Raw genomic sequence first — 121,896 nt, forward strand, 5'->3', positions numbered from 1 at the left:
TGCAATACTTATATTTTGTGATTACTGATTATAAATGTGATTAAACATAGAATTCTGTGATGGCTAGAATAGAATTAGATTTTTGAAGTGGGTTAACAAAAGTAGTCAGGTTTTTTAGTTGGGCTATTTAATCATGAATATTAAAATTAGTGTTTAATTAATAAAAATTTTGCATTATAAAGATTAATGTAAGTCTTTTTATACTACTTGTCGAATAAAAAAAACATGGTTTTTCAGTAGGAAACCCTTTTTTCTAAAAGTATTGAGTTTTAAAAATTCGTTATTTGCATAAGTGATACAGTTTAAATATCAAATGGGACCACAAGTTGGATAACTTTCACTCTTATATGAATTAAACACCTACAGGAAGTCCTTAAAATTTTTATGAAAATCATTTATGAAAAATATTTTTTTCATGCTTCAGCTACTACTTACTGAAATTCATAAATTTCTGTGAAAGTTTTGAAAATGCAAAAATAGTTGACAGTTTCAGCAGTCAGGTTCGCAATAACATAAAGTCACATTCATAATTTCAGTACGGATTTTCCTTCATCAAAGTTTTCAATCCCATTCATTAGAGTTAATGATTCACTGAAAATATGAAAGCAACACATTATTAATTTAATGCATCTAAATCTAAATGCATGGAATTATTTCTGAATTTACAGTATATTTTAGAATTTTGTTAGAATTCTGTTATAGATTTGAGCAAAATTCTGATCTTGTATGATCTTATATTACTTTTGGTATATATATTTTTGTAATAAAAACCAAATACAGTCTCAAACAAATATTTAACTTGGAATGTGTACTTAGAAATGTGATCATTTATTAACATACAACTTTTCTGTTGATGAATAAGTTTATTTATACTTAGACATTTGTATCATGGCTCATTACAAATGAAAAAAAAGTAACTTATTCCTATCAACATTGAGTAAGGCATGTTATTAATACTTCTACCAGATTTTGTGTCATAATATATACAAGTCGTTTATGTCTTCTGACCATTATCTTTAATGAATAATGTATGTTTTAATATTTGAATATTTAACAATTATCATTTTTTAGAACAATTGTGTGCATGTATTTCTCATAAATCAAGTATTTTTCATAGAATTTGTTTTAAAAGTTTGATTAAGTCATTGATTGATATATTTTTGTATAGCTGCTAGAGACATAGTAAGAACAAATGTTTCTTTATTCTTGTACTCCTATTTTCTACAAATTTTGGATGTATTCTGCATAAAGGACATCTTGTCTGAGTTTTTTCCCCCAGTCCTATCAAATAGTTTTTGACCCTTTTACTTAATCATAGAATATGTCATTAAAAGATAGTCATTGCTATATATAAAAGATCATTGAAAATGGCTCAATTAATAAAATAAGTTGAATTTTTATAAATTAATCATGTATATCCTTGTCTTAAAAAGGAGGTATATATAGTTTTGCAGGTGTTTTTAAATCTATCCACCTAAAATAAGAATATTATCTATAAGTGGACGTTATTGGCAAATAGCTTTGGTAGTACCACACTTTTCTCATTGCTCATTGTAGCTCTGAATAATTTTCTAAACTGACAAATTCTTTTCAATCATATAAGATAAATTTTGGAGTCATTACAGTATTCCCCGTCCATTTCCAACTTAATTGTTAGTTTGCTTTGGTGGTACTACAATTTGCTCTCTGTATCTGTTATAAACATTTTATATGATATTATCTTTTGTAATTTCTGAGTTTTTATAGAATTTATAAAGTTTAACAAATTAATTTCTTTATTCAATACATTTAAATGGAGTTTGGATTCTTCTTCTTTTACTATCACAATTTTTATTATAAAACTGACAAAACATTTTGTATGTTCATCATAGGTAAATTGTAGAGAAAATGTGTGAGCTTGTATTATTTGAGGGGCAATTAAAAGGGTATGTGCTAGTTGTCATAATTTGAAAGAAATTTAATATTTACTGTAATGTTCTTTTAAGGATTTGAATATGTGATACGACATAATACTGTCACAACACAACAAGTCTTGAATCTTTCATTATTTGTACATGTTCATTAAATATTTTTGTTGATTTTGTTAGTTATTTTTTTTTTATTTACATTCTGCATTTTGTATAGAATATAAAACTGTATTTGCCTCAATAGATTTTGATATCCTCCCACAAAAAGATGAAAGTTTCATAACTAGCAACATCGAAACAATAGGCCCAATAGAACTTAATTGTCATACCTTGTGATTTGATGAATGTAATGATTTACAATAACATTGACTTTTCTTGAGTAAATTGTGGCAATGGTGGCAGAGTGGTCTAAGTAGTAGATGTTTCACTAGCCTAACAATGAGGTTGTGAGTTAGAATCCCACATGGGGCTGGTTACACTCCACTACAATCTGAATTGACTAGGATTGACAGCTTTTATAAAGAAGGTGGATAGTTCTTTCTGGCCACTCCTGCTTCCTCCACCTAGAAAAACTGACAGCTAGAAATAGTGCAATAGTGTTCAAAGTAGTGTTAAACACCATTCAATCAATCAGCTTATCAATTAACCAATAATTGACAAAATTCTTGCAGGGAACTTACAAATTATATTTGATATGAATGACATTGGTTTTTGTCGAGCCTGCGACTTTTGTCCCAGAAAGCTTGACATAGGGATAGTGATCTGGAGGTGGCTACAGCTGAGGCGGCGTTAGCTTACTTCTTAAAAGCTTTATATTTTAGAAGGTGGAAGACCTGGATGCCTCATGTTACGAAGTTTCGTCAGTCACATGACCAATGTCTTTGACCTCATTAAAAGTTAAAATTTTTTGTAATGTTAAATTCTCTCTTATTACAGTGGGAGATATTATGGACATAATTGTGCAAATCGTGATACAAGCATGAAATTTGGTATATAGGTTGACTAAATGTTAATTGAAAAATTCAGCTGCTGGCCATAAAAAAAATTCATTTTTTCAAAATGGCCACCGCTCATTTGGAAATGGCGTAATATCCAATTGGCTACATTTCGTAAATCCTTTTAAAGCTGTTTTATAGGTATAATCCGATGTAAGTTTTGATAAAACTTCAATTAAAGTTCCTTAAGCACGATGAAGAAAAATACATGAAGAAAAAAGTGACTTCCGGTTCCAAAATAGCGGCAAGAACGTGGAAAATGTCAATTTTATCATTTCTATCAACTAAACAAGAGATATCACGGCCTTTGTTCAGTTCAAATGCATATATACAGGCTGCCTATCTTATAATTATCTGAAAGATACCAATACACACACCTGTACAAGGAAGACCAGAACGATAGCATTTACAGTAACACACACAGCTTGATTCCTTGCATTCGGATTTCAGAAATCCTGACACGAGGATACAACGGCAGCCAAAGAAATCCATTTTGGTTTCCAACTGTCATTGTTTTATTGTCTTTTATCCAACTCGAGTGTACATGGACCTGTCGAATGCATAAATCCGGATGAGCCCAAACATGTCCACCTTGATATTCTCTTTTGATGTGATCCGGAAGAAATAGCAGAATAGCATCATAAAGCCGCTGCTTCCTTGCAAACGATTTAAATCGTGCCTCGTTAACAGCAAATGTTGATGTTGCCATACATGATGCAAACAAATGCTTCTATGTTATCAATGTCTGTGTCTGTGTTTTAATACAAAAGTGGGATAAAAACGTCCGTTACATCTGGGAATACTTCTCCATGTGTGCCAAGCAGACCTCTTCACTTTACCATGAAATGCCGACACAGTGTCACATCCATTAAATGCATGGCAGAAAAGAAGAACAACAACACGAGGACCACACAAATTTGCTATGACATGTAGACGAAGCCATTGGAAAGTCTTCATTCCTTCAAAAACCTATTCACAATTTGTCCACACCTTATCTTGCGAGTGCTTCAATTTCTAATACTACTACATCTGTGTCAGTACTACTTAAAATTGCTTTTTACAATCATTTTTATCAGCATGCTTATCATGGATAATCATTCGTGTTTCTCCATGGTAACAAGGGGATAGCTGGGAAGTATCCGTATTGAAATTGCAAAGAATACTTTCACCTTGAGTAACATAAGCATTTTTATAAATGACTGAAGAAGCAATTATGTCGGAAAAGAAACTTGAACAGATCCGTTGTGTTGTCATCTTTACAGAGAAAATTACTCCGAACACTTGGCGTGTTTCCAGAACCAACAACTTTCAGTCTAGCACCAGTAACTTGCCTTTTTTTTCTCTCGTCCCAGCCTTTAAATCATTCACTTAAGAAACACCAAATACAATGTCTACTCTTGGATACTTATCGTTGCAAGGTTTTAGGCTAAAAGGCATAATCATCAAATATTTTGCCCCACGTGGTGGCCTGGAATAAACAATTGCTGCTCCATAAACGACAAATGCGTCAGAATTTGAATCAGTTGATGGGAAATCGCAAAATGTCTCAAGTATACCCATTCCTGTGATTTAATACCACTGGTTAAAGTGACATTCTGAGAAAAAGACGTTTTGGTTTTCATGACAAAAGAAATCTTCAAAGTAAATTTGTCTACTCTGACAAGATATTAAAGTAAAGAAAAGAGATTGCAATCACTTTTCAAGTTCTCCAGCTTTGGTTTTGACAAAGAAGTTAACAGTTTCATTTTACGCCTTTTATAGAGAATTGTTCTTTTTTATCTGGTTATAAAAAGTAGATTCTCTTTCGTTTTGCATTTGCTTTAAAAGATCTTCGTAATGTTTGAACCCAATATCTTTGAGTGTATATGTTCCGGACCATATGAGTATTTGGACCATACGCCTATGGTCATGACCATATGGGTATATACTCATATGGTCCGACCATATGCGTATGGTCGAGGTAATTAACACTCTGTTACAGTTTACTTTTAATACTTCTAAACTCTTCATATGGTATGACCGTTCATTAAAAAGACCCTATCATATAGGTAATTTTATCATTATATTATAATAAAAAGATAAGCTAAAATAAAAATAAGAAGTTTCACATAGTTAATTTTACTTAATTGTCAAATTTATAGTAAACACATTTTATTCCGATGGTCATTACTGATTTGTTATTACGCGTGAATAGCAATATGTCGACTAAAAAAAATCAAAAATTTCTAAATGAGCTGTTACACAAGACGTCACTTGAAAATAACATAGTTTATTTAAGTTGTCGTGTGAATATGGTGTATTGCAGTCAATTACGATATATGAGATCAAGAGCTTCTTAAAAGCACCGTAGACATCAGAATGACAAAAGACCTCGATACCACGTACTGTACGCAGCTGCAAAAAGGCTAGCTTTTTACTCGCAAACAAAAGGTGTAAATGGAAAGGATCATGCACAAATTTCTTGCAAATGTAAAAAAGCTATGACACCGTATGGAAGTGAATGTCACCCCAAGCCTACATGCAAGAATGTAACTAGCGATGAAAACTTACTATGGCATCAATATTTAATTTTTACGTAGTTTTTGGATTATAAATTTAATAAATTGTCATATAAAAGAGGGACGAAAGATACCAAAGGGACAGTCAAACTCATAAATCTAAAACAAACTGACAACGCCATGGTTAAAAATGAAAAAGACAAACAGAAAAACAATAGTACACATGACAGAACATAGAAAACTAAAGAATAAACAACACGAACCCCACCAAAAACTAGGGGTGATCTCAGGTGCTCCGGAAGGGTAAGCAGATCCTGCTCCACACGCGGCACCCGTCGTGAAGCTTATATGATAACAAATCCGGTAAATAGTCTAATTCGGTAGGTCACATTCATGAAAGGGAAGGGGATTGTAGTTACGACGTAAGAAACATATCCGATATCATTTGTGAAACGGTTATTCCATAACGGTCAACCATATCATCATATATTCATCACTGTTTTTTTAGATAAATTTTTTGTATTATTGAAACGTTTATAATGTAAATTGAAAACAAAAATACCTATATGGACAACATACTCATATGGCCTGGCCCGTTAATAACCAAACGAGTATTATACTCATATGGTCCGACCATACGCGTACGGTCGGACCATACGCGTATGGTCAGACCATATGAGTATACGCACATGGTCATGACCATACGCGTATGGTCAAAATACTCATATGGTCCGGAACATATATACATATCTTACCTGCTTCCGAATCAACAACTTCCTTAAAGGAGTCAATTGTGTACATATCTGACTACTCTTCTAGAAATGAATTCTCAAACTCGTTCATCACTTTGGAAAGCCTTTGAACTCAAACTCTGATCTTTAAATTTCATCTATCAGTCTACTGGATTCTGGTCCAGCTACCATACATCGTCTCGAAGGGATCTTCGGGTAAACGTATGGCACCAACATCGCCCTTCACAATTGCATTATTCTGTTTTTGTGCCTGATCAATTGTGATTTAAGAAAACAACTAACTGGTCTTACGTAGAGTAAAATTACCACTTGCAAATTTCATTGCTACTTGTGCGTGATGTTCGTGAAGGAATGCCATATCTCGGATATGGATCGGTAACCATCGAACATTATTAACATGATCAAGACAAACACAAGACGGTATCATGCTTGGTATGGACTATTTGTGAAGTACAATATCTGACTTGTGAAATGGGCGTACTACTGAAAGCACAAGAAGTTCTTAATTAATAAATGAACGCCAGAAATTTAACTGTGGTCGAGGTGTCTCTCTTTCCTTACACCAGTTGATCAAATATTTAAACGTCACAGAGTCATGAGTAATATTTTCTGCGTTTATGCTTTAATGAGCTGACATCATCAATTCAAGCAAAACACATACTGTCATCTGATGCGAATGTTTAGTCCTAATTACTAACATTTGAGCATACATGAAAAGAATCTGCCATTCTAGGTGTTGTAATATCGGATTCAGTGAGGGCACATGTCCATCTTCTATCACGCAATATTTCACTCAGACTTTTAAAAACAAGGCATTGCAATGTACATTCACAATCCACCAAACATGACGATAAACTTATCTTCTCCGTACAAATCTGGCCATTCCAACTGAAATTGCTTAGCCAATACCAAAGTGGTTGATCTGAGGCTATAATTTATAATTGCCCGGTATTTAGAAAGGTAACCACATTTTTCACCTTATCCAATGAATGCTTTATCATTGCACCTGAAAGGACGTGTTTTCAAACAATGGCATCATAGAATTTACACGAACTTGAACAGAAGAGCCTTGAGGAATGAAATGATGACAAAAAAGTTAACAAAATCCAAATCCTCATCTGTAAGATGAACTATGATTAACATCATTGTACCCTTGTAGTGCGTGCAAATCGCTCTTTATGTCTATAAATAGTCTGCACATGTGCGAAATTGAGAAACGCATTTGTATCATAACCTTAAAAATGGTATTAAACAAATTCATAACGTCATTAAAAATCCAAAAGCGCTAAGTATATAATGAATAGTTCAAATGTTTTTGTGTTCTAACTTTGTAACATTTTTGCGAATGCGCAAACCCTGAACATGTCAAATATTCATTTCTAGTATATATGTCACATGAAAATAAGGTAGCCACCAAATCTTATAATATTTTTTTATAAAAGAAGGCCAAAGAAATCGTTTTCCAGAAAAATAAGTATTTTAAACCTGGAAAAAAACAGCCATTTCAGAAAAGGTGGCCAGCAGTTTTTTCTTAAAAAGTATAAAAAAATTATGCTTCATGCTAATTTTCATGCTTGTATCATCATTTGCACAATTCTCTCGATTTTGCCTGATAGTATCTTCCACTAATTATAAGTAATATGATAACTATATTTGGTATGTGCGTATCGTGCAAGGTCCTCATGTCCGTCAGACAGTTTTCACGTGACCTCGACCTCATTTCATGGATCAGTGAACAAGGTTACGTTTTTGTGGTCAAGTCCATATCTCAGATACTATAAGCAATAGATCTAGTATATTCGGTTTATGGAAGGACTGTAAGGTGTACATGTCAAACTGGCATCTGACCTTGACCTCATTTTCATGGTTCAGTGGTTATAGTTAAGTTTTTGTGTTTTGGTCTGTTTTTCTTATACTGTATGCAATAGGTCTACTATATTTGGTGTATGGAATGATTGTAAGGTGTTCATGTCTAGCTGGTAGGTGTCATCTGACCTTGACCTCATTTTCATGGTTCAATGGTCACAGTTAAGTTTTTGAGTTTTGGTCTTTTTCCCTAATACTATACACAATAGGTCAACTATATTTGGTGTATGGAAATATTTTATGATCTATATGTCAGTCGAGCAGGTTTTTTTTACCTTGACCTCATTTTCACGGTTCATAACTCAGTGTTAAGTTTTGTGTTTTGGTCTGTTAAACTTTAAACTGTAAGCAATAGGTCAACTATATTTGTTGTATGGAAGATTTATTAGCTGTACATGCCTGCCTTGCATGGTTCATCTGACCTTGACCTCATTTCCATGGTTCATTGGTCAATGTTTAGTTTTCTTGGTTAATGTTTATATTTAGGACCATCAACATAATATCAATGATCATGCAGAAAGTTCTATTTATATTTCTTGTGTTATGAAGCTTATACACAATGCTAACAACCACAAAACACAGATCAAGTTTGAATTTGGGTGGCATCACTTTTACCATTCTAGAGTTATGCCCCATTACAAATGGAAAAATTGCTGATTTTTTGCTCTCTCTAACTTAAGATTGCCTCAACCAAATTAAACAAACTCATGCATAATAAAATTAAGAATGGAAGTCGGCAATGTGCCAAAGAGAGAACAACCCAACGAAAGAGCAAGCAACACACTGAGGTGGGCTTCAGCTGATCTCTTAACAAAAATGTCTTCTAGTTCATTTATAATTTACTAATTAAACACTGAAACACATAATGAACCAAAAGTAAATAAAAAAACATACAAGACTAACAAAAGCCAAAGGCTCCTGACTTTGGACAGGTGCAAACATGTGGCGGGGATAATCAATGCTTATTACCACAAGACTCGGATACCATTCGAATTTGGGAGGTTTCACTTTAACCGTTCTTTAGTTATGTCCCTTTAGAACGTTGGCATCATCTGTCTTCTATGGACACATTCATCATTTATCAGATATCAATTACTAGATATAAAGCACAATTAACTACACATGGAGTGAGTGGTTTTACCTGCGATGCCTGTTTAGTGTACATGTACGTCATTCGATTATCTTTCTCTATATTCCACAAACAAACAAAAAAGATTTAAGGGCTAAACATAATTCAAGCCCGAGGACACACATTTGATTCACTTTTAGTCATGTCATAGGTGACTAGGAGGTATGATATTTTTCTCATAATACACCCGCTTAAAAAAAATGGGGTAGACTGTTTAACCTCTGTTTGTCCATCCGTCCAATGAATACTTTTTGTCGCATTTTCCAACAATACAAGGATTTCCGAAATTTGGTTTTATGGTTTATATGAGTCAGCTATACCGTGTGATGCGTTTACAGATTCTTCACTCGACACCTTCCTGTTAACCGAACACTTGTATTATTTGTCACATGATAGCCAAGTAGAAAAGATTCCTGACTTGGTATAGGCATTTCCTAATGCAGAAAATGGTGAATTAAACCTGGTTTTATAGCTATCTAACCCTCTCACTTGTATGTCTGTCGCATTAAATTCCACTCTTTGACATCGATTTTCATAAACTTTATTCATAATCGTCATAATAAAGAAGGTTCAATTTTACTTTTAGTAAAACATTCAGAACGTATAGAAAGTATCTGTTATGATGGTAAAAAAGCAAAATCTTTTTTAAGGAGCAATTAACTGTCTGTATCCTTTCAAACGTTGACCTTCACATCTAGTCCTCGCTGTAATTTAGAATAAAACGATATTATGGAAATGGGAATACGTGTCCAGAAGAACTGACAAGTAAGTCATCTGAAACTTTAATTTTGCATAAAAATAATTAGTTAATATACGAGTAAAACAACTGATACATATCTGAAATATTTTTTGTGTTGTTTGGTTGCTTTCCGATTTTCCCATCACCTAGCATCTACTATTCATTTACGGCAAAGTAAATAAAAGAGGGGTGAAAGATACCAGAGGGACATTCAAACTCGTGAATCTAAAATAAACTGACAACAAAAAGACAAACAATAGTGCATAAATTTAAGCACAACATAAAAAAAAACTAAAGACTAAGCAACACGAACCCCACGTGCACACGATCGCAGGTGCCCTTGAAGGGTAAGCAGATTAAATATTTAATTTGTTTTTTTTCAGATTTTATTTCAACGATTTAGTTTAATTTCATTTTGTAATTGCATCCTGGAAATTAATTGATGTATCAACTTATAAGAAAAGAATCCCGGATCTTTTATTGTGATTGTTGTACGTTTGTTAAGACTGTTGAAGAAGTAACGATGCTATTGACTATTCGCTCCTTATCTTTTATAACGGCAACACTTGAAAAAAACAAATTGTCGATCCGACAACATTAATATTTAAATATACGATTGCCATTAATTACTTTGAACTATGGTGAAGAGTTGTCTCATTTGCAAGCCTTTCACAATTTTTTATTTTTATGAGAACTTATTCTGATTATATGGAAATCAAAATGCAAACCGTTATTCCCGTTCGTCTCGATTTACAATAAACCTGTTTAATTAATAGTGGAAGATATTAGCAAGCAATATCGAGGGAATTGTGCAAATGATGATACAAGCATGAAAATTACCCCAAAGCATCATTATTATATACTTTGTAAGAAATAACTACTGGCGATTAAAAAAATTATTTTTTTCAAGATGGCCACGGCCATTTTCTAAAATGACTGTTTTCTTTAGTTTGAAAATACTGATTTTTCTGGAAAACTTTTCTTTGAACTTCTTTTAGTAAAAACCAATTACCAGGTTTGGTGGCTACCTTCCTTACATTACATATTTATTAAAAATTAATATTTGACATATCCAGTATTTGCGCATGCGCGAAAATGTAACAAAATTCTTTCAAAACATTTGAACTATTTACTATATATTTAGTGTTTTTGGATTTCTAATGATATTATGAATTGGTTTAATAACATTTTTCAAGGTTATGAAACACATGTGTTTCACACTTTTGCGCATGTGCAAACTATTTATAGACATCAAGAGCGATTTGTATGCACTACCAGGCAATTCTCAGGTATTCGATGGTTAAGGCGAAAATGTAGTTAATCTGGAGAAACATCAAATGTAACTGCAGATCAGCCACTTTTGGAAATGCCTAAGCAAATTCAGTGGGAATGGCCTGATTGGAAGGAAAATATATGTGTATCGTCATGTTTGGTGGATTGCATATTGAAATGACTTGTTATAAAACTCTGGGTGATATATTGCGTGATAGGGGATAAACATGTTGTCTTACTGAAGCCAATATTGCAACACCAAGAACGGCAGATTCTTTTCATGTATGTTCTAATGTACCTAGGACTAGACAGGCGCATCAGACAACTGCATGTATTTTGCTTAAAAATTGTTAATTTCAGATTATGAAAGCTAAACTCAGAATATATAATTATGTCATGACTCTGTGATGTTCAATGATTTAAAAGACTGGTGTAAGGAAATAGAGTCATCTCGACCACAGTTTAATTCCTGGCGTTCAATTATAAATTAAGAACTTCTTCTGATTTTAGTATTATGCTCATTTCATGAGTTAGACAGTCCATATAAAGCATGATAGGGTATTGTTTTAGGTCTTGATCGTGTAAATTATGCTTGATCGTTACCGACTCATCTCCGAGATATGACTTCCCTTCCCGAACATCACCCACAGGTGGCAATGAAATTTGAAAATGATAATTTCACTGTACGTAAGACCAGTAAATTTCTTTCTTGTAACACAATTGATCAGGCACAAAAACAGAATAATGCAATTGTGAAGGGCGATATTGGTGCATAGGATTAACCGAAGATCCCATTTAGACAAATGGATGGTAGCTGGACCAGGAGTCAGTATACTAAAAGATTAATTTGAAAGATCTAGTCGTTTGGGTCATTCTAAAACAGACGAACAACATAATGAAGACTCTACGAAAACACAAAAAGATTTCTTTAAACAGCTTTAAAGGCTTTGCAAGTATGAAAGAGTTTGGAAATTTATTTCTAGAAGAGTCGTCAGATTTGTAAAAAAAATACTTCATTTAGGAAATTTTTGAATTGGAAACAGGTAAGATATGTAAATAAACTCCAAGATATTGGTCTAAACAATACGAAGATCTTTTGAAGCAAATGCAAAACGAAGGAAAACCTGATTTTTATAACCAAATAAAAAAGAACAACTTCCTATTTTGGCCGCAAAATGAAACTGGAAATGTCTTTGTCAAAAACAAAGCTAGAGAACCTTAAAAGTGATTGCAATATCTTTTCTAGACTTTTCATCTCTTGTCACAGTAGACAGTTTTACTTGGAATATTTCTTTATTCATAGAAACCAAACTGCTCATCCGTCTTTATCTCAGGATGTCACTTGACATAGTGGTATTAAATCACTGCAAATGGGTTTACTTGAAACATTCTGCGATTTGCTGATCCGAATTCGGACGCATTTATTGTTGGTGGGGCAGCAGTGGTTAATTCCAGTTTACAAAGTTGGGCAAAAATATTTGATGATTATGCTAATGATGTCATACTGCCTTATGTAAAATGTTGAATCAATAAGTATTCAAAAGTAGACATTGTATTTGATGTTTACTAAATGAATAATTTAAAGGCTGTGACAAGACAAAGGCAAGGTTCTTGTGCCAGATGGAAAGGTGTTGGTTCTGGTAGAACACCAAGGGTATGGAGTAGTTTTCTCTTTGAAGATGACAACAAAACGAAATTGTTTAAGTTTCTTGCTGACAAAATTGCTTCTTAAAAGACTAATACAAATGTGTATGTAACTCATGGTGAAAATATTCTTTGCAATTTCAATAAAGATACTTGCTATCTATCCCCTTGTAATCATGAAGAAGCAGATACACGAATGTTTGTCCAAAGTTCGGCATGATTATGAAAAGTGTTGTAAAATGTAATTTTAGGTAGTACTGACACAGATGTAATAGTATCAAGAATTGGAGCAATCGCAAAGATAGGTAGAACAAATTGCGGATAGGTTTATGGAAGGAATAACGAATTTTGATGGCTTCCTGCACGTGACATATCAAATGCGTTTGGTCCTTGTGTAGCTGCTTTTCCTTTCGTCCATGCATTTAGTGGATGTGGCACTTTGTCGAATTGTAATGAGCTTGGTCAGCTTGGCTAACAATGGAAGGTTTTCCAGATGTAAAGGATGCTTTTGTTAGGCTTAAGTATGGAGCGAGGCACGATGTGAATTGTTTGCCAGGAAGCAGCGGCATTGTGATGCAATTCCGCCTACAAGAGGTTCTTTTCCAAAACACATCAAAAAAGAAGTATATCAAGGAGGAGTTGCTTGGGCTGTATAAGTACAGAGCTACGTCATATATGTAACATAGCAACATAAAAAGGTATAAAGACAAAGCACATAACAAAAATGAAAGACAAGCAACAAACAAGTTTCCAAAGTAACACCGAAAGGCATATAGAAAAAGAAAATTAGCAACAATGAAAGATAAGAATACGAGAATATCATAAACAATAATGACAAGTACCACACGTATCCTATTAACAATAAAAACAAACACATATTTAACAAAGAAGTACAATACTGGAACGCTCAGACGTCGATGTAGGATTTTAAGGGGGAAACTAGGTAACATTTTTGGTTTGACAAGTAAAAGACTATAGATGCATTTACCATTTATGTAGCTCCATTAGACCCTGGATCTCTCCCCCCCTTAGATATGCATTTGAGTCGCCGTATTGATGATGATACAGACACCTTGGGTTTTGTTTTGCGTAATTCATTATTTCTTACCACATGTATGTTTAAATTCTAGTAAGAACCAAAATATTTGATATCACATTCACCCATCTCAAAGCCCTGAAAAAAACAACACCATAGTAAAGATTTTGCTTATTCAATTGGAAATTATAATATTATTTGAGGGTAGATGCGGTCTATGATATTTACAAAGCCATGCCATATAAACCTTGTATATACATGAAACAAGGGGTTAATAAAGTCTGCAAAACTGTGATAGATATCAATATCATCACGTATGACTGATACAGAAAGATTGATATTTAAGATTATCATATGCATCAAACATTATTGTTGTAAGCTTTGACTTTGGCCTATTTTAGAAATTAAAAGGACAATCCCCCCTGTATATATATTTATATGTTAAGCGTACAAACTGATCTTTTGTCAATTGTGTTAGTTATGAACACAATTTTTGTTGATTTTATTCTTTTGACACTGTAAAGTATCATTCAATAACTCTTGTCTCACATTAACATATAGACAAAGATACATAATGGCCTACTGTATATGTATCCCCTTTCCACTTTTTCTTTTAAAATAAATTCGAATATTCAAAGTTTAAGGTTTTTTCGTTTTAATACCATGCGAAGCTGTTGCTCCAATGCGGGATATTTACAAAGTTCTCGTAGAAAAGAAAAAGGTAAGTTCTTTAAAAAATTCATTTTTCATCAAAAGGCGACGATAATCGTTTTGATTCGATTAAGAATATATAGTTTATACCCGTTTTACTTTAGATCAGCTATGAACATTCCAGAGTAAATCTTAGTTTTATGTCATGTAAATGCCTTGGGTGTACTATTTTTTAAAGGCTGATGTACTTCATATCATGTACCGATACATGTTTGTACTTCTATTAATCCGCTTTGCGAAATATATCCAAAGGTCAAATTAATGATCAGAACTAATTATCTTCGCATTAGCATGACATCAACATACTCGAAAAAGCCATCACATTCTGATGATGATAGCTGTAACATTAAGCTACACAAATACGACATTTTCATTGAAGTAAAAGATTATAATGCAATAACTTTTAATCTTTACAGTTGATTGGTCAGAAATGAAAATACAATGTTTGTTACATCTAATTAATCAAGTTCTGCAAGTGAAAACGTAATAGACATGAAATCGAAAACGATTAACAGGAAAATTTCTTTAAATTTTTTGAAAATCAATTTCAAACCACATTTTGAATGTAAATAATACAATAATATCTACCGTCCGTTATTTTGTAAGAAATAACATGCATTATCATGTACTTTAAGTAAATAACTTGTAAGTTTTACAGTATGATAAAAGCATGATATTAACGTGAATTCAATATTTCCCGATATGTTGTTTAGCGGGCTGATATGAAAAATATATCACATGCTTTCGACTATTATAACATGTCTTTCCATAAGGTAATCGCATGGCATTCCGGCGGTACTCTGCAAATTCAGAAAAACACACATCAATGGTACAATTTCAGTGAAAAATAATACAAAGTAGATGCAAAACAATTATTTGGAAACCGGAAAATTTATGATCTTTTTTTTATCGTCATTGTAGAAATATATTACTGTTTGGGTTTTTTTTCTCGGTTGAGGCAGATGATAGAAAGATTTCATATTCGATGTATGAATACATTTGTTGTCGACGGACGCGAACTTTTATTTTTGTGAACTTCTGCTTGAGAAACACTTAAGAGGATCAATATATCAAACTTTCTTCAACATTGTTGAAGCATATGAACAAAAGATCATAATATGTTATTTTTCATATCAGATGTATTATCAGCATTCGGCTCTTGGTCTAATAATACATCTGAAATTAATAATGTCATGTAAAATCTGATATTACTTCATAGAGAGACATGAACCGCCTCCGTTATTAAAAAATAGCATAAATATAAAAACGGAGGAAAATTAAAACCGGAAAGTCACTAATCAAATGACAAAATCAAAAGAGCAACTGCATCAAACGAATGGATGTAATACGGGCTACTGAACTTGTGATATCCTCGTGGACTATTAGTCTACCAGCAGAGGTATCGTTCCGGTGGTATTTTTTAAGTTAAACGGTACCAATTGTAATGAACCAGATGCTTATTTCGACAATTAATGTATCATTGGGGATGCTCAATGCAAAATTTTTTGTATACTAGTGTTTAAATCGACTAAAATTATAGCCAAATCGGGACAAAAAACAGAGCTTTTTATGGGGGAGATACATTTCTTTAATTAAAGATAAATTGAAAAATGTTATTTAGCAAATACACATGAAGTTTAGTCTCGGTGGTATCCTTACCTTATGTTCACTGGAATAAACTAGATGCAAATATTCACTTAAATGTAAGTCATTGAGTGACAGCATATAATCTATTATATATCTAAAAATGAACGAAAAAAAATCATTTTGTTTTCGATGAATTCTGCTTCGTATGAGTAGAAAAACAAGTCGGTCAGGAGAGGCACACAATGAAAATCCATTATGATACAAAATCTCTGTTGAAATTATAATCCACCAAAATCAACACCAATGATGTCTATAAAAAGTCCTGCTTTCGATGATATTATTCTTGGTGTATTTGCTGCTTAAATCAGGGTGGTTCTTCGTGAAGAAAGATTTCTACTCCTAATTTTATAGAAAAGGTTGTTTATAATGAGATGATGTAGTCGACCTCTGATGGAAAAGTAGGTTAAAGCGTAGAAAACTTAAACATGTTTGCATGACTGTAATATTGTAAAGACTGTTAGTACATTTTGAAGTAGAACTTTGTAAAATAAATTGCACAACAGTACCGAACTCTATAGCAAATTCAAAAAGCAGTAGGTTCACAAATTTTACAAAATCAACCGCTACCAAAAAACGGATCAATTGAAAACCAACTGCCATTGGTTATTTGTAATTTGGAAGAATGCAAACCTGTTTGATAATGACGTTGATTGAATATACTTTGTCGCAATATTTCTGAAGTGTTAAACATACCTTATCGCAATATTTCTATATATCGTTCTCTTTTAGGAAGGATTTTTGTTCAAGGTACGAAATATAGTTACTTACATCCTTGTCATTTTGAATCTGATCAATGACAATCATAACATATTTTTAGTTTTCACTCTAATATGTCTGCCCAAACTAAGGATAAAAAAGTTGGATTTATTTAAATCAGCTAGGTGAGAACATTTACTAGCAAATCCTACAATCGCACAAGGTGTGAAATGAACAAGCCATAAGTTGCAACAAAAGTAACTTCACATCTCCTTGATCAAAATTAAGAAAAATGGAAAACAAAATCATACTTATGGAATGTTTCAGATTTATTACGTACGAAGGATCAATGTTAAAATTTTAACATGAACTGAAGAAATTGTCGGATTTACAATACTTATTTGTACGTAATCACTTTGCCTTTGAGTATAGAAAGTTTAACATTTAACTAATACGATAAGCAACCTTTTTCGAGAGCTATCAGTTGAAGAAATATGGAGCTCGACAAGTGAATTCAAATCATCACTGTTTTTGCTGGTTTCTTGTCCTGGCTTTCTTAATTAACAGTTTAATCTGAGTGTCTGACGCCCTATCTTGAATGTAAAATTGTTGACTTGAAATGAATGAAATAAATCATTGAGAATGTTTTGTTATCACAGAAAATTTCCATTCTTATGGTAAAAATGAAAAATCTTTTTCTAGAAGTAAGCCACTGTCTGTATCCCTGCTAATATTGATCTTGACATCGAGTCCTCGCTGCAATTTTAAATACAAAATATATGTAAATGAGATTAATTGTGCAGAAGAAATGACAAGTATGTATAGTGACATTCCAAAAGAACATTTTGTCTCCAAAAAAGCTCTCCAAAAAAAATTTTCAACATCGAAAGGACTGTTCAACATTGCCCTACAAGAAAATAAAATTCAAGTATTGACTGATTATATCTTCAAACACCACAGTTTGAGAAAACCACCAATCATCAGTCTGTTTTTATTTTATTTTATAATTGCATTTTATAGATAATTGGTTATGTTGACTGCATAAGAAAAGAATCGAGGGTCTATAACTGTGATTATTGCTCTTTTGAAGCTGTTTAAGAAGCAATGATGATAATGAATATTCACCCTTTATCGTTTAAATGTTAAAACAGTAAAACACTAAGGTTGATCAGACAAAATCATTTTGAAGTAAACATGAACTTATTCTGATGATATGGAAATCAACAAATGCAAATAACTGTATCCCTGGTTGTCTTCATTTACATTTAATAAGTTAAACGGAGATTAAGTATAACATTTCCCTTCAACTCTTACATGCGTGATACTTATATCTGTATATTTTCATAACTGATGGTAGGGAATATGTATCTTGTTAATTACCCTATTGTATGCGTGTGGTTTTATGCTGATTGTCCCGTACAAGCTGTCACCTTTTGTGACAGAAATGCTGGAGTTCCAAAGGGGTATCACAGTTTGTTTCCAATGAGTTGGCTTTGCTTCTGGGGCTGCAATGACAATACAACGTTAAATTATATTTTCATTATTCATTAAGACTCGGTCCAATCTGAAATTGAATGATATTAAAGTTTTCTTATAATGTCTGAATAATAATGATATTTTTATCTAAATAAATCTCGCACCTCATTTTAGTTATACATGTAGGAACATAAATCAAGTTATAAGCCAACTAGTTTAAGCACGAAATAAAAAATTACAACAATACACGAAAGCGTGCATACTACGCTAAAATGTAGCAGATTCTTCAATGTATTTGTTTTTTTTTTAATGGAAAGTTCATAATCTAAATGCAGATTTTTTTCTCGAGATTTGGCGTTAATTTTGTATATTTGTTGTAAGAAATTTGTTTGCGAGGATATATTGGTTATTAATGTCTGGTTTTCTAGCCTATTTGTATATACGATTAGAATACTAACATAATGCCTGATTCATTGAAAGTTGCATATCGTTTTGGAGAGTAACTTTCAAAGGAACTCTTACCTGTAGAAAATCCTGTCCTCCTCACGCAATGTGAAAACCCAATATCAAAATAAGTCAGAAAACCATCAACGACACCAGTCTTGTTAATCTGGATATGATATGGAGCCTCCAACGACAATTCCTTTTCTTTGACAGTGTATAGGTTTATTTCCTTAAAGAAGTAATATATCATGAAAAATGGCAAATTTAATATGTTTTAGCAAACCTCCAGCTAAAGGACTTCCAGACCACAACATTATTAAAAAAACAGTATAAGAACAATTAAAATCATAAATTGAAAAAAATAAATCTAACAACACAAAGGCTACAACTGCAACATATATTTGATTTTCTATGATTTCCTTTGTCAATGCACAGTTTCGATTTTGATCAAAATGTCCTCCATAATCATTCAAAGAAATACTCCTAACTTTCATGTACTGAAAGATGTCTAATGCCAATTAAATACACTTTCATACTATAAATAATTGAAAAATCCGCAATAATGTTGTCCTTGAAGGTAAGTAAATATTCAGATTCTCCAGAAATCTCTTAGATAACTAATAATACAAAGTTTGATCATTCCCGAAATACTTGTACAAACCGTATGTTATTCTTGAAAAATTAAAGCAACAGATCGTAACTTTATTTACAAACCTTGATCAGAGAACTATTTGACACCACTTTCGAAGCATCAATTACATCGACATACATGCTGTCAAAGTCCTGGTGTTGTATAATACTACTCATGTCGTACCCTTGTACATTATCCCAATCTAAATAAAAAGAAATGTATAATATACGGCCGACGCCAGTCAAAAATATTTATTAACACGAGGTTGACAAAATCAAGAAAAGCAAGAAAAGGTACATTACATAAGTTCATTTAGGGACAAAATACTATTTTTCTGCTAACATTTTGATGTTTATTGTCGCAGCCTTTTTAGATTGTAGTTAATATAATTTTATATCGATGGCTAATCATAAATTTTTGAGTGGTCAGAATTAGAGCTATAACATTAGATTTGGTATAATAGGGCAATAACAACATTTTGTATATATAAAATGCTTTATTTTTTTAACATTAATTAAGCCGTTAGTTTTCTCGTTAAAATTGTATATATTTGTTATTTAGGGGTCGTTTTATAGCTGACTATGCGGTATACGCTTTGCTCATTGTTGAAGGCCGCAGGGTGACATATACAAGATTTGTTAATTTCATACCACATCTTCTTTAATTATATTTCACAATGTCTAGAGTATGACAGTCGGTTACAAATTGGCTTTATCATTTCTGAAATTGCATTAGGCGGTTTTGTCTAATTTTTGGTTTGAAACCAATGTGTTAAAAGTTTAAAAAAATAAGTAGACATGTGTTGATTTGTGTAACTACGTTTTTTGATTGAGTTAGGTCATTCCAATTGATATTTTATAATGTGTATTCCTATGTTTTGATGTTATACTATTGCTTCAGAAAAGGGAAAAGGTATGGTATCATTAAAACGTTTAATCCCGCTGCAATTGTTTGCACCTGTCGTAAGTCAGGAACCTGATGTTCAGTGGTTGTCGTCTGTTTATGTGGTTCTTAAGTGTTTCTTGTTTCTCGTTTTTTATACAGAATAGACCGTTGGTTTTCCCGTTTGAATGGTTTTACATTAGAATTGTTTTGGGGCCCTCTATGGCTTGCTGTTCGGTGTGAGTCTAGGCTCCTTGTTGAGGACCGTACCTTGACCTATAATGGTTTATTTTTATAAATTGTGACGTGGATGGAGAGTTGTCTCAGAAGTTAACAACTATACATGTAGGTCACCGTAAGTACTTCCAAAAATATTAGAACCCCTTCTGCATAAAGCATGTCTTTTTTGGTCGTAGATAAGGAAGATTCTGTATTAGTGCCAATGAGACAATTCTCAATCCAAGTCACAATTTGAAAAAGTAAACCATTATAGGTGACAGCACGGCCTTCAACACACATTCTTGGCTAATACAGAACAGCATTCTATAAAGGGTCCCATAAATTTGACTTGTGTAAAAACTACCGGTCTAATTAACTACAGGTTCATGACTTAGGACGTGTGCCTGAAGCGAAATTAAACGTATCAACAGGTACCAACCTTCATCCTAACCTAAAACCGTAGTATAACATTATAACATTATAACTACAACCAATCCTTACTTTAAGGATTCTTTATTTGCTACATCAATTGAGGGAGACGTCATAACACTGGTTGCATTTAACGAGCACATGTCTTGTTACATGCTTCTTAATATACTTTTTTTTATATAAGTATATCACAGACGACACAAAGGTGAATAACCAGATAACATTTCTAAACAATTTTATGATACCTATCAATAAATAATGCATTTCATTAGGGTCTTTCATTTGCTTTTTTTTCATTTTCCTATTACATGTATCTTCTGTTATGTGTTTTTTTTTTGTCTCTCAACATATATATATATATTTCTGAGTAATTCAGTCAACCATGTTCGCCAAAGTTTGATATAATAACGTAATACTAAAAATAAATTAAGGACTGAAAGTATATATACATAATACTTATGTTATTTTAATTTAAGGCGCAATTACTACATAAGTAAGCCGCCTACCAAAACCAATAACAACAACAACATTATAACATAGAAAGATAAAATAGAAATTATCAATTGAAACTCAATCAAAAAGAAATAATTACAAAACAAGTGAACATGCTTTGAAGGGATACATTTGATCCATGACTTATTAGCCTACGAACGATTTCTCCGAATGGTTATTAACATTACATTTGGAGTAATAATTGTAAGTTATATTTATGTTAAAAATTATAAATACTTTATTTTGGAGAAAAAAATAATAGTTTAGAAAAACATAAACCTTTCCTTTTGATTTAAAGATTTTAAAATTGATAGATTATTAGAAATAGTATAATCTTACAGGATATTTTATCTCGAAAACGTTTGTCTTCAAAAGCAGTAAGGTAAAGCCAGAATTTGTCTGGAAATATCAAACCACCTTCCTTCTTCTGAAATTATAAAAAAAGTAATGTAACATCAATTGAGTATTACATTCATATAATCTTTTGTCAAGTGTCGTCAATATTATTGAATAAAAACTTGTGCTTTTTCCTGCTCTATTGTCGGGTTGTTGTCTTCTTGACACATTCCCCATTTCCGTTCGCAAATGTATTACCATAATTACCTTATCAATAGTCATCTGATCAGCTGAATTAAAATAACTGATTACTTTTGCACAATATTTAGACGATGTTTTACTGTTCAGTGTTTTCGCACATACTCAACTGATGCGTTAAAGTTGTAACAGATAGGATGGAATGGAGTTGGTCGATGTTAAAGAATGTAATACTAGTATGATGAGCTTTCAATAATCGACTTTATGAAAGTATAAATCAATCTATTCTAGATAATAAACACAACTTAGTGAGATTAAGATTGATTACGAACTTTGAGACAAACATTACACTATCTAGAAAAATGCTGCACCAATTTTCACGTCTCAGCCGAAAACTTAATAAAATTTCAACGCGACGACGATTCATCAGCGCTGTGAGGAAAAGAACTGTTTAAGAAAAAATGATGCGTCGCTAATTTCAGAAACTGAGAAATTAAGATATTAACGACAAATGACAGCATACAATAAGATTTTGTTCAACTAGAAATTAATGCACCGAACCCAAGTCTTTCGTAAGATTATATATCTTCTTAAGCATATATGCATCGTAGTTTTTTGTTATCCATTACATTCATTACTTTTTGTTAAGCTATTGACATCAAGATATACCACCATATCATGAACATGACATATGATAGACAGATACACAAACCTTCCCTATTACAAATATGAGGTTCATGTTGCAAATCTCTTGTTTTATGAATAGTGTTTTGTCATTTCATCATGTTTTTTTTTTGGTCGTGGTGACGTCTTATTTTCGTCGACTTTTGATAGGCCAATTTTTTTCTTCTCAACTTTTTTGTAAAATACAGTATTGATTTTAACGTCATTAATTCCTCTGAAAAGTATTGTGGTGTATGTCTACTTTTCATGCCGTGATCTTATGCTACTGATGATGATCAACTGCATAATAATTCTTTCTGCTCAAATTGTATCTATATCTGACTTACGACATACCAACCACTTGTCTCTTGCAAATAATATAGAATGTATTGAGGATTCGAATAGTAAACAGTATCCCATCGTTTCGCTGATAATAATATCTACTTTATCTATCCCATCAGGCAACTTTGCATCTTCTACCTTGCATTTAATCAGAGTAATGACTACAAATACAATAAGCGCAATGACTACAGAATAAATACATGCATTGATCTAAAAATATATAGACTTAAAGTTATCATTGTTTAATGTGTCTATTTTCCATTGGTCCATGATTTTTATGTAAGTAATCATTGAGCTTACTGGAACTGTTACGTTTTAGTCAGTTTAATTGAAGTCTGGAGCTGGCATGTCAGTTAACTGCTAGTAGTCTGTTGTTATTTATGTATTATTGTCATTTTGTTTATTTTCTTTGGTTACATCTTCTGACATCAGACTCGGACTTCTCTTGAACTGAATTTTAATGTGCGTATTGTTATGCGTTTACTTTTCTACATTGGCTAGAGGTATAGGGGGAGGGTTGAGATAACCCCGCCGCATTTTTGCACCTGTCCCAAGTCAGGAGCCTCTGGCCTTTGTTAATCTTGTATTATTTTAATTTTAGTTTCTTGTGTACAATTTGGAAATTAGTATGGCGTTCATTATCACTGAACTAGTATATATTTGTTTAGGGGCCAGTTGAAGGACGTCTCCGGGTGCGGGAATTTCTCGCTACATTGAAGACCTGTTGGTGACCTTCTGCTGTTGTTGTTTTTCTATGGTCGGGTTGTTGTCTCTTTGGCACATTCCCCATTTCCATTCTCAATTTTATTAGAAATGCACGAATGTTTAATATTTTGACAAATTTTAGCGTTTATTGGTTTCAATGTACTGTTGACCTTATTTGGTGCTAAATCAGTATCAACAATAGTTTATCAATGTTCAAAATAATTCACTGTTTGATTTGTCAAAATAATAAACTGTGCGATAAATAGCATGAACAACAAAGAGTTATCATCCCTCCCTGCTATTTTAAAATGTTCAAATATCAGTTATTTCAATAAATAAACAAACAAGTTAATGAAAATTACCATCTGAAAAGCCGTTTTTGCTGACAATGTCCCTAGTGTGGTCTATTATTTGTGCACAATCGATCTGTAAATAAAACTTCTCTGTTCATATCAAGTTAAAACAGCACAAAAATATACTTTCGCTTCTTGCGTTCAATTGTGACCACAAAAAAAACCCGAACAATATATTGGGTATATTTGTCACTAAATCCCTATTATCATCCTTATATGTACATGTTTCTGACTTCTCACTTCTGTATATAACACTTCCCTATGGTCGTATAGAATAGAACAGTTTTGTATTTTGTAGTGCATTTCTTTTAGACAATAAATGAAAATTAAAACAAATCCCTACTGCGCTTTCTCAATAGTATACTTACAGTGTGTTGTACTACTTTTGGGACAAATTATATTAAAATTATAGAAAACTTCATCGGCTCTCACTCAAAATAGGGACAATTTTATGTAAAGGGGGTCTTGAAATCTTTTGACAGCTTTCGAAGTGCTGATTTTTAACCTTTTTCAGCTGGACCAAATCACTGCTTTACTTTAAAATTCATTACCTAAATATTTTTACAGTATAATTTCAACCCCCTACTTGCTATTTGAGGGATAACACATGGAGAAATAAATATGGAAGGGATATAAAAAAAAAAGCTTGCAAGTAACACACTGTCTACACAAGGGACTATATTCGGACAACGAAAATCAAAAGCGGTAACTGTGTACTCGGACTGCTTTAACTCTCGTAAAAACTCAAACATTACTTACGACGAATATTTTAAGCCCTTGATATTAGAATGTTACATGATAAGTTTTATATCAAATGTGAAAAACGGGACGTGTTCTTCTTATTGTGTATTATCATGTCGATATATAACATGTACAACAATCAAACATCAACCCACACCAAACTGGCTGTAGTTGAAAAACATCAAAAGGGAAAATACAGTGAAATCTGGAGAATTTATATTATCACATTATACATGCATTTGAAATATATTTAAAATATTTTTTTCAAATTTTTTAGTTTTAGGTTCCACCTAGCTACCATATTAGAAAACTGGGATTTAAATGCTAGTCTATTAGAGGGATATTTCCAGTGGCGAATCCAGAAATTTTCATAAGTGCGGGCCCACTGACTGCCTAAGAGAGGGCCCACTCTGATCATGCTCCAGTTGTCCTTTAAATAATCAACCATATTTTTCCAGACAGGGGGGGGGGGGGGAGGGGCCTCTTAATTCGCCTTTGATTTCATTGGTTGTAATTTTATTTTATCATGAATTAGATTTGAACAGGACTTGGGGAATGAAGGTAAAGACTGAATGTCAGTTTTAGTCTTATATATGTACTTTAATTTTAGTCTTACATGTATTTATGTGTACATATATCACTGATTCAGTGGCAATGGTGAATAGCTATATATAGACACTGACAAGTCTTGGATAACATTTTATAGTTTTGAATGTTTCTTCATCAGTTTACTAAAATTAGGTGGAGGTATGTTTTTATTTCCAACAGAGGGCACTCATGCTCAACCTATATCAGTTTGTGCATGAAGCGATTGATAGTTGCCAGACACTGAATGATTATACCTCAAATTTGTGAAAGTTTTAACCTATGCATATATACTTTAAATACGATAAAAAAAAATCATGTCTTTTTCAGGACTTCTGATCCAACCATGTAGAATGGCATGTTATTGAGATATGGTTCTGGTTGATGGATGTTCACGAAGGACCTGTAGTACAAAGTATATCACTGGATTGAGCTCTCTGTCTAAGTGTATTATTAAAGTGCTTTGCTTTGAGCTCGGTTCATTGTTATGCAATTCATTCTTTGTGAAGTCAAGATTTTACAGACAACTCTCATGTACAAGGATGTCTCCATGTATTATCATTTCTATGTACAATGTAAGTAACAGGGAGATAAAAGCATTTTTTTTTTGTTTGAACCAAACATTATTTGTCCATTGACCAAATTTGTTTTGCTTTCACCAGCTTTGAAGGAGATATTATCAAAGAATTGATAGAAAACAGCACAGAAGCTTACTTTCTAGCTCATCAGGCCCAAGCATCATGTTAGGCATTGTCATTACTAAAATCCAATAAATTTCTTCTAATCTGAGGATCAATTCAACATTTTAAAGTGTTTTACTAATGATACTGACAAGCAACCACAAAGATATACTGAGTGCCAATGAAAACGCAACACTTTTGTTTTTCAAAAAAGTCTGATAATTTTTATTTATTTTATATTAGAACTTTGTAAAGTTGGTTGAAAATGACTTTAAAAACAATTGTCGACAACTTTACGGTTGGGTGATTTTTGGAACAAATGCGAAGTAAGGGTTATTTTGAACGGACATAAACCGAGTTCACCGCTTTTCAATATACGCACCATTTTCACGATTTTGTCATTTAAAGCTTGGCTAATGTCATGAATTTTCCCGCCCTTATTGTAAGGAAACTGCAATAAACATCTGAGTAAATGCCAAGACTTTCTGACAACCAGCGACATGCAGTTTCCGGCATTGATCCAATGAAGCCTTTCACAGCATACAATTTCGAGAAGACTGTAGCCTCTACAATAACCCAAATCATCCACAAATTCAACCAAAATGGATCAGTTAATGATAAGCCACATCCCGGGGTTCAAAAAGCAAGAAACGCTCAGCAAAACCGATACATTTGGTCTTTAACATATCCGATATCGACTCTAACGGATGTCCAAAGGTCATGAGAGTTCAATGGTAGTCAAGGTAGATCCTCTGAAGCAATTTCAGTAAAGCACCATTTGCGCAGAAATTCAACAGTTAAAGAACACCACAGCCGACATCTTAATGGCCGTCTGGCGTAAACATCGAATTCTGTAGACCAAAAATCATTCATTATGTACCAAAAATCGTCAGTGGTGGTTACATAGACGTTTGGCACCCGCCTTGGCCAAAGTCATGCGTTTCGCCAGATTTAGGTCCGATAGAGCAAATTTTGCATCAGATTTGACATGGTTTAGACGATGAAAACCACCACCAATATCAAAAAGTCAGCTTGAGTTTGCTTTGCGGGACAAGTGGAATAACATTCCTCGAGATCACATTAAACGTCCGGGATGATCAATTCCGCGGCGCTGTCGAGATTGCGCTGCACAACAGGGTTGCAACATTTTTTGTTAGGACTGTGATTTGATGATTCTGCATTGGATGTTTCGTTTATCTATTGCGCCCGAAAGATGACAATGAAACATTTTTGTTTGATATCGATCTATTGTTAGAATTGTTAATTTTCAAGAACAATTCATTTTGAAAGATCATGATTTCTAATATAAATTTTATTTTTGAAAAACCAAGTGTTGCGTTTTCATTGGCACTCAGTATATATAAATAGAACCATACAAATAGTTAGCAAATACATATAAAAAAAGATGTGATATGATTGCCAATGAGACAATTCTCCACAACTGACCAAAATGACATAGAAATTAACAATTACAGGTCGCCACACACCCTTCAACAATGAGCAAAGCTAATGCAGCATAGTCGGCTATAAAAGGTCTCAAAATGACAATGTGAAACAATTCAAAGGAGAAAAATAACGCTTATTTATGTACAAAAAATAAAGAAAAAACGAATATGTAACGCATAAACAAACGACAACCACTGAATTACAGGCTCCTTATATCATGTTCTCAGATATCATCTCCCAATTTAAAAAAATCACGAAAAATTGACCCTATTATGTGTTGCTCTCCTAGCTATAAAATGTATCCAAAATCAAAGATGTGGAACATATTCTATCATAATCATTTGGTAACTAATGCAATTAGTGTCTCTTCCATGCCTGTCTTGAACATAAAAACTAAACTACATATAAAATAAACAATACTCCTAATGCTCCGGTTGGTTGTCATCGTGCAACACAGTTAATAACACATATAGGAAAATCATAGAACTACATTTATCATAAAACACTGTCAAACATTCAAACATACTATCCACACTCATCTGTGTCCACACTTGTTGTGTATTAAAATTCACTCGCTAGTAGTTGAATCCTATATATGGAGTGTACATTTTTCATGTGTTTCGAAATTCACCTGTTTTCATTGCCGTTTCAAATTTCAATCAACGTAATATTTTGATTATTCAAAGAAATTACAGAAGGGATTTAAATATGATAAAATATTAAAATATTACTTAGCTAATTTATGATCTGCATCAAAATTTAAATGATTCTTTTTGTTGTTTTTGCATTGACTTTCTTTAAAGATGTTATTCAAATTGCACATTATAGTGTGCTCGTTTACTATTCATAATGGTGCTGCATGAAATCTTCTTTCAAACACAGCAACCGATATTATAGTGTCAGTTGTATGATTTCATAAAGTAGTTGTCCGAGATAAGCTGTGATATATCTTGTACACCCGCACATAGCTTCTTTTATTTTTAGGTGTTAGGATGTGAATACTTTTTCAAATTCAAAGTCAGGAATTTTTTGTATTTCAGAATTCTATGTTGAATTATATCTTAACCACTGATTTTGGTATTGCCTGTCAACCAAGCTGACTTTTCTATGCTTTCTTTGAAACAATGTGAAGATTTGTTGTTATGTTCACTGAATTAAAAAAAAATCTTATTTCAATATCTGAACTTAAAAGTTTAAAAGTCTTTTCACATTAAATCTGTTGTTGAGTTTAATTTGTCAGGATTAAATACGGATGATACATAACATGTTTTTTAACAAATGCTTATTACATGCTTTTTGAAGACTAGGCAATAATATTTTCAATAATCTATCGATATCAAACCACAATATATGGTGTTTTATAAAGAATAACTTACACCAATAACTTTCGATGCACCCGCCTCAGCAGCAAACATGCACAAAATACCTGTACCACATCCAACATCCAGTACGACCTTGTCTCTAAAAAGATTGGTATTTTGTAGGATGGCATTTCTGTATGTTCCTGTTCTTACTTCATCTCTTAACATTACCTAAAATGTATCAAACCATTAAGATATGCGTTATTTTATATTACTCAATGCATTTTAAAAGACTTAGATTAAAATGATAGAGTATTCCTTTCCATAATAACATTTAGAAACGTGTTTTCATCGTTTCCCTAACTATACCAGTGACCACTGTTGTTATTCATCTAGGTACTTAATTGGAAAAATAAGATTGACAATGATCATAATACTGGTATTCAAAATAAGTATTTACTATACATATCTGTTCGCACATTGGTTCTTGTACTTGTACTTGTACTTAAGAAATTATCTCAACAACATGTGTAATATTTGTGAGCCCATTTCATGAAAATAAAGCATCTTCTTCTTCTTCAATTCAATACAATATATTTTCACTTTCAGAATATATATGAAAAAAGTAAAATCATACAAAACAACTGAACTCCGAAGAAAATTCAAAATGGAAAGTCCCTTATCAAATGGCTAAATTAAAAGCTCAAGCACATCAAACTCCTCCTCAGACTCGCTGTATTCGTGCAGCTGTTTGTTTATGTTCTTCTTTATATCTTACCTCGTGTATGTTCAATTTCGAGTAAGAACCAAAATATTTTTGATCGCATTCATCCATTTCAAATTTCTGAAAGAGAAACAACAAAATGCAGATTTTCAATTTGTCATATTCAATTTTAAATTATTATATTTGTTGAGGGCTAAGATTGATGCGGTGTTGATATGATAAGCCGTATACACAATATTATATAAATAAAGCATAATGTCTTCTGATGGGGTTTCATAAAGCGTCCACAAACGTTATCGAAATCGATATAAAACATATGCCTGTTATTTAGATACAAGATTGCCGTTGCTTGCATCACACGTAAGAGTTACCGGAAGCAGTCCTGTTTTGCCAATTTCTAGTTATTAGATGTATCATTTGCGCCTAATAACATTTTTCAAAGCTATAATTTGTGCCAATTTACCTGTATATATGTTTAGTGTACATACAAATATTTTATAACTTGTTTAACGGGGGAAACAACACCAAAGATTATAAGCCTTAAACACGTGAACAGGTGTATCGTCAAAAGGGATCAAGTTATTAAAAACATTCGATGTCAACTTTGATGAGGGAATTCGAACATCAGTTTCTTTGCTATTTCTTCAAGGGTTAATACCCTTAGGGAACTTTAGATCACCAATAAAAGGCCATATCATTTAAGATCTTTGACTAAAAGAGTTGGAACCTTATAACCTAGGATTTTTTTTCATTTATCATCGGAATAGTTTCAAAGAGTTTGTAATTGATCAAGTGTAAGTGCATGTAAAACTGACACAATAACCTTAACTTCACCAAAGTGAATTGTTGGCCCCATTCTCGGGTAGAAAGATGAAGTGGAGTCATTTGATGTTTTTTTTTTCAATTAAAACAAAATGGCTCTATCTTGTGCTTTATATTTGCTGCGAAAGATAATTGGTACTAGTTGCACAAACGTAGCTATGGCATAATATTGGTTGGAAGTTCCGATTTAAACAAGTGAAGAATATATAGCTAATAATATCAGTCAGAATTCTAGGACAAAGTGGCAAGGTCATTTGTTTAAATATATTGATACTGTTTGATGAGCATCAGACTTAACATATGAGGCGAACATTCAGAAATAGTGCAAACTAAGTTAAAATTATTCGTTTTTAAAGTTTGGTTTAGTTTGAAATAATGTAAATATTCATTTACTTTTTAAGTGTTTGACAAAATCCTTTACCATAGAAGAAATCAAATCAGATATCCAAATAAATATCTTGTCTGCACTTTGGTCGGGTTGTTGTCTCTTTGACATATCACCCATTTTTATTCTCAATTTTATGAGTAAGAATTTGAACTACAGTCCAATACTGATTCATAAATATTCAAATTCTGAAAGTCATTAGAGGATAGCAATCATTATGATTCGGAAGTTCATGAAGATTAAAGCACCTTTAAACAGAATCTGAAGATGCTTAGTATATATGACAATAATCATATTATTTGGTAATTACGAAAAATAACAGTTTACCTCCAAATTGTAGGTCATCAGCCCTATTTGACGTCACATTGTCGTGCTGCTATGAGATTATCAGCCATAGGGCGTTCGTTCATCTTTAGTATATGATTAAAGATTAATACATTTCCTTTTTCAATCAGTACGACCCATATGTAGTAACGTTATTTTGGATGAATTTTGAATGTGTATTCGGGTTTTCACTCACACACTTAACATAATTTATTATAATTGTGATCGAACCGAGTCGTGAGTTTACAATACTACTGACCCGTGAGTTTCATGGTATGAAATATTGTTTATAAGTCCATGTAAATGTTTTGCTTTTCATTTATCTTAACATTTTATAAAAGATACAAAATTTACATTAATAGATTAGTAGACGACGATAATTTTTATTTTATTTAAAATATGCAGTACATACCAGCTTTAATCAAGATCATCTGTGAATGTTCCTTCGTTATCATCTGTTAAGTTGGTACATGTCATGTAAATGCCTTGGGTGTAATATTTGTTAAAAAGACTGATTGAATTATAATCATGTACATATTCACGCGACTTCTACTATTAATCCACGTTTTGAAATATATATTACATTATTAGAACTTACTGATTATTGTAAATCAACAAGAGCCCATATGAGATATATAACCTCACGACAAAGATAAATTCAGGAAAGCGCCTTTGCGACCTATCAATTCCTGATGTAGATAAACCAGAAAAGCACATCAGCGTCTTAACTGTTCGTAGTGGCGGTAAATCAAAAAAAATTGTCACTAATTTCTTGATGATCCTGGTGATGAAAGATCACGAAAAAAGCCTCTGTGTCCTGTATGTTCATAATGATCCTTAATACAGGAAAGCGCATCAGTGTCAAATTTGTACCTGATGAAGGAAAATATAGAAAAGCTTCTCGGTGTCCTATCAAATATTGAAAATTAATCCAGAAAAGCGCCTGTAATTTTTCTCTGTCCATGGTATAATCTTTTACAGAGGTTCGGCAGGCCATTAAACCAGGTTCAATCCACCATTTTTCGTAAATGTCGTGTACCAAATCAGAAATACTAGTATGGCATTTGTTATCAAATAGTACGTTTCTATGTATGTTGGCGTTTGTTTTGTTGCACTTCAGTGTTCCTGTTGTTCCTTTTTTTTTCTCTCAATCGATTCATGACTTTTGAACATAGGTATAATAATGCTGCTTTTATTTATGATAATGATACATCCCAAAGAGAGTATCCGTTTCCTTTATCAGTCTGATGAAGGTAAATCCAGAGAAGCGCATCTGCGTCCTATCTGCTGAAGTTGAACAAAATCACGGAAAATCACACACACCCACAGGTATTGCATTTGAAAAATCTTCAGAAAGGACAAAATATTAATGCTATTAAATGAGAAACAGTAATGTTTCATCTTACTATTACATTGTATTATAAAACATGCCAGGAAAATTGTGCTAGAATGAGAAAGTCCGATCTCAATTTAAAGCACTTTCATTTTTGGTAAGATTAGAGTCCATATTATAAAAGTTATAGACTAGTACCTATGTTTTATCCACGTATACATACAGGGGTGGATCCCGTCATTTTTAAAGTGGGGGTTCCAAACACTGGATAAATGAGTAAAAAGGGTAGGATTCCAACTATATGTCCCCATTCAAATGCATTGATCGTCCAAAAATGGGGATTCTAACCCGAGTATCCTCCATCCTATATTCGCCACTAAAAAAAAGACATCAGAGGAAAAACCGCAAATGTAGTTAGAGGAACTACATCAAAATGATAAACATCTCCTGCTACTATACAGAAAACGACATCTGTAACAAACATAAACTTTTAGCTACCGCTTTACAAGCAGAGCCAAATACAATGAAAGTCCCAACTATTTACTGGCTTCGGAAGCTACACAAAACACCTTACAAATGTAGATTTATTTCGTCTTCAAGCCATTGTTCCACTACTAAATTGTCTATTCTTCTTACCAGCATACTTGGTACAATGAAAAATCTGATAATAAATTGTTCAAATAAGGCCTTCAAAAATAGTGGAATTAATTACTTTTGGAGTGTCAAGAACTCGTTGGAAGTACGTGATAAATTGCTTATATTGGTGATTTTGAATCTGTTCAAAATTTTGATTTTCTACCCTGTATGCCACATTGCCTCACATTCTCATTAAGAAAAAATTCACACACCTAATTAAATGGGCATTTAAAAAGTCAGAATGTGAGTATATATGTTCATACTCTTTTAAGTCATTTTTAAGTAGCAATAAACAAAAAAACTTATTCAATTGGACATGCTTTGATTCTATATATGCCCTTGAATTTTTACTAGATAACATTTTTGTTCGCTTTGGGAATTCCGTATATCGTCAGATTATCGGAATTCCAATGGGGACTAACTGTGCACCACTCATTGCGGCCCTGTTTTTGTATTGCTATGAGTTACAATGTATGACAAAAATAAGCAAAGACCCATCGAAACAACATCTGAGAAACAAATTTAATAATACTTTTAGATATTTGGATGATATTTTGGCTCTCAATAATGACGACTTCAGTATGTATATTAATGAAATTTATCCTGTTGAACTTACTTTAAATAAAGCTAATACTAACAATGACGACTGTCCTTTCCTCGATCTTGATATCTATATCACTAACGGAAAGCTGAATACTAAAATTTATGATAAAAGAGATGATTTTTCATTTCCTATCGTTAATTATCCATTTTTAGATGGTGACGTTCCCTTGTCACCATCTTACGGTATTTATATATCTCAACTTGTACGATTCGCTCGTGTGTGAAACAATGTTTTAGATTTTAACGAGAGAAATGTATGTATTACTGAAAAATTATTACACCAGGGTTTTCGATATCAGAAACTAGTCAAAATATTTACTAAATTTTATCATCGGTATAAGGACATCATTCGTAAATATAGCTCAACATGCAGACTTCTAATACGTTCAGGTATTTCACATCCAATTTTTTATGGAAATAATCTTTATAAAGCACAAAGGTGTCAGTATTCACCTCAAAAACTAACAAAACCTTTGAACAGACTTATTAAGAAGGGATATAGTTACGATACTGTTGTCAGGTCATTAAAGATTGCATATTTTGGCGTTAATATTGACTCACTTATAAGGGCTTTGCATCGGAACTAAACACATTTATTCAAAAACCAGTTGTTGGCATGACACGGGTTATGTTCCTCTCATATATGTTATGATGGTATGATACTAAAGCCCTAACGGGAAGGATTGTGCCTGATGTTCATATGATGAAATCATAATCTTTCAGTCAGTTTAATTGAAGTCTGGAGCTGGCATGTCAGTTAACTGCTAGTAGTCTGTTGTTATTTATGTATTATTGTCATTTTGTTTATTTTCTTTGGTAACATCTTCTGACATCAGACTCCGACATCTCTTGGACTGAATTTTAATGTGTGTATTGTTATGCGTTTACTTTTCTACATTGGCTAGAGGTATGGGGGGAGGGTTGAGATCTCACAAACATGTTTAACCCCGCCGCATTTTTGCGCCTGTCCCAAGTCAGGAGCCTCTGGCCTTTGTTAGTCTTGTATTATTTTAATTTTAGGTTCTTGTGTACAATTTGGAAATTAGTATGGCGTTCATTATCACTGAACTAGTATATATTTGTTTAGGGGCCAGCTGAAGGACGCCTCGGGTGCGGGAATTTCTCGCTACATTGAAGACCTGTTGGTGACCTTCTGCTGTTGTTTTTTTTTCTATGGTTGGGTTGTTATCTCTTTGGCACATTCCCCATTTCCATTCTCAATTTTACATTCACCTGACAGTACACGCTTCAAAAGTCACACACAACAAGTATAGTCAATGCAAGGTAAACTAGAAATTTAATTAGATTAAAACACAATTGATATGGTGTATATTTGTTTTTTAAGTCACAAATCGGGTTAGTAAACTAAAATATAATGGAATTTGATAAAAGAAACTGCAGCACAACTATTTATAGGGAGAATTTAACAGTTTTTGCTGATTTTTACGGATGTTATCCAATAAGGAATTTAACGTAGATGATATATCGAAATAATCTATTGTAAACTCATGCCAAAGAGTATAAGCAATTTAAATATTATGGATCTTGTTTAATGATGTTGTTGGCTTGTATCGTACATGTATTGACATGTTGATGGATCGATCTTTATGTTTTGATCTCAATTCACGCATGAGGAAACTGTGAAATTATAGAGTTTGATCTTTGAAGCAGTTTTCTAATATGCCCGCTCATATATTTTATGGAGTATTCTAGTTGATTTAATTCGGCAGCTATTCCATAGAGGTTAGCCAGGTTAGAAAGAAAATAAATAAACAAATCTACAATGACTACACATATATGTCTTACATAACTCTTATTTAACGTCAAGTTTTGTAAATGTTATATCTAGATTTAGGTCATTTTTTAGTAGCAATAAACAAAAAAACTATGTTAATTGGACATGCTTTGATACTATATATGCCCTTGAATTTTTACTAGATAACATTTTTGTTCGCTTTGGGGATTCCGTATATCGTCAGATTATCGGAATTCCAATGGGGACTAACTGTGCACCACTTATTGCGGACCTGTTTTTGTATTGTTATGAGTTACAATTTATGACAAAAATAAGCAAAGACCCATCGAAACAACATCTGATAAACAAATTTAATAATACTTTTAGATATTTGGATGATATTTTGGCTCTCAATAATGACGACTTCAGTATGTATATTAATGAAATTTATCCTGTTGAACTTACTTTAAATAAAGCTAATACTAACAATGACCACTGCCCTTTTCTAGATCTTGATATCTATATCACTAATGGAAAGCTGAATACTAAAATTTATGATAAAAGGGATGATTTTTCATTTCCTATCGTTAATTATCCGTTTTTAGATGGTGACGTTCCCTTGTCACCATCTTACGGTGTTTATATATCTCAACTTGTACGATTCGCTCGTGTATGTAACAATGTTTTAGATTTTAACGAGAGAAATGTATGTATTACTGAAAAATTATTACACCAGGGTTTTCGATATCACAAACTAGTCAAAATATTTACTAAATTCTATCATCGGTATAAAGACATTATTCGTAAATATAGCTCAACATGCAGACTTCTAATACGTTCAGGTATTTCACATCCAATTTTTTATGGAAATAATCTTTATAAAGCACAAAGGTGTCAGTATTCACCTCAAAAACTAACAAAACCTTTGAACAGACTTATTAAGAAGGGATATAGTTACGATACTGTTGTCAGGTCATTAAAGATTGCATATTTTGGCGTTAATATTGACTCACTTATAAGGGCTTTGCATCGGAACTAAACACATTTATTCAAAAACCAGTTGTTGGCATGACACGGGTTATGTTCCTCTCATATATGTTATGATGGTATGATACTAAAGCCCTAACGGGAAGGATTGTGCCTGATGTTCATATGATGAAATCATAATCTTTCAGTCAGTTTAATTGAAGTCTGGAGCTGGCATGTCAGTTAACTGCTAGTAGTCTGTTGTTATTTATGTATTATTGTCATTTTGTTTATTTTCTTTGGTAACATCTTCTGACATCAGACTCCGACATCTCTTGGACTGAATTTTAATGTGTGTATTGTTATGCGTTTACTTTTCTACATTGGCTAGAGGTATGGGGGAGGGTTGAGATCTCACAAACATGTTTAACCCCGCCGCATTTTTGCGCCTGTCCCAAGTCAGGAGCCTCTGGCCTTTGTTAGTCTTGTATTATTTTAATTTTAGTTTCTTGTGTACAATTTGGAAATTAGTATGGCGTTCATTATCACTGGACTAGTATATATTTGTTTAGGGGCCAGCTGAAGAACGCCTCCGGGTGCGGGAATTTCTCGCTTTATTGAAGACCTGTTGGTGACCCTCTGCTGTTGTTTTTTATTTGGGCGGGTTGTTGTCTCTTTGACACATTCCCCATTTCCATTCTCAATTTTAGTCATGACATACAGACTTCAGTTCATAATCTTAAATAAAGTCATTGGCATTCCTCTTGAAATTGTTTGTTTTTTGTTTTGTGTTTTTATTATAAAATTTATCGTGTTTGGTAGTTGTTGCTACATTTGTCAAATTTTAAGCTGGCTAGTATACAAAACATTCAAAATATAAGGATCAAACAACATGTAATTGTATATCAAAGGTTAAGATATGGTATTGATGCCCATTTGGTTATACCGAAAGATTTCAATTCTTGGGTATTATACAATTACAAGTAGCATTTCAGTAAATAACAGTAAAATAAAACAAAAATTGTTTTAAACTATATTTAATTACTTTGTAACTATGCGCATATTCTTATTGGCGTAATTAAGCCCAGATCCTCCGCACACTTGTATTTCTTCTCCTGTGCAAAATGTAGCGTCGGCGGCAAGGTATAAACATGTTAATGCTACTTCCTCAGGTTCTCCCATTCGTCCTAATACCTACAGTGAAAATGAAATGTGATTAAGACATCTGTTTTAAAATATTCATCTTATTTTTTATGTATTCACACTGATATATCTTGGAATTTAAATTCAATGTTCAATGTAATAGACTTATTAAGAAGGGATATAGTTACGATACTGTTGTCAGGTCATTAAAGATTGCATATTTTGGCGTTAATATTGATTCACTTATAGGGTCTTTGCATCGGAACTAAACACATTTATTCAAAAACCAGTCGTTGGCATGACATGGGTTATGTTCTTCTTATATATGTTATGATGGTATGATACTAAACCCCTAACGGGAAGGATTGTGCCTGATGTTCATATGATGTAATCATAATCTTTTAGTCAATTTAATTCAGGTCTGGAGCTGGCATGTCAGCTAACTGCTAGTAGTCTGTTGTTATTTATGTATTATTGTCATTTTGTTTATTTTCTTTGGTTACATCTTCTGACATCAGACTCGGACTTCTCTTGAACTGAATTTTAATGTGCGTATTGTTATGGGTTTACTTTTCTACATTGGCTAGAGGTATAGGGGGAGGGTAGAGATCTCACACACATGTTTAACCCCGCTGCATTTTTGCGCCTGTCCCAAGTCAGGAGCCTCTGGCCTTTGTTTGTCTTGTATTATTTTAATTTTAGGTTCTTGTGTACAATTTGGAAATTAGTATGGCGTTCATTATCACTGAACTAGTATATATTTGTTTAGGGGCCAACTGAAGAACGCCTCCGGTGCGGGAATTTCTCGCTACATTGAAGACCTGTTGGTGACCTTCTGCTGTTGTTTAATTCTATGGTCGGGTTGTTGTCTCTTTGGCACATTCCCCATTTCCATTCTCAATTTTAGGTGTGTTTCGACAAGTTATATTTGGGCAAAAAAAAACAAAAATAACAGACATAACAGGTAAACTTGTAAACCAAAAATGGGGCAGGACAGTTTACATTGCAGGGAATTGATTCATTTGGAACCCATCCATGCAAAAACTTTAAATGATCAAAATGTCTTTTGTTTTCTATGTTGCGTTTTGTGTACTGTTGTGTTTCATCATATTGGGTTTTGCCATGGCATTGTCCGTTACTGTTCGATTTGTGAGTTTGAAAATCACTGTGGTAACTTTTGTTTCTCTTTTTCCGTGAATTTATCGTACTAACCAATACACATGGGTGAAAATAATAACATCATTTTTCATTTATATCTCTGTAAGGAAAACAACACATACTGAGTGATTTTCGAGTTCTTGCATTCTTGCCTTTGGGTCCGAACTTTGATTTACAACTTCAACTAGTAATGGTGTTCTTGTAGGACCAGGAGAAACTCTGTTCAAATAAATAACAAAATATACTATAACGAAATTATGTATTAACTAAGTGTCTATACGATTTTCTAGCTGGAGATATTGTTATGCCTCCACCGTAACCAACGGGTGCATAAAGTGTCACTGTTGTGTTCTCCGTCCATCCGTCCAATTTTTGTTTCTGCACTGTTAAACTCAAATTTGTCTCATCCAAATATTTTTCAACTGATACATAATGTTCAGAACATTACGCACAGAGACAGTTGAAATTTAGATTGATAGTCATTTACCGTTCTAGAGTTATATAAAAAAAGAAGATGTGGTATGATTGCCAATGAGACAACTATCCACAAAAGACCAAAACGACACAGACATTAACAACTATAGGTCACCGTACGGCCTTCAACAATGAGCAAAGCCCATACCGCATAGTCAGCTATAAAAGGCCCCGATAAGACAATGTAAACAATTCAAACGAGAAAACTAACGGCCTTATTTATGTAAAAAAAAAAAAAAAAAAAAAAAAAAAAAAAATGAACGAACGAACGAACGAACGAACGAACGAACGAAAAACGTTACACATAAACAACCGACAACCACTGAATTACAGGCTCCTGACTTGGGACAGGCACATACATAAATAATGTGGCGGGGTTAAACATGTTAGCGGGATCCCAACCCTGCCCTTTTAACTTTTTGAAATAACTCACGCATTAACTCTAACGTTGTACATAGCTTCATCTATAGCAAGTGCTCTTGTCATTGCACTCACTGCACCCTTAAATAGAAATATTGAAATTTGTAGCATATATTATATCATGTAATAATTTAATTTTGGTTGTAACGCGTCTTCTGATTGGCTGACGTTATTTTGTTATGAGCCCATAGACATAATTTAGTCATGTGACCGTGACGTCATCAACGTTTTTTCATGGTTTTCTACGGTTTAAAATGGAATTTAGAATTAAATTATAAGAAATGACTGTAATATTTTTTCTGTCTATTTGAAATAACATAAACAATGTGGTGCACACTGTTAAATAACACGCTACGCACGTTATTCAGTGTGCACCACATTTTTTATCTATTTCTTCATAGACAGAAAAAATATTACAGTCATTCCTTAAATAATAAAATTTTCATATGATATATTTCGAACCTATTCTTTTTGAATGGTGTGAATGTACAACGATTTTCAGCACTGCCCAAACTTTAAATTTTTAAATTTTGTTGTCAGTGGTATATATCATGTATATGTATATGATGTATATCAATATATATTGCCCGCGTCACACTGTCCCGATTTTTATATACGATGGACACCCGAATGCGAAAATTGTAAGTTCGTACAAAGTTGGTCCCGATCTCGTTAAAATACCAAAAAGTGACCGAAGCAAGTACGATGAATAACGAAGTCTATACGATGGTGCCGAAATTATATACGATAGCAAAGGTGGACATACGAAGGTTAACCGAAGACGGGTATTTAAGCTTCATATCTCAGCCGAAGCCAACACGATGGATCACGAAGGCTACACGATGGATTACGAAGGCTACACTATGGATTACGATGGTGGCGCGATGGCCATACGATGTCTAAAAGACGTCGTGTACAGCTTACGATGCATTTAAATGATATGCCGTAAGTTGCGTGTAGATAAAATTGTTATGGACACTCTAGAACCAAAATGGTCAAAACTTGGTATGGTGTTACTCGTTAAGAATATCTTAAGCGCTATTGACTTTAAAGTTCAAAGGTCAAGGTCACAGTGGCAGTTGTAATACAAGACAATATCACCCTTGTTGACACTCTAAAACCAATATGCTTCAAAAGATTTTAACCACATTTGGTATATTGTTCCTCCTTGTAATGATCTGACATTTTTTACGTTCAAGGCCAAAGGTCAAGGTCATGCAGATGGACTTGTTTTTTCTCCTTGAAATAGCATAATACACAGGAAATTGGTTCCTCATTTTTTTACCTGCTGGTTCTAAAGACAATATTAAGGGTATTTCCAGTTACTGAATGTTTTGGTTGATTTCTAAAAAAAATAGTTTATGTATCAAATATGCATATTCAATTTACTGTTTTCTGCATGTGTCATATACAAATATAGTGTCCATATTTGTCCCCAATATGTTACATACGAGGGGATGCCACGCTCGGAATTGCCTTGTTTGAACTGTAAAATGTGTTCACTAGTCTGAATAATCACCCATAATTATGCCCATGTTTACTGATCTATCTTAAAGGTAAGGTAATGGGTTCGTTGATCCCTTTTATTCAAAAAGAGCTCTTTCCAGGAGAATATCATAATAATATAGACAAAAGGAAGGATGTGGGGAAAGCAACAAATGCGGCAAAATATGACATATAGAAAACAAAATGGTTATGGAGTAAACATTCGTGTGACAACAACTCAGACGATACATAAAAAATCAGAATAATGAAGAAAAAGTTGGTTTCCCTATATACGTGTACCTGCAGTGTTGGTGTACGAGGCGCGTTTATGATTTTCATTATGTTACTTGATATGAAAAATTGACAAAAAATAATATTTTACTTGTAAAAGTAAATCCGGAGCCTGTAATAGCTGCTCTTCTTGTTCCATTTGAATTAATAGAAACAACGCTGTCGCCTTTCTTGTTCTCATAGAATCATATGATATGAGCTCCATGTTTTGTGAACGTCTTTCTTAACTGTCGTATTAGACTGACCAGTGCATATCGCGCATGGCACTTTAAATGTATTTTAGCGCGAAAATTAACTTACATTTAGCTGGATTTATTGCCGTCGTAGTTCCATCTTGTCGCCTTCGTACTTTTATTCGATGGTAACACGACGGGATTACGGGGTCTTCACGAGTCGTGTTGCCATCGTAAAACCTTCGGGTAGCTTCGTGATTCATTCGTGTAGACATCGTAATGCCAAAACTGCCCGATGGAAACGATGGAAACATGAATGCAATACGATGTTCAAAGATGCATTCCCGGTGACATTACGATGGTGAGGATGGTGATACGAACTCAATACGAACCCTCAACATCGGACGCACCTTCGGGGATTTTTTAACATGTTAAAAAATTTAGAACCCTTCCCGAAGTTGTCCCCGAAGGTTAGAAAAATTGGCCGATGGTTCTACGATGGTTAAAGATGGCACTACGAATAGCCCGATCTGGATACGATCAGTCCCGATTTTGAAAATTTCCATAATCGTGTTGCCATCGGCGTAAAAATCGGGACAGTGTGACGCGGGCATAATGATTAATGTTATTCTTACAGAATTGAAGCTGAGCAAGTCCGGATGTTTGCGAGTTGAAGTGTGTATACTAAAGGATTGTGTTTAGAATCCAATATTTAAGTGAAATAAATAACCATAGCATTACTTGTAATTCCTACAAGTCTTTATAAAATACAAATTATGACCAGTAAAAACAAAAATCAAAACTTACAAAACTTTATCTTCAGCATAGTAGTCATGTAAACTTGTTGTTCAATGGTTGTTATTTGTTGATGTGGTTCATTACACTTTTCGTTTCTCTTCTAATATATTAGACTATTGGTTTTCGTGTTTGAATTGTATTACACTAGTTATTTTTGGGGTCCTTATTAGCTTGCTGTTCGATGGAGCCAAGGATCCGTGTTGAAGACCGTACTTTGATCTATAATTGTTAACTTTTTACCCATTGTAACTTTGATGGAGAATTGTCCCATTGTCACTCATACCACATCTTTATAATTCTATATAGTCGTGACTTCAGGAAAATTGTATGAATACATGTATAAGTTTGAATGCAATGTTGCTAACCAGTGAAATAAATAAGAATACCTGAGCATTGCAATTGGCACTTTGCTAAGTCGTAAAAATCTACATCCTGGCACTTGTTACAATTGTACATGAATGTAGGTGTCTGGTATTTATTGTGCATATGTTTTATATTTTACGAGTAAATATTTCTACCTAGTCTGTTCTAACGGCTAAGGCACAGTTCCCTGACTGTTTAGTTCAGGTAACACGTAGGTGCCACTTGTGGGGTAGGATCTGACAACCCTTCCGGAACACTTGATATCCCTCAAGATTTTGGTTGGGTTCGTGTTGCTTAGTCTTTAGTTTTCTATGGTGTGTCTTGTTTCCTATTATTTTTCTGTTTGTCTTTTTTTGCTTGCCATGACGATGTCAAATTATTTTCGATCTATGAGTTTGGCTGTCCCTCTGGTATCTTTCACCCCTCTTTTAATTACTAGTAGTTAGTTTTAAGGATTGTTATATCAGTTTTTATTTATATTTTTTGGTTAAACGGTGATACGTTTTCAGTTTATTTTCGTTTTATGGATTTGCTTTCGCCCCTCTTTGCATTATTCAAATGTGAATGCTGTAGGTAGTAAGTTTGATAAAGAAAAGGCGAAAAATAACAAATAATGATTACTGTCAACTTCCTAATCTTGAAAAGTAATATAAACGAGAAAAGAGAGAGGGATATTCAAACTCATAAGTCAAAAACAAACTGACAATGCAATGTCAAAAAGAAAAGAAAAGAAAAACATTACACAGGAAAACTATAAAGACAACGCAACACGAACTTCACCCAAAAACTATATAATTACTCTACCACTACAGATGTATCTCACAAAGGAAATGTTTCGTGAGATCTTGCAGAGAATGTTTAGGATGTTGTGGATATTATATTCCCAACAGTTTTATGGCTTTCTAAATTTGTGTTCTAGAATTCACCTGATGTAGTTTTTTACAAACACACGAGTATTTAAATAGGCTTCGTACATAAATATGTGATCCATCTGTATTGTGTTCTTTTTTTTTGTGGATTTTTTCATTGATAATTGTTTTGTGATCTTTTTCAACAATACGTAATATTTAAACATAGTTTCATCAATATCACATTAAAACATAAATGATGTGTAATTTACCTTTGTTGCTGCATATGTAAAGGCAAATTTTTCAGAATGTTGCCCGGACATACTAGCCATGTTTATTATATTTCCTTCAGTTTTTCTCAGATACGGCAACGCATACTTGAATAGATTAGAAGAAAACGATATTAATTAAAAAAATTAATGAAGTATAAATATAGACAATAATAATTACCACATCTGCTTATATCTAAACATATTCTTTTAGGACGTACAAATGAGGATTTACTGTATCATGATCGCTGATCATACAATTAATTACCTTTATTAGACCTAGGTATGGCATCAAAATATAAAACTGGAGCGTATACACATCGTTGTAGATTCTCAACATCAAACACATGTGATGTGTGAACTTTCTCTACCAAACAGAAGGCAAGATAAACAGAACCAGACATAATTGTAGCATATTATATATACAATGCTATAATGCTTCAACAGAAATTCATCTTTGAAAATGACAAGAAGCTTAAATGGCTTTATAAGGTTGTCATAATGGATTATATAGGAATATTCGTTTAAGTATACAATGCAAAAAACAATAGATACATGCTACCGAAGTTAGTAAAACTAAACGTTCATGTATTCATAGATAGTATTTCCTTTTTACCTTTGAAGCTCGAAAATAACCGAGTACATTTAAATCGAACAACTTCCTGAAGTCATCAGACGTAAAATCATCTATTGGTTTGAATGCTGGATCTACAATCAAATAATGATAATGAATTTTCCATTGACTGAAATTAATTACCCTTTTTTCGACATTTGATGGAATTATGCATAGTTAGAGATTCGCCTAAAATCTTGAGGTTACTTTCACAAAAGATTTAAAGACTAAAGTTAATCGTTATGCCTCTTTCACACGTACGTTTAAATCGAATTGAATGCGAACCGAATTCACTAATCTTTTTTTACACGCTCTTCTTTTTGAATTTGTCAATGAATCAAATTCGAATTGGCCAATTCACATTAGAAATGCGTTTTCGTTGATACGAATTTCTTAATTCGCATTAATTCGAATTAAATTGTGGAATGGACACTTTCTAAATTGTAATTCGAATTAAATTATGATTAATCAATTGATTACTTGACTTAATTTCTGATAAATTAATGGATAATTCGAATCAAATACTAACATCTTCGGACAGTAAAGCGAATTTAACGCGCATTGCAATTCGTATTAGAACTTACGTTCGGATGTAAAACCTTTCGATTGCGAATTAAACTAAATCGAACTGCATGTGAACGCTGCATTAATATACTGAATTATTCACGACTTACGATTGGTTGCTATCAGCTGTTATCTGCTCTTAAATCGGGTTGTTGTCTCTTTGACATATTTCCCATTGCCATTCTCAATTTTATATTTTATGAAATATAAGTTTAGAAACTCTCAAGCAATTATCTTTCTGTCTTGCTGTTGAACAGCTATTCTATGGTAGTAAATCGTATCTATCCGTTTTTTCATGACACATAGAACACACTGTATTTGCAATCAAAAGCATAAAAAAATAGGGTAAATAAAAAAAAAGACAGAAATAGGGAGTAGTAGTGGTTGTAAATTACTTACGGGTGCCTGCATTATTTATCAGACAATCGATCTTGCCGTACCTTTTCACTGTTTGTTCTACAAGATTCTGTAAAAATAATTGTTATATGCGTCAAGTTTACCTCTCATGTCTGTATAGGAAGTTAGTATATCAATGTTCAGATTGTTAACATTGAAGGGACATATGCTATATACGAGATGTTAAATTTTTTTTTCGATATTGTCAAAATCAGCTAAACAAAACATCGCTAATGAAGTATTCACTTGCAAGTGAATAGTTCGACCTCATTAAATCCGTATTCATCTTAGTACATTCAATTTATCTCCTTAGTTAAAATCGGATTATGCATGAATTAGACGTGCTCGGTTAATTATGAAAAGGCAAAGAATGTCAACATTGAAAGTGAAACAATGGTAAACAATTTGATTGACTGATCAATCCACAAAAACTTACTCTTATAACATAAACACGATGATAAACATATATTAGAAACCTGCAATTCGAAATCAAACTGACCAAGAAAAATCCAATTGCATGAGTTTGCTATATGGGTCATTATGAAAAAAACATGCAAAACTATGTTATTTGGTCTTTTAAAGTCAAAAGACATGAAAATATATGAAAATGTATCAAAATAACAATTGCAATTGTTATATATGAATGTTTTGTGATACACTATACACAGTTTACAGTATGACATGTTATAAAAACATCCTTAATTTTTTCTGAAACTCTTTGATATAGCCAGAATCACCTGTTATGTTTTACTATAAATCCCTTCAGACCTGAAATAGGACTTTTATTCATATCATTTGTTGTTAGGATTTATCACTTTTTATTGCATTTTGATACATACAAACATTTTTTTAATGATTTGGGAGGTGTATGTTGGTTTTATAATAAAAAATTTCCCCAAAAGGAAAAGTCTCATATTTTAAGTCAATGGTGTAACCAAAAGACAAATTGTCCGAATAGGGTAAGAGTTATCTTTCTTAAGACTTCAGCATTTACAATAGTTTCCCCCTTAGCAATGTTACCTGTAAGCATGTTATGCAAAAGAAAACAAACATTTATTTTGAAAATTAAGTAAAAAAATATTAAAAGTAAGTAAAATCTCTATCGTAATTGAAAAGTCTCCATGTTGGACCCTTATAAAAAAAAAATTTGAATTAATTCCTGAACTTTGAATTATGAAATATTGATGGTAGAAACATGCACCAGGAACACCACATAAAATAGGGGAATGGAGCACTTATTTTGTAACTAAATCTTAAAATACACATGAAAATCAATGGTTTTACTGTCAATGGTGATACCATTTTAATAAAATAACACCATTGACCAGCTTAGTAACACCACCGAATATATTATTAAATGACAATCAGCATTTTTTTGTGTTTCTTTCATGTTTAACAAGCGAACTTGACATATTATTTATGAAAAACAATACTTATTTAACATTATTTTAACAATATCGTGTATTACATATACAAAGTTTTCAAAAACTGGTGTATACTGGTAACTCCAATGACACTATTTAGGAACACTTCTGACATTTTTAGTTATTGATATAATGTTATAGAATTTGAGATTTCTTAGCCTAAGAATTATTGTTTCTTCTTTTTCTTTTGCTCGGTGGTCTCTGTTTTGTGTTCAGTACTTATTAAAAGTTAAATTTGAAATGTGTTGTCAATGGTGATACTTTTGTGTCATTGGAGTTACTGGAGATTCAGTGGTGTTACTATATAAAAATGCGATATTTGTATATTTTTATTCATAAATGAAAGTGTTTTTATGTCGCATACGAAGGAATAGGCATATTATTATCATCTATACTATTAGACACTCTCTATTTAATAAACTATGTGACCGCCGTGGATAGTAAACTTGAAAATGATATCAGATAGAAAATACACCTTTATTCCTAGTACATGTAGGGAAAACGGTACTATTACATTTTCCCAGCATTAGGTTGGCCTTTTGGGGCTGCTTCATTTGTTCTAGGGCGGGCTATGCCCGGTTCGCCCTATCACGTGACCGGGTTAAATATGGCTGAAAATAAAACGAGTGGAACCGGCTGATTTAAAGATGGCGACAGAATTTCAAGTTTATACTGTTTTGCTTTCTAAGCTAGGGAATATAAAAAATGAACCTGTTAACAATATGAATATATATTTTTAAAATGCAATCTTTTTTTCTTAGGCCTTATTCATCATAAAAACGTTTTTCCGACATAAATTTTATAAACTTGAAAATAAAATATAGCATGGCAATTTATTATCGTCATAGTTGACCAATGCAGTATCATATAATATAGTCTGATTGAAAAAAATTAAATCTTCACCTTTCAAATTCCGACAATTTATCTAAAATTACGCTTCCCGCCATACTTTTATGACCGGCTGATTGCTTGCCGGTGAGTGAAGACCGGCGAGGGCGGCTTATGCCTATTTGTGCCGGCGGCTGATTTTACAGCAAATGAAGCGACTGTGCCTATACCGGAAGCGTCGACCGGGCTAACCCGGGTTAAGCCGCTGTGGCAAATGAAGTACTACCTTTATGTACCCAAGACAGGTGAAGGAAGTCAACTTAGGAGCGCCGTGATTGGATGTAAAGGTACAATATATTTTTTTATTTATCTATGAATAACTGCAGTGTTTATATTTACAATATAAATTTTAAAACCTATTGAAATATTTTCTCGAGAATTATTCGAAAAGGCTTTCAAAATTTTATAAATTTGCTGCAAAATGACGGTGGGCATGGATAACATAAACAAGCTCCGTTGGAAATTGGTCATGATACTATTTGGCTTCAATTTTTAAAATAGAGTAATAAAGTAATAACACCACACATAACTGTTTTATCCAGGTTTTTATTATTAAAAAGTGGTAAAATTAGAAAATGTTAGTATTGTCGCCTATGGCAGAATAAATAGTACCGTTTTCCCTGTATGTTTAAGCTGAGACTACTATAACACATATATGTGTTATAGTAGTCTCAGGTTTAAGGTATACAGAAAAACGCAAACCGGAAGTATAACCTGACTTAAAGATTCGTCCAATGACGGACACTATATCCGGACACCTTCTGGTGTCATACCACCAATTACTCCCTCAAATTTAGAACGTATGTGAAAGTAGGCCTACTCGGACAAAAAAAAGTGCATTTGATGTCATTGTTCACCTACACTAACTAACAAATTTGCAGAAATGAAAGTTTTGTTGAAAGAAAAATATATTAAGACCATTTTGAGCCAAAATTTACCTGTCTATGAGTTTGCATTAAAAATTGAGAATTAATGCGCTCCATAGTATACTAATTTAAGATTTCCAGAAAACCAGGGGTTATTTTTAGTGGTACCTCCTTTCGGAAGCTCTCTGCTTTCTTATATGATTTTGAATGTATGTTGAAAATTGGCATGCAGAAAGGTGACACCTGTACAATTCAGGATATACCTAGTTTCTATGAAGTTAAACTTAAGGTAAAATATTTAGAAAGCTGTGAAAATTGCAAAATTTGGTTGAACAGATAGGGACTTTTAATTGGTGGTATGACACCTTCTTTTGTCGTTTTCTCCCAAAATAACTCAATCTAAATATTCATATAAATGGATGACAAATGCGACTATGCACTGTACATATAGGACACAGAGGCATGATGATTAATTTATTGTGGAAAGAAGAGAAGCGACACACAAAATGAAGTCTTCTCGTTTAATAGTATAGATAGATAGATGAGCGCTAAAATTATTTATGTGTTATTCAAACTATTAGAAAAAATAAAAGAAATGGGAATTTCGGGGGGAAAAGGAGGAGCCGGGCTAGAAAAACAATTGCCTGTCCCAAAGTACCTATAACTTTTGATACCTTTTCTAGAATTCTCAAATCTTTTACAAAAAATCATTGATTATAAAATAAGAAGATGTGGTATGATTACCAGTGTGACAGCTCTCCATAAAAGTCCAATATGACACAGAAATTAACAACTACAGGTTACTGTAAGGTCGTCAACAATGAGCAAAGCCCATACCGCATAGTTAGCTGTAAAAGGCCCCGAAATGACAATGTAAAACAATTCAAACGAGAAAACTAACGGCCTTATTTATGTGCAAAAAAATGAACGAAAAACAAATATGTAACACATAATAAAACGACAACCACTGAATTACAGGCTACTGACTTGAATGTTCATAATATACTAAATGTAAGTTCATATTGATATTAATAGAAAACAAAAAAATGGGAATTTTGGAAATCAGTAAAGCAAGAGGGATAAAAAAAACATTTTTGTGTCCCTGAGTACCTATGACTTTTGATACTATTCCTAAAATCCTCCCGTCATTAAATCTTTTACAAAATTCTTCCTATAACAGTTTACATACTTTCAACCACGCTCTGAATGCCCGCGATTTCGCGGATGTGTTCTAGTTTAATCTTATACATTATACATATATTCAGTTTTAAGTTTTTTTTAGTATTTACAACAGCCTTAATTAGGACAGCCAACTGTTTTACGACAATGTATGCTGAAATTTATGTTTAAATAGAGTGTATAGCTATTGGAGTAGTAATTTAAACCTTAACAACAAATTGGAACAGTTGTTTGATGTTAAACAATAATATTTAGTACCTAAATGTATGTTTTAAATTTGTAACACCATTGACACGAGGATGACCTAAAATTGTTAAAATTGAAGGAACTCTGATAAATATCATCGAGCCCATACATTATGAATTGTTTAATTTAGACATTTTATTTATATTTTTTGTATTTTTTTTTTTAGCTTAATAGATGAAAGATCAACAATGACAGAAATTTACGTTTCATAGACGCTTATCTAAATGTCTCCCTTATTGCACATGACAACATACACAAATCTAGCTTACTGCATGTCTTCCTCTCTACACATGTATAATTGCTGAAATGTATCTTACCTTAACGTCTTCTTCACTACACATGTCAGCATACACAAATGTAGCTTCTCCTTTTTCGCTTTCACATAATTCTTTTTCAGCAGCTTGACCTTGATTTTCTATATAAAAATTACTATTTCATAATATGCACGTACGATTGCCTTAAAAGTGAGATCAGCAGTTGTGTTCATTTTAGAAACTCTTTCTTTAAGCTAAAATGTTCAAATTAAGATCAACCGAATGACTAAAGAAAAACTAAAGATGTACAACTGTATTTTTTGAACATCCATTAATACGATAAATCATGTAACACATTAAGCATTGATGTCGTGCATACAATCGTCTGTGTTCAGTGAAATAACAGGACATATTTATCAAATATGGCCCTTTAGAGTGATTTGAAATACATTATTAATTAGAAAAAGAGGAAGCAAATGTTGCGTCGTAAATTTAGGGCTACAAGACTGAACGTTGTTTCAAATATCATCTTTGAATTCATAAAATTGTGAATTGAATTTTGAATTTTGAAAAACAGGGATTGAGAGCAAGAAAAAATGAATGGAAAGTTGTTTTCGTTAGCAAAGTGTAAGTTAATGTGTAGTATTTTTGAATTTTGTTAAGTGTCACCGTTTTTTTCTCTCCATATTTTAAGATGTCTTAGAATTCATTAATTCATTTATCTATCCAAATTGAAAAATCCAAATATGACTGCCAATGTGACAATATGAAAGTAAATAATACAAATCTATGAAATAATTGAGTAAAGCGCACAAAAAAGAAACACTTAAAGCAACGAATTATAAACCGGTTTTGTCACCGTTTTATCGATATATAACTTACCATCGTTTGAACAAAATACAACTTTTGCACCATTACGTACTACAAGGCAAATAAAAAAAAATAATTAAATATCACGAATGTGAATCCTTAAAATTAATCAGATGTATCTATATATTTTATCCTTTTTCTCCTTGTTAGGCATCGAAAAGGAGAAACTTTTATGCATAATTACGCTAGTCTAAACAGTACCACATTTGCATGCATAAACAGTGCATTTTTATTCATTCTACAATGTTCCTGACGATTAATGATCTTGTCTGTCGCCTACAAGAAGGTCAACTGTACACTGAAATTCAAGTTGAACGCTTAGTTCAATTTAGCCATGCTAGTGTTTCAGGGGTAACACTGGGCATGATTATTCACCACTTCTAGGAGGTGGATTGGGTCAATGGAAGAAACACTGCCAAATTGTCATGAAGGGAAAAAACCTCGTTGAACTGAGACAAAACATACATGAACGTGGAATAAGCCTTATTGTATTAAACCTTATTAATTCTTTATGTTTATACGCTGAAAGACCCGCTATAAAGACTCAAATCCCTTTCATATAGTTCATTTTAAACAGAGTGATTTAATTGTTCTATAAAATACTTGCTCAAATTGTTGTTTAATTTGTTTAACGGAAATGTTTTTATTAGTTCTGTCTCGCTTTTTGTTATAAAACTTAAAAATTCTCGTATTGTTGTCTGTTGATTTCTACCACGGTCCACTATACTTGCTGTAATTTATTTTTTTTAGCGGAAAAACATTGATAGTCAAGACAATGAATACTTAATTTAATTTCATGTTTTTATTAGTTTTGTCTCGCTTTTTGAAGTAACATTTTTTTTATTTTTCATATTGTTGCCTGTCTATTTCTACCACGGTCCACTATACCTTGTATTCCATTGGCAACTAAATATCCCAGTCTTCGTCTGACCTCTTTACTGATTCTACTAATTTTAAATTATTGTTAAGTGTCTTATCTAAATATGTATCAAATATTTCCATATGTTTCGGTAATTGTTTCGATATACCTTAATGATAGGTATAGCCAATCATTACAGCAGTTATCTGTATGTTAGCAAGTTAAAGGTTTGGTTGTCTTGCATGCTTTATATTTATGTTTGCTCAAGCATTTTAATTAAGATTGACATCTGCCAAAAAAAAAATTAGTAAGCGTTCATAGTTCAAGTTATACTAGAGAAACAATTTGAACCTATATTGAATTAAGATATAAAAAATGTAATTTACCAAACACTTGTAAACATCCCTTCCCGATGCCACTAGAACCACCAGTAATTATTGTAACCTTGTCTTTATAACGCAACCCTTCCGCCATTTCCGATGTTTATAAATCTTATCTATTATCAGTCTATAGTTAGGTAATCAAAATTATATAATATTAATGTATATATGGTATCAGCAAAGTTTATCAAACTGGGTTCAAGTGTGTACTGAAGCGATTTAACCTAGTCTCGTGTTAGTGTTAGAAGGCTACTGAACAAAACACTTTCATGCAAATACACCGTGCAACACTACACACATATTACAATCAAAATACAGTGTACTTCTCCTATTTTGGTGAATCTCTAGCAAAAAACAACCCCATAGTTTCAAAATCTAGTTTGGTCTTTAACACATACTTAAATCTTATGCTTTAATTCTGAAATATGTCTTATTTCCTCAGATTAATTATATTGCTCTATTGATGGTTACATTTGGTCGCGTTTTTTTTTTTTTTTTTTTTTTTTGTTGCATTTCAGAGTTTCTGTTACTTCGTTGTTTTTTCTTGTAGTTGATGTGTTTCCCTCGGTTTTAGTTTGTTACCCGTATTTGTTTTCTCTCAATCGATTTATGACTTTTGAACAGCGCTATACTACTGCAGTTATTTGCATGAAGTACCCGTATATTGTCAGCGGACTCTCAAAATGTCCGCTATATCAGGTGGATTAGTTTCATTATACCGTATTTTTTTCTATGAATACGTGTACGAAAATGATATGTGTACACTCCAGACAACAACAAGACAACTCATTTTCAATCTATGAATTTGACTGTCCCTCTGGAATTTTTTTTGCCCCTCTTTTTTTAAGTACCAGGCCCTGAATCTAATGGTAACTAATCAAAATTTAAGGCATCAGTATGGCAAGCCGTTTTACTATTTATTCGAATTTCAAGATATCTCCTATAATATGATAGGAAATATTTCTCAGTCATGTCCTGTGTTTGAATTTGTTTGTTAGCTTTTTGGTCATGAATGTTTGTCTCTAATATTTAATTAACTGTGCATTTGTATTCAGATATCGCAGATCAAATTTTATCGTATGTTTTTCTTTGTTGTGATGTTATGCTATTGTTTCAGAAAAAGGGAGAAGGTTTGGATCCATTAAAACGTTTAATCCCGCTGCAAATGTTTGCACCTGTCCTAAGTCAGGAATCTGATGTACAGTAGTTGTCGTTTGTTTATGTAATATATACGTGTTTCTCGTTTCTCGTTTTGTTTATATAGATTAGACCGTTGGTTTTCCCGTTTGAATGGTTTTACACTAGTAATTTTGGGGCCCTTTATAGCTTGTTGTTCGGTGTGAGCCAAGGCTCCGTGTTGAAGGCCGTACTTTAACCTATAATGGTTTACTTTTTAAATTGTTATTTGTATGGAGAGTTGTCTCATTGGCACTCACACCACATCTTCCTACATCTACTTATAAGTTATATGAGATATCTTATAAACAACTTTTATATAAGATATCTTATATAATATATAAGATATTATAAGATAGCTTATATAGTTTATAAGATATCTTAAATAGTTTATAAGATATCTTTTATAGTTTCTAAGATATTTCATATAGTTTATAAGATATCTTATATAGTTGATGAGATATCTTATAAAGACAATTATATAAGATATCTGATAAATTATATGAGATATCTTATAAATTATATGAGATATCTTATAAACGATATGAGATATCTTATTAACTATATAAGATATCTTATTAACTATATAAGATATCTTATAAACTATATAAGAAATCTTATAAACTATATAAGATATCTTATAAAGTTTATGAGATATCTTGAAGTAAGATTAAATAGCAAAACAGCTTGCCATACATCTGGTTAGATGATGTATTAGCGTCAGCAAACATGCTTGTTAGACCCCGTCACATTTTGGTGTGTCTATCCATATTCAGGAGCATGTAATTTAGTTGTTGTCGAGTGTAGCTATATATTATATTTATTTTTTTTCATCTTTTTTTTTTTTTACATTTATCAGGTCATTGGGTTTTTCTAATTTGAATTGTTTTACATATGTCATTTTGGGACTATTCATAGCTTACTTAAGGTTTTGCTCTTTGTCGAAAGCCGTAAGATAGCCTATAGCGATTGTCTCCTGTTATAAAAACATCACCCGTAATGTAAATCCACAGTCGGTAAAAATGTCATAATCGGAGAATGTTCAAGTTAGACAACTTTTTTAGTATCTAAAGATCTAAGTCTGCTTGAATATGTCGCTAATGTTAAAATGTAGATCGTATTTGTCAACCAATATTGGTGACGGACTAAAGATCTAAGTCTGCTTAAACATGTCACTGATGTTAAAATGTAGATTGTATTTGTCAACTAATATTGTTGACGGACTAAAGATCTAAGTCTGCTTAAACATGTCGCTGATGTTAAAACGTAGATCGTATTTGTTAACCAATATTCGTGACGGTGACCGTAAAATTTATGAAGTGTTTGTATCAATCGTTGACAGTGTCTTCTCAATCTTTGTCTGTTTAATATCAATAATAACGGTAGAACATGTCATAACGGACAAAACTGAAATAGATTATCATGAATACTTGAAGAGGTAGAAAGCTGTAAACTGTTTTTTTTTACGAAAGCAGTTATCATACGCTCATACATCAGATGCACAACTTCACAGAAGGTTATAGCATATTTATATATCCAACTGTTTTACCCTTCGTCAATACAATAACTTCATAAACATGATCAAGCAAATTTGGCAGGTAAATAATATTTCGTTTATTCAAAGGCTGACATCAAATTACATTTCCCTTTCAGTATAAACTTTTGAGGTTAACGGTAAATATTGTTTTGTTTGTTATTAAACAATCACATTTTAGAGTACCTTAAATCTATTACTTAGTCTGATTTAATTCAATCAAGAATTCTTGAAACCAAAATTAGTTGAGGTAAAGACGCATGCCTTAACTGCCTTAGTAAAGGGTAGCTGCTTATAAGGAATCCATTAAATCATGAGTATCAAAACTCATACGGACACCATCACGAGTTGGATGACCATTATGGAATATCGGGTTATCAGGTATGTTTCCAATTGATAGAAAGTTCTAATCTCAGCAATATATTACCTTAGCCGTATTTGGCACATTTTTTTTTAAATTTTGGGTCCTCAATGCTCTTCAAATTTGTACTTGTTTGGCTTTACAACTATTTTGATCTGAGCGTCACTGGTGAGTCTTATGTATTAAATTATAATACTGGTACCTTTGATAACTGATTAAACGATAAACCCATCTATTATTTTTCGAATTAGAATTAATACCGGGTTTATAATTACAAGCCCACAAGTGGTGTTTTTTGTACTATCGTTTGTCATTTGGTCGTTTTTCGTTTTTACCCATAGCTTTATCAGTTTTTTTTTACTTGGTTTGAATACCCCTTCAATTTGATATTACAGCTAATTTTCCTAAAGCATATAGAGCAAGACTTTAGTTAGCTTGCTTGCTTTGTTTTTATATTGTACAATCATTAGGATAACACCCAATTGAATTCAAATATTATATAAACAGGTTAAACTATGTTTATATTTATTGTTTAAAGATGTCAGTCTTATTTACAAAGCTTGTATAAACAATTATACAAACAAAGCAAGCAAGCCAACCAAAGTTTTGATTTACATGCAGTAGTAAATTAGCTGTAATAGCATAATTTTATGTACGATTATTTGCATAGGCAATCGTAATTATTTAGGTACCTTGTTAGATATTTTTTTCGTGAAACAGAGTACATTTGTAAAAATAATTTTCTGTTTGATTGATGCAACTGTAGCGTTTTTGTTTTTTTATCAGCAGGCTTTGTATTATTATTTTTTTAAGGTTATTTGTTGTGTCATCTACATATGGTAACAAGGTAGATTACACATGGTACTTTCAGTAATATCACTATGACGTCGTAAAAAAGTTTGAATTGTCCTATTGGATTGCACCTTACAATGCAATTTAACACACATATTTTAGTTAAAATAAGTTATATGCAAAACACTTTAAAACAAGAATGTGTCCATTATACACAAATGTCCCAATCACACTATAATTTTCTATGTTCAGTGGACCGTGACATAGGGGTCAAAACTCTTAATTGGCATTAACATTAGAAAGATCATGTCATAGGGAACATGTGTACTAAACTAAGTTTCAAGTTGATATGACTTCAACAAAAAACTTTAACCTAAAGCGGGTCAATCGGACGGACAAACAGACGAACAGATGAACGGACAAACGGACGCATAGACCAGAAAACATAATGTCCATAAATGGGGCATAGTAAAAACACTTTACATAAATTAACAGAGGACATCCTGTTTTGCTATATCGTTTTATACAACTTTGATAATACAAGGTACAAGCTTTAAAACAAAATTTACCGTCAGCACTTTCAATACATGATAAAAACGGAATCAACTCGAGTTTGCCTCAACTTTGATATGCCTTATCAAAAGTTTCGTGCATTCAGTTACATATACTGGCATACCAAATTTAATATAAAACGTATTTGGTATTCAAGAGCTTGCAACTGATACTCAGACGTCTATCAAAATAAACATTTATCTTGTTGATAAATATTTCGTATCAACTTCAGAAATAATGTCATTAAGATTATAATTACATTAGATGTATGTTTCATTATAATATGTTATTCTGATTGGCTAACTGCACATCACGTGTTATTCCGTAAGCAGTTGCATTGCTCAATACAACTTTTCATTCATGATAACACGTGCTCCAACAATAAAGTGCACAGGTGAATTAAATAATAAAATATATAAAATTCGTGTTTTCATGATCATAGCTAAAAAATGTAATTATAAGTATTGAATGCTTCTTTTTGTAACTTTATAGGGTTGTAAAAGCGTTGAACGTGCGTACATTTTTAGAATGAAGCGCTTCCGCGCTTCATACAAAATGTACTTCGGTCAACGCTTTTACACCCCAATAAATTTACAAAAAGAAGCATTCAATTCTTAAATAACACAATGTTGACAGCTGTACCACAATTTTTAACATATTAACCTACTACTGTATGTTTGTTTTGCTCACACAATTTTATCAATATAGTGGACTTGTATGCGGCTGTCGTAGAAGTGAGAGGTTTAAGCAACAAATGTAGCTATTAAAACAGGTCTAATCCACTATCTTCTATATAATGAATGTCTATAACAAGTCAAGAATATGACAGTTGTTTTTCCATTCTTTTGAAGTATTTTGTCATTCTATGATCAACTAGTTATCGATACCACGATTAATAGTTTGGACGTTAGACGAGCATTTTACGGGGCGCCGAATGGGACTCTTGTGGTTTTGTACTCAAAATTCAATTTTGTACGGACAAAAGTGACTTTTGTTCAACAAAAATAAGTTCAGTTTAACAAAATTTGTATCATACTACAAATTTAAAATTTTGTCATACAAAATTATCTATCAGCGGACAAAAGTCACTTTTGTCATGACAAAATTCATTTTTGTTACACAGACTTGAATTTTGTTACCTAATTTGAAAATTGGGCGACAAAAGTAAATTTTGTATTCAAATTAGTTTCGTTTGGTTTCTGTGAACTAATTTGCATACAAAATCGACTTTTGTTACACAAAATTGACAAAAATGAATTTTGTCTCAACAAAATTGACAAAATTGAATTTTGTCTCAACAAAATTGACAAAATTGACTTTTGTCTCAACAAAATTGACAAAATTGACTTTTGTCTCAACAAAATTGACAAAATTGACTTTTGTCTCAACAAAATTGACAAAATTGACTTTTGTGAGACAAAATTGACTTTTGTCTCAACAAAATTGACAAAATTGACTTTTGTCTCAACAAAATTGACAAAATTGAATTTTGTCTCAACAAAATTGACAAAATTGAATTTTGTCTCAACAAAATTGATTTTTGTCTCACGAAAGTCAATTTTGTCACATAAAAGTCAATTTTGTTGTTACAAAATTGAATTTTGTCGTCACAAAAATGAATTTTGTCGTCACAAAATTGACTTTTGTCTCAACAAAATTGACAAAATTGAATTTCGTCTCAACAAAATTGATTTTTGTCTCACGAAAGTCAATTTTGTCACATAAAAGTCAATTTTGTTGTTACAAAATTGAATTTTGTCGTCACAAAAATGAATTTTGTCGTCACAAAATTGACTTTTGTCTCAACAAAATTGACAAAATTGACTTTTGTCTCAACAAAATTAACAAAATTGACTTTTGTCTCAACAAAATTAACAAAATTGACTTTTGTCTCAACAAAATTGATTTTTGTTTCAACAAAATTGACAGAATTGACTTTTGTCTCAACAAAATTAACAAAATTGACAAAATTGAATTTTGTCTCACAAAATTGAATCTTACCTCACACAATTGACTTTTGTGATTTAATTTCCATATCAGGTAACAAAAGTCAATTTTGTATGCAAATATGTTTATATTTGCATACCTTTTAGACAAAATTGACTTTTGTCATGACAAATATGAATTTTGTCTACAAAAATGAATTTTGTCATGACAAAAATGAATTTTGTCTACACAAATGAATTTTGTCATCACAAAATTGAAGTTCTCACAAAACAAGTCTGTAGCACATGACAAAAATGATTTTGTTATGACAGAATTGAATTTTGTACAAAACCACAAGAGTCCCATTCGGCGCCCCGTACATTTCGTATACAAACGTTTCAACAGTTTCATAAATGACGCCCGAATATCTATTTTAAAAAGTCCAAATAAAGTACGAAGCTGTAGAGCATTGATAACCTAAAGTTCCGAAAGGGTTTGTCAAAAACAGCTAGGGTAAGTTATTCCTGAGGTAAAAAAAATCCTTAGTATTTCGAAACGTTTTATAAACAGTAATTTCTGATCAACATCGTATCAATACTATTTCAGATCAACACTGAGGGGCTTTACTACAGAGCTGGTTATATCATCGGAGAGAAACCTCCACCTGCAGTTGCATCGATCCATTGGTTTAAAAAACTAAAAAATCTTCGATACAAGGATTTAATTAAACATTTGTGGTATTGTACTTTATGTTACTAAAAAAACTATGAGATTATAACGACTAAAAATGTTCATTCAATCATTCGATTCTATCTCATTTCACTTAAAGGTTATATGAGTTTATTAAAAAGATCAAAATTCATGTTACTTAATCAATCAACAATAACGACGTATCTGCTTAAAACTGTCAACCCTCTTTTAAAACTGTAACCTTCAACTTTTTACACGGGTTGTAAATAAATTAATAATAGAATCACAACAACCTCTACATGCTCTTTAAAACATTAGAAATAGGTAGTCGTATAATTTTCCAATCCTTTCAACTATTAAAAATGTTTAAGTTGATGTGATGAAAGAAACAAATATTATAAGTAGTGTAAGTATTGTTTACCACAAGCTTATATCTTTTCTGGTGAATTATATCACGAATTTATTCCTTCAGGAACAAATCCTTGGAATATGTATACATATAACATATTATTACTAACAATGCAGAAAAAAACGACATATCCATAAGTAGTATTCTTTATGATATTTTTGAATGATATTGATTATATTTGGATTTCAAAGATAACAGATAAATTAAAAATAAATTTTACCAGTAAGCTACATACTAGACGTTATTACAATTAAATATGCGAAAATTTCGAATGTTTGTCTCATTTGTCATAGTCCTTAAGGTAGAATAATTCTCCCAGTTTTGATAACAGATTCTCCTCCGACAGATACTGCCCCGACTGTTAGGAAGACATTCAATCCAGTCGTTGTTGTAACAGTCGAAGGAATCTCAAATGTAATACTCGTCTGATTGGTGAATTGCCATTGGAGAATGTTAACTCCGCCTCCTGTAGTTCCCGCAGACACTTCGTAATATAAATCACTGTCTGAATTGAAAATTCCATTCCATGAAACTACTACTTCGTTGTTAACCCAAGATAGTGTCAATGGTGTACCTGTATAGGAAATAAATACTTATATCGGAAAGACGAATATTATAAAAAATTTAAGCCGACTATTGACAGATTTTTGTTATCCTATCTAGATTGTAAAAGACTGTTTATCTCAATTAATTTGTATTTCATACTATTTTTTTATTAAAAGATGAATAAGTTTGTTTAAAAAGAAATTTGAACTCTTCTATTATAATGAATTCAGTATTTTCTTATTTGAACTTGAAAAGAAAAGCATCTCATTACTGCATATTTTTTTCAATTAAAAAACAATATACTTACTTGTAACCTGAGGGTTCTCTGTAAATATTGAAATGTTTTTCTGAACAATTGCTGACTTCAGGAAGAGCGTATTTATTGCCCTAATTGAAAATGGTTGCTGTTCATCTGCCAGAGATAATTTTGTGAAGTGACTATACAGAACTTCTTGACTTTTTGGGAAGAACATTTTCTCTTTATTGGTATCGAATTCGACCTAAAATAAAATATAGTCTGTAGTTTGACTGGAAAAATGTGATGTCAAAAGTAATTGTTTTTATAAGATGTAACAGAGTCAATGTGTTTCTAATGAAGTATAATTTTCAAAGAAATAGAAATAATAAGAAAATGACCCGTGGACATACATCTATAGACCATAAACAAGAAATTGACCTGTGAGGTTTGAATATTTGAGCATTGCAATCAATGGAAGTTAACTTCAGCAAAAATTATTGAAAAAAGACTAAAAATGACTGTGTTTCCACTAGATTAAGTGTGAAAACATTTGGTAATACAACTTACATCGTATGTTTCGATTCCAATGCTGTCTGTGTATCCAGACCATTTCAATCTAGCATTATCAGAAACTCCTAGGAATCCTGTCTCAGCACTGAACTCAGTACTAGATATTGGCATAATCTCTACCACTGCTGAATTGGACAATGGTGGTCTGTTCGATATCTTAACGCCATCCGATGATTTGGACGACAACAAACCAGCATTGTTCTCACAATGTAGTGTAGTGTAAATTGTATGGTTTTCTAGTACGCTGTAGGGGAAGTCCATATACGCTGAATTAGTTGTCACATCGGTGTAAGGTAGTAGATCAGTCGATTCGGGTGTATATCCTAAAATATTTGAAAACAAGAAAATAAAAATCAATATTACAATTTAATTTATAATGTAAGTTCTACCGGCTGATCTGTTTTATTTGATTAAATTATATAGAAGTCTCAACTAAATTAGCGAAATAAGCAACAAAGTCCACATTTAGTGCTATGTTTCAGAATCAATGTATACCCCTATGTTGATGTTTTGCATACTATTTTGAATACTCGGCCTCTGGTTTAGTTCACTCAAAACAAATGGTTTGTTTAGAATATAGAATTAACATATATTTGATACTATCATTAGAGTCTGCTAATTCCTGTAAGTTCAAATTGAATTCATGGTTGTATTGAAACTAAAAGGCATACATGTATGTTGCCTTATTTTTGGAGCGAAAATTGTGTTATTTCGATAATACGACAATTTTGTATTATTTTCAGTGCCACATATTCTATATATTTTGAATAAAAGTTTATTTTGTTTTCTTTTGTTTGTTTGTATATCGGGAATTTTAATTGATTTATAGGGAAGACGGGGAGGGATCTTGTCTATATTGTTTGTAATTTTATTCCCGGAATCTCAGCAGATCAAGAACAAATCTGTTGTAGCTATCAATATATCTAGCTGCTTAAGGTTTCTTTTTGAAATTTGTCTATTTCCCACCATTTATACATTCAAAACACGGTGCTTCTTCACAAATACACCAACGTCAATTGGATCAAATGCATCATTGGATAATTCTATTCATTGAAATTACCTATAGCCCATTCACAGTGCTTTATTCCGGATTCTACATCTTCAAATGCCCAATTAGCAGCAACTTCATTTAAAGTCCATGCATCTTCATCTTCTCCTGTGATAACAATACAAAATACAGTTTCAAACACACACGATTTGCCATCTCCAATAGAACTTCAAATATCTTAATTTGTCTTGAGCATGCATGATATTTTTGCCATTGAACGTTTATCAACAACAATCAACTAATCAAGTATCTTACATTCGACAGGATTATTGTTTCTAATATATTTCAATTAACAAAATCTTCAATTTGAATTTTCCTATACGAGTGTAGTTTAAATATACTTGTTGATAAATTCTTTTCATAATGATTACCTAGTTACATACCGTCTAATTATATCTACTGTCATGGAAAGTCCATCGTGTATTACTTATGCAATTTTTACATAACATAATACACAAAAGCATTACAGTTTACTCAGAGAAAAAAAATCAATTATGATCGGTTCACTGCTGAAGCTTAAAAGGGCTTCAACAAAACGACTTTGGTAAAAATATGGTTGTTCCATTAATAAGTTTCAATCTCCTTTCAAGTAGAAAGCTTTGATTCCACTTTAATTGAATTCGCGTAGAAAAATGGCGTCCTTCAATTCTTACTTGTTACATTTTTGTAAACTGTCAAACCTACCTCTACCATCATATACATAGTTAATTTCAGGTGGTGTAAGATCAACATATACTGGATCAGAAAACGACACCCCTCTCAAACCAGCAGCATTCATGGCAACGGTTGTTATGTAAATATTTGTATTGTGTACAAGCGTGACATTACTATTGATTCCGAAATTCATTAGTCCAGCACTTCTAAATGGTTGTATTTGTGTGCCTCCTTCTGCATACCCTATCAAACATAAAATTAATCGTTAAAATGACTGCAGCAAGGTATCAACCATACATCAACCCGGATTTGTTTTCTTTCAATCAATTTATGACTTAGAATAGCGGTATACTAATGTTCTTTTTATTTATATATAGAAAAACGCAAATTGTCTTGTACAATTAATTGCAACTGCATACAATAGTCTAGGGAATTTAAAGAGTTAAAATTATATGTCTAAGTAAGAAAGTAAGATAATAATCCTGTCGTGGGATCTGTGAACTACAACCTAAACATTAGAATCAGTATGGTTGTCTAGTTCAAATCAGATGTATACATATATCATTAACATGTTATAATCTTGAAACTGGTGTATAATATTTACCCCTTGTGTGAATTAGTGTGACAACAAAATAGCAACAAAATAGATTTAAATAGTGTTCACCTCAATTTATCCATTGAATATTGAATATTATTGAATACTTTAAATCTTATCTTGTCTCATTTCAGATTAAAAGACTTCATTTTTTAATAAATTTTCATATTCTTTGTGAGTGTGTTTACCTATAGCCCATTTGTAATCAATAATCGATGATTCCGGGTCTGTAAAACTCCAAGCTCCATGGATGGAACTCCAATCGTGTAAGTAAACAACATGACCTAAAACATGTCCACTTATATCTCCCGCGGTTACGTTTACTTCCTGTACATTTATATCATCCAGAAATATGCCTGTAGTCAGATCTATACTGCCAATTGTTATATTCGCCTCATTTAAATCAGCCGTGAAATAAAACGTATGACTATGCCAGGAAAGTTCTTCTCGATCGTCAATATCACCATTGCTATCTTGGCGATAACTTTTAGTGTAAATAAGAAACACGTGTTTTTCATTGTTCAACTGTATAAACCCTTCTTTGTTACCTAACGAAGAATCTACGGAAGACAAATGGCTCGAGTAAAATGTCACTTGATACGTCATCCCTTCTGTAATATTGTCCACTTTCTGTGTAATACTACCTCTAATATATAAGAATTTTCCACCGTCCTTTGCTAAGTTAAAATTAGAAGAAACAATTGTCATACATGAATAAGTTTCAATATACCACATCAATGGATGGTAAGTAACGTCCATGTTGCATATATCTGTTGAACTGATATTAAGCCAGGAAACTTCATTCCCACCTGTTATTTCAAATGATGGGTTGGAAACGAGGTTAATGCCTAAAAGAACGAATGTATCTGGTACCGGTGGAGTTGTGTCTACAGTCACCCCATCAGATACTACGGTCGAAGATGTCCAACCAACACCATCAACTGCGTATACTTTATGATATAATTTTGTTCCTAAAATAGCAAAAAATTATAACTATTAATTCTCAAAATATGATTTATAGTTGATTACATGTAAAAAAAAATATAGCTGACAGCATTACAAAAATTAGCAATCAATTAGATCACCAGCAAAATACTAAGTCTGTTAAATAATTTCAAAAATTGGACCAACAGCAAACTACTAAGTCTGTTAAATACTTCCGCAAATTGAACAACCATTGATTTTTTTTTATCTTATTCGAGTAGAAATGCGCGTTACTTTGCAGAATAATCATTTCAACGGAGTTCTAAGGGAAAATATAAACCACAAATCGGGTTTCTAGAATTTGATACACTATCTCTGACTAAGCAAGTAGTGTTGACCTTTTTAATTGCATTTTGATGTCATAATAAATGTACATACATAAACTAATAGAAATTGTAATGATGCAGTCACTTTGCCTTAGATTTTATTTGGTTACTTTGTTCATTTAATTTCATTCTACAAAGTTTAAAAAAAATATATCCCAGTCAGACATAAGGTAGCATATTTTGATTTCTTTATTTTGCAGAAAATTTCTGTTGATGTATGAAATATTCATTGATATTAATGTTACCAAAGCCTGAATGTGATATCCAGAAAAAAGATGGTTGTGCTAAATTGTCTTTCTTTTAGTGTCGACTTGAACAATCAAAAGAATAGTTGGATGTGGGGTTTCATTTAACGTTATATAAAAACACAAGTCTCACCTGAAGGAATACTAGATGTTAAATTTCTCGAAGCTGATACATGAAGTCCCACATTCGTCCAACTCAGGATTGAGCATTCCGTCTTTGTGGGACTGTTTCCGATAAAAGTAGTTAATCCAACACACCATTGATATGTTGTTATACCTGATTCTGTATCGATAAACCCGTGCCAATGGGCTGCTACTATATCTGAGGAATTCTGGTACTCAAGGTCATGTTTACCTTTGAAATTGATTTAAAAATTTATAAAGAGTAAAAATTAAGAACTAAATAAGTGTGTGTGTGTAAAATCTTTTTTTTTGATATAGTAAATAAGACTGTTTTAATATACATGATGTAAATATAAAATAGAAGATGCGGTATGATTGTCAATGAGACAACTCTCCACAATAGTTGTTATACTATTTCTAATGGAAGTTGATCTAGAAAAGCGCTGCAGAAGCATACAACTTGTTAAACTATTTCCTATCACTTGATTAACACCGTTACTGGCAAACTGCTTGCTTCAGAGGGAGTTATTAACCAAGAACTCAATGCTTTGACACTGGCATGGTTTATAATATATATATATATATATTTAATTTTCAGTTCTAAATACCAAAAAAAATAGGGAACACAGATTTAAACTCCCTCAGACTAATTGACCTTAGACGAATTGGGCTTTTTGTTATGCACTTTTTGGTAATATAGATCTTCAACTGTTTCAATTCTTATACACCTTCGGCTTTCAAATATTCGGCTTTGTAAATTCTGGATGGAAGCAAATTTGAAAAGCACATTGAACGTATGAAATCAATAAAGTGTTGTTTTCATTTTTGATTCCTATATAACGTTGCGTTTCTTTTTGGGACACACCAAGTGTTATTTCTTTAATTTTCTAACTTGACAGGAATGCTTTTAAATTTAAAAGTGTTATATTATCATCATTACCTTGACCATCATAAACAATCCCTGCAGTAGGATGATTGTAGTCAATCATGAACCCATCCGACGATGATGTAGTATGGGCTCCAGCATAATTGTATGCAATAACATTGGCATAATGGATAACCCCTGGTGTAAGAATGATTCTAGACATGTTGTAGCCACTTTCTGTTCCTGGAATCACTTCGTTTATCTTCATGATATCATGTCCTAAAATAGCAATTTGGTCTCATTATTAGTTAACACTGAATTTTATATACCTTTGTTGGATTTCGTATATCAAATTGTAAAAACAAAGGAGCAAAAACGTCTTGATGAAATATAAGGTTACCTAATATAAAAATAATTTCAATTTAAACGTGGAGAATGCATATTATTTTTCAATGCAAACGCTGTTTCAGTATTTTAACAAGGTGGTTTGGCGAACTTCAACGGTTTAAGTTTTTTACTGGAAGTGTCATTTTTGTCATTTTTAAAATCACATGTGGGTTTGTCGCCAACAAGACATCTGCCACTTTTTATTGCATATTTCAAACAAATTTACATTACCAAAGAGAAGACTTTATATGCTATTTTTATTGTAATCAATATCAACAACTTTAAATCCCCTGATTGGTTATTTATGACATTTTTTCTATTATTAATGTATAAGTGACAACGTACCTCCCGGACAAGTGCTCAGATACAATCGATACATTTCGATAGTCTTCTCAGCTTCAAGAAATTTGCCTGTCCATTCAAACGTTATTGGGCGACCCATTTTCATGAAATCATGATCCTTGAATGTAGTTCCTTGTACTCGCTCTATCACCTGAATATCAAACAATCGTTAAAAAAAGTTGAATAATATTAATGTTTTGCCTAAGTTTACAATTCGGACCATAACATACTTTTATATAAAAAAAATATATTACGATAATATATATATACATATCCATTAAATTTCAAAATTATTTAAGGCAATAGACGTGAACTGAACTTAACATCAACCTGAGAATATAAGTTGTTTATCTTATACATAGACTTTATACCAATTAAAAGCTAAAACATGACACAAAATGTATTACTAATTGATGGTTGTTTGCTTGGGCATATCATTATCGCAATTTCTTAAAAAATGTGTTGAATATACTAGAGTATTAAATATTTTAAAAAGATATTAGGCTTATAACTTAGTACCCAAGACTCATCAATGACACAACAACAAATCAATCGGAAGGCCTAACAAAAAAAAGTTAAACAGCAAGACAATGATTCCTAAACGATGTTTGAAATAAAATCATTATAGATACCAGGACTAAATTTAGTATATACGCCAGACGAGCGTTTTATTATCAACTTTTCTAACAGGTAGTTCACGTCTTTTCACTAACAGTGTGTATTCAGAAAATTAAAGTACAAGAATGGCTTCGTAATTATCGAAATGCGAATCTGATGAAGAAAAATTGAAACCGTTTATATTTTAGATGAAACATATCTCAATCAGTTATAGTTTGTTTCAACTATTTAGATGACGGTTACACTTTATATCGCTAAATTCCATCCCAAAATAATACTAGAAAAAACTAGGGTGATGCTACCTTGAGATCATGTACATACATTAACAAGATATATTCTAAGAAATTATAAAGTTAATGACACTTTCAGAATGCATTTTAATAAAACAAAAAATACTTACAGAGCTACCTCTTACAGACGCTACCACTGGAGCCTGAGTCATCACATATATTCCATTTGACTTGAAAATAGCGTATGTATTGACTGAATACCAAACCCTTACAAATACAGCATATGACAAAGTGTTGTGCAAGTACTCTCCGCCTATAGATAAAAAAAACATGAAAATATTTCGAAGAATTTATTACCAAAGAAACAATTAAATGTCTTAAATCAAAATGACCTAATGTGCTTTACAAAAGTCACCAAATCATGCTCAACTGTCGTGTTACTCGTGGTATGCACACATTTCTTGATAAGTCTTTATAAGGTCAAACCAAAATTGAGATAAGGAGAAAGAATTATGGCTACGATGATTGAAATATCTATGGTCATCTGAAATACAGCTATCCAAAACGTTAAAAAATCAGGAAGGCGTTTGATGTTTTTCTATCTTTTCAAATAATGTTTTGACAGTGCGGGCATAACTTCTATTGGTCATTGCAATATTTATAAAATCTTATTAGTTTATAAAATATTACCGTTTCGAGTTATAATTTTACTGCTAAATATATTAAATTATGTGTTGCTCCCTGACATTTTGTGATATATGTCGTCTTGTTTAAATAGGCCTGATCCAAATATTAATGGTGTTTCCACCAATCAAATCTACCATAATCGAGTGTTGTATTAAGAGTGTGTCAAACGTTTCATTTCATGTATATTATAATAAGTAGCAATTACCTTGTTCAATGGTAAAAATAGCATCATGCAATTGGCCGGCATCTTGCCAGACCTTCTCATCTTGTATATCATATATGCCAAGAGGCGTGCTGAATTCCGAATGTCCGACACTCCATTCATACCTATATTGATTTAAAAATTCCATATATGATTGAAAAATGAACATTTCATTTATGTGCTTCCTCCTAATTTGTTTTTATTGAATACGCGGAAGACATTTTTTGTGTACACAAACAAACTCATCGTAGATACCAGGGAATGAAATTTTGTGCTTCAGACGCGCGTTTAGACAAAAAAAAATCATCAGTGACGCTCGAATCAAAATAGTTTAAAAGGCGAACTAAAAAACAAAGTTTATTGTGTTCACAAGATCATTTCAATATGTGTCGTACACAGAACCTATCAGACATACCTTCAAAAGAATTTTTATGAACAATTGTTAGGGTTGTAGGAATCCTTCTTTGATGCTCATAGTACAGTATGCAAATTATTGGGGTTCGTGTAGCATAGTTGCTACTGCATGTATTATGAAGTGTTTTGAAGACAGTTGTTTGTCTTTTTGTTGGTTTTATTTTTGCAATGATTCTTTCGGGCGTTCGACTAATGAGTTTTGACTCTCTGTTTGGTATGTTCCACCCATATTTTTCAATCAATGTATACGTCAAGCAAAAGTACTCCGTCGCTGTTTGAATCTCATAAATCGATTATAAAAGAAAGAAATACTAAGGGTACCGCATGAACTCCAAAAACAGAGGGGCTGGATATGTTGACAGGGGAAGCATCTCTTGCTATGCATGGATCCCCCGCTATGCGAATGAAAACTCATTAAAAGATTTAACAATTGGTATTAGACCATTACCAGTTACATTGTTTATTGCTTTGATTTTGTATTTGAAGAATGAAAACAGTGAAAACACAGATACATCGTTTGAGGCAACTAATTTGTGATATTGATCCTTAAACTAATATAGTGTTAACACATTTAAAAGTTTTTAATCACTTTTTATATATACTTTTTATATTAACTTCTTATATGAGGTTTATAATTGATTTACATGCATTTAATTCTGTATAAAGTGGTAAAATTTGTTATTTTTTCACATTTCACAATTAGTAAAGTACTTGCTAAATATTTATCATTAAATACATACCACAATGGTTTATAAGTGAGAACCTGTGAAAGTATCCACATTCCCCTTAAAACATTATTTGACGCTGTTACAGCCTGGTCACTTTCAGAATATCCATTAGTATCTCTGACCAGCAACAAACTGTAATGAGTATCGCTAAAGACAGCTTCAAATATAAAGAAACAAAAAATCAGGATAAAGTTAATGTATAATAAAAGTTGGAACATAGTCATAGCAAATTTAAAACTTAGAAATAGGAAAAGATGAAACAGCATCAACATTAAAACAATTCTTCGTGATCTTTCGTTACTAAGAATGGTATTCCGTATATCTAATGATTTTAAAATAAGGAGATATGGTATGATTTCTATAGCGGCAGCTATTCCCAAAAGTTCAAATGAAGTTGATGCTAGCAATACCAGGCAACGGTGTGATATTAAACCATGAGCCCCGAATGTGTAACAATTGAAACAAAAACAAATAAACGGCATAATGTATTACAAAGCAAATACAACATTATTTGATAATTTTTGTAATTGTTTTACTGTATTTGGTTGAAAAGTAAAAAACAATTATGTGTTAAAATACTGTATTGTTTTATACAATATTCAATACTAAAATGAACCACAATAATAGACTTCACATTAATTTGAAGATAACTTACTTGACGATATATCATTACAACTTCCAAGTGAAGCAGAGTAAGGACATTGCTGATCTTGAGGAGCACATATACAGTGACCTTCGCATGACATTGCTTCACATCTTCGAATTAAATCAAGTGCACCACCAGGACTAATCGTAAAAGCTGAATGTATCATATGACTCCTTAAACCAACCTATTAACAAATCAAAATACAACATGCTCATCAATACATCATTTTAGAAAATTAGTAATTATTGTTAAAAAAAAACAACAGGTGCTTCATTTTTTCTTTAATCAAGGAATCTATTTCTTTTTCGCATGTCATTCCTTACATATTGCTTTAAAGATGTGTAATGTGTCATTAATAGTCTGCATCATTATGTTAATTTTCTTCCAAGCCAATTATGAATACATGACATCATCGAAATTCAAAACGTTTGCGTTTGTAAAAATAAAAAATGCAGCAAGAAATTGAAATGCGTCATTTTTAACAACTGGGTTTAATCTTACCTTGTTAACAGCCCAAACTGTAATGAATATTGTATCAAGGTTTGCAATGTTGCTTGTCTCTACAGTGAAGAGTTGAACTTTTCCTTCATCACCATGGTCAGTGTTAGTATCAGTATGAATATGTATTGTAGTTATGTCCTTTCAATCAAATTCATTCATGTTTAACAATATTAACTATAACATATCTTCGAGTAATAATGAGACACAAAATACATTTTTTTCTTAATATAAAAGCTTGGAACAAGACGACATTTTTCTTAATATAAAAGCTTGGAACAAGACGACATAATGTTTGAAATGTAAGTACCTGTAACCTAAACAATTTACAAGAGTTACCTATGCAAACACATCTTTTCATCGACAATTTGTTTTATTTTCGGTTAAAGCATACTGCGATTTCTTTTTTTTTTAGATTGAATGAGCATTGATTTATCACCATTGTTATTTTGCATTAATTTTAGTGTACTTTTAATCAAACATCTTTCCTTATTAAACTGACATATATATTCGTCTTTTAAAACAAGCGATTGCGTGTGAAAGGCTTAGGGGTTTACAGACTCTTGATGTAAAACAACCATTTACATCCATTTCATGCATAGGTCTTCTTGAACTAATTAAAACGAAATATCCATTTTGTGAAGGGGAAAATGGAGACTGTTACCCATTTCTCAAATCGATAAGGAAGCGGAACATTCCTTGACACGCACATGATTCTAAACTATGAGAGAGGGACGAAAGATACCAAAGGGACAGTCAAACTCATAAATCTAAAACAAACTGACAACGCAATGGCTAAAAATGAGATTATGTTCAGCTTGTCCAACTATGTCATTGCATTACCATTATAAAAATTGTTCAGCCAAAAAATTAAAAAAAAAACCTATAATATAACCAGAACAGTTATTTATTGAAAAGTGAACAAGCCGTACCTTAGATAGATCTTTTCCCATGTAGGTTGATCCAACAGTTACCATGTAATGATCAATTCCTGAGTGTACATCACTAAACCCAAGCCAGGCAAGATACACCGCGTGTGATGTCCAAGTCATCCATCCTGCTGAATGTCGAGCCAATTCAGGGTCTGATGCATGATCTGTCGTTATTGCAAACACACCTGTAAAACATAAGATGACTTACATTATCAATTCATTTGAAAAGATTTACAAGAGGGGAGGCGAATTCCAAAGGGAAACTCTTTAAGTCAAATAAATACTGTCAACGCCATGGCAAACAAAAAAGACAAAGACAAACAGACAATAAAGAATATTCTAAATTTTGCACATGTCAGAACATATTCGTTGATGTCAAATTCCAGGAAAGTATGACGAAATTCTGGTCATGAAAATTGGAACATATCCACCGCCATCTGTGAAACAGGTATTCCATTACAATCAACAAATTCAAGATGGCGTTCGTGAATGTGGATTTTAACTTCATCACCTCGAACACTTGGTTAATATAATTCTTGTGAGTACCAATCGTCTATCAAAGAAAATATGATAGGAAAAAGCATACGCTAGAATATCGTTCTTGGCGACATGTACTCTATATGATGGCGCTTTATGAAATTGAACTTGAAAGAAACGGAAAGTTAACAATTGGAAAGCTTAAGTGATATCTTTTGACATTAATTTATACAAAGCCTTATTGTCAAGTATAGACGTATGTCAAGATATGAAGCAGACTTAACTGTGGCTGTGGTATCCTTTATAATAAATTCAATGACCTTGATGAATTTCACCAAACTTTAAATTATTTAGTGAAAAGAGATCATCTCTATAGCAAAACCCGACATTAAATTGTAATGATAGCTTATATGAATCACACAATTCGGAAGAGGACTCAGGAACACTGTTGGTAACCATACGAATACAAAACAAAATTAATTGATCATTCATGTCATGAATATAAGAAGTGCAATTCGAATATTCCAAGCATTAAAATCAATGTGTGATTGTTCCTTTTGCTTTGAGTTTCGTTATAACTCATAATTAACAACACACAAACCTCTTGATGGCGGTGTACTGTCAACGAACATTCCTAGCGAGATAGCATCAGTACAAATGTCTGCACCATTACAGGAAATAACTGTAACGTAATAAGTTACTCCATCATGGAGATCTAATCCATTAAACACGTACGATCTTGCTATACCATTTATCTATAATAAAATGCTTATATAATTGAATTGAATTATATATTTTATTTACACAAGCATATTGAACATACTATGTCAATACATAATATATACATAATGTGACAAACGACTGATAACAGAGAACAATACAATAAGAACATAAGTAACCAATAATATCAGATCTAGCTTTCCATGCACTCTTCAAACAGTTACAGAGCTAGATTGTTAGATATCTAGAATAAGCTTTCAACCAACAGTTTAGGGTTAAAATAGCAGGCGATGAACAATGATAGCTGTTTATATTTATCAAAGGTACCAGGCTTATAATTTGATATGCCAGACGCGCGTTTTGTCTACATAATACTCATCAGAGATGCTCAGATCAAAAACGTTTGAAAGCCAAACAAGAACAAAATTTAAAAGCATTGATGCACTACATACGGCTAAGGTAATCTTTACCTTGGATAAGAAAAATAAACATCATCACTGGCTGTTAACCTATCGTCAATTGTGAAACGGATTTGTAGGTGTACTGCTATTGTGTTGATGTGCGAATGTAGACATATTTCCACAAACATAAGGTTCAAATTTATAAATTGTTTTCTGGTGTATAAGACCCGATTCAGTAGCTGATTATTAATTTTTGCAACTAATAAAATGGTAAATTTATATTCTTTATCATATATATCACATTTTAACCGTTCTATCAGTTTTGTAGAAAACCTATACAAAATTGCATTCGTCTATAAAAACAACAATACTACATTTCCGATTAGCAGTTCCTTTGCATTTTTTAACATCCGTATAATATGTGATACACTTAAATAGTTATCAAAGGTATCAGGATTATGATTTAATACGCCAGACGTACGTTTCGTCTACATAAGACTATCAGTGACGCTCAGATCAAATAGTTGTAAAGCCAAACAAGTATAAAGTTGAAGAGCATTGAGGACCCAAAATTCAAAACAGTTGTGCCAAACACGTTATTTAAAATCAGTTCTTTAGTTTACAAACATACTGAGTGTGATGACAGCATGAACTCTCCACCAATGTGAGACTTTATAGAGACGTATTGTCTTTGTATGAATGATTCTGTATCTTCAATATCCCATTCTATTTTCATTGACGTACGATATATTTGCGATAATCCAAAAATACCGAAATCTTCGGAAAAGACAGGCGTAGTTTTAAAAACCGGTGGCGTTGTATCTACTAAGAATCCATTTGATGATGACTCCGACCACATTCCTGAAATTAATTACATATATGGGTCAACTTTAAAAAAAAATAATACATACATAATGTACCAGACATTTCTTTGGTATAAGCGATTTTAAGGAATCTTTTTTCATTTCCCAATACAAATCTTCGCAGACAGATATGCCACATCTGATCTCAAAGCATAACTGATACTTGCGTGTGAGGATTAATTAGCTATAAACTAGATTTAGCCAACGATTTGCCTCTGGACATATACCTGATCCAAGTCGGCAATAATGCAGCTGTTTTCGTTGGTTCTTTTTGTTGATATACTAGTAGTCGAGCATTTTGTTTCGTCATGTTAATTGGGCTTCCACTTTTATTTACTTAACACAAAATAATACGACTGTTAAAAAATGAATGTCAGAACTTTTAGATAATAATTTTTATGTGAGCCAAAACTTGTCATTGCTACCAGATATATAAGTCTAAAAGAAGGACGAAAGATATCAGTGGGACAGTCAAACTCATATATTGAAAATAAACTGACAACCCCATTGCTAAAATAAAAAGACAAATGGACAAATAATAGTACAGAACACAAACCCCGACAAAAAATGGGAGTGAAAGTGTGCATATGTTGCTAGCGAGCTGTTCTCAGCTTCTATTCTACAATATTTCTCAAACATACATCGTCTCAAATATATATACTTAATTTGAAGATGGAAATGCGGAATGTGTCAAAAACCCGACCATAGAGCGAAAAACAGTCGAAGACCTCCGTTTGGTCTTCTGCACAGCCAGAAAATCCCACACCCGGAGGGCTTCAGTTGGCAGCAACACAAAATGTGTTCTACTTCAATGAGAAATTAGCAAAGTAGTAATATCTGTACTAGATCCATACAACAGGAGCAGGAAAACATCTGCTATCACGAGTTTATCCATTACAAAATAGTCATTGTTATCATTATTTACCAGCTTTATTGTAAGCTCTTATCGTTACAAATATTCTCTCATTGATAGGAAGTCCAAGTGATGTGTTGTATATTGCAGCTGTCTGTGTGATATGGAACTCCATTGCTTTCACAACATCATCACCACCTTTTGTTGTCCCCGCTCTCCATTCATATTTTTCTAAGCCAGACTGTGGGTCATCGAATCCATACCACTTTGCTGACAAGTATGTTCTGAATTTAGACATTATTCGACATTATAGTTGTCCATTTGGTAAACTGATATTCTTCATATTGTTTGAATGACAACAAAAAGTTACATGATTAATCTACACACTTATTGAAACAATCTTGTACTTTTTTTCTATAAATTAACTTTATCAATATATACTTAATTTCAAATTCATTTTTAATTCCATTTTTCAATGAAATATCAACCACCAAAACACAAGAAAAAGCACTACTGAACAATTGATTTAGCACCTCATCTTTCCGTTTTCACTAATACAATACTTAAGGAGGCTCGAGGGTACAAAAATTTCAGAAAACATTTAAACACTTTATTTTCATTATTAATTGTATTTATTACACTATTAAAAGTTACTTTATGATATGGTACAAAAATCAACCAAAATACCGATTCATTTTGGCCCCAGATGACTTTTAAATTGGTTATATCATTAAAAAAGCTCCAAATTATCTCCCTTTAATGCAAAATTGCCTTAAAGAATTATCTTTTTAACTCATAGGTGACCTATTCTTTTTGTCATTGTTTTCAAATAAGCTGTACTTACAACTACACAATTGTAAAATGCAGGCGCTTTCTATAATTTAGTTCTTTTTTTATTTCGATATAACCTATATTTCTCCTATTATTTCAACAGAAAAAAAGAAGGATCAATTTCCTACATTTGAACACACGATAACTACTGTTACCTTAATTTATAAAATAAAAGGAACATGATATTTTTCAATGGGGAACAAAAATAAATCTTGTCCAAATCTTAGACAATGCCTATCATGAACAGGCATCATTGTGTAGCAAAATTATCGAATACTCACGTCATGGATTGATATTCTGTGTCATATATCCCTGTTCCATCCTGTACAGCACCAGCTAATGGTGGACTATTATCTATTATTACACCATCTGATGTCACCGTCGTACACATATCTGCAGTGTTACATGCCGTAACTGTTGTATAATATCTCAATCCAGCTCCAAGATGTAAGTATTGTAGAATAAACTCTGAATGAAATGGATATATAACTTCGAAACAAGAAGATATAACATGATACATGAAATATAATTATATAACTTGGCAGAAGGTTGAAAATTGTCAAACAAATCTGTTTCTTTTTCGTCAAAGATAATCTTTAATATTAGTCATATAGAAAAAAAGAAGGTGGAGCCATTTTATAGCATTTGTTTGCAATACTAAACAATACAAAAATTTACGTGATAAATACTTTCAATAAGTTTTGGTACATCCGTGTATTCAAATAAAACCATATGTTACAACATTTTAAAGATCCAAAATATTGGCTCCAAATTGTACGGTTCATCTCAGTAATTTGTGCATGTTAATGTAAAACAATTTAAAACAGAAAACAGCACAAACTTACCATAAACAATTCCCACAGCTTGTTCGGCTAAAATATCCTCACACTGCGGACATGTTCCAATTGAAACATAATATTCCTTGATGGTAGAATGGGAATCATGGAAACCTTCCCAATAAGTATGGAGTACTTCGGTTTCGATCTGATAATCTATATCCTTTACATCTCCTGTTAGAGCACTTTTGTCACCGTCGTAAACGTGTCCACTAGTTGGTGGTGTGGTATCTACTTCAAACGACCACGACGTTATAAGTGTTGATAAACCAGCTTTATTAAATGCCTGTATGAATGGAACTACATTTTAATCATAAGCGGATTAATGTCATAAACAAATGAAAAAAAGTATGTGAAAAAAAAATATATGAAACAAGATAATTTAACGAAAATCATGAAAACGAAAGAAAGAGGATTTTTTGCTGATATAGTGTTAATTTTGTTTAAAAATACCAGCATATGTCTTCTTCAATGCACTGGTGCATTGTGATAGACTGACCGCAGCTAATTCTACATAGTATGTTGCTAAATTGTCTTGGGGCGAGGAACATGAAAAAAGGATGGTCCATTCACTATGGTTTTTTTTTCTAGCTGATTTATTTATTTTCTGTAACAAATTTAACCAACATAATCGTTCCTTTACTCGTATATTGTGTTAAGTCGTAACTTTTCCCTGTTCATGCGGTGTTATAGTATAACTAGTTCGTAATTAGTGAGTATTTGATCTTGAATACACTCAGTTTTCACATGTAATACTTAATGTATGTACTTTCAACCAGTTACCTTTATAAATTGCAATGAATTCCCTTGAGTTATTTGTTCTATTCATTAATGATTGTCCTTCAAAATTTAATAATATACCGTGATTTTTCCCTTAGTTATATCCAAGTTTGTACTGTTTCTAAACTGATTCTTTAATTTGAAAGGGACCGTTCTATCCATCCTTTACTATATAAATCTGAAAACAAGTTCAGACAACTCTAAAAAAACCAACAACACTCTTTGGCAAACTTACTCGCACGTTGATATAATATAGATGACCATCTAAAAGATCTAAAGGATTATTCATATCCGTCATCCCACATTCATCGTCTATAACCTTTGCATAAGCCATCATATCTGTATATCCGGGTTCTGAACCTATAGACCAGAGATAGTAATTTATGCCGCTTTCCAGGTCCGTGAATATATCTTTCCAGCTAAAATTATATACATCATTTCATGTAAAAGTTTGAGGATACTAAAGAAATGCCATTTAACAAACTTCCCGGTAAACCATAAACCAACAAAATAATATACGTCAACTTTGCCTTGCATAACATTTTTGATTTATAATCTAGCGATTAAAGACACGAAATAATAAAATACAGAATAGTGTGCATGTGCTCCGAAACAGTGAGAAATTTGGTCTTTGTTCAGTTTCAGGTTTGTTTGACAACTAATCCACAAAATGTTCTTTGCATCAAAAGGTAAAATACAAAAAATACCAAACTCCAATAAAATTCAAAACGGAGATTCCCTCATCAAATAGCTAAATCAGAAGCTCAAACACATCAAACAAACGAAAAACAACTGCATACCCTTTAAAACATTAAACCATAGTTCATAGATTAATTTTCATGAAAAGGGGTAGACAGCTGTAATGTGTTAATGTTTTATCGTATATTACAAACTTAATATACATGTTATGCGAGGAGTATGCTAAAAACGGGAAGTTATGCAAAACTTGTCGAGAGAACTGTATTTGTAATAGAAATTAAAAGTGCAGAACAGAAAATATAATACGTTTTCATAAGAAAGGATTTCTAAGAATGAAGACATATTTATTAATTACAAATAACAGTACTGTTTTTGACTAACCATGCATTTATTTCTGTATTGGAAATAATAAGTCGGTTTTCTATTGTGATAGGGCTATTTGTTGCTAGTGGTGAAGTGCTGTCTATGATGATAGGGTCTGATATAACTGTTGTTGCTCTGTTAGCAAAATCAATGGCTGAAATATAGTTTAATACATTAAAAATGCTATTTAATATCATCTTCATTAACAATTGTAAATATTTTAAATGCATGCATACATTGACTTTTTTATATTTAATTTTGATCTAAAACAATTTGAACTTTGTAAAGACTGAATTATTCCTAATATGTTTATAAATACCATTTCACGGCTATTGCATAAAAAGACATAGAATAGGCTCAATTTCTAAATTATATAAATATAGCTGGTCATTTTGCAATTAGATGTAACAAATAAATAAATACATTAAAGAAAAGATAAGACGACGTTGTAAACATTTTAAAGATGTTATAGTATACATACCTTGTATAGTTGCATAGTATGAATAACCATTTTGCAAAACCATTTTATGTAATGCTTTGTGCTGAACAATTCCTACATTTTCGAAGTCGTGAACATCATTACCACCCGCAGTAGTACCTGAGAGATAAGCATTCATGATTTTGATCAATTTCTCGTATAGAATATGTAACAAAAATAGTTAAGATAATAACCAAAAAACCAGTGTGTAATTGCATCTAGTAAAAATAGAATAAACCATTGTACATCCTTGGCTTTCAAATATATTGGCATTGAGCGTTCCAGATGAATGTAAATTCCCCCAAAATCGCTTTGGACGCATGAAATCCATAACATTTTGTTTTATTTTTGAAAGATAGTAGGAACACGTGAAACTGCGAGCTACTGCTAACTGATGATACCCCCGCCACAAGTGGATAATATTAATAGTGTAAAAATATGCAAGTGTTCAGTAAACAGGAAGTTGCCAAGTGATGACTCTGAAAACGCATCACACAGTATAACTGACTTATATAAACCCTGAAACCAAATTTCAGAAATCCTTGTACTGCAGTTCCTGAGAAAAATTTTACGAAAATTTTCAACTTGGCTATCATGTGTAAAATCATACAAGTGTTCGATAAACAGGAAGTTGTCAAGTGATGAATCTGAAAACGCATCACACGGTACAGCTGACTTATATAAACCCTGAAACCAAATTTCAGAAATCCTTGTATTGTAGTTCCTGAGAAAAATGCGACGAAAAATATTCATGGGACGGACGGACTGACGGACTGATGGACTGACGGACTGACGGAAGGTAAAACAGTATACCCCCTTTTTTTTAAAGCGGGGGTATAATTAAAGTAATTCATTTATTATAAATTTAACATAAATGAATTGTTTGGTAAAAGTTTATCATCGTAAGGTGAAAAAATATTATTTAACTTGATAACAACAACAAAAACTGCTTACCAATAGCCAGTATATATTCTTTTATACCACTTGCATGCAGACCTGTATTGAATTCCTCGACATCGTTAAATCCGTCCCAGTTTATAAACATATCAGTGTTAGATGTCTAAATTGAATTAAAGAAGAAGAAAAAAATGGTTACCTTTTGTTAGTAATACAAAGAACATAAAGTTTTATTTTGGTGTGAAGAACATACACATGCATTTAGGTTTAATTTCTAAAATAGAAGTATGTTTATTAACAACGCGATTAAAACACACAAAAAACTCCACTAATTTACCTGATATGTGAATGCTGGGTTAAATCCTATCCACACATTTCCTGCCACTGGAGGAGTAAGATCCACAATGATACCATCACTACAAGCTGTAACTTCAACAAGTTCTTCAAGCCATGCTGTACGCTGGATTGATGTTCGAGGAGCATAAATACAAACAGTGTATCTTGTACCATGTACTAGCTCGTTATTTGTAAACTGTTCGTTGATAAATTCTCTGTCTGCAAATTAACCAAACTCATCTCATGAAAATTTTATTATCGATATCAAGTGACAACATGCATAATTCTAATGATCTTCATTAAAAAAACCAATATTGATCTAAAACGGATAATTTTTGCCTTTTCAAATCCCATAAGACAGAACAATTTTTTTTATTTATTAATTTTCTGTCTTTAAGTCAATCTTTTAATTCAGTGCAATTTGCTTGCAGAAAATTATGATTTTTTTCAGTCTATGTTCAGTATTTGTTATCTACCTGTACACATTAACATCACACTGAACTGTCGGGAAAATTACTGAACGGTATTACCAATGTGTTTTCAACTGATCGGGAGGAGCTTACATTTCAATTTACAATTTGCAAAAGGACAGACTATTTGAAGATGTATGGATGATGCTGTTTTGATTATTATTGACTTCTTATCACCTACTAGAGTCACCAAAACTTAACAGAATAACGACCAACGCAGATTTTACAAGTGTTTTTTTTTATATCCACAAATTACAAAATGTGACAATTTTTGCATGTTTTTAAACTCCGATAAACAAGAAAATCAAGGACTGTGTCTCATTCTTTATTTTCCGAATACACATATAGTGTTTACATATTTTAATCGGCTCAATTACCATAACTGGACACTTCATTAAAGAGTTTATCCCAAAACACCTGTCTATAAATGGACTGGTCTATCACGAGCGAAGTTAACCTCGCTCAGTCAAGTGAATAGTTCTGAACATTATTTGGTTTAATCAGTAGTGCATTAATCCTAAAACTTACTGAAAGACTGAACATAATTTAATAATTTGTTGTTCAAACTATTCAAATGATGTTAAGTTCAAAATGACCGTTAAGGACTAAAATTGATTTATTATAGTGATTGGTTGCAGTAGTTCAGTTAGTACTAAAAAAGAATATAGAGTGTAGCTTAATTGTTATATTAGATATGGTAACTTTTTCCTATTAACATGCAGAATAACATGTGGGTAATCATTTTACACTGAAAATAATGTAGTATATCTCAAATTTCATAGGCTTTTGACTTTTTGTACATCAACTCTATATATTTTCCCGTCTTGACAATTTTCTTCATTCAATCAAAATATAAAACATTTTACTTGAATTCCTGTTTTGTTTTTCGTCGTGTAAAAATTAAGTTTTTGTATATAATGACAATTTTTCAACTTTCTACTCAATTACGTTATAAGAGACGAGTAGTCTGACAATCAGTGTCTACAATAGTCTGTTGCCAAATCTATAAAGGCAACAGTAATATCCACTTTTCTGTAGTCATAAATTGTTTAAGCGAAAACAAATCTTGATCGCAAACCAATACCGATGGAAACACATCAACTATAATAGGAAAAAATACCGAATAACATAACACTGAACGGCTACATAAACAAATGGCAACATACATAGAAATGAACTATTTTATAACAACTGCCACATTTCTGACTTAGTACAAGACATTTTTAGAAAACATGATGGGTTGAACCATGTTTAATGGATAGCCAAACCTCCCGCTTATATGGCAATGACAAAAGGATATACACTTCATGACATATGCTGTGTACATTTCATACATTTTAAATATGTAATAATTAATGTTGAACCAACCAAACCCAAAAGATCTAATGATATCCAAAGAAACTATCTACAGGCTTAACTCACCATGTCCTACATAAGGAAATGTCTCTACCAATTCAGGAATATGGCAGTTGATTTCCATTCATTTGATATCTTTTGATGTTGCCATTTCCTAAGGGACTTGTGTTTAGAATTTTCTTGGGAGTTTTTGATTAGTATACTTTGCCATTATACCTTTTCATTATATCAAACATGTAATGTTTAGAATTGTTTATTCATATTTTTTTACTTTTGTGGCCGTAAACAAATACGAGACCTTCCGTCTCATTTTTTATTTCACTGACTTCAGTATGGAACTACTTCTCATTTCTCTTTCAGAATCTTGGCTTTTACAATGGAAGATTTAAGAAAGTTATGCCTGACTCGGTTTATAATCAACACTACATTATGTCAGTTTAATATTTTCCCTAAAGATTAAATGTTATGTATTACAGACAAATGAAGAACAAATCATAACAAAAAAAGAAAGATGTTTAAAAGCAAAACGTAAAATCACATAAATACAGAACTCCGAGAAAATTTCAAAACGGATATTTCCTATTCAAATGGGAACAACTATCATATTTCTGACTTGGTACAGACAATATATACCATTATAAAAAGTTACCTGTGTGTCCACATTTGATGGCATCAGGGTGAGAGCATGGATCCACTAGTTCAAGTTGGTTGATTTGTTTATAATATGTTGTTACATCAACAGTACGAGCATTTATTATAGCATATTTATAATTTCTGTGACGCAAGGTTGGCCAAACTGCTGATATCAAATTTTTGTATGGCGTGTAATCTTCGTCTGCTAAAGTCCAGTAGGCATTCTTTTCTAAGAATATCGGACGTCCTATACCATCTTTTTAAATAGACACAAAATGTTAAAACCATTTTAAAATAAAACTATGGTAAAAGAGAGTTGATTTTGATTTTATAAATGAATTTCTAAATTAAAATATTATATTCATAACTTCTATGCTCTTCAATTTTGTACTTGTTTGGCTTAATAACTCTTTTGATCTGAGCGTCACTAGACGAAACGCGCGTCTGGCGTATTAAATTATAATCGTGGTACCTTTGATAACTATTCTACCTTATATGTTTTGAATGTCCCTTTGAAATACTCTATTAATGATTCATTATGTAACATAGATTTAAAATAACTGTCTAAAAATCAAAACGATAGCTTTGGAAAAAGCAAAACAAAAGTTTACCCAAAGCATCTGGTGTTCCAACAGCATCGATGACAATATTCGGATCAATAAATGTCGGATTCTGTGCTTTACAGTCTTTTATGTCTGTTGACACTGTTGAGTACAAAGATACTTTGTTGTAGCCTCTCACTGTAAATTTCTTACATTTTGAGAAGTCCATTGTCCCGTCTAATATGATTTCAAAAGAAATCTGAAAGATATTTTAAAACTTTTATACTACATGTATATCTTTTGTTTTGAAGAAAGAGGTTTAGGATATAATTCGATACGGACGAAACAAATCTGTAACCGATTTATATACAAACTATGAGCACATCGTGAGTACTTTCCATGTTGTAAACACAATCACATTGGATTAATGCAATACAAGAGATCTACCATCTGATAGATGATATGATGATGCATCCCACGTGTATCTCAATAAACACGCGTTGGTGTTGATATTTATTCATTAAGGAAAAAAAGAATACAATAATAACCTTTTTTTTTTTATTGTGATGCAGTGTAGACGTCCTTCTTAATTCAAATGTTTAGAAATAAAAATCAGAAAAACAATTGGAACAACAATCAGATAATACTATTGCTTTTTCTTTATATATGTTAACATTTTTGTTTACCATTTCAAAACAGTAAAGATATCAGATTCTATGCACCATTTTTCTAAGTGACATCAATTTTAAACAACAACACCTACATCTTGACTAGGTGCTATATGTCCCTTCCTTGTTAAATTTTTTATTCAATTTGCCCTTCTAACAATTTTACTGCTATAAAAAAATTGAAGACAACACGTTTGATAATTTCTTGCGTCCGAAGAGCTTTTCTGGATTTACCTTCATCGGGAACGCTCAAAGCCAAACATTTGAAATCCGAAGATGTATAAGTATCGCAACCGTTGAAGAGCTATATGTCAAAATACGTAAAATAAATAGCCAAATTCATCTAAAGCCAACTTTGCCTGAGGGAGTTGAAACCTTAGTTTCTTGATAATTTCACACTGAAGGTAACCATTGTACTGACATCTGCAGAGGAAGATTATCTATTATCAGCAGCTTTGAAATAATGATATATAACCAACAAGTATATGATCGGTATACAATGTTATTATAAAAGTCACTTTTTACAAGAGCAATCAGTATACTGTCAGTTTTCAGTAAACATATAAATTAGTAAGAAAGAAAGAAAAAAAATGAAATCGTAAAAAGTATGCATCTTGACCGCAACAACAAAGTAATATTAAATTGGAAACTTAATATTTCAAAATTCCAAATGAAAGCCGATGCACAATTATTCTATTGTTTGAATACATTTCCGAAACAGCAGATACATAAAGTGATAAATTGGATGTTCGCTGCTTACCGTATCAGCAGTTTCTGTGTACGTTGCAAGACTCTTCCAAATCATATATGGTTTTCCCAAAATTGAGTTATCGGTTATGGCATACTCATAACCGCTAATGGCATCAAATTTTTCAGCGATATCTACCATATCTGGGTCAAAAAACTTGCCGAAGGTAACGACTAACTGAAAAACAAAAACATATAACTTATATTTTTGACAAGAAAATCGGAGCTGTCATATCTTTACCATTCAATTTCCATCCTTATCATATACATGAAGGAGGCAATACTACTTAACCGGAATTTCGATTGAGAGCATTCGGGGAAAAATACCTGAAGAATTTGAATGAGAAATGTTTCAAAGGTTAATTGTTTCTGGTTAAACATGCCCCATCTGCCACTAGCTTTAACAGGGATATGGACCCTGTATGTAGATATTAAATGGACATCTATGAGAAAACCATGCAGATGGTGCTCCATGCAAAGTTGTTTGATTTTGATGAAACTTTGCTGACATGTTCAGGTTGACATCATATGAAAGTCATGCAAGTTTGAAGCCCTTACACTGCTGGTAACCATGGCAACGATAGGGATTTAGGGTATTTTTGAGTTTATTTATAGATGCATTTACTGAAATGCATAGATTTCATAAATTTCTCAAATAGAAATAAATACTATAATACTTCTGAGTGTTTAAATACTTTAATATCACAGATAGGATGTGTATGAAGTATAAATCACATCATTTTATTAAATATAATGATATATATATAAAATAAGGGTGTGGCAAAACACATAAAATGATAAAAAATATGACCTTTTCATCAAATCACACTAAAACAGACAATACAGCCCAAAAGTCGCTTTAATTTACCCTAAATTTCAGAAATACTTTGCATTTTCTTTGGTTCAAAAGATTTTGAAGGGATTTCGGTTGCAAATTAATTTTATAGATTTTATTGATCATTTAGATAGCCTCCCCCCTTTTTTTGTATTTTTGCAATAAATTGGGGAAAGTCTCATATTTTAATGAAACCAAGCATTCAAAAATAAATACTTGAATTATACAGATTGTAACATGCAATATAGGTAAATCAAATAGAAAATTCAAAGTGAAATGGATTTTTGTGTCACAAACAATAGTAAGCATTAGGTTTAAAAAAGGGGGGAGCTGCCAAAGACAATTTTTTTTTTTGTATTTTTTTTTTATTCCAAATTCCTTTAGTCACTTGTCCCTATTACTTTAAAGAGTAAAATCCATTCATTTCTTCCTAGTAATCCCATTTTTGGTTATTGCAGCTTGGTTACTGAAAAATGATATGAAATTCAATGTCAAGTTCATCATATTGAAAAATCTTAAGTATTGACATTCAGAAGTTGTGTCTGACAGGTAAACAAAATTAAGATACGTTGCAACCTTTTACTGGAATGCTGGTTACCATATAAGTCATTTTGATCATGAGTACCTGAGACAGTGTGGATAAAATCTGAATTTCTATTGTTCAAAGGGAGATAATCCAATAAAAATGCTGATTTTTAAAACCTTAAAATTGCATGTACATATTAATTTAAACTAACATACACTTCATCAATTTAATAAAATATAAACATATCTCTATTTGGTTATCTGGAGAGATAGTTAATAGTGCATTTGAGCATATACTATTGGTTTGCTTTTGTTGTAGTACTTTCTAAAATTCTCCTAAAAAAATGTCTAAATTTATAAATTCTCTTTTAGCATTGATAAATTTTTAAATATCTCAATCTGTATAAATGATCATAAATGTTATTATTTTTTATAGCATTAGTATTATATTTAACAATCAATGAAGATGATACAATAACACTAAATGGTGCTTACATGCAAGAATAAGATTATTATAAACATACATAACAGTTAATTCGAATTGACTTAGCAGCACAAGACAATTGTTGCATTAGGTATGGAATTTAGGGAAATATTAAATTGTTTCCATACTATCTTATAAGAATTTACATACATGTAACTACATGAACTATGAAAGGTAATTTACTAATAATCCAATCAATAAAACTAGTTAGTCAATCTAAGAAACAATTTCTGACAAATGAAAATATTATTATGTTTATCAAATGGCCAAGTACATTCGTAATCTTCATGATTGTCTTCAATACTGATGACCTTTTAATACAGAAGTAATTTTAGACTTCTTATTCGCTGATAAGAAAGCCTTGTTGATGGTGAGACAGTGAGAACATTCTATTTCCTAGCAAATATCTCTCTCTTCTCATTTGTGTTGCAACTGTGTGTTGATTTGGTGGTTTTTAAGACTTCAGCGAGATTCACATTGCTGTTTTTTTTTCCTTTTTTTCAAAGCATATGAGTTCCATTTCAATTTATTTTTATTTGAGCTTGCAACATCAACAGGAAAAATCAAAGACGTCACAGATCAGAGCCTTATTCAAGTATCAGCAATATTATCTAAGTTTTTCTTCATCATAAACATGTTTATCAACAAAAATGTGTCTCAGCAATCAGTCTTCTTTCATGAACTCCAGTTATTTTTGGATCACCAAATGTCTGTAAAAAATAATAAGAAAACAATTGTTATCCATTAAATGATTGAAATTTCCTAAAAAGAAATTTCTTATTAACTTGGTCTTAGTGTAAAATGTGTTTCGATTATCACAACTCTGACATTCCAGTACATAGAATAAGAAATAGAGTATACTAGCTAAAAATGGACCTAAATTTGATTTTTTTCTTATTCCAAGCTGCAGCAAACTTAATTTTAATGAAGTTAATTTTGCAGATTTCATCTTGTATTTATGACGTTATGACAATACAAAACTAGGGAGATGAGTATTGATTGCAAATGAGACAAATATCCACAAAAGTTCAAATGAAATGAATGCAATGCCTCTGTACAACCTTCAACAATGAGAATAAAACAGCTCAAGGGTACATTCTATTACAAATGCAGAGATTGCACCTTCATCAGGTTGGGGGGGGGACACTATATAGACACTACATTCAAACTTGATTCACATGATACAGTTCAGAATTTGGATTGTGATGAATTATTAGACACATCATACATGTAGGTTTCTGACACAGAATAAATGTGGTAAACGAACTGATGATTTTGAAATTGGACTTGTACCAATATCCAAAATCTAAAGTCTAAAAGACATGATTAGATTTATCACATCAAAGAACCCCATATATACAATTTTTAATGAATTTAAACAAAGTTTAAGTTTGGACCCCAATTTGAATCAACTTGATAACTGAGCCCAAATCATAAATCTAAACATGCTAAATGCATGATAACATTTAGCATAGAAAAAAAACTTCAATAATATTTTAATAAACTAACAAAGGTTTTTTTGCCCCCGTGATCTTTTTTGCAATTTGAAAACAAATATTAAAAATCTAAACATAAAAGAAGTATTTAACCCAAAAAAGTACAATACACCGTTTAATTTTGCATAATATCATAGAACACCAATTATTCAATTGTTTTATGAAATCAAGTTTAACTTTGGACCCTTTTGACCCTATAGCTGATATAGACCAATTTAAAAACAAGCCAAAACATTTGAAATTGGTAAAACAATAAGCATTGGAAACAAATATATAATTAATTTTACAGCTAATTTCCTAAGGCATGTAAATCTAAGACTTCGGTTATCTTGCATGGTTTGTTTGTATATTGTACAATTGCAATTGACATAACGTCTTATCAAATTTAAAAGTACTCCATAAAGGTTCAAATATGCCTATATTTATTGTTTGAAGATATCAACCTTAATTACAAAGCTTGAATCAATATTTATACAAACAGAGCAAGCAAACCTACCAAAGTTTTACTCTACACGCATTAGGAAAATAGCTGTAATAATGGTAAAAGTGTTTTTTTCCAAAAATGAAAAATACAAATGTAGTCTTCAGCTTTACCATAAATGCATGTTTACTATAAATGAGGATCTGTCAAGCTGACAAGAACACATTTTTTTCTAGGTTTAATTCTTATAAAGAGAACAATTCCAATGATGAGTAATTTTGTTGTGTAAATTGTAATGATATGGCTCTTAATTGATCATAAAATAATACTTTGAGGGTTCTGTGTGTTATTTTTACTTTTTGTTTACCAGATTGAACTTTTAAAATTGAAGGGCTAATCTAATTTATTGATTATTTATCATGTTTTTACAATAATAAATGTAACTGGTCAATTTCCAATTTCTATATATGATTATATTTCACAAATAATGCCACAGCACAGGTCTTATTTGCTGTCTATTTAGTAGTCTCTTGTTATGACTTGTTTGATTCATTTTTTTTTTTAACAATTATATCATATATTTACCTATATGATCTCCTATCATATCTGCTTTCATTTTAACATTATTTTCATGCTTTTCCATCTTTAACATTAACCTGTTGATAAGAAATAAAATATTGTATATTTGTACATTTGCATGATCAGTACAGTGAGTTACATCTACATGTACATTGTACATTAAGTTGGCTTAACATAATGCATTGGTTCATTGAAAAAAAAGTTTTGTAGATATGATAATTAATTTGTGTAAATGTATGCTATGATATCAATCACATCATCAAGTAATTCATTTCTTCGGTATTGTTATTTTGAATTTGTTTTATCTGAGTAATCTGTAATGTTATAATCTCATGTTGCCCCTTCTGGGCCCTTTAATTTGGAATACATTGTAAGCATATTCTATTCAGATTCTATTATATTAACGATAGAAGTAAAGACATGTACAAGTTCTCTTTCCATGTTTATAACTGTGATACATGACCTACACTAAGGAAATGTAAAGAAAAAGTCTCACAGTAACCAATTTTAAGAGAAAAAAAAAACCAGCTCATAGTCAGTAAAACATTTTTTTGAGTTTAAGAACCATATATTGTATCAATCTAGCTGCATTGTACAATGTACATGTAGTACTGGTAAAGGAATGAATAAAGACAGGAAATTCACAACTCTTTGGGAGCTATATTGTGACTTTAACAGTGCTTAATCAAAACCTGTCACAAAAATATTTAGGGTAGGGATAAAAATAAAGGTAGGTAAGGGTAGTGCGGTTAACACACATACTTTTTAGTTGGCATAAATGTACAGTAGTTTTCGTATGTTTATGTAATTTATACATGTTCTCGTTTCTCCTTTTTTTTTATATAGATTTGAAGCAACCATTATTTTTAAATTTGGAGAAAAAAAACAGAGTCAATGGACTCTATTGACAATTTGGCAAACAAACTCAGGGCGAACAGACCTGATACCGGAGGGCTTTGTAATAGAATATATATTTTATAATGATTATTATAGATCTCTTGAGAGACTGAGAGAGAAAAAAGTTTTTCTATTAAAATTTAGAAGGCAAACACATAAATCTTTTAGTTTCAGAAGAATTTTAAATCATTATAAATGTATGTCAATGAAAATTAAATCAGTGTTTGCTTCAAGAAATTATGTAAATACCCCCCCCCCCTTTTTTTCCCAAAGAGAAATGGTCTATGCTCTTCTTCCTATATTTATGATTTAATGTGATGTTTCTATAGTATGTCTTTTTATGGTGTCAAATTGCTTTTTCTAACCACAAAAAAATTAACAAACTTACCAGAACCAACTGAAACTGAAAGTTTTGCTTTGGAATTTCCGTTGCTAGATTTGGAAGGGTCATGAAAGGATGGCAGCAACTCATTTTGTCTTCTTGTCTACTGCAATCCAACTCCTGTCCATGTTTGCAGCATATGCATATTTTTAAAATGTGAGTCTGAAACCTAGACATGATAGTGATAGTCTAGCCTCATGAGTCATGTCTAGACTATCTGATCAGGATCAGACTTATCCCAGTGGCAGTGGGAATGTCTTTGCCACATGGTTTGCTATGTCTTTGTTACACTCTTTCAATAAAAATAAGTTTTTGGCTACACCATATTCATCAAAAATACCATTATTTCCTATCCTGCACATTTGTTGATTTCCCTCCTTCTGTTATTGACACTAAATCGACCTTTTATTGTGAAGAGTTTTACAAAGGGAGATAATTTTAGCTATATTTTTCAGTTTTTCATCTTTTATTCAAATAAGCTTATATCAATTTGCAACCAAAATCCCGTTAAGGAATACTAGTTTGTAGTGAACCATAACGTTTAACAAAATATTTTTTCAATTGGAGTGACTTTTGAGGTTTTATGGACATTTTCAGTACAGGCTGAATTCAAATTTAAAAAAAACACAATTATGTCAATAAAAATAAAAACAAACATAAAGGTCGAAATAAGATCCAAATTACAGTTTATTTTAGTAGAAAGTCTGAATTTTAAGGCCAAACAATTTTTTTTGTCATATAATACTTTGAACTATTCAATAAAAAAAACCGAAAAATGTCAATTTTCAACAATATTTTCCAGCAAATTTGGTACTAAACTATAATTGCCCTGTATTCACATAATTTGAGATAAATTGTCATTTTTTAACCATAGAACTATTAGATGTACTTAATACTTTACTAGGAACCCAAAATCAGCTGGAAATTCCACAACCCCTTTCATAATTTTTTTTTTGATTTTGCATGGTTTTCTCGTAGACATCCATTTAAGAACAGAAGACATTTTGAGTAAATAAGAGGCGGCATTAGTTTACTTATGGTGATAAACTGTGATAACCCGCATAAACTACGAACGGAGCGAATACGGATTTGTCAACAAAGTGTCTGCCAGAAAGTATCATCATCCATGCTAATCATGAGTCAGTCATAATGCAACGTTAGAAAAAAACAAAATAATCTATACATTTGATGATTAGGTGGATATTATGATATTTAAGTCTATCTGACCGGTCAACCAATTTGTAATGATGACCATGAAAATCTCTCTTTTTACTATAAGAACTAGGAACATAACCCAAAAATGAAGTCAGTATCGTGCGTTTAATGATTTAATCTTAATTATGATATTCTGTTATAACTTCTTTAATTTCTCAAAAATACTCGGGATTTAAAATCCTTACTAAAACAATTTTGTTCAATGACATTACTTCTGTAAAATACTTACATATGAAATGTATTTCTGTGTGCGTGATCTTTCATTAGGATTGGATCGAGACACTGATTTGAAGATGCATTTATCGTCATCAAATTTCTGAACTTTGATATTAGACAATAAACATTGCTGTATTTGGAGTAGTTAATCAGTACATTGAGGGCGACATAACAGAAACATTTTTTTATTCGAGCGTCACTGATGAGTCTTTTGAAGACGAAACGCGCGTCTGGCGTAAATGTAAAGTTTTAATCCTGGTATCTATCTATGATGGGTTTATTTCAATAACAATAATGTTTTGCATACCTTTTCAGCACCACCAGTCTGTGTTGTGTTACGATGTTCTACATTTAAGGTGCCTACATCTGGTGGGGAGGCAATCATCATTACACCGTCAGTTCGAATAGTTTGAAAACATATAGTGTGCGCGCATAACTTTAGAGCTATTCGGTACATAACTCCAGGACTCAATGTCAGATCATCAATACTGACGTCATACATTGTAGACAAATGAACGAAATCTTGAAATATAGTCCATTGATCTAAAATATAAATGTCATGCGATTTTAATTAATAATCGAAATTTTGAATGCAGGGGATTCTTTTCAATTTCTCCCTTTGGGAACTTGTGGTCTTTTATATGTAAATATGATTACAGTTGATACTAATTATGCAATGAATGTTAGAGCTACTACCATTAATTAACATGTACGGATATGTCTTAATATCAATGTTAATTGATGCTAAATATAAGTTGCTAATGCTAACTTCTTCTAAATAATGTGTTTCCCTTCAGTTTTGTTTTTTTATCCTGATTTTGTTTCTGTTAAATCGATTTAGGACTATTGAACAGCGGTATACTTTTGTTGCCTTTATTTATGTACATTTTGTTTCTGATAGTATGACATTAATTTAAGTCAATTTAAATCAAACGGTTATATTGGTGCGACCAATCTACCGATGTCGTCAAACTCATATACATGTTTATTGTTTAACTGTAGCCATTACATATTACTATTAAAGTTAAATCATACTTCCAACTTCTGATCGTTTTTCAATAGCAATATAAGCATCACTAGTATATGTCTGCATTGTTAATGGTACAGTCCAATATGCCTTTAGAGAATTCAGTGACATTTGAAAGTTTCTGTCAACCAAACAAACCATTCTGTTGTCCTAAAATGTGAGAAAAAGGAAAAGAAATTGAAGGCATGCCTATATACAACTACTTAATCAAAGAGTTTATCAAATAATAATACAAATCTGTGATGTAAATTTCTTTAACATAAAATATAATGTTTAAATCATTGTGATTTTTTCTACCCTAATTCAAACAGTAATATTATAGTGTTGACTATTATAAACGAAATGTTACGGACGCCATTACAAGTTAGTTGAACATTACAAAATATCTATTACACAGATGATGACGGATATGGTGCAATGTTGTAACAACAATCAACTAATTATGTCTTCGAATTATGTGAACATTATATTATTATCCCATCGAACTAGAGATAAAGGATACTACAGATACAGTTAAGTCGGCCTCATGTCTTGACTTACTTCTAGAAATTGACAATGCGGGTCGGATGAAAACAAAACTTTACGACAAAAGAGATGATTTCAGTTTTCCAATTGTGAACTTTCCATTTCTTAGTAGCAACATTCCAGCATCATCTGCATACGGGGTATATATCTCCCAATTGATACGATATTCCCGTGCGTGCATTTCCTATCATGATTTTCTTGATAGAGGGTTGCTGCTCACAAGGAAGCTATTAAACCAAGAGTTTCAAATGGTGAAGTTTAAATCATCCCTTCTGAAATTTTACGGACGCCATCACGAGTTGGTTGACCGTTATGGAATAACCGTTTCACAAATGATATCGGATATGTTCCTTACGTCGTAACTACTATTCCCTTTCATGAATGTGACCTACCGAATTAGACTATTTACCGGTTTTGTTATCATATAAGAAACACGACGGGTGCAACATGTAGAGCAGGATCTGCTTACCCTTCCGGAGCACTGAGATCACCCCTAGTTTTTGATGGGGTTCGTGTTGCTTATTCGTTAGTTTCCTTTTTTGTGTCATGTGGACTTTAGTTTGTCTGTTTGACTTTTTAATTTTGAGCCATGGCGTTGTCGGTTTATTTTAGATTTATGAGTTTGACTGTCCCTCTGGTATCTTTCGTCCCTCTTTTATACAAGACTTATCACAGGGTTTAGTAGATTTGTACTTGACGGAGGGTAGGGGTTTGGTTAGCTTAGTCTTTACCGACATTAGTTTTCTGTGTTGATTGTTTATTTTTCTGTTGGTCGTTCTTTGTCGTTTTTTGCCATGGTATTGCTAGTTTTTTTTCAACTTATGAGTTTGTATATACCTTTGGTATCTTTCGCCTGTCTTTTAATCGTTATTATTCAAAATTTTCTGGTCAAAGTCAAATTTAAAAAAAAATCCAATACGACTAGTTACCACATAAACTGTCTAACACTTTTTAACCGCCATTGCACAAGCAAATTTGTGTTCAGTTTTGAGTGCCTTACCTGTGGTTTTGCTATGCAGTCTTTTGTTGGCTATTATTCGGGTTGTTTTAACTAATGTTAATATCTAATGTATCTGATGTTTTGATTTCTTTCCTTATATGATCTTCCCTTTTTGTTATTCTCATAACGACAAGATGACACATCCAAAAAGAAACCCTTTTATGAATAACAGTGATTCTATTCGGTAAATTACTTACATGCTCGTGGTGGTTTAAGGTAAAACCTGAAAGAAAGCAAATTTTTGTATTTAACTCCATGTGCAAATATAATCCGAATAATATTTCATCCGGGTAAATCATAGCTTTCATCTGTACTAAAGTTGTTACCTTTAGATACTAGACAAATAAATATAAACCCTATACAATTGGTAAGTCCGACGCACTATAATTTCCTCAATTTCTTAAAAAAATTAATATTCAAAAGACAAGAATGAACAATATTTGACAAGCTATGTGACAAAACGAAAACGAATCAGAATAACTAAAACCATGTATGATCAAAATAATTGGAACTCGAGCTTCTTACTAGTTTCAAAATCGACGTAAGTTAAAGCGCGATATCACATGAAACAAAATGGAATGCTTATCAATTTCAGACCAACAAATTGTATCGGGAATATGCAATTTTAAGGTAAGCACACGTCTTACGGTTAAGAAAATCATTGGAAAATTCAAAATTCAAACCCACTATTTATTGATTTTTGTTAATGTTTCATAGATTATTAAACATTACCTGTCGAATTGCATGGTTCGCCATCATAAATAACCACTCCTGGCAAGACATCATTTTCTATCACTACAATAACACCATCTGATGACACTGTGGTGTTTCCACCATCACTTACTGCTGTAACACTTATATAATATTTCTGAAAGTAAACATTCAAATACATATTTGCTCTTGGGATTATTTCAATTGTTCAACACAACGTGAAATCAATTCTTTTAATGCCAATTATTATTGTATGTGTGAGTTTTAATTATATCTTGAGAGGGTTATTTGTCAAAGTAAGTCTGTTTTAAAAGTGTCTATGTTTGACTATCAACATTCATTGAAATTTTAAGGAAAAAAAAGATAAGTTTATATTCTCATTTATCGTATAATGCAGTGTCAAATTTTAAACCTTGGTAAAAGATAGAATGTTGTAAAAGAAGAGATATAACATACCTGATATGAAATAAGAGATAGTCCCATTTCTATGTGAGATAAAGTATCACCAACATTTTTCATTGAAATTATATCATTTCCACCTTTCGTTGTACCAATGCTTATACTGTATGCAATTTGCACATGTGGATGTGTAAAACCTGACCAGCGAGCAGCAAGACTAGTGGTATCTTTCTGGAAATCGACATCTTCTATATCCTGTACAATTTGTATGTCTTTAATTCAAATATTACTGTTTGAAAACTTGTAAAACGTGTGTGTTATTTTTATTCTGATACAAATATTTTAATTATATTAGTGACACAAAATCTTACGAATCATATGATACAGGAAATATCTTTATACTTTAGCGCTTAGTTCAACTATTGTCGTAACATGAAATCATCGTGAGTAACTGTTGTTATTAATGAGTCATACTGCGGGTAAGACCATATATATATGCTGTAAAATTGCGATACAATAGAAATTGTCTGACCATTTTTCAGTGAACATGTTGAGGAGAACAATGATAAATTACGTTCTTTGTTACATATTTGTTTGGGATTTTAACACATTGATGACTGCTTTTTTTTTACATTTTTACCAATTATGTCTGTTTATTTTGTTCGCGCATCGTTGTCAATATAATTTGAAGCGACTGTCATACACGTGAGAGGTTCAGCTAGTTATAAAACCAGGTTCAATCCACCATTTTCTACATAAGAAAATGCTTGTACCAAGTCAGGAGTTGTTATCCATTCGTTTAGTGTGTTTGAGCTTATGATTTTTACATTTGATTAGATATGTTCCGTTTTGAATTTTCCTCGGAGTTCAGTATTTTTGTGATTTTATTTTTTACAAACAGAATTCAAAATTTTGATGTAAGCTAAAATGAATTTTGCTTCATTTAGTTATCTTTTTCTGAAGTTGTAAATGTTTGCTAGTTGGTTGTACTCGTACTAATTTGCTTTATTCGAGCAGCACTGTCTATAAATCAGACATAAGATCATTGCAGAAGTTTAGAGTGAATGTAATCCTTATCCTTCTCAAGAGCATATTTACTTACTGTTAAAGGTATCTTGTCCAGATCACTCTGAAAAAAAATCAAACCTTGGCTTAATGAAAATAACACCTGTCATAGATAATACATATTGTCTGATTAATTTTTTTTTTGGAATAAACGTCATATTTAATCAATATTACCACTGTTTCTATGTAACAAAACTCGCAATAGAATTCATAAAGGCAAGCAGTAATCAGAACTACGTTTTGTGAAAATAAAACTTAAACCCAACAATTGTATATGAACGCTACATGTGTTCAAACCAATATACATGAGAAATATATTCAATCAAATTTGAGTCATACCTGAGTATCAATATCTATTACTATTCCTTCTGTTGGTGGTTCAACTGCATGTATATAAGGACTTGATGTCTGAATATTAGCTTGGCCAGCAGAATTAGTAGCTTTGATGGATACATAGTAAGTATGAAATCCATGAAGGTACCAGTCAAGTTCGTGTATGTTTGTGGCTGTACATGTTGGTGGTACCGTGATAGTACACGATCCTCCACCACGTATTGATTGATAAGACTGAATGTCAGTTCCGTATGCTCTAGATCCTGTAAAAAGAGGTAATGCGAATGTATATTTCTTTTGCCTGACCTATATGATGAATGTTTAATAATGTCTGTTTTTAAAATGTTTTGAGATAAATCATGTTAAATACAAAATATACTTTGTCGCCCCCTCAATCTATTTATTTGTATATGCGCATTCTTCTATTGAATCAAAGTTTGACCAAATAGAATGTCAAAAATGTTAAGTTTGTATTCTATTGCATGAGGGACTTGGTTTGTTTGTACTTTATTAGATCTTTGAAGTTAGTATCAACATCTAACTTACAATGCACACAGAATAAGGAGTTTCTGTTATTTGTGTAGTCTAAGTATCCTAAACTTTAAATTAAATTGCAAAACTATATAAAACAAAAACTCAATTTTCATTCACATGGACCTTTAAAATACTTTTATCCGTGTCGTTTGTCATTGTTGTTGTAATCCTTATAAATTGCATCATATAAAAAGAAAAGCAAAAAAAGATACTGAAGAGACAATATTGCAAATTATTGTTTTCACGATTTGGTACTTAATAAATTGTAAAAGTCCAACATGCCTAGTTACCTCTTTTCAATGCAGCAACTACCCTGTATAATTATATTTTACATATTATTTATTTCGTGCATGATCATTTGATAAGACAAAACATGCAGTGTATTCAATACATACCAATAGCAAATTGATAATCCATTTCAAAAAGTTCTTCACTGTCACTAAAACCGTTAAGATTCCAAACGGCTATCAAAATGTCACCTGACAATGATACTGAGATAGACCCAGAAAAGTCCGGTGATGTTGTGTCAATAAAGCAAGGTCCGAGTGTCTGTAAGAAAACAAATCACGCTGAACTGAATTCATTCATAAACAATACCCTAAATTTATAATTCCAGTAATAATCTTAGTGAAAAATATTCTGTTAAAATGTTGGCATATTCTTTTTGATTAACACTGATGTATAAATCATATGAAACTGTGTTTGTACTATGTAACCATTATACATCTGTATCATGGATTGGTTTGTCAAACATAAATTAAGCACAAGGAAAATCACATCAACTTAGGATAACCTTACTGTTCATTTAAAAAGAAAATGTGAATAACTCTTTCACTCGAATTTTATGTCATATGATACTCATTTAGCATATCTTGATTCATAAGAACATTGACATATATCTAATATAGTCCGTTTCATTACATAAAAGATGATATGTCGTTTATAATAGTAAGTAGAAACGCATTTTGAAAGGCAAAATTAGGGTCAAATTTAATAATCATTTATTGCAAGATTTTTGGAAATATTGTTGAAGTTTGAAAATTCTTACGCTTAGTCCTTCCACGTTTGATTTGCTAATTGTTTTAATTATTATATAGAACTCAGTTCCGTCTGGTACATTGCCATGAGTCACTCTATGATGTGCATGTTGATTGGTTGATTCAAACGCCATTATATCTGGCGCCATACTTCCTGGAGTAGACGAAAATCCTAGTTCATAATCATACACTTGGGCTGGGATGTCAATCGGCTTCCATGAAAATTCCAACTTAAATAAACATGACAAATATGTAAGTATGTGTAGCATTAAAGAAATATCAGCCCAAACACATATTGTGCATTTTTTACCATTAACAAACTGATGTAAAGAATTTTTTAACGTATAATTTTGTTTACATTTGGGAATGATTTAAGCATTGAAATATTTCTGATAACACAACAGTTTTATAAAGTACAAGCTAACAAAGAGATTTTCTGGATTTAGCTTCATCAGAAACGCTTCAAGCCAAAAATTTGAAAGCCAAATTATAAGAACCATCAAACAGTCTTTAATTCATAAAACGTTTATCCTCTATATATGGCTCTAATCATGGTCTTGAAATAACTTCTTAATCTACTAGAACTTACAAGAGATGATTTAGAGAGAGTCAGTCCGATACTACTTGGTGCTCCAGTCGAGTTAATACAGAATACATCACCATTCACCATAGGTAGAGTACCATTATCGTATTGTTCTAATGGAAAAAGGTCGATATCTGCTAATATTGTTGCCTTCATTCTAAAATAATAAAATACATATAACACATTTGGAATCGTACAATTATTTAAGAGAGCTAGCAAATATCTTTATATAGATGGGAATCGATCCTTAAAGTGTAATGTATTTCGAGTTTTTGAAGAACAAAACAGAAGATACCAAGGAGGCAATCGGAATAAAAACAATACTATACAATATTTGGCGGAAAACAATGAAAGACAATCAGACAAGAAACACTTCAAAAACTAAATGTTGAAGGACATTAACAAAACAAACAACAAACACCAAAGGATAACATTTCCACTTTCCCTAATGGCAATCATCGTGTTATTTTTTGCATCTGATCTGTTTATAATTCCCATTCGGTAATAATACAATCGAGGTAAAAAGTACAGGAATGTGACTACGCAAAGTGGAACATATCCGAAGTCATCTGTAACACTTAAAGTCTAACCAATGATGATGGAGACTGTAAACATTGGAAAGGATGACTTCAGATTTCTTTTGTTTTTTACTTCACTGCCACACTCCAAATGATTGACTAAGATCGACAAATATGGTAACCTTATGACTTCTTACGTCATGCAGTAAACCCCATTGAAAGTGGTTAATTTGTTTGTTCCTTTGACTGTTGACTGTGTAACTTTAAGCCACATCCAAGTCATAATGGGGACGTTAAATGTGATGCGTTTTATAGGGTGTGCGCCAGGCTTTGTGAACGTAAAATAATAGCATTCCGTCAAATCTTTAGGGGGTCTTTAGGTTGAATTTTGAAGTTTAAATATTGTCCCTTTCTAAAATGCTTTTGTTTTTCCTGCCAAAAATATAGAATATGCAAATATACACTGGCCATTTTGACATTTACTAACTGTAGAAATATTCGTTACGACCAGTTTAACTCTCAAGTAATGTTAACTTACATGCAATCTGCCGTAACATTTGCTATCATTCTCCTTACTCGTTGTGAGCTGAGGATGTAATAATTGGTTTGATTTGTGTCTGTAATCAAACCACCAGTAATCACTGCATCTTCAACCATCACTTCTTTCACCCCGGGAATAGAACTGTCTATAGTTACTCCGTCAGAACACACAGGCTCTGATGGATCTAAAGCCCTGTTGTAGGCCACAACTGTAAAATAATAGGTTCCATCACCGTCAGCGGTATAACTTCCAAAATTGTTGTACGTTTCTGTAACCTATTACACAAAACAAAGAACGGTCAGAAAATAAAATCATTTTCAGGCAATGGGGTATGGTCTTTCTTTCAATTAGATCTGCAATATAAAAATTACGGATGGCCTTCTCATTCAGTTAAAGGTACTAGTAATCTAAAGAAATGTCTGTTGACAGTGTATCAACTATGGATATGAAATTAATCTTGAGGAAATGACAAACTTAACGATTAAGTAGTTGATTTGGACTTCGTATTGTTTTGATTCGACTGAAACTGATGAGTACAATGTAGACGAAACGTTCATTAGTCGTATCCAACAATCAAAATAGCGTTTAGGCAAATAAACGATGACAAAATATACACTCTCGGGTAAACTCTTGTTTATTTACAAATAAGAAATCGTACATATTACATCATTAATTTGAATTTTCAATTTATCGTGCCATAAAAATCCAACGTTTTCCTGCGCCTACTTGGCTGCCTTGCTTTACGACCTTATGATTGGTTTTGCCTTCCTAATTTCTTTAATTGCACACTACTGCTGAGGGTTAATTTGACGAAACGCACATACAGTTTATCAAAAATAAGCTGGTATTATCGGTTTTTCTGCGCATTTTTCAAACAAGATATCAATTGTTATCGATGAATGTTTGATTCCGTAAAGAGATTTGTTCATGAAATGGCATCTTTACGATGTATTTTCTTTCTTCGAATGAAATCAGTCATTCCGTTACACTATTTTAAAATTCAATCACTATATTTTTTAGAAAAATGACTGCATTCCGTCAAAGAGACAATACTTAATACTTTAAATAAATTAATGTACACAAAAAAATAATTATTCTACATTTCGATCAATTTCAATCCAACAGTGTTATGCATTCAATAGAAAGCGTTCCGATTTGCCTTGATCGTTATGTTAGTCATTTTTGTTACAGAGAAGGCTATAGTATTGCCATTGATAAATACATAGCTACGCAACAGTAGTTTGCCGATGGTTGAATCTCATAAATCGATTAAAACGATACGAATAGACCGTACGGTGACCTATAGTTGTTAATTACTTGTCATTTTTATCTCTTATGGACAGTTGTCTCATTGGCAATTATACCACATCTTCTTTCTTATAAATCAAGACAACAAACAAAAATTTAAATAATCGCAAAAATATATAAATGGAACGAGACGAATACGTCATTTCAATAGTCCATAGTATTACCAAAGCACCGTGTGTTATGATAAAATTGAGAATGGAAATGGGGAATGTGTCAAAGAGACAACAACCCGACCATAGAAAAAACAACAGCAGAAGGTCACTAACAGGTCTTCAATGTAGCGAGACATTCCCGCACCCGGAGGCGTCCTTCAGCTGGCCCCTAAACAAATATATACTAGTTCAGTGATAAGGAACGCCATACTAATTTCCAAATTGTACACAAGAAACTAAAATTTCAAAAAATACAAGACTAACAAAGGCCAGAGGCTCCTGACTTGGGACAGGTGCAAAAATGCGGCGGGGTTAAACATGTTTATGAGATCTCAACCCTCCCCCTATACCACTAGCCAATGTAGAAAAGTAAATGCATAACAATACGCACATTTAAAATTCAATTCAAGAGAAGTCCGAGTCTGATGTCAGAAGATGTAACCAAAGAAAATAAACAAAATGACAATAATACATAAATAACAACAGACTACTAGCAGTTAACTGACATGCCAGCTCCAGACTTCAATTAAACTGATTGAAAGATAATGATTTCATCATATGAATATCAGGCACAATCCTTCCCGTTAGGGGTTTAGTATCATACCATCATAACATATATGAGAAGAACATAGCCCGTGTCATGCCAACAACTGTTTTTTTAATAAATGTGTTTAGTTCCGATGCAAAGACCCTATAAGTGAATCAATATTAACGCCAAAATAAGCAATTATTAGTGACCTGACAACAGTATCGTAACTATATCCCTTCTTGATGAGTCTATTTAAAGGTTTTGTTAGTTTCTGAGGTGAATACTGACATTTTTGTGCTTTATAAAGAATATTTCCATAAAAAATTGGATGTGAAATACCTGAACGTATAAGAAGTCTGCATGTTGAGCTATATTTACGAATGATGTTCTTATACCGATGATAAAATTTAGTAAATGTTTTGACTAGTTTGTGATATCGAAAACCCTGGTGTAATAATTTTTCAGTAATACATAAATTTCTCTCGTTAAAATCTAAAACATTGTTACATACACGAGCGAATCGTACAAGTTGAGATATATAAACACCGTAAGATGGTGACAATGGAACGTCACCATCTAAAAATGGATAATTAACTATAGGAAATGAAAAATCATCTCTTTTATCATAAATTTTAGTATTAAGCTTTCCGTTAGTGATATAGATATCAAGTTCGAGGAAAGGGCAGTGGTCATTGTTAGTATTAGCTTTACTTAAAGTAAGTTCAACAGGATAAATTGCTTTAGTATACATACTGAAGTCGTCATTATTGAGAGCCAAAATGTCATCCAAATATCTAAAAGTATTATTAAATTTGTTTATGAGATGTTGTTTAGATTGGTCTTTACTGATTTTTGTCATAAATTGTAACTCATAGCAATACAAAAACTGGTCCGCAATAAGTGGTGCACAGTTAGTCCCCATTGGAATTCCAATAACCTGACGATATACGGAATCTCCAAAGCGAACAAAAATATAATCAAGTAAAAATTCAAGGGCATATATAGTATCAAAGCATGTCCAATTGACATAATTTTTTTGTTTATTGCTACTAAAAAATGACCTAAAAGAGTTTGAACATATATATTCACATTCTGACTTTTTAAATGCCCATTTAATTAGGTGGGTGAATTTTTCTTAATGAGAATGTGAGGCAATGTGGTATACAGGGTAGAAAAATCAAAACTTTGAACAGATTCAAAATCACCAATATATCAAGTACTTCCAACGAGTTCTTGACACTCCAAAAGTAATTAATTCCACTATTTTCGAAGGCCTTATTTGAACAATTTATTATCAGGTTTTTGATTGTACCAAGTGTACTGGTAAGAAGAATAGACAATTTAGTAGTGGAACAATGGCTTGAAGACGAAATAAATCTATATTTGTAAGGTGTTTTGTGTAGCTTCGGAAGCCAATACATAGTAGGGACTTTCATTGTATTCGATTCTGCTTGTAAAGCGGTAGCTAAAAGTTTATGTTTGTTACAGATGTCGATTTCTGAAAATGGAGTCAGTTGGAATGTTGGTGAATTGGTAATTTCTTTTTTCAGAACCTCAATGTAAAATTTACGTCAAACAATAATAATATTATTAGCAGCTTTATCGGCCGGGACAAAAACAAATTCCTTGGCTAGTTCTTTTAGTTTATGTTTGATACGAGAAATAGGTTTATTGTGGTTATTGTTAATAATAAAATGTTCTTTAAAATGTTGAATACGTATATAAACTAGGTTTATTACTGAATTAAAGAAAGAGTCCAAAGATTTTTTGTCAGCTTTTTCCCGTTTTATCCATTTCAAACAGTAAGTACGGAGCGAGTCGTTGATGATATTACGACACTCATTCCAATTAATAACTGACGGGGGACGATATTTAGGTCCTTTACTGAGGAATGATTTTAACTCTCGGTCTTGAACGATGTTAAGATCTCCTGTTATAACATGGGAAATGGGTCCATAAATGTATGCGGAATTACTGCAATTACATGAAGTAGGTGTATTTTCACTGATATTAGCATCTTTACACAATTGGTTATAATTAAACACAAATTTCCGGGTAGATTTCTTGTAAATATAACAAATAAGAGGGAGCTCAGTATTGTCAAAATATCCAGGAATTTGTTCTTTAACCGAATGGTCGTTAAATATACCGGCAATATTTACAAAATCAAAACCTTTATTGACATACTTTATTTTAATAAAATGTTTTTTATGATCTTCAGGGCGATCAATTTTTGGAAATAGTTTAAAATAACAATATGCCTTATAATTTGAACTATTTCATACTTTGGACTGTTATATGAAATTGTGTTGCCATCCTCCAAAATTTTATTTAACCTATTAACCGGTAATGAACAGAGCTTTGTTAACAGATAATGTCTGCCGTTGTTTTTTGAAATAGAAATTAAGTCCGAAATATTGGTATGATTGGTCCGAAATTTTGTTTGATTGCGATTTTTTCTAAGACCGTGAGAACGGTTTTTACGAACAGGTTTAGAAACTATATCCAAAATGTTAACGGAATCGGTTCTTGATATATTACCAATTCCCATGATATTATCATTAAGACCGAGAGGGTAGACTGTCTGTAATTTTTTAATCCAAATTAATTCAATTATTTTCCGTGATCGTACAAACTTTGAATGAGATTCACCAGGTTGCTTATTTACTACTTCTAAAGGTTGAACTGCTAAACATTTAATAGGATGATTGTGCTTCTTAAGGTGTTGATAAATGATACTTTTGAATTTATTGGGTCCCAGTAGGCATTCAGGTTCATTCCTTGTTGGTAATCTACTTCTGGATTTTCGAATAATCCGTCATAGACTGCTCCTGCATGCGGTGGACTTATGTCTACTGTTATGTTCATTTTCTTTTTGAATATGTGGTTTGAAGTATGCAATCCCTTACCTATGTAGATCTTTAGCTTTAACAATTCCACAAAATAATTCCAAGGCAACAACATTAAAATGTTATACTTATACTTATGGCTTTAAATTTAAAAAAATCTTTGATATTAGGTCTACATTTGCATTTTGAAGATATAACATAGAAATTAAAGGTTTTTTAACAAAATCTTTAAAGACCTTTCAATCTAGATAATGATAACTACGTGATCCTTGAAAGTAGCAATTACTTGTAACGTATAACAAATAGGGCAATATTCAAATACTCTAAACCTGTATCTTTTTCCCCAAATACAAAAGTAGAACTTAAAAAACAATAACATAATGACAGAAGCAGCAGTTTTTGATCATGATATTGAACAACGGTATATTACTGTTGCCTTTGTTTATGATTCTGTGTCAAGGTTTTCTTGCTTACAAACATGTATTTGCATTTTCATACGATTTCAAATATAAACATACGTTTGTAGCAGTTAGATTTAAACTAAAATCGTTTTTCTCTGCACAGCTTGTGCCGACAAGATATTGATAGAAAAATACACCACTTTCTCTGTCAAAGAATTGGTCCCAGTAGGCATTCAGGTTCATTCCTTGTTGGTAATCTACTTCTGGATTTCCGAATAATCCGTCATGGACTGCTCCTGCATGCGGTGGACTTATGTCTACTGTTATCTAAGATAAGAACAACGAAAAACGAAAACTTACTATTTATCAAGAATTTAGAATTATATAAAATCTGTTTAATTCAAAGTGATTTTCTATGATTACTTTTACAGTTGAATAAATCAAGGAAATACTTAATTAAAAGACGACAACAGAATTAAATGGAAAATAGATAAAAACCATTTCTTATACTACATGTCAAAATTCAAAATTTTAATGGTTTAAAGGAAGAAGATTATTTACTCTGTCCCATGGCAAATATACAATGTACTCTCTATATATAAAAAGACAACTTGCCTTTCTTGTTAAAACAGTTGTGAGTTTAGCTTTATTTGTAACATTAACTTCAATGAAGTAGTCCGAATCATGAACGCCTCTGTCTTTGTTTGTAAACAATCCACTGGTTGTCTTTATTTCTGGTATCACATGGAAGTGACGATGATAGCAGCCCATAAATGCAGTACAGTAACAATTCGCTCCTCTTGGTCGAGACCCATAGTTATCTTGACACACTGTTAAATTCTAGAAAAATTAAAGAGCTGATTATGTTAAGTATTTGTTTTTTGATAATACTGATTTAATTTTGGACCTAGAAGTATAAAATGTGTTGCCACTATTTGGGATTAATAAAGACGAGTGTTTTAATTTTTCATGTTTATATCACTCCTTTTTGTGAATTTACCTTAAAGTTTGGTACACTTTAAATAACTTAATACGTTTTTATAAAAAAACATATAAGATTCTGAAATTCAATTGACAAATAAGAAATTTCTTCCCAAAACTAAATTCAGGTATGATTCATATAAGACGATTCTTATAACTGCATGTACTAATCTGATTACGTTTCCACGGTCTTTCAATATTTCCATTGCTAACCTCAGAATTTCCTTGCGCTATGATATGCTCGTGACCATGTAGTACAACTGCTCCACCATAATTGTCATATAACTTCCAGTTAACGGAATCTAATCCGCTGTGAAGATCAAACGCTTCCCACTCAATACTGAGAAAACAAAATCATGTATTATATCATGTGTGCATTTAATGCTAAATTCGAAATATATCGTTGTAAACTTTTGAGAGATGAAGAGTTATATTTGAAAACGCAGTGAGAAATATGGGATGTTTCAGTATAAAGTAGCACTGGAAAGTATATAATATGCTTTTCCTACTACAATGTATTATTTTTTTTTAAGAAATACTAAGTAGTACTTGTTTTAATCCTTACTAGTCTTCCAAGCAGCCATAATCAAGAGAAATAAATTAAAAGATCGTAAATTGACGATTAAAAAATTAAATGAAGAAATAAATCATTGATTACATGTAAACAGCTAGACTCTGGATTTAAGTGCAATATTGCAGTAGAAAAGTGCATAACACAAAACAAGCATAATTTGTTCTTATGTATTTAATTCTCTTCTGATCATTCGCATATTGTTTAAATCTATCATCCTGAATGGATAATTTACTGTATAATGTTTTAAAGCCTTTCTGCGTCCAATGTACTTTTCTAGATAAATCATCCAACTAACTTTGTTTTGGGAATTCACAACTTATTAATACAACAATGAAAGAAAAACTTTGACAAACAGAAACTAAGAAATATCCAAATGTCTACGCGGTTTGTTGACATGGCAACTGGTAAAATGTGAGATTTGGATATTATTTTCTGAACACCTTTCTCCATAATAGTATTGTTAGGACAATTTTAAGAACATGTATTATATATTTTTATTTATTTGTACTAAAAGAGGGACGAAAGAGACCAAAGGGACCGTCAAATTCATAAATCTAAAACAAACTGACAACGCCATGGCTAAAAATGAAAGACAAACAAACAACAGCACACATGACACAACATACAAAACTAAAGAATAAACAACACGAACCCCACCAAAAAACTAGGGGTGATCTCAGGTGCTCCGGAAGGGAAAGCAGATCCTGCTCCACATGTGGCACCCGTCGTGATGCTTATGTGATAACAAATCCGGTAAATAGTATAATTCGGTAGGTACTAATATTCGAACCATATATGGAATTACTTCCCATAGTCTGTTCACAAAAATAACAGAAAGGCAAAAGATACCAAAAGGACCTTCAAACTCATAAACCGAAAATAAACTGACAACGCCATAACAAAAACGAAATACTTACGTCATTTTGGTGAACTCTTCAATACGATGAACTGTGACATTTAGTCTGTCACCAAGTGTCAACCAAAGATTCTGTATGATAGGTGGCGTAGCATCCCTATAAACGGTAATAGTGTCATTCTTAGATTCATGGATAACATCCAAAGCTTTAACTGTTACCGTGAGTCTGTCGCCGTCTGCCCAGTTTAATGTTAAGTATTCATATTGGTTGTAAATTTCTACCACAGACGTCAGGGGTCTGGAATCCTTTAGGGAAGGGTCGTGTACTTCAAACGATACTTTGAAGTCAACAATACCTTAAAAGAAATCAAAATGCCTTTCTAATTTGTGTATAATAGATGATACTGTGACGACATAGCGATTAGTAAAAATAAAACAAAATTTAAACTGTATCATCGTCTTATGTCCATCATGTTTGTTTTTCGTAAATTGTTTTGTAATAAATTATGTCGTTAGTTTGCTTTATTGGATTGTTTTATATTTATCGTGTCGGGACCTTTATAGCAGACTATACAATATTGATATTTTTCTTTGTGAAAGCTATACGGTTGCCTATAATCGCTTTCATCTATTCATTTTGAAATGTGGTGGAGAGAAAGTGGTCTCATTGGCAATCATACAATATCTCCTTAAAAAATTGCAGATTCTTTTATCCCTTTTACATACTGACCTCGTTTATTTTTAATTGCAGCATTTGTTCTATTTCCATACAGATCCTCATAGAGAGATATGTCAGGATGTGGAGCAAAAGTTTGAACTCCATACAACCATCCGTTGTTCAGATGTCGTACATTTATAAATCTGTCAGGCCAAACAATTTGTACCGTATTAGTGTCTTGTACTACCCATTCATATAGTGTATCTTTTGATGCAGTAGCACACTTGGTTTCCTCCCCAGTTTTGTCAACTACAGAAATGTCGTCAAAAAAGAATATGCCACGCCCAGTTTTATGATTCCCGGCTTTGTCAAAAACAGAAAGGTGAATAGAATATACTCCTGCTGTTGTCACCGTGAATGTATCTTGAAGCTAAGGAAATAAAAAGTGAAATTTCAAATATGGAACTGAAATCTGGACACTCACTATAAAGTTCATTCAAAGTTGGACACAATCGTTCTATAATATGGTAAAAGTAAAATAAAACTATTAGAACAGTTTGTTTTGCTTGTTTGATGTGTGTTCCTTATGGGTTTTTTTTTCAAATACTAGTATCATTTCAGCTATCACCAAAGATTAGAGGTAAGCGGATGTGATTTTTTTCATTAAATTTTGTAGGATATTTTTTTACGTTTGGTTTACCTTTAGCTCGATATATTCATTATTGATAAGGATACGCATGTCCGCTACATCCCCGTCTCAATCCGCTCCTGATATAATATAGATGAATGTTGTAATCATTTCGTTGTTTGTACTGTACAAATGCCAATAGACTCTCGTTTGGTGTATTTTTTATAACCTATATACCAACCAAAATGTATCCATACTTAGTATCAACAAACACATACTAATTCTAAAGAATAACAAATGCATTGAAGCCAACAACTTACAGTATCATTGATGGGTTTGTTTCCGGCATTTGCTACAGGTACTCGACCATCAACTAACTGTGTGCCATCTTTATCAAGATCAAAAACTTGATACTCGTAATAAAGAATACCAGCTAAGTCATCTGACCAACCATCCCAGCTGAAAGTCATTATAGGCTGCAATGAAGTAATTGTTTTCAAATAATAATGATATCAGTGCTCTTTTACAGTTTCATTACTATTCAAAAATTTCAATTGATTTTTAAACAAAACTGGGAAAACTGTTCACAAAAAAACTTGTACACATCTGCATTTGACAACATATGCGTTCGAACTGAAATCTCACATTGGCTATCGGTAAAGTGACACATACATATATCTGATATAAAATTCACAAAAAAGCTATTATTTTAAAACACAAAGAACCAAAAACTCAAAGGTTCAAATATTTCTTTGCTTTTTAGAAATTGTTCTGATTGAGTAATGGGATATACAATATATCACTTAAAACACGTATATATAGTCTTACATTATTTGTTATGTCTGTTGGAATGGATATAAAATGAGTACAAGACTTTCCCGCTGATACAGAGCAATGATACGGATTCACCACATCCCAGTGATATTCAAAAGTCCGTGTCAGTGTTTGACCTTGATAATAGTATCGTGTTGTTCTGCCATTCTCTCTGTTCGCAACATCCACATAACCACCATTTGTTGACGACACCTCATACAAAATTCTACAATTTAATTTTCATTTCCCTCATTAATACATTTCGTACGAAAGCCACAAAAATGCATTGTAATATGAATGGTACGAGAAAGGGATTTGTAAACACGTTACAGGTCTCAAAGGTGTATATTATGTTTATGAAAATATACAAAAGACTTTGTTGAAATAGTAAAGTGGTTAAATTTATATTACAATGTTGTCTGTTGTACTTAATTTTTCTACATTTTAAACAATTGTGTCTGTTTGTTTTGTTCACACATTGTTGTCAATATAACGGAATTCTATGTGACTGTGATACAATTGAAAGGTTTAGCTAGCTGTAAAAACAAGTTTAATCCACCATTTGCTACTATGTATATGGCTGTACAAAATAAGGAATATGACCGTTGTTTCCTTTTGTCCTTTTAATTGTGCCATTTTATAAAGGACTTTCCGTTTTGAAATTTCCTTGCAGTTCGTTAATTTTCTTATTTGATTTTTATAGCGTTTTCATTTCATTGATATGGTACAAATATATAAATTCGTTAAGTAATAATATTAATAGAATTTAGTTCCTGAACTAAGGACGAAAATGTGCAAATGGTTCATAAGTGTTTCTCGTTTCTTGTTGTTTTTTTTTAAAGATAACTTAAGACCGTTGTTTTCCTGTTTGCATGGTTTCACTGTAGTCATTTTGGGGCTCTTAAAAGCTAGCTGTTCGTTGTGAGCAACGGCTCCATGATGAAAGCCGTACTTTAATATATATAATGGTTCACTTTTACAAATTGATACTTTGATGGATATTTGTCTCAGTGGCACTCATACCACATCGTCTTCTATCTATATATTATTGCAAACAATACTTTACCATCGGCTTCAGGATCTTTAAGCAATAAACATTAAAGTTAAAGGTATTTTACCTAATTCTGTTGAATTTTCATAAATCAGCGATTGCATGCGTTTAATGAACAAGAGTGCACAAAATGTCTCGGCTTTTTTACTTATCATTGATATTATGCTGAAATACCTAAATATAAATCTTTATTACAACTGTCACATAAACTTAACATTAACCAAGAAAGCTAAACATTGACCAATGAACCATGAAAATGAGGTCAAGGTCAGATGAACCATGCCAGGCAGGTATGTACAGCTAACAATTCTCCCATACAATAAATATAGTTAACCTATTGCTTATAGTTTAAGAAAAACAGACCAAAACACAAATACTTAACACTAAGCAATGAACTGTGAAAATGAGGTCAAGGTCAAATAAAACATGCGCGACTGACATATAGATTATAAAATATTCCCATACACCAAATATAGTTGACCTATTGCATGTGGTACTAGAAAAAAAAGACCAAAACTCAAAAACTTAACTTTGACCACTGAACCATGAAAATGAGGTAAAGGTCAGATGACACCTGTCAGCTAGACATGTACACCTTACAATCATTCCATACACTTAATATAGAAGACCTATTGCATACATTATGAGAAAAACACACCAAAACGCAAAAACGCAAAAACTTAACTATAACCACTGAACCATGAAAATGAGGTCAAGGTCAGATGACACCTGCCAGTTGGACATGTACACTTTACAGTCCTTCCATACACCGAATATACTGGACCTATTTCTTATGATATCTGAGATATGGACTTGACCACCAAAACTTAACCTTGTTCACTGATCCGTGAAATGAGGTCGAGGTCAAATGAAAACTGTCTGACGGGCATCAGGACCTTGCAATGTACGCAAATATCAAATATAGTTATCTTATTATTTATAATAAGAGAGAATTCAACATTACAAAAAATCTGAACCTTTTTTTCAAGTAGTCACTGAACCATGAAAATGAGGACATTGGACATGTGACTGGCGTAAACTTCGTAGCATGAGGCATCCATATACAAAGTATGAAGCATCCAGGTCTTCCACCTTCTAAAATATAAAACTTTTAAGAAGTTAGCTAACGCCGCCGTCGCCGTAGCCGCGGCAGCCGGATCACTATCCCTATGTCGAGCTTTCTGCGACAAAAGTCGCAGGCTCGACAAAAACTTCGTTCTAAATAACATACTTGTCATCATGTCCCATGCCATTCCATATCGAGAAATCCATTGGACATGTCTCAAAATCTACTGGTTGATCACGATGCATACCAGGGCATGTCAATGTCTTAACTGAAGGGGTCACGGATCCAGCTGAAGAAAAAATACATGTCGTTGTACTATGTATGAAGTAGGTGAAAATGAACATAACAAAAACTGTTCTTTCGATTTATTTTACATTCTTCGTGTCATGCGTTTCGGATAAAAAAAATTGTTAAGTGTTATTTTCTTTGTTCTGTGGTGTACATAGAACCTATTTGTCCATTACCGGTCCTTGTCGTCTTTTGTGGATATTTGTCTGAGAAGAAAATCTTTTTTTTTCTGAATCGGACTGACAGCTGATAGATAATTAAGTAAAACATATGTTTACTACATTTTTTAAAGCCAGAATCAAAGATATCGTCTTCATATTTTAAAAGAATATATATTTTAATAACTGAATAATTAAAAGTAAACAGTTAAATAAATTACGATTTTGTCTCAAATGAATTCAACTTATACAAATTCTACATTCGTGAAAACTTTCTAAACCAGATTCATAACGAAAAATCTCAAACTACAAACCTGAGTAATAACTCATAGTGGTGCGCTGTTCTATGACACCAACTCGGAAACCAGTTATATAACTATCAGCATCACGATTGTCGGCCGGTTGCATGTACTTGGCGACCATGCTTGTTTTCATCTTTGTATAACCCAGGAAGTTAGTCCAAATTATTGGATGACTTTGTTGAACGTAGTTTGGTTCGTTCTCTACTATGTTAATTCCTTGATCGTCAGTGAATTTACAGTGGTTATATTCAATGGCAGGAGTATCTTGAACTAAAATAAATATATTGTATTGTCAAAAAAATTTGACGACTTATTTATCATGTTTGTAATTGAAATCCGATGCTGTAAAATGAAAACTTACATAAAGAAAATCTCGTTTTTTGTATAGATTAGACACCGTTGGTTTTCCCGTTTGAATCGTTTTAAATTAGTCATTTTTGGTGCCCTTTAAAGCTTGCTGTTCGGTATCAGCCAACGCTCAGTGGTGAAGACCGTACTTTGACCTATAATGGTTTACTTTTATAAACTATTACTTGGATGGAGAGTTGTCTCATTGGCACTCAAACCACTATAAACATTTGTTTTAAAGTGAACATTAGATTATAAGATTTAGCTTAAACTTCATACATTTCATGAACATTAATATTCTTTAAAATAATGCTTAAATAATAAGAAACGAAGGAATCTGTTTAACGAGTATTGCAAATCAAAATTTTACAAAACAGGATAGAATTTTATTTTACTATTTTCACAATGTGTTCCTCCAAAGTTCGCGGCACATTGACAGTTAGCTGCTAGTTCATTTGAACATGTTCCAGGGTAACACCTTGTACTGTCGGATCTCCATGAACAAGCCTCTACAATGAAAACAAAGTTAATGACCTGTAATGACCAAATATATTTAACTAATAAAAGACTTCCAAAAACTTTTTTTAATACCGTTATCTTGATAGCTACAAACTAGTAATATGTGCATGTGTGCATCATTAACAAGAAGTATGACAGAAAATTGAATCCCTTAAGGATGTACTTAGGTGAGGTTAGGTAAAAATTAAAAAATTAAGAAATTAAAATTGATACTATAAGCTGGTAGAGCATTAAGTAAGGATAAAGATAAGCTAAACATATTGATAGGTCATGGACTTCCTTTTCGAGATATTTGAGATTTAAAATATGGCGGGAAAGGCTGACTCGGACTTTTACCTTATATTTGCATTGGAACTATTTGGGTCTCAAAACAAAAGAAAGAAAATCAAGAATCTTCTTAAATTTTGGTAAATGACCTTTCATGAGCTGTTCAGTCTTATATGAAAAAATAAATGGGTGTTATGGGGCAAAATATTTTTCATAGTATTGTATGGAAAAACACCAAGGAGTCCGAACATTTGATACAAATTCCAAAACCTCACCTAAGTACATCCTTAAGATAAAATTGATTTGATATGATATGTTTGAATTTAAACTTGTTTTTCATTATTACTTTCACTAGAAGTGCTCTGATTTTGGTTTTGTTCTTGTTTCTGAGCTTTAGCTGAGTATATACCGCTTGAAGGTTGGCCAAAAGAGCGTTTTATCTTCAATAAATTATGTGTCTGTCATTTACAATCACTTTTAAGTCACGAGTATTTGAGGTAGCAATTTGTACATGACCGTCGTTCATTCCGACTCTCTTTTAAAAGTGAAATTAAACTATTACATGTTTATGTGTCTGAGTAGATTGCAGTCAGGCGTGTCCTTTTTTTCTATTTATAAGTTGATTAAATATAAAATGCAACATTAAAGTTCTTTATTAGAGGTATCACAAAAAACTTTTTTTTAATTGACTTACACGCTAATACTTTAATAAAAGATAAAGAAACTTACTCTGACATTTTGTTGTATCCAAATGACTCGTATACGCTCTCCAGTAAGGGGAATACTTAACCTCTCCGTCACACCACGCACATACTTGGTTACTACCAGAGGTACAACGTCGGTGGTTGCAGTTGGCAATAGGTCCACACACTGTAATGATATGATATTTTGCACTAAATGAGTTAATTAATGTTTTTTGTCCTGGTACCCGGTCGTTATTTGACAATGCCGTTTATATTTTTATATGCAAAAGGCATACTGAATATTCTATTGAGGTAACCAACCTATTATCGTCCTTCTTGTTAGCTAGTTATTTTCTTAATTTGGCATAATTATGTTCAATCCACCATTTTCTACATTTGAACATGTCTATACCAAGTCAGGAATATGACAGTTGTTGTCCATTCGTTTGATGTGTTTTATCATTTGATTTTGCCATTTGATTAGGGACTTTCTGTTTTGAATTTTCCTCGGAGTTCAGTATTTTTTGTGATTTTACTCTTTTTCTGTATCGAAATCAGAATCTTGACCTTCTTTGTCAGCGATTAATATATCAAAACTAATCATCGTTAACACATTAACACATGGACGAATGCAAATTTAGTCACAAATGTTTGATTCTGTGAAATTGGTATGGAAGATACCAAAGAGGAAAAACATGTACCATAAATCAAACAGACTGACAACTCCATAACCAAAAGAGAAAGGATACACACAAAAAAAACAATTGCCCTCACGCAATGGCCCTCACGGCACAGATAAAGGATACACAGAAAAACAATTGCCCTCACGGCACAGAAAACTAAACACTAATCAACATGAAACTTGACAAATTGCGATGCGATCTGAGATGCTCGTGAAGGAAAGTTCATACTTACCATCAAAATCGTCCATAAGCTTCTTTGTATTAACGTGATACGTAAAAGGTGACTTTTTTTGCCTAAATGTTACTTTTAAAGTCATCAATACCTTAAATTTTCATTATGTCATTCCCTGTACTGAAATTCTGTATGCTAAATTTTGTTTAACTAAAATTTAAACATATTTTAATTTTTAATCTATTCTATTCCTAAATGAACGCTACACGAATCTTAAGAAATGATAAAACTGAAATATTTATACCACTTACTCTCACAATATGGTCCATTAGAATAAAACCCATCATTGCAGTTAGTGCATGTATCTGGCGAGCTACAGGTCCCTCCACTAGAACGTACTATTCCTTTATTTTTTGTTTTTTGGTAATCATTAGGGTAGTATTTATTACAAGCACCAGTGAATACTGTCTTTCCATCGCAAATGGCTATAAAAGATAAAATATATCATGTGTATTTTAATATGTTTTTAGTAGTCATAATCCCTTCATGGCCTCACAAATCCTGCTTTTAAAAGATGAAGAAATAATAACAGCTTTTTGTTGTATTTTTTTTTCAAAAAGTTAAATTCATTATACCAATATCATTTTAGTAAAAAAAAAACATATTTGATTGAAATTGCTATTTAATAAATATTTTCAAATATTGTAGTTTTACCATACATAACAAGTTCATTTTTTCAATGCAAATTTATTGTTTCTTAGACACTTTACGTTTATTAATTGAATACAAAAACATATCTATTTTTCTTAGAAATAAGTGAAACTTTCATAACAGACCATAGTCGCATCCAGGGAAAAGGAATTCCAAAATGGACCACCATCCAGCAGCACATCCTAAAGTATAATCCCGAACATTTCTGGAAAATAAATTTAAAAATTATTTAAAATTTCAATCATATATAATGATTAAATTTGGTATGATATATATGTTTGTATGTTTGTGTATAACCAATGTGTATTGTCTTTGTATCAATCCTGTAATCTTGGATTTCAAACCAATAAAAATTACTTACTTACTTACTTACTTACTTTACTTAACTTACTTACTTACTTACTTACTTACTTACTTACTTACTTACTTACTTACTTACTTACTTACTTACTTACTTACTTACTTACTTACTTACTTACTTACTTACTTACTTACTTACTTACTTACTTACTTACTTACTTACTTACTTACCTACCTACCTACCTACCTACCTTCTTACTTACTTACTTACTTACTTACTTACTTACTTACTTACTTACTTACTTACTTACTTACTTACTTACTTACTTACTTACTTACTTACTTACTTACTTACTTACTTACTTACTTACTTACTTACTTACTTACTTACTTACTTACTTACTTACTTACTTACTTACTTACTTACTTACTTACTTACTTACTTACTTACTTACTTACTTACTTACTTACTTACTTACTTACTTACTTACTTACTTATTTATTTATATAATCATGCCAAATCCAACATTAACATATTGAATACTAAATCCTTTGTATTGACTGAATTATCGATGTTAAACGTCCAGTGGCAAGTGTTTCGTACATATTGATGATGAAATAGGTAGGTTGTACAAATTGATCTAACCAAGATTAAGAACATGTAATTTATTCTGCTTTAAAAAGTAGGGTTTGTTACGTACGGATGTGGCTTCGAATTTATATGTACACCAACCCAAGTTAAAAATGCTACAAGAAATTATGTAACCTATATTATCTATACAGTGTACACTAGAGAGGGCTTACATAGGCTATGCCTGTTGCCCAATCCAATTCAATTTATTTGAATAAAATATTGTTGAAACTAAAACTACAGTGTACACTGACCCAAGCTCCAGAAGCTACAAGATACAAAATAACCTTATCCATACCGTGTACATCGACCACAGCTCCAAAAGCTAAAATATATTGTACAACCTTATCTTGTTAACTAAGTACACCGATCGCACCCCAAAAGCTTCAAGATATAGTACAACCTTATCTATACCATGTACACCGATCCCAGTTCCAAAAGATACATGATAACGTACAACCTTACTCGTATTCTATAAACTAATCCCATCTCAAAAACCTACAATAAATCGTAAAAGCTATATACATATACCGTGTACACTGACCCATGATCTAAACGTGCAAGATATCGTATAACCTAACCTATACAGTGTACACCGATCACAGCTCCAGAAGCTATACAAGATATCGTATAACCTAACCTATACAGTGTACACGGATCACAGCTCCAGAAGCTACAAGATATCGTATAACCTAACCTATACAGTGTACACCGATCCCAGCTCCACAAGCTACAAGATATCGTATAACCTAACCTATACAGTGTACACCGATCCCAGCTCCAGAAGCTACAAGATATCGTATAACCTAACCTATACAGTGTACACGGATCACAGCTCCAGAAGCTACAAGATATCGTACAACCTAACCTATACAGTGTACACCGATCACAGCTCCAGAAGTTACAAGATATCGTACAACCTAACCTATACAGTGTACACTGAACCATGATCTAAAAGTGCAAGATATCGTATAACCTAACCTATACAGTGTACACCGATCCCAGCTCCACAAGCTACAAGATACCGTATAACCTAACCTATACAGTGTACACCGATCCCAGCTCCACAAGCTACAAGATATCGTATAACCTAACCTATACAGTGTACACCGATCCCAGCTCCAGAAGCTACAAGATATCGTACAACCTAACCTATACAATGTACACCGATCCCATCTCCAGAAGCTACAAGATATCGTATAACCTAACCTATACAGTGTACACCGATCCCAGCTCCAGAAGCTACAAGATATCGTATAACCTAACCTATACAGTGTACACCGATCCCAGCTCCAGAAGCTACAAGATATCGTACAACCTAACCTATACAGTGTACACCGATCCCATCTCCAGAAGCTACAAGATATCGTATAACCTAACCTATAAAGTGTACACCGATCTCAGCTCCAGAAGCTACAAGATATCGTATAACCTAACCTATACAGTGTACACGGACCCCAGCTCCAGAAGCTACAAGATATCGTATAACCTAACCTATACAGTGTACACCGATCCCAGCTCCAGAAACTACAAGATACCGTATAACCTAACCTATACAGTGTACACGGATCCCAGCTCCAGAAGCTACAAGATATCGTATTACCTAACCTATACAGTGTACACGGATCACAGCTCCAGAAGCTACAAGATACCGTATAACCTAACCTATACAGTGTACACGGATCCCAGCTCCACAAGCTACAAGATATCGTATAACCTAACCTATACAGTGTACACCGATCCCAGCTCCAGAAGCTACAAGATATCGTACAACCTAACCTATACAGTGTACACGGATCCCAGCTCCAGAAGCTACAAGATACCGTATAACCTTACCCGTGTCATGTACACCAATCTCAGCTACAAAAGCTTGTAATATATATTATAACAATATACTATCAGTGTAAGCCGAACCAAGTTCCAAAAGCTACAATATACCGTATAACCTCAACCGTACCGTGTACACTGACCCCAGCTCCAAAAGCTACAATATATAGTATAACCTTACCTATATCTCGTACATCGACCCCAGCTCCAAAAGCTACAGGATACCGTATACTTGTCGTTGTAATAATAATAATTCTTAATCACATGATTCCTAAAAAAAAAAATAAGAAAAATCATAATGGCCATTACTTTGTTTCTTTAATTTTTTTTTTACATACCCACATCACCATAACAAATAGGAACATTGTAGTTTGGTGCTTGTGTTCAAACATTCAAGTCAGTGATAGCTGATATTGATTTTTCTCTCTTTGTTTATGTTGAATCATACAAATCATGTACTGATTTTTTTATTTATCCGCACAGGCATAAAATGCAGTAGATAAAATTCTATCGTTATTTCTAATCACCTGTTTCAAAAAGAAAAAAAAACTTCAACTGCTGATTTACTTGAAATATATCTAAGTCCATTTGCCTTTTTGTTTAATTTAGATGTGTACCTACCAATGGCGCCGGAATACCCGCGTCTTTCAAAGAATCAACTTGCAAACAGTCAACAATCGATTCCAAAAGCATAATATTTCGTAGCAGTGTTGGCGCCCTTATATTAACGTGAAAGAGTCTGTTGGAGCGACAAATCAACGGAATGGTCGGAAACAATCACATAATTTTATTAGAGTTAATTTCCTACTGCTTGTAGAATAAAGCTTTGGTTGGGTTGTTTACTTTGTTTGTTTAATTGTTTGCTCAAGCTTTGTAAATAAGATTGTCACGTTGAAACAGTTTAAATAGACATAATTTAACCTGTATGTATTATATTTAAATTTGATTTGACATTATTCCAAATGAAATGTACAATATACAAACAAAGCAAGCAATCTAACCAAAGTTTAGCTCTACATGCATTAGGAAATTAACTATAAACGATAATTTCAGTTGTTTGCTGCAGAAACAGGATGACATAATAAAGACGCAGTCAGCAGAAATTATGGTAGTGTGAAGGCACCGAAATGAATGTTTATCTCGCTCATGGGCCCAGAAAGTTGATAGCTCCGATGAATGTAGTGTCATGGTGTAGGCGGAGATCTCAATTGCCACAAAATAAAACTCGTAATGTCATGGACAATTTAACGTCTGTATGATACAGAGGACGAAATTCTCCAAGCCCAACTCATGCTTGTAATTGACCGACACGGTGAGTTATTCCAACAAAACAGCTATAAACTGCATTAAGCGCGTTTAAAATTTGATTAATTAGAGCCAATAAAAATCCATTTGCTACCATGGCTTATGAAACTAACTGGATAAACGTGTGCGCCATAGTCATCCTGCATTTCAGAACATCGATCATAATTTTATTTCCAATTTGTTACGACCACTACTACTAGTACCACGAAAGAATGCAAGACAAATTAACGCGTCTGTGCTGGGGAGCTGCAGAGTAATGTTGGTTGCACATGGAGGTCATACACAATACTAACTGTATCTTGACCAGATTATGTTAAAAAGTAAAAAATAACAAAAAGTGAACAAGAAGGAAAATTGGCCGAACGCGCTACGATATTGGCCATTAAAGCTTTGAACAACGGAAAAATAGCATCAATGTATCTTTACCACAACAAATAACCCGGCTATCATTTTTTTTCTTTATAAAATAGTCTTATTTTTCTGTTTGCCAATAAATGCTTTATTAAATGAATTTGTTGAGTAGCGTTTAATCAAATATTCTCCGAACCATAGCAAAATCAACACTAGTATGCAAACGTTCTGTAAATAGAGTTTTAGGTTATTTTTATAAATATATTAACCGCAGGTTACAATAATTTCAGGAAATAACACTCGAATAAGAATAAAATAACCAAAACATAACATTTTTATTTGAAAGTTTTCTTGAATTATGTTCATTTGAAATGTATTTAGTAAGAAAACAATCCTTAATTTGTAGATTATTAAAGTTGTGTATGAAAATTAGTATTTAAAACAGTGTAAACGAATTATCGGAATTGATAAAAGTACTAATTTCGCAAAACAGTCGTTATGAAAAGTAACCCATGTATTTCTGTGGGGAATAACTTCGGGGTTTAAACTTAAAATTGCGAAATTAAAAAAAGGCATACAAATCCTTAATCCCCATTCTCTACCAAACCCTTCGTAGTTGCAGTACTTAATTTGCAATAGTTTTAGACTTTTGGTCTCCTAATTTCATACATACAGTCCTCTAAAGATACTCCGAAGCGCATAAATTCAGTAAAAAAATTATTTTGCTCTAATTTCTGAGTAATTGCTAATTTAAACCCTTGACATAAATTTCGATGAAACCTGACAAAGTTACGAAGGTGTCAGACTGCCAACAAGACGGACGCATGTTATTATTTTAATTTCCGCTCCGTGTTCATGGTTTTGCAACCTTGCAACGGTAATAAAAGGAAATAAACTTTTAATTTTCAGAACATTTTCAAAATCAATTCTATTATGTTCGTTATCAGTAGCATTGACCTTTTATTTGTGTTTTTCTTGCTTTCTTTTTCTATTCTTTGTCCACTTGTCAGGTTTTGTAGAAAAAAAAAATTAAAAACAGCAATACTTTTATAAAAATATCATAATTTAGACAAATGAAAACGTTAATGTATTAGATTCTTAATAAAAGATGGAAAAATAATGCACAGGGAGTCTAAAATACAAAATTTGAATACCTAAATGCTTGATACTTTTGTAATCACATGATGTTAGAGATAACGTACCCATTTACTGTCAATCCATTAGAAAACCGAACATAACAAATGCTCAAAATCCAAAATACAAAATACATTGTCTAAGGCAATTCCTATCTCATACTCTCTATGTTAAAAAAAATGCGTACTGTATGGTTGCTCTCAAATGCAAGTATATTACAATTCACGAAAAAAATTATAACATATAATTTTCACCAATGCGTAAATTATATTTGTCAATAATTAACCATTCTTATATTACTTCACACCCCTTTTACAGTAGATTGTGACGTTTTGAATATCAAAAGAGCATTTAAAACCCTCAAATGAATATTTAAGTTTTTAATAATATGAATTTGTTGCTAAAAGCTTTTGTTTTCAATAGTGTTCAACAAATTGATTTTAAAGGTTAAGTGAA

The 121,896-nt window shown here is 32.2% G+C and overlaps 4 protein-coding genes and 1 long non-coding RNA gene across 6 annotated transcripts; all 5 read right to left on the reverse strand.

The window, feature by feature from the left end:
• Positions 1-17,197: 17,197 nt before the first annotated feature.
• On the reverse strand, positions 17,198-31,621 carry LOC143082593 (protein arginine N-methyltransferase 1-B-like). 2 transcript variants are annotated; one of them, XM_076258339.1, is made up of 10 exons: positions 31,483-31,621; positions 29,594-29,659; positions 28,891-29,046; positions 24,072-24,135; positions 23,017-23,165; positions 21,805-21,892; positions 19,527-19,645; positions 18,891-19,041; positions 18,273-18,397; positions 17,198-17,648 (listed from the first exon to the last, which is right to left on the reverse strand). In XM_076258339.1, exons 2-10 carry the CDS (start codon positions 29,648-29,650, stop codon positions 17,565-17,567), a joined length of 993 nt encoding a protein of 330 aa, XP_076114454.1. In that variant the 5' UTR covers positions 29,651-29,659; positions 31,483-31,621; the 3' UTR covers positions 17,198-17,564. The 2 variants fall into 2 exon arrangements, with proteins under 2 accessions (XP_076114454.1, XP_076114453.1); XM_076258338.1 differs by lacking the exon at positions 31,483-31,621 and adding an exon at positions 31,074-31,116.
• Positions 31,622-37,364: 5,743 nt separating this feature from the next.
• LOC143082594 (L-fucose dehydrogenase-like) lies at positions 37,365-52,451 on the reverse strand. The gene is made up of 9 exons (XM_076258340.1): positions 52,311-52,451; positions 51,078-51,116; positions 50,259-50,356; positions 45,342-45,408; positions 44,382-44,473; positions 43,769-43,873; positions 39,552-39,619; positions 38,767-38,863; positions 37,365-37,537 (listed from the first exon to the last, which is right to left on the reverse strand). Exons 1-9 carry the CDS (start codon positions 52,396-52,398, stop codon positions 37,385-37,387), a joined length of 807 nt encoding a protein of 268 aa, XP_076114455.1. The 5' UTR covers positions 52,399-52,451; the 3' UTR covers positions 37,365-37,384.
• Positions 52,452-59,876: 7,425 nt separating this feature from the next.
• LOC143082596 (uncharacterized) lies at positions 59,877-108,628 on the reverse strand. The gene is made up of 44 exons (XM_076258342.1): positions 108,276-108,628; positions 107,607-107,901; positions 106,329-106,455; positions 105,750-105,974; positions 105,252-105,461; positions 99,893-100,170; positions 98,843-98,993; positions 98,265-98,483; positions 97,612-97,765; positions 96,689-96,945; positions 96,387-96,413; positions 95,342-95,539; positions 94,907-95,042; positions 94,372-94,397; positions 92,658-92,799; positions 91,930-92,165; positions 84,586-84,750; positions 83,227-83,416; positions 82,632-82,871; positions 80,158-80,375; positions 79,878-79,983; positions 78,927-79,043; positions 78,464-78,599; positions 77,619-77,802; positions 76,613-76,889; positions 76,049-76,235; positions 75,009-75,220; positions 73,852-74,081; positions 72,701-72,854; positions 71,623-71,807; positions 70,694-70,831; positions 70,202-70,376; positions 69,559-69,703; positions 68,408-68,529; positions 67,686-67,828; positions 66,671-66,818; positions 66,014-66,217; positions 65,084-65,305; positions 63,584-64,366; positions 62,831-63,043; positions 62,159-62,254; positions 61,096-61,421; positions 60,598-60,790; positions 59,877-60,318 (listed from the first exon to the last, which is right to left on the reverse strand). The coding sequence occupies exons 2-44, from the start codon at positions 107,609-107,611 to the stop codon at positions 60,041-60,043; spliced, it is 8,178 nt and encodes a 2,725-aa protein (XP_076114457.1). The 5' UTR covers positions 107,612-107,901; positions 108,276-108,628; the 3' UTR covers positions 59,877-60,040.
• LOC143082595 (uncharacterized) lies at positions 85,250-90,805 on the reverse strand. Its single transcript, XR_012980418.1, has 3 exons — positions 90,198-90,805; positions 88,919-88,989; positions 85,250-87,126 (listed from the first exon to the last, which is right to left on the reverse strand). It is a non-coding gene; the product is annotated as an uncharacterized LOC143082595 (long non-coding RNA).
• A 71-nt stretch (positions 108,629-108,699) lies between the features above and the next one.
• On the reverse strand, positions 108,700-121,642 carry LOC143084159 (uncharacterized). Its single transcript, XM_076260565.1, has 11 exons — positions 121,509-121,642; positions 118,832-118,921; positions 116,018-116,097; positions 115,493-115,666; positions 114,373-114,513; positions 113,253-113,366; positions 112,522-112,779; positions 111,927-112,050; positions 109,660-109,870; positions 109,152-109,307; positions 108,700-108,720 (listed from the first exon to the last, which is right to left on the reverse strand). Exons 1-11 carry the CDS (start codon positions 121,574-121,576, stop codon positions 108,700-108,702), a joined length of 1,437 nt encoding a protein of 478 aa, XP_076116680.1. The 5' UTR covers positions 121,577-121,642.
• Between the last annotated feature and the right edge of the window lie 254 nt (positions 121,643-121,896).

This window comes from Mytilus galloprovincialis, chromosome 7 (genome assembly GCF_965363235.1).
Source record: "Mytilus galloprovincialis chromosome 7, xbMytGall1.hap1.1, whole genome shotgun sequence".
Classification (NCBI taxonomy): domain Eukaryota; kingdom Metazoa; phylum Mollusca; class Bivalvia; order Mytilida; family Mytilidae; genus Mytilus; species Mytilus galloprovincialis.

What these genes read in the sequence shown, in the direction of transcription:
- LOC143082594 (XM_076258340.1), bottom strand. Translation starts at nt 52,398, where the DNA reads ATGGCGGAAGGGTTGCGTTATAAAGACAAGGTTACAATAATTACTGGT. An exon ending in GTAGTGAAGAAGACGTTAAG is followed by an intron (nt 45,409 to 50,258) that starts GTAAGATACATT and finishes TTATTTTTACAG; the next exon opens with AATCTTGTAGAACAAACAGT. An exon ending in GTTATTTTCGAGCTTCAAAG is followed by an intron (nt 43,874 to 44,381) that starts GTAAAAAGGAAA and finishes AATCTATTCAAG; the next exon opens with TATGCGTTGCCGTATCTGAG.
- LOC143084159 (XM_076260565.1), bottom strand. Translation starts at nt 121,576, where the DNA reads ATGTATTTTGTATTTTGGATTTTGAGCATTTGTTATGTTCGGTTTTCT. An exon ending in CACTATGAGTTATTACTCAG is followed by an intron (nt 112,051 to 112,521) that starts GTTTGTAGTTTG and finishes TTTTTTCTTCAG; the next exon opens with CTGGATCCGTGACCCCTTCA. An exon ending in CAACAGACATAACAAATAAT is followed by an intron (nt 109,308 to 109,659) that starts GTAAGACTATAT and finishes ACTTCATTGCAG; the next exon opens with CCTATAATGACTTTCAGCTG.
- LOC143082593 (XM_076258338.1), bottom strand. An exon ending in TTGCAAGAGACAAGTGGTTG is followed by an intron (nt 21,893 to 23,016) that starts GTATGTCGTAAG and finishes TTATAATTTCAG; the next exon opens with AAGAAGGAAGGTGGTTTGAT. An exon ending in CAAATAGTTCTCTGATCAAG is followed by an intron (nt 19,042 to 19,526) that starts GTTTGTAAATAA and finishes TACTTCTTTAAG; the next exon opens with GAAATAAACCTATACACTGT.
- LOC143082596 (XM_076258342.1), bottom strand. An exon ending in TCTGAGCACTTGTCCGGGAG is followed by an intron (nt 66,218 to 66,670) that starts GTACGTTGTCAC and finishes TTGCTATTTTAG; the next exon opens with GACATGATATCATGAAGATA. An exon ending in AACATCTAGTATTCCTTCAG is followed by an intron (nt 64,367 to 65,083) that starts GTGAGACTTGTG and finishes TTGCTATTTTAG; the next exon opens with GAACAAAATTATATCATAAA.